This window comes from Eumetopias jubatus, unplaced genomic scaffold (genome assembly GCF_037043125.1).
Source record: "Eumetopias jubatus isolate StellerSeaLion01/CBP00866 unplaced genomic scaffold, mEumJub1_p1.0 scaffold_17, whole genome shotgun sequence".
In the NCBI taxonomy this organism is placed as follows: domain Eukaryota; kingdom Metazoa; phylum Chordata; class Mammalia; order Carnivora; family Otariidae; genus Eumetopias; species Eumetopias jubatus.
In genome coordinates, this window is record NW_028274823.1 from 29,015,531 (window position 1) to 29,157,662 (window position 142,132).

At 51.6% G+C, this 142,132-nt stretch overlaps 1 protein-coding gene and 1 pseudogene across 7 annotated transcripts; one reads left to right on the plus strand and one right to left on the minus strand.

Moving 5' to 3' along the window:
- Positions 1 to 23,823: 23,823 nt before the first annotated feature.
- On the minus strand, positions 23,824 to 106,919 carry PAX2 (paired box 2). 7 transcript variants are annotated; one of them, XM_088020182.1, is made up of 12 exons: positions 106,874 to 106,919; positions 101,151 to 101,261; positions 97,477 to 97,645; positions 96,486 to 96,683; positions 69,740 to 69,825; positions 68,069 to 68,188; positions 62,419 to 62,487; positions 43,614 to 43,789; positions 41,253 to 41,379; positions 26,719 to 26,820; positions 24,452 to 24,538; positions 23,824 to 23,959 (listed from the first exon to the last, which is right to left on the minus strand). In XM_088020182.1, exons 1-12 carry the CDS (start codon positions 106,917 to 106,919, stop codon positions 23,838 to 23,840), a joined length of 1,413 nt encoding a protein of 470 aa, XP_087876308.1. In that variant the 3' UTR covers positions 23,824 to 23,837. The 7 variants fall into 7 exon arrangements, with proteins under 7 accessions (XP_087876308.1, XP_027954583.2, XP_027954581.2 ...); XM_028098782.2 differs by having other exon boundaries at positions 106,853 to 106,919; XM_028098780.2 differs by lacking the exon at positions 106,874 to 106,919 and having other exon boundaries at positions 23,824 to 23,978; positions 101,151 to 101,193.
- Positions 101,490 to 105,047, plus strand: LOC148162150 (uncharacterized; annotated as a pseudogene).
- Positions 106,920 to 142,132: the final 35,213 nt, after the last annotated feature.

Below are 142,132 nucleotides of genomic sequence, written 5' to 3' on the forward strand. Positions count from 1 at the left end.
CAGTAAAATGCCTCTATGTAAATAACAAATTATTTATTATGTTAGGATGGAAAATGCTCAAAACATTGCTTCCTGGTTACCAAATAATGAATGTGGTTGTGACAAATGGCTGCTTTGTTAGCAATAATAAGGCCCCTTAGTATCAGCCATTCTCCAGACTCACATCCCCTTTGTTGACACTTTTCAAAACATCTACATGTGATTCTGACACTCTGCGAATTCTATTTGAAATGGAACTCAGGATTTTCCCTGTACATCATTAAGTTTAGAATGCCATATTGAGTTTTGGGGATGCAAATACTATATATATGTTTCCCATATAAAGAACTGAAATACATTATTGGGAAATACATGTGTTCTATAAAGTCTGGGTGCAGAAAGCCTAGAGGTGTTCTTCCAGGAAAATGTTAATGGGGGGATATGTTCTACAGGATATATCAACATAGTTAAGCAAAAGCCCAAAGCATACGTTTTTTTATGTACATAAATGTGTGTAAACGCATAGAAGAGTATACACCAAACCAGTAACAATAAAGATTGGACTACAGGGGTGCCTGGATGGCTCAGTCGGTTAAGCTACTAACTCTTGATTTTGGCTGCGGTAGTGATCTCAGGGTTGTGAGATCTAGCCCTCCATCATGCTCTGCACTGGCCTTGGAGCCTGCTTAAAATTCTCTCTCTCTCTCTCCCCCTCCTCCCTTTCTAAAAAAACAAAACAAAACAAAAAAGAATGGACTAGAATTAGGAGGCCTGGTCAATGACTGCTCTAGCTTTATCTGTAATATTTGCACTTTAATGAGTATGTATCACTTGTGTGATTAAACATAAATTAATGAACAGTTGGATTTTACTTAATAATTAAGTAAATAGATGAATAAAATGTGTTTAATACCCAGGACAACCTTTGGGGTAGAAGGTCATGGTGTGGTGTTAACTAAAGACTGAGAAGAGCTGCTACCTTCCCCCACTCCCTTCTTTCCAGGGTGTCTAGGAGAATGATTTCAAATCAGAAATAATAAGAAAAAAATCATGGTGAATGGGTCCAGGTCCAGACAGGTGTCAAGATCATATGTCATCAGGAATCTGCATTCAGTGACCTTTGGGGAATCATGGAGGATGGGAGGGGTGCCATGGGATGGAAATGGACAAGTATTGCTATTATATTCATCATAGACAATGGATTTGGAAATTAAAGACTGTCAAGACTGATGCTGATTCCTGACAAAATTCTTGAAATGATTATATATGGGATATGGCAGTGCTCAGCAAGGAAACTGTCTGCTTTTTGGCAGAAGCCAGCATGAGTTCTCTAAAAACACATATCAAAGGGCAGAATATCATTCCTTTGTTGGTAAGGACACTGAATGAGGAGGTTAGGGGAATGCTGAAGTTTTTTGCTTTCAACAGAGTATGAAGTAGTTTGTCATATAATCCTTGTGGATACAATGAAGAAATGTGGGCTGCATGATGGCCCTGCTTGGAGGATTCATAACTGGTGACTCACTATACCCAAAGAAGTGCAATGATGAAAAGATGTCTTGCTAGTGGGTGGTCCTGCCAGTGGAAGGCCCTGGTCATGCAATGTTTCTATCAGTGGCTCAGATGAAGATGTAAGTGTCCAGCTCATCATACTTCCAACTGTCACAAGGAGGAACAGGATTACTAATAGGTTGGATGACAGGATTGAGATTCAAGATGATCTTGACAGGCTGGAGCAATGATCCTACATGAACAAATGACATTTGGAGGAGGGTGAATATGGAACCCTACCGGTGGGTTAAAAAGATCAAAGGTGCAAACATGGGACTGGGAGCCCTCTTTTAAGAATGAGTCACTCATTGGGTGTTGAGTTTAAGAAGTTCTTTATAGATTTTGGATACTAGCCCTTTATCTGATATGTCATTTGCAAATATCTTCTCCCATTCTATCGGTTGTCTTTTGGTTTTGTTGACTGTTTCTTTCGCTGTGCAAAAGCTTTTTATCTTGATGAGGTCCCAATAGTTCACTTTTGCTCTTGCTTCCCTTGCCTTTGGCGATGTTTCTAGGAAGAAGTTGCTGCGGCTGAGGTCGAAGAGGTTGCTGCCTGTGTTCTCCTTTAGGATGTTGATGGGCTCCTGTCTCACATTTAGGTCTTTCAACCACTTTGAGTCTATTTTTGTGTGTGGTGTAAGGAAATGGTCCAGTTTCATTCTTCTGCATGTGGCTGTCCAATTTTCCCAACACCATTTGTTGAAGAGACTATCTTTTTTCCATTGGACATTCTGTCCTGCTTTGTCAAAGATTAGTTGACCATAGAGTTGAGGGTCCATTTCTGGGCTCTCTATTCTGTTCCATTGATCTATGTGTCTGTTTTTGTGCCAGTACCATACTATCTTGATGATGACAGCTTTGTAATAGAGCTTGAAGTTCGGAATTGTGATGCCGCCAGCCAAAGAACAAATGATCCAATCAAGAAATGGGCAGAAGACATGAACAGACATTTTTCCAAACAGCCAACAGACACATGAAAAAGTGCTCAACATCCCTCGGCATCAGGGAAATCCAAATCAAAACCTCAATGAGATATCACCTCACACTAGTCAGAATGGCTAAAATTAACAAGTCAGGAAATGACAGATGTTGGCAGGGATGTGGAGAAAGGGGAACCTTCCTACACTGTTGGTGGGAATGCAAGCTGGTGCAGCCACTCTGGAAAACAGTATGGAGGTTCTTCAAAAAGTTGAAAATAGAGCTACCATACGATCCAGCAATTGCACGACTGGGTATTTACCCCAAAGATACAAATGTAGGGATCTGAAGGGGTACGTGCACCCCAGTGTTTATAGCAGCAATGTCCACAATAGCCAAACTGTGGAAAGAGCCAAGATGTCCATCGACAGATGAATGGATAAAGAAGATGTGGTATATATATACAATGGAAGATTATGCAGCCGTCAAAAAGAATGAAATCTTGCCATTTGCAATGACATGGATGGAACTGGAGGGTATTATGTTGAGCGAAATAAGTCAATCAGAGAAAGACATGTGTCATATGACTTCACTGATATAAGGAATTCTTAATCTCAGGAAACAAACTGAGGGTTGTTGGAGTGGTGGGGGGTGGGAGGGATGGGGTGGCTGGGTGATAGACACTGGGGAGGGTATGTGCTATGGTGAGTGCTGTGAGGTGTGCAAGACTGTTGAATCACAGGTCTGTACCTTTGAAGCAAATAATATATTATATGTTAAAAAAAGAAGAAGAAGAAGAAGAAGAAGATAGCAGGAGGGGAAGAATGAAGCAGGGGGATTGGAGGGGGAGACAAACCATGAGAGACTATGGACTCTGAAAAACAAACTGATTGTTCTAGAGGGGAGAGGGGTGGGAAGATGGGTTAGCCTGGTGATGGGTATTAAAGAGGGCATGTTCTGCATGGAGCACTGGGTGTTATATGCAAACAATGAATCATGGAACACTACATCAAAAACTAATGATGTAATGTATGGTGATTAACATAACATAAAAAAAAAAAAGAATGAGTCACTCAGAGGCACCTGGCTAGTTCAGTCGGAAGAGCATGTGACTCTTAACTTCAGGGTTGTGAGTTTTCAAGCTCCATGTTGGGTGTAGAGATTATTTTAAAATATTTAAAAATAAAATCTTAAAGAATGAGGCACTCAAAAAAGACAGTTTATTTGACAGTTAATTCATTGTGAATGAATTGTGTGGCACTGCCAGGAGTATGGTGACCCAGGCTCCCAAGCTGCCTTAGTAGATGCAGAAAGCTTGGAATAAGGTTGTCCAATTGTCCAATGGTCCTACTAGTTTCCATATTTTGCTAGATTGAGAGCTGAGGACCCTTCTAAAGAGTGATGACCAGCGCAGGGCAAACCCCATGGTAAAGGATCTGAACACCTAGTACTATGACCATAAAATTTATTACCTAAACTAGGACACATTTGAGAGTAAAAGAAAGTGTTACTAGGGGCGACTGGGTGGCTCAGTCAGTTAAGAAAGTGTTACTAATAACTGCAATACATAATAATTCTACCTTTGAGACATCATTGGAAGAACTAGGAGTTTTTATACTAGGGAAGAAAAGAATTCAAACAACCAAATGGTTGTCATATGAGAAAGAGAATAGATTTCTTTGGCTCATTATTTTTAAAAATTATTATTTAAAAAGGAACACCTGTTCATTGAAAAAACTTCAAATGAGAGCCAACTCTCCTATCAGATGAAGATGATCCACCTTGAACTGTTATGAGGATTAAATGAGTGCAAATTGTTTAGAATAATGCATGGCATAAGAATCTGTAAGATAAAACTAAAACTAAAACTAAAACTGTTTAAAAGAAAAAAAAGTTCTCCTTTTTCCCACTAACTCCCATCCCTGACATATCAGTCATTTGCCTCAGACGTAGCCACATTTTTATTTGTTGTGTTTTACCTGGAGTTAAAAACTGCCTTAGTTTTTGGTTGTTTGCTAAGTTTTCTAGTTACTTGTTACTAATTCATATCCAAATTCCCAACAGAGATATGAAACTCTTTTTATTTTTGTCAAGCATACTTTGCAATCTACTGTTACCATGTTTTTATTGGTGGCATCCTTTCTGGACCTACAATTTTTCCAGGCAGGGTTATCACTAACACAAATGGCCCTTTTGAGTCAATTTCCTTCTGGACAGATGGATTATACAAAGGAGCTTCCTGGGGTGACAAGTTACAAAACACTGCTCTCTTTGGAAAGATCAATTAGTAAGGGCATCTTCTTCCTCTAGGTTTGATGCAATCCTTCATCAGGAATGTGGTGTGCCAAGAAGAGTGCAAGATGAATTCTGGCTCCCATTTATGGCCACCAAGCTAGACACCTTTGGTCAGGAACAACTTATGTAACTGTATGTGGTGTTCCTACTCCTGTTCCCATCTATACTGATTATTCCATGGATATGTTCCACAACTGTCATTATAAAATTCTCCTCCTCCAACATTTTAGGAATTCCCCTCACTTCTTTCCTGTGTTAGATCTTTTGCTTACTGGGACCCAAATATTCCTCTTCCTTAGTTCATTTTTGATAGAAGACATCATCCAGTAATTTGTTAAGAAAGGATGCAAAAGAATGTGGGAGGACTTTGGAACTGTAAGAAAGACTTTATTTTGGTCTCATACTACACTGATATTTATGGTGGGAATTCTAGACACAAAAACATTTTTCCTAGGAATTTTGAAGATATTGTTCCATCATCTAATAGTTTCCATTGTTGCCGTTGAGAAGTTTGCTGACGTTCTTATTTCCTAACTGTTGTAGTAAAACACTTCCCCCCCTTATTTCTCTCACTCTGGAAGCATCTCTTTATCTCTTGGTATTTTAAAATTTTATGATTATGTGCTTTGGTGTAGGAATTTGTAAATCCATTCTTCTGGGTATTTGGCAAGTCCTTTTAATCTAGAAATTTATGTTATTTTTGGAAAATTTATGGAACTAATTTTAAATAATTTTCTCACCTCCATCTTCTTTGTCTTCTTTTTCTCACTCCTATTACTCAGATGTTTACTCTTTATGTATCTATCCTCTAGTTTTCTTATTTTTTTTTTTCCTGGTTTCATCTCTATGGCTATTCATTTGACCTTCTGGGTATTTTCTTAACTTTACCTTGAAAACCTTCTATTAAATATTTTTACTTCTGATATTATATATATACATACATATTAATTTCCGGGGGGGGGTTAAACTTATTATTATTCTCCAAATGTACCTTAAAAATATACCTTGTTTTTGCCTCATGGATGTGTTTCTTTTACCTCTTTGAGGCTATTAATTATAGATGGATTTTTGTTTCTTTGGTTTGTTTTTAGTTTTCTTCTTTTCCCTGAATTGTCTTTGATTCTTTCAAGTTCTTTTTCTTGTGGCATTCAATTTTGGTCTTTATCTCTTATGTTAGAAGCTCATTTAAAACCATTAGTATCCTTTCCTGTCCAACAACACACAAAAGTAAGGCAATAAAAGACTGCTTGGAAACTCTGTGCATGTTTGAGATCTGTTGATTAGTAGACATCACTGAAAAGTAGTAAGGTGGGGACCCAAATGTTTTGTGGGGGACCCCAATTGCCAGAATCTAGAAATACTTTCTTTTGGGCTGGTCAGTTTTTTTCGGACTCTCCAGCTTGGACAACTAAACAACTGAAGACAGATGTCCACTTTCTGAAAATAAAGGTGGGGAAAATGGCTATCTCCAAATTTAACTAGTTTGTTTCAATATAACAATGCCTTAACATTTTTTATTACTGAAAAATTCAAACATATATAAAAATAGAGAGGATATTATAACAAACCCAGCTCCAACAATGATCAGTTTATATTTAGTCTTATTCCATATAATCCCCAACTCCTCCACTCCAAAATTATTTTATAGCAAATCCCAGATATTATACCATTTAATCTGTAAATATTTCAGTTTATATTTCTAAAATAAAAGGACTTCTAAAATGACCATAATAATGGTCACATCTAAAAACTTCATAATGTTCTCAACAAGATGCTGGTAAGTCAAATCCAATAGTACATTAAAAAATCATTCACCACGATCAAGTAGGATTTATTCCTGGGCTGCACGGGTGGTTCAATATTCACAAATCAAGCAACGTGATACATCATATTAATAAAAGAAAGGATAAGAACCATATGATCCTCTTGATAGATTCAGAAAAAGCATTTGACAAAGTAGAGCATCCATTCTTGATAAAAATCCTCAACAAAGCAGGAATAGAGGGAACACAGCTCAACATCATAAAGGCCATAAACAAAAGGCCCACAGCTAATATCATCCTCAATGGGGAAAAACTGAGAGCTTTTCCTCTACAGTCAGGAACGCAACAGGGATGTCCATTCTTACCAGTGTTATTTAACATAGTACTGGAAGTCCAAGCCTCAGCAATCAGACAACAAAAAGAAATAAAAGGCATCCAAATCAGCAAAAAGTCAAACTTTCACTATTCACAGACGACATGATACTCTGCAGAGAAAACCTGAAAGACTCCACCAAAAAATTGCTAGAATTGATACATGAATTCAGTAAAGTCACAAGATACAAAATCAATGTAGAGACATCTGTTGCATTTCTATACACAATAATGAAGCAGCAGAAAGAGAAATCAAGGAATTGATCCCACTTACAATTGTACCAAAAACCGTAAGATACCAAGGAATAAGCCTAACCAAAGAAATAAAAGATCTCTACTCTGAAAACTATTAAAAAATGATGAAAGAAATTAAAGATGACCCAAAGAAATGAAAAAAAAAATTCCGTGCTCATGGATTAGAAGAAGAGATATTGTTAAAATGTCTATAGTACCCAAAGCATCTGCACATTTAATGCAATCTCTATCAAAATGCCACCAGCATTTTTCACAGAGCTAGAACAAACAATCCTAAAATTTGTATGGAACCACAAGACCACAAACAGCCAAAGCAATCTTGAAAAAGAAAAGCAAAGCTGAGGGCATCACAATTCCGGACTTCAGGCTATATTACAAAGCTGTAGTCATCAAGACAGTGTGGTACTGGCACAAAAACAGACACATAGGTCAATGGAACAAAATAGAAAACCCAGAAATAAACCTATAACTATATGGTCAACTAATCTTCAACAAAGCAGGTAAGAATATGCAATGTAAAAAAGTCTCTTCAACAAATGGTGTTGAGAAAACTGGATAGCAACTTTCAGAAGAACGAAACTGGACCACTTTTTATATCATACATAAAAATAAATTCAAAATGGATGAGAGACCTAAATGTGAGACAGGAAACTATCGAAACCTTAGAGGAGAACACAGGCAGCAACCTCTCTGACCTTGGCCATAGCAACTTCTTTCTAGACACACCTTCTGAGGCAAGGGAAACAAAAGCAAAAATGAACGATTGGGACTTCATCAAGATAAAAAGCTTCTGCACAGTGTAGGAAACAATCAACAAAACTAAAAGGCAATCTATGGAATGGGAGAAGATATTTGCAAATGACATATCTGATGAAGGGTTAGTATCCAAAATCTATAAAGAACTTAGCAAACACAACACCCAAAAAACAAATAATCCAGTTAAGAAATGGGCAGAAGAGGGGTGCCTGGGTGGCTCAGTTGGTTGAGCGTCTGCCTTTGGTTCAGGTCATGATCCCGGAGTCCTGGGATCGAGACCCACATTGGGCTTGCTGCTCAGCAGAGAGCCTGCTTCTCCCTCTCCCTCTGCCTGCTGCTCTGCCTGCTTGTGCTTTCTCTCTAGCTCTCCATCAAATAAATAAATAAAATCTTAAAAAAAAAAAGAAATGAGCAGAAGACATGAATAGACATTTTTCCAAGGAAGACACAGAGATGGCCAAAGACACATGAAAAGATGATCAACATCACTCATCATTAGGGAAATACAAATCAAACTACAGTGAGATATCACTTCACACCTGTCCAAATGGCTAAAATTAAGGAAAACAACAGATTGGTGAGGATACAAAGAAAGGGGAACCCTCTTACACTATTTGTGGGAATGCAAACTGGTGCAGCCCCTCTGGAAAACAGTATGGAGGTTCCTCAAAAAGCTTAAAAAAAGAACTACCCTCCAACCCAGCAAATGCACTACCAGGCATTTACCCAAAGGATACAAAAATACGATTCAAAGGGGCACATGCACCCCTATGTTTATAGCAGCATTATCAACAATAGCCAAATTATGGAAAGAGCCCAAATGACCATCAACTGATGAATGGATAAAGAAGATGTGGTGTGTATATATATATATATATACACATACACAATGAAATACTACTCAGCCATCAAAAGAATGAAATCTTGCCATTTGCAATGACATGGATGGAGCTAAAGTGTATTATGCTAAGTGAAATAAGTCAGTCAGAGAAAGACAAATGCCATATGATTTCACTCATACGTGGAATTTAAGAAACAAAACAGATGAACATGGGGAAAGAAAAAAGAGAGGGAGGTAAACTATAAGAGACTCTTAACTATAGAGAACAAACTGAGGGTTGCTGGAGGGGAGGTGGGTGGGGGGATGGGCTAAACGGGTGATGGGCATTAAGGAGGGCACTTGTGATGAGCACTGGGTGTTATATGTAATGATGAATCACTAGATTCTACTCCTGAAACTATAAATAAATAAATAATAATAATAATAAAAACTTCATAATGTGCCATTAGTGTAGTGTTTACACTTCCCTGATTACCTCATAGCTTCTCCTCTTCCTGATCTTCCTCTTCTTTTTAACTATTTGCAAGATTCAAATATATTGCAATTAGTTGATATGTCTCTTAAGTCTCTTGTAGTCTATCTGTTCCCCCTCCCTTGCAATTTCCTTACTGAAGAAGCCAGATTATTTGCACTAAAGTTTCTCACAGTCTGGGGAAACTATACAAGCAAGCGCCTAAATCAGATTGCATCTTTGTGGTTCCTCTGTTCATAATATTTTCTGTAAAATGATAGTTACATCTAGTGGTTTGATCAGATTCAGGTGTGATTTTTTTTGGAAATCCTACTTAATAGGGTTTTTTTTTTTTTGTATTTTCATCGAGAGGCACATAATGTTCTGTTGCTTCTTTTTTGTGAAATTAACGGCCATCAATGAGCGTTGTCTAGATCTATTATTCCATTAGGGGTTACAAAATGATTATATTCTAATTCTATCCATTCCTTCTTCATTTATTAGCTGGAAGACTTCTATAAAAGAAATTTCCCCTCACCCACCATTTGATTTTCCTGAGGTACTTTCATATAAGAAAAACAGTAGAAGTATTTGATTTTTTTTCTCTTTATCAGTTTCCCAAATAATTAGTTGATTCTCTAGCACCCTCCAAAGAAGATCAATAAGGCTTTTCTTTTAGGTATAATTATGGACTCATGAATTTAAATATATTTGATGAGTTTCAGTTAATTGCAGTTATTATTCTCATTGATGTTCAGTTATCTAGTCATTGGCCAATGGGAGCCTCTAATGGGCGACTAAATCCTTTTAACATGACCCTAGTAGTCTTTAATAGCTTTTCTGCTTTCTGAGATAAGAAGATTTCCAGAATTATTTTTTTACATTTCCTATTTCAGACTTGGAATCTTCAATTTCCCCAAAGAGTCCTGGTCCCTTTTAGTGCAAATTGGTATTTAAAGACCACAGTCTAGGGACTAGGGGTGCTTATTGGTAGTGAGTTGGTCATTTTCTTGTCCTTTTTCCATGGACAGACCAGAAAAATTTTTTTAAAAAGGTAGAATGCATCAAAAGTTATTAACAATATGTCCAATTAAATCCAGGACTATGGGGATTTTACTTGTCTTCACTGATCTTCCACTTGGTTTTGTTTGTTTGTTCCTCTCACACTGAAAATCTCCATGAATACTGACATCACTATTTATTTGCTCTATTAGTGTATGTCCCACTAGGGAATGTATGTACAGTCAATTATTAGGTTTTAAATTGCTTGAAATAATTTCCGTGTGGTTATGACACCAACTCCATAGATAGTTAGATTCATTTGTTCCATTTTGCTTTTGTTTTTTTGGGGGGGGCGGATTGCTTATTTATTTACTTAATTTTGTTGTATTATTATGTAAAATATTTACATGGTTCTAAAGTCAAACCTACAAAATAAGCTATCATCAGTTACGTCTACCTTCTACCCTCTCCTGCCCTTTTATTTCCTCCCTTCTTCAATGGACGAACATTTTAAAAAGCCTTCTTGGTTTATCTTTCCATTTTGTAAAATATAAGTAAATAAGTTTCTGTATTCATATTCCTCCTTTCTTACTAAATGGTTGCTTATTGTACATATTTTTATCCATTTTAACCATTTAACATTGGTCTTTTAATAAAATTAGTGTCTAGGAATACGTTACGTATTTTTGTTGTGGCTCAACCTGCTCCCTGGTTTGCTTCTTACTTAGGAACATGCACTTGTCAAAGCAGAAACCCAATGGCAAAGACATGGTGTGCTTTAAAGGGAAATGGGCCTGAGTTTGAATTCCAGCTCTACCCCTTACTTGCCATGTGAGTTGGGCAAATATGTTAACCAGTCTCATCATCTTTCTCTATCAAATAGAAACAATAAAACCTTCTTAACGGGGTTATTGTGGATAATGCCGGGAAAGTACTGAGGACAGTGCCCAGCCCTTGCTCAAGATGGGATAAATGTGAACTGTTTTCAATTGTGTTATTATTAGCTCTGAAATATAAAAGAAATAAAATTTCTTTTATATTTTTGTCAACTTGATGATTCCAAGAATCTTGCAAGTATTTGGATGTGATTTGCCATCTTCTTTAGCCCCTGAGGGAGCAGACACCTCTTGGGCCAAATGAGCACTCAGAGCACTGAATGCTGTCAGGGTTGCTCAGATACTGCTCGGCAATCAGGGGCTGCCTCCTTCTGACCCCAGCCCAGGCCCCTCCATTCCAGCCAGCTCCACAGAGCCCTGTCCTGTCCTGCAAAGCCACCCCCATTTTTTTTTTTTTGTTTTTGCCTTGCCAATTTTCCTTCTTGGCTCAGCTCTTTCCTGTCTCAGGTTGTATCATCCCTCCAGAAGCTGCTTCCAGACCTCTGCTGCATCCTGAGCAAGCTTCCATTCAAACTTGGAGCTCTCTCACTCAGTTCTCAGGGCCCCGGGGCTCCGGTTCAGGGTTCTAACCTTTTTCTTCCCATTGTCCTTGAGGCTTTATTATTGTGTGACATCATCACTACTCTGCCATTAAGTCATGGCACCATTGTATCAGTACCTCATTACCAGGTTAACATGATTACACTGTCAGGTTGTCGTTGTATTGCTGGGTCATATGCCTTGTTACAGTCATTTCAGCACTTACACTATCGCTGATTACATGGTTACCTCATTACCACAATACAGCCCATATTGTTAGCCAATACATTGACCCATCATTTCCTGGTTGAGATTAGTAAATTGGCATATAGTTACTTTATTTCTAGATTACATTATTAAAGCCCTACACTATCATTTGTACCTGATGACACATCTTTACAGCATTGTATATATTATTGTAGGATCACTTTGAGAATTATTCTATTACTTTGTCACAAAATTACACTGGCTTATCCAAACTGAAATGCAAATTTGGATGATAGGAGAGCAAATGTAGGAGGGTATATACCTCAATTCTATATCCCAAGGCCAATTCACACCCTTGAGCTACTGCTCTTTTTTTTCCTTTAAAATTTTTTATTGTTATGTTAATCACCATACATTACATCATTAGTTTTTGATGGAGCTACTGCTCTTTAATTCTATCTATTGGACATCATGCCTCAGGCCTGCCAAACTGAGGCATGCATACAAAGTCGAGCTTATTGTTTCTAGTACCAAATCAGCCTCTCTTCTTACCACTGCTAATGGCCTCATCAGTCATCCAGGCTCTTGGAACACAAACTTTGGAGACAGTGATCTTTGCTCTCTCTCTCTCTCTTTCTCACCTTCAGATCCAATTGGCAGCCAAGTCCAGATATGCTCTCTGAGTGAGGCTGCCACCAGGCCTTCTTGGACTTCTTGGAGATGGAGATCACTCAGCTCACCTCATTCCCCTCTGCCTGTCATGGGTCACTTCTCCATCACAAACCTTTCCACAGGTCACCGTCTCTCTCTCTTTCTCTCATAATTGTACTGTCCTCCTAATGATTTCCTTGCCCCAACTTTTCCTTTAACCACCCTGTCTGCCCCTGGAGTTAACTTTGCAAATCAAACTTTGCATCTGGCCATCTTTAGAAGTAGTCAATGACTGCCCCAACCCTCTGCCACCATCAGGGGCAGGAGAAAGGCCATACTCAGCCTGGCATTCATTGCCCTTCACAGACTGGTCTCCCCTCCCTCATCCCTCTCATCCAATCAATATCCAAGTCCTGTCAGTTCAACCTTTGGTAAATATATGAAAATCATATTTGGAAAGTTCTCCTTCCAACTTTTTTACCCTCTCCTTCTCTGATCAGCCCCATGCTTCAGCCAAGCCATGTCTCTGCACAGAGCATGCTTCTTCCAGACCCTGGGCTTTGCTCTTCTAGGAAGTTCTTCCAGCCATTCTCTTGACCATTCTAACCTCCATCTCTCAGCAGCCTCATCTGAACCCAGCTAACATAGCTGGTTTGGGTGAGTCTGATGGGCTCACAAGTTTCCTGAGTGTTCCCTGAGGGTTTCTCATCTCCCCAGCCACCCCAGCATGTCTTGGGTTTCCAGGAATGATCTGATGCTGGGGAGTGTGGCTCCAGAGTCTGGCCAGGGATAGAGTCAAGACAAGGTTAGGCCTTTATTCATTAATTTATTTATTCAACAAGTATTTTCTGGTATCCATTAAGTGCCAGGATAGAAGGATAAAGACATGGACTCTATTCTCATGAAAATAACATTTTTGTGGAAAAACAGACAATGCACAAGGTGACATGTTGATGAATGAGGAAGTCTGGGAGCTGTAAAAGCACATCAAAGGGTCAGGGAAGGCTTCCTGGAGGGAGTGACATTTAATCTGAGATCTCAAAGATGAATAGGAGTTAGTAAATTTAATTTGGGGGGAGGGGTTTGCCGACTGGGATGAAAACAGAGTGTGGAAAGTCCTTTCCTTCCTGGAAAGGAAGGTCAGTGGGCCTGGAGCAAAGAAAGCAGGGGAAGGATGCTGGAGGTGAGGCTGGGGTTTTGTGCCTTGTGAGTCAAGTTAAGAGTTTGAACTTGACACCCTATAGGTCCATGGTCGTCCACCAAAGAGTATTAAACTGGAAGGTAGTGTGTGTGTGTGCGCGCACGCATGCACAAGCACGCATGCATGTGGAGGGGCACAAGAGGATATTATTTGTATTTTTAAAGATAATATTAGCTACTAGCAAGAGCCTTAAATCAGGAGAGCAGGTGGTAGTGAGAAGCTAGAAGCAGCTGACTCAGATTTCATATGTTTACAGGAGGTTGAACTGACAGGACTTGGATTCTGATTGAATGAGAGGGATGAGGGAGAGCAAAGAGTCAAGGATGACTAGTAGGGCTCTGGCTTGAGCAGTTATGTGGAAGATGGTGCCATTCCCTTACACTAGGATCAATGGGTGGGGCAATCATATCTTGGCCTCCACAAAACGAGTCACCCAAAATGGTTGAGGGTAATGATGGGGGAGTTCAGGGAGTTATGGGGCCCAACCCAGTCAAAGGGTCAAAGAAGACTTCCTGGTTGGGCTAGCTGATGGCAAGGCCTGACTAAATGCAGCTGAGGGTCTAAGACATGAGGCTGGACCTAGGATTGGGATCTGAGAGGACATATAAGCTGAGGAAGAAGGAGGACTGAAGACTTGGAAGTGGACTCAGGGTGGCCCAAGTCCTGGGTGACTCTAGCCTTGGTTGGTGACAGATGGCTGGGCTGGGCTGGGCTGCCCTCTCCTCCTCTGATAATTAATCCCGCGCGGGGGCCGCGGGCGATGACAGGGCTGTCTAGCGTGCACTTAAGCATTAAATGACCAATTTCTGTCAGACTAACTTCCCCAGCCTCCCCGTCCCCTCCTCTGCCGCCCACCCCCCCGCCTGCACCCCCTCCCTCCGCTCCCTGCACTCTGAGTTTTTCAGCAACTGATGGCTCCTGGTTCATTTCTGTGGAATTAATTGGTCCCTGAATGAATTCTGTTGACAGGGCAATTTATCATGTGTTTGGGCTGACAGTGCGGGTGTCGGGGGGTAAGGGGGTGGGGAGACGAATGGGAGATGAAGGGGAGGAGGGGGTCTGGGTTGGGGTGAAGATTGACCATAGACAGGGACCTGAGAGGTGCCAGCCCAAGGGCTTGGGGTGCCATAGAGCACCCCCACTCATGGCTTCATCTTTTGCTACACATTCTTGGTCCTACAAGTTTGAGAGAAAACCCCAACTGGAAAGGACCCCCCAAACTTTGCCTGGCTTCTCCCTAACTCTTCAGTCATCTCAAACGGGGGTGTCTTCATAGGGAGAATTCAGTACCACCCTAAATTAACCCTCTGAAGGCTAGAATGGGGCCTGGGACTCTGGGAGAGAATAAAGGTGTGTGTGTATATGTGTGTGCACACGTGCACGCACATGCTCATGCACTCAAGGAGCAAAGGACTGATTAGTCTGGGGGGTAAGGGGGCTGGTCCCCTGGGAGTTGGGCGCTCAGCCGGCCTGGCTAACAGGGGCCTAAGGGACTGGTTAATTAGGGTATTGGGATGCTTTGGGCAGGTGGGGGTGTGGGGGAAGGCAGGGAATGTAGTTGGCCCCAAATGGCTGCTTCCTTTGTCTTCCTCCCTTAGTCCCCTACCTTGCACCCTCAATGGACCCCACCACTCTCCTGTCTCAATGCTTGCAGCCGCTGTCCCTCGAGACCTCTGGGCAGACACTGGGAAGAGAGATAGGAGAAGGCAGTACTAACTCCCTGATGGGAGAGATGGCAACACATAAATAAATCCATGCCGCCTCCTTCTACAGTTAAAAAAAGCACTCCATCCCCTTCACCATCTGAATGTACCCACTCCACTTCCACGGAGCTTTCTCAAATTCCTCTGGTCACAGAGATTGCCCGAACACCTCTAGTATACAACTACAGAAGCCTAGGATGTCCAAGTGGGAAGGAGTCCTAGCGCCATCTGGTTTTTACACATGAGGGAACTAAGGCACAGAGAGAGGAAGGGGCCTCATTGAAGGTCACCTAGCCAACTTTTAGGACCCTTCTGTTCTTGGCTTAGAGATGCCTCCATGCACACGTGCATATTGTCCCCCCTCTAGGTTGCATATGGGGGCTGGGAATGCCTTGAGGGGGGAGGGCTGGGGATGGTTCTTCCACAGACCTCTCCTACGAGGCAGTTGAGGCTGTGCCGGGGCACTTGCAGAGGGACAGTCACCAAGATCAGACCATGAAAATGGGCCCGAGTTGCTGCCAGGCTTCTGTCAGGTAGGGAGGCCACGTGGAGGAGGGGGATGTGGATGAGGTCGGAAAGGGGAGAGCAACATAATCTTGGAAGTCTGGCTCCTGTGTCCTGAGAGATGGAACCAGCCTGGGCAAGGGGAGCCAGAGATCTACCACTCGTGTGTGTTCTCCCTGCTGCTGGCTGGCAACACGTTCCTGCTCCCAGACTTCCTTCTGAATCCCCAGGAGATTCTTCCAAAACTCTACCCTCCTCAAGGCTGGGCCCAGCCCTGCCCCCCATACTCTGGGCAGACAGCTGTTGGGCCTCCTGCAATCCCTCGGAGCAACCCCAGCAGCTCCCTTCCCCTTATGACCTTCCTTTCCCCAGTAGCATTCTCTGGGTCCTCTCCACCCCTCACCCCTACGCCTCAGCCCTATTCTTTCAGACCTCCTTCCATAAGCCTCTCACATGCATCTCCAAACATCTTCACCGCCTACCCCTGTCTTCCACCCTCTGCCTTAGCCAGCAGGCTTGTCCACAGCCCTGCGCCTGAAAGAACCTTCCCTTGAGCTCGCCAACCACACCATCCCAAGTCCCTCCCCCTCCAAACCTTTCCAAAGAATTGTTTACCCTCTGCCTCCTGCTTCCTCAGGTCTTAGCTACCTCTCCCTGCCACCACCGCCCTCCCATCTCTCCCTCCCCCCTTTAGAAAGCACTAGCCTCCTGGTCACCACGTATCCCCTATTCACCAAATCCAATGGCCTTTTACTCAGTTGTACAGCAAAAAAGCAAAATTCGGTTTATTCACTAAACAATTATGCTTATATGTGTCAAGGACCTGATTGTCTCTTTACATTTTTAATTGAAATTTCATTTTTCAATAAAATTAAAATTACATTAAAAGTGTATATACTCACAGATACCTTCCTCTTACTGGGTCTGCATCCACACTGTTCCCCACCCAGAGCCAACATTTTTATAAGACTGCTGTTTATCTTTCCAATGTTTGTGTATATAGACGGAAATTATTTCTATTTTTCCTCTTTCTTATATGATATATCTACTGTTTGGCACTTTTCTTTTTTATTTAAAAATATAACCATATCATTTTCCATGCCAGTGCCCTTCCTGAGTGAATCCTGAGTGTAGACGGACCACCACCATCTCTTGCCTGGGCCACCAAAGTAAGTTCGTACAGGTCTCTCTGTACCCACTGTCTCTTCTCATATCCCACTCCTCACATTATGGACAGAGAGCTCTTCCAAAAATGCAGGCCTATTAAACCACTCTCTCTTGCTCAAAAACTTGCTGTGGCTCTCATGGCCTATAGAGAAAAAAAATCCGAAGTACTTCACAGGGCATTTGCACTCCAGAACTATTTAAGTCAGACCATTTTAGACTACAATGGACAGACATTCAACACTTCTGCTTAGGTGAAATAAGGAGAATATCCTGGCTTATGACTCTGGAAGTCCCAAACCGGTCTTGTTTCTGGCCTAGCTGGCTCCAGAGGCTTGGACAATACCACCAGAGCTTTTTTTCTCTCTACCTCTCTCAGCTCTGTGTGTTCTTGCCTGACTCCGAGTGGGTCTGCCCTCTCCATGTGCTAGGGGGCCGTCCTTAGGGGTCCAAAGCCCTTAATCCTTTCAGCTGACAGTCCAAGAGAAGAGAAACTCTCTCTTCCAGTCCCCAGTAATGAGCCTTCTGAGAGGACTCTGCTCCTAACCTGAGGACTATGTGCTTTGGACAGGAATGTGAGATCCCCTTTGGGCAGATGTGGGTCTCAGGCCCATCTCTGTGGTCAGGAGCTGATGGGGTGCTCTGACGGACAGCCCCACAAGAGCTACACAGGAAGGTAGAGGGACAGTTTCCCAATGGATGAAGGGGTGCACTCTTGATGCCCCCACTCAAGCCCCCACAATGGTGGGTGCTTCCGTGGTAAGGAAAAGTCACCCTAGGTAATGGGGGGAGTTGTTTAAGGAGTTCAGTGATCACATCAAACCACTGGGCTTCTAGAGAAGTAGGAGCAGCATCTGTCCTTTCTCACCTCCTCCGTTAGCCACTCGGCTGCTCTCTGCAGGTCATCGTCCTCCTCCAGGTGATTCAGGGTTCCTACCATCTCTCACTCTCTTCTCTGTTTCTCTCCCCTGCGTCAGCCTCCTGCTTACTCCTGATTTCCTGTTCCCATCGCTCCATTCGTTTATTTGTCCATCATCATTTGTTGAACACCTTTGTGCCAGACACTGTCCAGTCATGGTGATAGAGCAGCAAACAGATCAGACAAAAATCTGTCCTCGTGGAGCTCCCATTCTAATGGGAGAGGACAAGACAGAAACCAATAAAACACAATCTGTCAGGCGTATTACACTATGGAGAAGCTGGGGAAGGGAACAGAGTGAGGGTGTATGTGCACTAGTTCATTCAAGTTGGTCAGGGAAGGCCCTGCTGATAAGGGAATTTGGAGCAGAGCCCTTAAAGAAGTGGGGGGCTGTCTGGGGTGGGGGAGGCACATTGAGGGCAAATGTCTTGGGAAGGCTCATGCTTGGAGTAACCGAAGCGCTTGTGCAGAGGCCAGCGAGCTCCGAGCTCGGTGAGCTGAAGGAGGGCGTGGGAGGTGAGTTACCAGCAGCGTTGGGGGTAGGGGTGTGAGTGGGGGCGAGGGGGAGACAGCCAGAACACGCAGGGCTTTGTAGGTCAGTTTTAGGGTCCCGACTTGGACTCTGCGGGAGAAGGGGAGCCACTGGAGGGCTCCGAGCAGAGGAGGGACCTGATCTGCTCTACATGTTGGAGCATCACTGTGGCTGCTATGGGGAGAATGGGCTGGGGTGGGTGGGGCAAAGATGGAAGCAGAAAGACCAATTAGAACGTTCTTTTGCAAGCCTAGCTAAAGGATCGTGTGGTGGCTTGGCCTAGGACCGTCCAGGGCAGGTAGTCAGAAGTGGTCCAATTCCGTGCCTCTTTTAAAGGAGAGCTGTCTGGTTGTGCTGGGGGCTCACATGTGAGATGGGAAAGACGGGGGCGAGAGGGCAGGGCAGACTTGAGCTTTTGGCCTGAGTGAGCGGTGGACTGGAGCTGTCCTTTACTGAGGTGACAAAGGCTGGGGAATCCCCTCGGGGCCTCTACTGGGCTTCGCTCCCTTGGGAAATGTCCTCATTCTCTCCTGCGGCCGGTGCCCGGTCCTCACTGGCTCGGCCTGGATTTGTGCTGGAGTCCCGTTCTAGTAGCAGGGTACAGATGTGGTGTCTACGCGGGCAGGAGGGGCTGGGAGTGGGGCAGCTTCCCGAAAGGAGCTGTGTTAAGTGATGGATATCATTTTGACATTTCCAGTCCAGTGTCCTGGCTCTCAACTACTTTGACGCTTCATCTCCTGCCATCTCCCTCTACCCACTCTGACTCTCTCCCGGCACCTGATACTCCAGCCACATTTTATCTGGTATATTTCCATGCCTCCATGTCTTGGCTCCTGCTGTTCCTTCAACCCAGGACACCTTCCTTCATCTGTTTCTAATTGTCATACTTGGTGTACCTCAGCTGGGAACTCTGTGGGGGTGGGGCGGGGACAGGACCTGCAGAGTCAGAATTAGGTGAGTTCTGGGGAATACTGAAGCGGGCCCTATCTGTGTTTGGGGTGGGTAAATGGGGCTGCAATTAGAACAGAAAACTGGTCAAAGAGTACAGAACATGCTTGGGGGCCCCTCAGATTTCCAAGCAGAAATCAGTGCCTCCGGAGGGGCACAACACAGCATGAAAGCTTCTGGGAAAAGGTGGTCACTGTAGACCGGGGGATCCTTGCTGTCCAGTCTGGTCTGAAGGTGACCGGAAATAGAACAGAACGTAAGGAGCTCTGGTGGCGCCCATGGAAGGCCCTGGCTTCCAATTTAAAGGGTTGGGCAGGGCAGGGTTCCCAGTCTGGGGCACCCAGGGGCAAAGCCAGGCACTGGGGGCCAGGTAGCCTGCTACATATGATGAGGGCAGCATTGGCTGGGCCAACACAGCATCCCGACAACTTCCAGGAACTCACCCACTGGGTATCGGGCAACAGCCAGGAGTTCGGCCATGTTGGGTTTTGATGGATTCTAAGCAAGATCTCTGAAGTGGGGTGTATATTTTCCAGGGAGTGCAAAATTATCCATTTAGGCCTGAGATGAGAACATTAGAACTTCTATTTCTATGTATTCCAATCGTATCCTTTTTCTATTTTTTTGTCCTATAAAATTCATAATGTTAGTCCAGTAGTATATTTATGGAACTGGTACATAAGTAAATATACCTATATTGGGAGTACACATTCAGAATTCTTTTTACTGATAGTGTGTATGATCAAAGAAGTTTGAAGACCACTCTTCTAGGAGACTCGTGATCAAAAGGAGCAGCACAGAGCAGGGTGGACAATGGGACTGTCATTTGATGAGATGGGGAATAGGGAGGAGACCTAGGTGGAGAGGGAGAAGAGAGGGAATAGACTTGATTAGGGGCTTGCTGATTTGTTGGGGAACCCTTCATATCTTCCTGAAGTCCCATGATGTGGGTGAAGCTGAGCAAATGGGCTTGGGGAAAGAAAGGTCTTTGGGATCCTGGTGGGAAGGAGGTGTCTGGGAGACACCAGCCAAGGGAGAAGGTCACTCCTTAGCCTCCAGGCCTTGTTTGCCATCCTTGGCAGCTCAGAGTGTCAACAGCCTCTCAAGTGGGAAGAGGCAGAGATGGGGGCTAAGGGACAGGTTTCCCCAGGGCAGAGAAAGAAAGTCTCTAAGAGCAGAGACCACCACGTGGACACCGTGGCCTTTGTGGGAGGAGTGGAGTTGGGAGGCTGCTGAAGAGATAGAGGGGCGGACCCCTTCCAAATATCTCGGATGCAGCCTGGACAGTCCTGGACAATCACCCCATCCCTCCCCAACGCAGGAACAGACACAGGTACAGACACACAAGATCGTTCCCTGGACACCGGGGGACAAGAACAGTAAGAGTGTCTGAAAAAACAAAACCGTTTCCCTACTTCCGCACCACCAGACCCTCCCCAGGGACAGACCCACGCAAACAGAAATAGAAGCCACCTACCGACACCCAGGCATAAGCGCCCGCGCGCCCTCTCCGGGACGAACCCAAGGGCGCGCGAGGTCCCGTGGGCGGCAGGTTGTCCCGGGGTCTCCGCAGGGCCGGGCACGGTCCGGCCCTGAAGTAAACGCTCAGCGAGGAAACTCGCGGCGGGCGCGTGCGGTCTCCGCAGTCTCTGTGCGGACTCGGGGGATAAAATTGCGGTTGCGCGGCGAACGGAGGAAGGAGACGGCGCGGCGGACACACCCACCGGTGGGGAGAGCGCCTCCGAGGTCGCGTTCTGAGAGCCTGAACCCTAAATCTGGCGCGGGTGGAGAGGCAGGGCGACCGAACCGGCCTGGTATATAGACGCATAACTCGAAGTTACTCTGAAGTTTTGGGAAAGCGAAACTCCTTGCCCCAAGGGCGGGGAGAGCGGTGCGGGTAGAGAGCGAAGGGCGCAGGCGTCTGGGCGTCCGCCTGCGTTGGGCCGCCACCGAGAGGGTCTCGGCGAGAGGGTGGGAGGTCGGTCGCAGTGGGAGTGCCGTTGGGAGGGTCACTGAGCGGGTTATTTGGGATCGACAGTGTGAGGGGAGGCCTATCCCAGAGACAGGGAGAGACAGACCTGGAGCCATGGGGAGTGACATACAAAATTTTATTATTATTATTATTTATTATTTATTATTATTAATTATTATTTTATTTCTCATGTGCACAAAAAAAAAAAAGGAAAAGAAAAGAAAAGAAAGAAAGAAAAAGAAAAGAAAACGAACCGACGCGCTGGAAGTGGCTAAGGAGACCAGAGCTGTCAGGGGCTCTCTCGAGGGTTCGGCTGGGTCCTGGGGCTGGGGCCCCTGCCCGGCCAGCTCCACAGGGACTGGACGGGCCTGGCCTCGGAGTTTGAACCTCAGCGCCCTCGCCGCCCCGTTCGGGCCACGGAGCCTGGCCGGGCGCCGGCAGTTCCCTTAAACTATTCTCTTTTCTCGTTTTCCTTTTCAAATAAAAAGGCTCGAAGGGGAGAGAGATCTGGGCGAGGACTCCAAGCCTTTTCGGATTTGTTCAAGGATTTTTATTTATTTTATTTATTTATTTTCACTTTTATTGACTTTGTTTCTGTTATTTCGAGTCGTCACGATCCACGGGTGAGGAGACATGCAGGGCGCATCGCCGCTACCGAGAGAGCAACTACGGGGCGGGGCGGCCCGGCCGCCGGCGGCCCAGGGCGCGCGGGGCACGGCCGGGGTGGGGGCGAGCCCGGGGCTGGAGCTGCCGCCTCGCAGAGAGCCTGCGTGGGCCAGGCGGCCGGGGCGGGGCTGGGGGAGAGGCCGAGGGAGGGGCAGAGACGGAGAGACAGAGACGGAGGGGGAGAGAAGCAGGGCGGAGAGAGATGGAGAGAGGGCAGAGATGCGGAGGAGAGAGACGAGGAGAGCGAAAACACGGAATTACAGAGAAATAGCCAACGAAACAGAGGCGAGAGGAGTCCACAGGACCATGTTCGTCGTTTTGCATAGAGATTTCTTTTCTTTCGTAATTTTTTTTGTAACATAAAAAATGCCCCCCTCCCTCAGGACGTGCTGTGCTTTAGTGGGCGTGTAGCTGTGTCCCCCCCCTCCCCCCCAGCGAGCGGCGACTCTCACAGCACAGAGGGGCGTATCTACAGGCAGGGCGGGCGGGCAGCGGGGACTCTACCGGGCGGGGCGGGGCGGCGGGGCGGGCTTATATACACGGGGGTTCGCCTTCACACGACACACACCGTCTTTCTACAAAGCAGCAGCCTGTTGAATTTGTTTTGTTTTTCCTTTTTGCAAAGACCATCATATTAAATAAATGCAGACTTTTCGCGGTTCTGTTCAGTTCCTGCCGGAGGAGGAGGCTGGGGGTGGGGGTGGGGGTGGGGGTGGACTGGGCAACCCCCACTTCCACCCCGCCGCCGCTCAGACGCCAGCTCAGAACCGGCTCCTACCACCGGCAGATCGCGAGTCTGTGTCGGGGGAGGGGACGTCCAGGAGCCGCGCCGCCAGACCAGTGCCCGCGGCCTACGGAAACTGGTCCTGCGGCAGGCACTGGAGAGCCTCCGAAGGGGCGAGGAGTTAGGGAGGAGAGATGGGGAGCGTCGTGGGATGGGAAAAGGACGGGCATGAGGGGAGAATGGAAGGTCGGCAGATGGAAGAGACGCTGAGGTAGGGGCAAGGTGGGGCTGAGAGTCCGGTCCGTAGTAAGAGTGCCTGGACCCTGGGGAACCAGGCGATTCAGGTGGAGTGGGGAAGAGCCAAGAGTAGGGCTCGGTGGGTGCGCGCTGCTGGGGCCTGCGTGCCTTGGGTTCCAACTTCGGGAAGACCTGATGACCCCAACCCCCGTCCCAAGAGCCCGGACCCCACGCCCCCATTCCACTCCACCTCGTGGGGCAGGGCACGCTCGGAAGGTGGGGGCAGTCCGGCTAGCGCGAGGGTAGGGACTCTTCCTGGAGGGTTCGGCAGGGGGCTCTTCCTCCTTCTGCAGAAAATCGTTTTGTTCTTAATTTCCTTCGCCCAGTGCCTCCAGCGAAACCTCCCGGCGCCAGAGCGTCCGAGACCGGCTGCTCCGGGGGCTGGGCCGCGCTGCAGTCCGTGCTGATTGTGTGTCACAGAAACGTGTCCCCCGCGCGCAGCGGCGGGCCGGGCCAGGGTCTGGCGGCGTGGCTGGTCGGCTCCGCGGTCGGCTCGGGCCAAGGCCGGGCGAGCTGGGGTGCGCCCTCCTCTCGCCGCCGCGCGGTCCAGGCAGGCGGGGAGGGGCGGCGGGCGGGGTTGGGGGCGGCGGGCCCGGGCCTGAGGGTCCCGCCCGCGGCTCCACCTGTCCTGTCCGGCCTTCGACGGGGTGTGGTGTGAAGGGCTGCAGGGCTCCTGGGATGGGGGTGGGGCTGGGGCGGCGGCCGGGAGGCATCGCGTCGCGTCGGTCCTCCCTCCCTCCGGGGTGGGCGGTCAGACGGGGACGATGTGGAGGCCGAAGCTGTCGGCCTGAAGCTTGATGTGGTCCCCGCGGTAACTAGTGGCGGTCATAGGCAGCGGCAGCAGCGGCAGGGGCGGAGCCCCGGGGGGCGGCACTATAATAATAAGGGGAACCTGGAAGTTAACACAGGAGAAGAATGGGCTGGGTGAGAGCACAAACAGGAGAACAAAAAAGGAAAGAAAAGCAAAGACCTCCCGGGGCTGGGGTCTGGCGGGATCGGGGCAGGGACACCTTGGTTGGGCTACGGGGCCGGTCGCCCCCGGGAGAGGTTCATTCACCGGTGGGAGAGGGACCCGATCGATCGGTGACCGCCGCCGCCCGAGTGGGGACCTTCCAGAGGGACCGAGGGTGGGGGGGCGGCGCAGAGCCTGCTAGCCCCGGGGGAGGGAGAGAAAAGGAGGGAAGGGGCAGGAGGCGCGGGCGTCCTCAAGGGATCCCGGACCTCAGTGCTGCACTAACGAGCCCGCCCGCCCGGCACCCGAAGGTTGGGTCGCGGGGAGTCGGCCCGGCGTCGGAAGCAGCCCGGCCGAGCTGGCCCGCGCGGGCTGACGTGCTGAGCCGCCGACCAGCCAGGTGGCGTACTCACTTAGTAAGGCGGGGTTGCTGAATCTCCAAGCCTCGTTGTAGGCCGTGTACTGGGGGTGGCTGTACGGGTTGCCGGAGAACTCGCTCCCTGCGGGAGGGTGGTGGAGTGGGGATCAGACACGCGCAACGCCGGGGCGGACCCGACGTGCCCGGCCAGCGGCCTCCCCCGGGTCCGAGGTGCAGGTGCCGCGGGCAGAGCAATGCCCGCCAAGGGCGTGAGGGCAGACGGAGGCAGAGCAATCCACCGGGTCTGCGTGGGGAGAGCCCATGGTGGGGAGGGTGCAGAAGCACGGACACGGGCCTGGGGGCTTGGGGCTCCCCCGAGGAGGCGCTCCGGACCACCCGGGGTTTGTTGGGGGGGGTCCCAGCGCGTCTACCCCGCTGCTTTGGGGGCCAGGGCCTTTTTAGTGGACACTCTGGCTCTAGGAGCCATAGCCCCACGGGGTGGAAGCGGGGGGGAAGGTGGCGAAGGAAGGCCCTCGGGACACTTTGTCCCAGAAAGTCCTAAGAATGGCATCTCAGCACGGTGCCAACGCAAGGGGTGGGGGCTCTGCTGGGAAACACCCCTCTCCCGCCTTTCCCTCGAGAGATTCGGTACTCGGGCCACGCAGCAGGAGAAGGAGGCGGTGCGAAGCAGGTGGACTGCCCGCCGGTCCGCGAGCGGTTAGCCCGGGGCCCCGTGGGCTGGGAGCTGTTGGAAGCTGCTTCCCTCCCTCCGCGGGAGAAAGGCCAGGCCTCCGGGTTTCCCCCTCGCCCTTTCTCCTGTGTGATGACCCCAGACTGTTTACAGTGATCCCTAACCGCGGGTTAAGTAGAGGAGAAGGGGCCCCTCTCTGAGAGGGAACTGGGGTGGGGGTGGGGGATGCAGCCACTGGAAAGCCTGTTTATTGACGAGGAGGGAAAGCATGCGTGCAGCAGGATAATGAGCTTCTGAGCTCAACTGTGACCAAGAGGAACTGAGCTATCTCCTTCCCCATCGCTAATGAAACAAGTGTAATTTCCTCATCAGCACTAGATTCTGTTTAACGACTCCCCCCTTGCCACCATGAGCTCCCCTCATCCCCACCTCCTTGCAGACACCCCCTCCCTCACCCCCACCTCTCTAAGACCTTCTCCAGCCTCCACCTGCTCACTGCTGGGACTTTCCCAGAAGAATCTCCTTGTCCCCAACACTTCTACCCCCACTCCAGATCTGGGCAGAAATCCCCTCACCCACACCTCCCAGCTCTCCTTAGCCAGTCCCTCTAACTCCCTTCAGCCCCTGTGGTACAGCACCCGGCGGCGGCGGCAGTCTCCCCCTTTGCCAACGCCCATATCCCCCTCAAGCTCTGCTTAGCCAGGGCTGTCCCTGGATGGACATCCAGGAATGGGGCTAGTCACCCTCTTCTATCCTCCCCCACCATGGGGGCTGTGCGTCAGGGGAGGGCCACCAGCAGGAGTGGGCTGCAGGCCCAGCGAGTCTCACCCTCTTTAAGACAAGAGGGTTTTGGCGTTTCTGCGAATAGAACCTTCAGCTCTCTGGCTTCAAGCCCAGCTCCCAAACAGGGGTGAGAGGTTGGGAGGAGCACAACGTCCAGCTGCAGTCCTCAGACCCAAAGTCTGGCCTCCTCCTCTCTGATCCACACAGTCCAGACCCAACTCCTCAGGAGCAATGAAGGCCCCGGTACCTCTGAGGAGACGTGGTGCTCTAGCTTGTCTCTCTGGAGCCAATGTCTCTCTGGGTCCAGCTATAGCCTGTCCTCTGTTCCTCTTTCCTCAGGGACTAGCTCCCTCTTCTCCCTGGGGTGGGGTCAGTTCCCCCCACTGGTTTTCCCTGTGGGTTGGTATGGACCAGGGTGGCTTTGTCTGAGTGACTGACAATGCCCCTGGAAATGGTTCTTGGCTCCAAGTTTCCATGGAAACCAGGGCAGGCTCTTCCAAGCAGTGTCAGCTGGCTGGGAGTGGGCTGGGGCACTGGAGAGAGGAGCTGAGGCTGAGTGCTCCCCAGGCACAGGCTCAGGTGGGTGGGCACTGTGGAGGGGGCATGACATACACTGGGGTGCACACAGGAGCCACTTCTGCAAACTCCCTCCCTGGGTTGCTCATGAGGGAGGATGAGGGACCAACTGCAGCCTCTAAGGAGAGAGAGGGATGGAACAGCAATGGTTTGGGCGGGAAGGGACGCTGGGTCTCCCCCCACCCGCAGCCTCAGACTACAGACCACTCAGCAGCTCACCCACAATTTAGTCACCCCCACCTAAATTAGGCAGCTGCAGCATTGTCACCTACCAGGCACCATTCCTGCCAGGGTGGAGGTGGGGTAGCTTCCCTGGCCAGTGGGGGGCACGTGAGGGGGGTAACCAGGCAGGGTGGTGCTCGCCATGTCACGACCTGGAAAAACACAAAGGGGAAGGGGTGAGGCCTGGAAGAGAGAGGCCTGCCTCTCTGCTCACACCAGGGTACTTCGTGGGAAGGAAAGTCTTGGAGAGGAAAGAGCTGTGTGCAGACATGTGGGAGAATATCTGAATGAGCAGGTCCGGCCTTTACACGTGTTTAAGCTTGTTACTTAAGTGCCCTGTGTTCGACTGCGCACCTCTGCTCTGCGTAGCGCTTTGCGTCTCTCCGTGCGCGTTTATGTGCGTATGTGTTTCCCCTTGCTTGTGTCTCTTCATAGCCCAAACGCAGACGGAGAAGGGAGGGAGATGACCTGCTTTTATTCCTCCTCTCAGGCCAGACATTCAGCTGTGGTTTCTCCAGTAGCCAAATGGACCTCTATCATCTTGCTCACCTCTCTAGCACCCCATCTTTCCTTCAGGCTTGGAGGATACCCCCACCTCCACCCATACTGGGGCTGATGGGTCTTCCTTGTCCTTTCTAGGTAGAGCTGCAGGTGCTGAGCCTGGCAGGTGTGGAGAGTGGGGGGAGGGGGGCTGTGCAGTCAGTGGGCTATTTTGCTGTTAGTGTTTATAGCATTTAAATGATAGAAAACTATCCCTTAAGTGAAAACCAGGAGCTTTGAGCCAACAGTTCAAGTGGATCAGATAAAGCTCCAATGAGCAGAACCTGCTCCCCCCACGAGCTGCTGGACTTCTGTCCCTGGAAACTTCTGCTAGCCAGAGTCTGGAGGGTGGGAGGCAGGGCTTTCCTTAGCAGTGTCCTGGAGTGAAGGTAAAGCAAGCCAATATTAGGGAGCCACCCTAGGCCACAGACATCTCTGGGACACAGCTACACCTGAATGGCCTCCTTTCCTTGCCTGTCCCCTCCAGCGCCACGAAGGGATCACCACCTGCCTTGCAATTTATGCCCCCATCTTTAATGACAATAATTTGCCCTCTTCCCTCTCCCACACTTCCATGCCCTAGAGACAATGTGATGCTCTCCTGGGTACCATTTATCCTCTCCAGAGCCCCCTTATCCTCCTCAGCCTGCGCCACTCTCCCACCCTAGTGCCTCTGTCTGGCCCTGAGAAGGCAAAGTGTGGCTGGGGGAAGTCACAGAACTATACATATTTGGCCCGGCTCATTTTCTTTTCATCAGTTGCCCTAGTCTTCATCCTCCCTATGGCTATTCCAAAGCGCCCCCTGCTCTCCTTGCCACTCTCTCCTTGAATTTCACCTCATCTCCTACTTTTCTGAGACCTGAGTTTCCTCACTCCTCCCTTAACACATCTGAGTGATTTATCTTTCCCTAAGTATACAGAGCTTCAGCTCAGCTTTTTGTATCTCCAGCTGCGTGCTGAACATTTTCTTTTTTTAAAAAAGATTTTATCTATTTATTTGACACAGAGAGAGTGAGAGAGTGAGAGAGAGAGAAAGAGAGAGAGAGAGATCACAAGGAGAGGGAATGGCAGGCAGAGGGAGAGGGAGAAGCAGGCTCCCTGCAGAGCAAGGAGCCCAATGCGGGACTCGATCCCAGGACCCTGGAATCATGACCTGAGCTGAAGGCAGACGCTTAATCGACTGAGCCACCCAGGCGCCCCAACATTTTCATCAGCTGTCCCATTGTCACCTCAAACCTAATGGGGATAAAAGCCAACTCATCTTCCCCCCAATCAGGTGTGTTGAAGAACTTCCTGAAGATCACCAAACCAAAAAACTTTGGAATCCTTCTTTTGTTTTGAGAGAGAGCACTTGTGAGCTGGGTGTGTGTGTGTGTGTGTGTGTGTATGTGTGTGTGTGTGTGTGTGCCCGGAGGGGGCAGAGGGAGCATGAGAGAGAGACTCTTAAGCAGGCTCCACTCCCAATCCAACACAGGGCTCGATCTCATGACCCTGAAGAACCCTGAGATCATGACCTGAGCCGAAATCAAGAGTCAGATGCTTAACTGACTGAGCCACCCAGGCGCCCTGAAATCCTTCTTGATATAGCCTGCGTCCTTCCCCTCTGGATGAAGTCAGTCACCAAGTGTTACCAATTACCCTTAGCAACGTCTGTTACATTGGCCCCATCTCCATTTCGTCTACAGCCTCCAGAGCTCAGCTCCTGAGCACAAGCCCTTGGTCTGCCGCAACAGTGCTCTTGCTTGTATTCCCTGCCTGCACATTCTTGCCCCTCCGGTCTAGCCCAGGTGTGGCTGCCTGGCCAGTCCTCATGAAATGTTGCTTTCAACATATCACTTCCCTTGTGAAAACCACCACTGATTCTCTGTAGTCCACAGCTGGAATCTACACTCTGCCAGCCTTCCAAAGCCTCCGGGGTACTCTCCCCATCTTTCTCAGCTCTGACTCTCACTCCGCCTGGTTTGGTTGGACTGTTTTCACAGGCATGTGTGCTGTGGAACCTCTCTGTGCTTTTGCTGTATCATTTTCTTCTTCCTCATAGTTTCCCCTCTCTTTCCAACTCAAGCCTTAAAATGCCTACCATTCTACCCATCAGGGAAGTTTCTTTCTTCTAAACTTCTAGAGTGTCTGTGCTGCATGGTTGACCATGTCATTACATTCCGTAAGGCATTGGACCTGTATCATATTATGGCTTGCCTCCTCAAATAGACCATAATCAAACTGAGGGCAGGGTTCCGTCTTCTGCTCTGTCTTGCGTAGTTGAGAAATCAATAAATGATGCTCAGTAAATACTTTACTGATTGGTTCTCTATCACTTTATTGCACTTATAGCCAATTCCAGGTGGGTTGTACTGTTTTCTCACTGTTTCATGTGTGTTGGTCTCCTTCGAAGAGGTAAAGGCTGGGACAAAACATAAATGCTGAAATCTGCTTTTTCTCTAAAAACAGTTTGAACAGGGATTATGAATTTTTATAAGATGGGAAGAGATGACAGTGACTTATTGTGACTCAGTTTTATCATGAAATAGAATGGTTCTCCTCTATACCTGTCTAATATAGCGAAGATTTTACATTTCCTAAAACTCAAGAACAGACAACAGGGCAGAACCCTCAGACAAGAGATCACTTCAGACTCCCAGGGAGACAGAAGAGAGAATCTGCATCTGCTCTGTTGTGGGCTTTCTTTCACTGACTTCTATTGTTAATAAAAGTTTCACTCCTCCTGCCCATCTCTCAGTGGAGTGGGTCTGAAGTGGACAAGGACAGCAATATCTATCAATTCCTTGAGAGATTAATCATATGGCGTTTGTTGGTCAAAAGGCCCCAAGACAGAGGAGAGTTAGGGAAGAGGCAGAGGTTTTGCAATTAAAAAAGATCTAGAAACGCAGTTCCTCTTGGTCCTGTGACCTTAATGCCTACAAAGCATCCAGAGAAAGAAGTATTCTTCTTTCTTTAAAAAAAAAAACACAGGAATTTAAATGCACCTGAATTCTGATTTTCATCCTCCTGGTTCCTATAGCCTGTCACACATGAATTCCTTGTAATCTAAGGTTTTGTCATACAATTCCCTACCTGGCTTCAGGAGAGAGGAAGAAAGGCCAGATGCCCTAGAAAGGTGTCTCCAGCTAACCTGGAGTTACCCTATCGTGATGTTTATTTCCTCTCAGCTTTTCCTCTCGCAAAACAGTCAGGCTAACCTGCGGCATACAGAAACTTCTGCTTGCTGCAAGTTGCCCCGAGAACTGTTTGCTGAAAGACACATTTCTAAATTCTGGTTAAGAAACTGAATCCGGGAAGTGCTATTCAGACATTTTTAAAATGTGAGAGAAGAGGCCCACGATGAGGAAGAAGCATACATGCTTCCCGGTGTTCGGCACACAGCCGTGCTATTCTATCCTGTGACATCAGCATCACCATAAAGAGGTGCCTGTCAGGACCCCTGAACCAAGAGAGGCGCAAGCCACCGCATACAAAGCACTCTCAATGGCTTCATTAGTACACAGGGGACACCTGAAGAGGAGGAAAAAATTGACCAAACTCTTGCCAGAGCCATATATTCTTCTGGAACACCATTGTCAATAATGGAAAACACATACTGCAGGAAGTTTTCAAATTACTAAGACCATCATACCATTTGCCCAGCAGCATTCTTGGAGCAAGCCTCTTTTAGTGAGAGATATGAATGTGTAATGGAATGTGTGCAAGGAAGAATCAACAGAGCACTGCAGACGGATGGACAGAGGGGAGTGGAGACGGGTTCTAAAACTGTAAGCACAACCACCCCCTAAAAACAAACAAGCAAAAGCACAGAAAGAGGAGAAAACAGGAACATGGCAAAATACATCAGTTACAAAGTATGTGCCGCCCAAAAGAAGACAGGAAGCAGCAAGGTGTTTTGCTCACCCACAATGCCGGTAACGTGACAACAGCACCAAGAATCACAAATGGATAAAAACAAAAACAAAAACCCACATATTACCAGGGGGATGGGCATTTCATGTGGGAGACGTGCTTCCTAAGATCACAAAGTTTTAAAGATGGACAAGTCTTTGAGATGATCTGTCTAACCTCCTTGTCTCCAAGTTGAGAAAATGGAGCCGCAAAGGCATAATGGCGTCCTCATGGCCACAGGGCTAGTAAACGAGAGAGCCCACGTTTGAAGCTATGTCTGTCTCACACTGCCTTTGAATGACAACATGAAGCCAGATAATCCCCAAAAGGGCTGAAGGAAAGGAAAAGAAGTCACCCAACAAGCAAAAATCTCCTATCGTCACTGTCGTCATTAAGACGAGGCAAGAAAAACAGGACATAAAGAATAAAATACTGACACCGAAAGTCTGTAGTAAAACTCCATGGGGTGGAGTATTAATCTCCTTGGAGAGTTTTCTAAAAAACAAAGAGGCTCTTCAAGAAACAGTAGTGGTTGAGAATCTTAAAGTACCCAGAAGTGTTAGAAGCACTGTACTTGATGAGGATGTCTTCTCAGTTCAACTGCGGAAATCCCTGAAGAGTCTACAGCCAATTTCTACAGCAATCACTGCATCTGAATCAGACAGTGCACTTTTGTCAGACATTCCTTACCAAATGGGCCAGATCAAATCAACTGTTTTGGAGAATCTAAGTGCAGTTCCTCTTACAAGTACAGAGAACAGCAAAGGGAATGACTTTATTAAGAAATTGGAAAATTTCAGTCACCAGATAATTTATGCTGTTTTGTCAGCTCTAAGACTCAAGGACAGAGTTGCGTTTCTACTTAAGCTAGACTAGCTAGCCTTCACTGGGCACCTACTACAGCTAGGCACCATCCTAAATATTTTCTATGTCTTATCTCTTTTAATTCTCGTATCAACCAATGACGTTGATCCGTTTTTAATCCCCACTATATAGATGAAAAACCGAAACTCAGAGGGACTAAGTATTATGTTCAAGATTCCACAGATAGTAGATGGCAGAATCTGGATGAATAGAACAAGCAGTATACTTGGGAACTGATTCTAGAATGACATCCTCGAATATTATAAACTCAGAAAATAGGTATTTGGTCCAGGAGAGTAATCTGGGATTATGCTAAGTGAATCCTTCCTAAAACAACATCTTGTTGCTTCTTGTTGCTTGCATGCTTCAGGTTTTTCCATTTTCTACAGCAAGGATTTTAAACTGGGGTTCACTGATTCCGTAGGACTCCATGGATGCGCTTCACAGCGTCCATATAAAGCCATACACCGAACGTTATAGGTACACGTATATAATATCTAGACGGCTTTTGTCATACTCTCAAAAGTATTCATGACTCGAACATGGATAAACAGGATTTATAACAAACCAAAAGAACCTGTTCTTTGGCATAAGAAAGACACCGATTTGTTTAAATGTACTTGAATTGTACCAATAGACAAGTCTGCTCATACAAAGAAAAGCAAAATAACAGGTGAAGGAGCAGAGAGGCTCATCGCAAGTGAGGAAAATGTCAGCATCCATAAGACCCAGGAAATAGTAAAAAGGCAGTCGCCAAAGCGGCAGAGATGCTCTGGCCTGGTGATGACTCAGACCACAAGACTTATTAGACATAGATTTATACAGCAAAAGTTCTATTCAGTGAGTGTAGAGATGCTTTTCCTCAGCATCGTTCTCTGAAAATGAGCACTTCTGCTATCCACTTGACACTATGGAGGACCCTAAGGCCAGAAAACATAACTCTTGTTTTACTATCCTATTCTCAAGTTTTGTCCGCTTCTCATAAGGTAGTGAAGATGAAGACATTAGATTGCTCCAAGGTTGGCAGTCTGGGCCTGCATTTGACACAAGCATTTATAATACTTCCAAGAATATAGCTATTAAATTTGTAATTACTGCCTACTTACACTGTACATTTACATTGACTATACCAATTATGATCACTTTATGACCAATCCAAGTTTACATAATACACTGAAGTAACAAACTTTAAATCTGTAAAAGCTGCTTTTAAAGGAGAGGAAAAGAGTTTTCTACATGTTTCATTTTGTTTCTTATTTCCCATGTTTCTGAATCCTCCCCAAGGTTTCTATGGCGGGGGGGGGGGCGGCGCAGAGGTGCCTGCGTGAGAGCCCCCAGCCCCAGGCACTGGGTTGGCCCCAGAGCTCTTCATCCTGAGCCTTGCCTGCTCTGGGTTCCAGCAGAGGGGGCTGTGCCCGCAGCTCAGGTGGCTGCTCTCCTAGCTGATCTTGCTTCCCACACAGCTGGACCTTTCGTCCCTGCTGTGTCCTAGGCAGGGATGCTGCCCGGATCTGTGTGGGCTCAGGAAGGTCTGCACCCTGTCAGCCAACCAGCTGTGTATAACCAGTTATGCTTTTCCCACCCCTTCTCCTTCCTTCCAGCACACTGCCCTCATCTGGGCCATGGTCGCCTGCTGCCCTGGGACCCCCCAAGAAGTGGCTTCCTTTTAACTCATCTGGACTGTGGATGGAGCCACAGCCTCCGGATCCTGGGAGAAGGCTAGGGAGTGTTGGCGAGTATCACATTTTCAGAAGCCTGAAAGGGAGTCTGGCTATCTTCTAGAGAAGGAAACTGACGCTCAGAGAGAGGGGAGGACATCCCAGCCCTCTCCTCCTTCACTTCTCCAAGCAGCCTTCTCTAGCTCCTTTAGCATATCACAAGTGGAGACTGGAGTCGGCAGGTGCTCCGGCGCTGGGGAGGCTGGGCTCGACTCACCGATGGGCTCCAAGCACCAGAGACCCTCATGCTGGGTGGGCAGAGGTTAAGCCTGTTTGCACAGTCTCCCGATACTCCAGGTCTCCCAGTTCCTCTCCAGCTTTATTTTGTTCTCTGAGAGCACTGAATTGTCAGCTCTAATCCTTCCAAAAGCGCAGCGTTTTTCAGGCGCTCTGTGTAAGTGAAACCCTAATCCCAAGGAAAACGGCCACTTAAGCTGCTGGAGCATTAGGCTGCTCTGGGAGCGGGCCCTCGGACTTCCTCCCTCCCTGCCTGGCAGCCCAGGGAGGAGAGGGGAGGATTCCAGGCTGAAGGGAGCAAAGCCCTCTCAGAAGTAACAATGGTGGCAGGGCTTGCCTCCCAAAGCTCAGGGTTGAAAAAGTGCTGGCTTGTTTGTCCTGAGGCTGATAGCAGGGAAGGAAAGATTCTGATCACCCTAGGGAGGCAGTGTGTGTATGTGTTCAGGGGAGAGAGGGTTTTCCTGTCCCTTGGGGGCTGGCTGGCTCTCTGGGGCAAACAGGCTTTCAGGTCTTACCTAGGTGGCTTTGAGGCCACCGGGAGACATTTCTGAGCCCTTGGTCCCAGTGCATACCTGTAATATTCATTGGGACACCACCATTTAGGATTTCTGGTCATTCAGAAAAGACTGAGTTGATGGATTTTACTTTTACTTAGCCAATCTTTTCTTCTTAGAGAGTGCCAAATAATGGAGTAAACAAGCTCAGTGCCAGGAGATCCCCCTTTTGGAGAATTCTCCTTTGGGACACCCCAAGCATCTCTAAACATCTATATAGCAGCTGAGAGGTTCTCCATAACCTAGCTAATCATGAAAATGGTGCCCAGTGCTTTCTATTAGGCAGCCCTTTGTTACCCTGAGTTGGCTACTATATGCACTTGAAATAGAGATCATTGATTTCTTAAAAATATTTTGATTCATATTAAAACTGGCCCCTCTCCCTGATCTCTACATGGATCAGTGAGCCCTGGCGGTGTGGAGGACTAAGCACACACAGTCCATTTGGGGTGCTCAGCCTTTTGGTATCATGGGTGGAGGAAAGAGATGAAGGGAGAAGTCAAGAGGAAGGCCCAAGGTAATGGGCCACATCTGAGCTCAGCTTAGAAGACCATGGTACTGCATCTTTGCTAAAATACCCAGGAGCCTTTCAGACCTTCTTCATCTTCCCCATGGCTCTCCTCCCCTCTGCAGCTCCTTTAGCAGCCCCATGTGCTTCTGTCCAAGGCCCCCTGCTGGGATGCACAGCCCATCACCACCGGGGATGGCTGGTAGCACAAACATGGATGTGGATTTAGGATGGAGACTGAGGTGGTACAGCTTTTATTCTGCTCCAATTCGATCTGACTCTCCCAGGCCTAGAGTGGATTAGTGTTCCTTTTCAATATCCTTTCCCTCTAAAGGTGAACTGGATAAAGGAGGAAGGGAAAGAGCCCAGATCCAATGACTCCCTAGGCTGCAGGCCCAGGGCACCTATATTATCTGTCAATGTCTCATTGCTATGGAAATGCCCCCGTAATTAAATCAGAGCCGAGGTCTGGGGGCTGGAGGTCCTTGGGGATGTGGCTGGAGGCCTCAGGGATGTTTGGAGGAAGCTAGCTTCATACTATTGGGCCTTCTGGGCCTAAGTATAGGGTCCAGGGCGCATGGGTACCATGGAGAAGCCCTCTGGCTTGGTTTGGCCTCCGCAGCAAGGGGCTCTGACTTGTTGTATGTCAGAAGTTGCCCTAGCTCGCTCCTTTCAAGGTTGGAGAGGAGGTCTGATGTCTGTGCCCTAAATTCCTCTAGCTAATCAGGGGCTTTGAGCCGACAGACAAGGCTAGGAGACTCCCAGCCTCCTTTAGAAACATTTCTCAGCCTTTATTGCCCTCTCCTCCCCCGGAGGGGCTGGCCAAGGGCTAAGCTGTTTGTTTTATGGAGGGAAGTGCAGTTGCATTGGAAGGGGGTTGTTAACTACAGGAAAGAGGCAGTTTCTGGAGGTCCTCAGGACTCCCTGCGTAGGAGGAGGAGGGTTTCCCAGGATCCACACTTCTGTCTGCTAAAAGACCACTTTGCTGACCATCCCAGATCTGGGCAAGGGGTCTGAGCTTCTGAGGGCTCACAACCCTTTCTCAGAAGCTGAGCCTGCGCGGTTGGTTCTCACAGGCCTCCAGGACCTGGGGGGTCAGCCCTGCTTTTCAGCTTTGAACTTTGCCTTACTGACTTCCCCTCAATGTACCAGGTTCCAGGAGAAGCTTCTGCCCCCTCTCCCCACCTTGGGCACTCTCCCCTCTTGGGCAGCATCCACATCTCCTCCTGGATCTTAGCTATAGATTCCTTCAGAGCTGTAGTCTTAAGGCATCAAGAGAAGTTTCTCCCAAACTCTTGAATAAAACCACCTTATCTCCCCACTGCCATCCACCCAGGGTAGAGAAGCTAATAAGGCTCTTTCTTCACTGAGGAGGGCTGTATTTTCCTTGTCCCTAGCTTTCCAAAGTTCAGACATTTTTCCAAAGGGAAGATTCTCTGCTGACACCTGAGTCTGGGAGCTTGAATAAGCAGGGAACAGGCTCTACTCTCAGGGCTGCCTGAGGCTCCTGAACCTCAAAACAGTAAGCTATATATAGGTGTGGTCTTCTTTCGTTGTCCTTTTGAACTTTTATTACCTGAAGATTGGCTAAGCTGTGGTGGGGAAGGGGATGTGGGATCTGGAACCGTGATAAACACAAAACTAATACTTTTATCTTTTTTTTTTTTTTTTGAATATGAAACATACTTATTTTATACTTGTTTTTGGACTGTTCTATTATCTCCAGCTCTTGGGGATATTAGTCATCCTATTTCTTGCTTCTGCTAACTCTCCCTCATGATAGCTTGTATTCACATGAGGTGTGTAATTTTTTGTCGTGAGCTCATCTTTAGTGGTGGAGTCCCATGTGCCCTAGGTTGGGGAATGCCTCTACGGAGAAGGTTTGCCCTGGTTCCTGCTGGGGTTTCTGAGTGGGTTATTACCCTAGACAAATTTTTATGTCAGTTCTTGGCTGGGGGTTCCTGCCACATACTCAGGTATAAATTTGGCCTCTGAACCAGGGTCAGGCTTAGGGGCTCCATTTTTCATGGAGACAATTTTTCACTCACTTGCTTCCCTGGACCACTGGGATAATTTGTGTGTTTCCCTTTCACAGATGGCGTCTTGCTCTGTTCCTGGCTTTTCACAGGGTAATACTCACTTCTAGCTTCCTGCTTCTTTTGGACTCAAGGTCGTGGCTTCCATCTGCTGTGTGACAACTGCAGTCTCCCCCAGTTGGGGTCCACCCCCAGTGCAATGCCCCTGGTCATTCACTTCTTGCTCTGGCTTTGAGTTTCCCTCTCCTTCTGGCACTGGAGAGTGAGGTTTGCTTGTTGTGTTAACAATTCTTGTTGTTATATTTTTATCCAGCTGTGTTTTGGGGAGTGGAGCCCGCCTTGTTTCTGGACATGGATCTCATTGCTCCGTCACCTCTCTGGGACTAAAAGGAGGGTGGCAAGAACTACCCTCGCACGAAGCTCTCCCAGTGCTCAGTGCCAATGCCCACTGGAGGCCAGGGCAGCCCGCTCAGGGCAGTAGCTCCGGGGACTGACAGGTGGATTCCTGGGCTGCTAGGGTTAGCCTGGAGAGCCGCCACACACTCCCTGTCTCCCTCCGTGTGGCCTCCAGGGTAGGGAGCCTGCTCTCACCTTCATGGTGGACTTTCATCAGGCCAAGGGACTCTCTAAATGCTCAGGCGCCTCTCCAAGGGACTTGGGGCATCCTGAGACTAGTACTCATCTTCTCCCAGATCAACATTGATGCCAGTGTCCCCTCATGCTCCCGTATGGCTGAAGACCTGGACAGGCACAGGAAGGGAGAGGTTGAGGTGAAGGTCATGGGGATGAGGGGCTCTTTTCTTCCAGTGAAGGGAGATTTGAAGGCACCAGCACACAGTTGGAGCCAGAGTCCTCACTGAAGTCCTGGCCCAGAGGTCTCTGAGACTACTGAGGGGTTGATGACAGCCCCCTCTGGGGTCCCCTGGAAGGGTAAGAAGTTGATAGAAGAAGAAGGTACCAGCCACCGCCAGCCAACCTGAGGAGGCCTGGGGCCAGAGTACCCCCAACCCTCTCTCTCCTGTAGCTGGTCCCTTTTTCCTTATCACTTCAGAGAGACTCGGCTCCGTTCCAGACCAGCAGCCTAGAGCAGTGGGCTGGAGAGAAGAGATGCCGCTGAGCTAGAGCAGCCCAGCGGCGGAAGGGAAAGTGGGTGATAAATTTAAATAACCAGCTTGACTTGGCAGCTTGCTGAGTTGTGATGCAGTGAAATTAAAATCTCGGCAGAACTTGCAAACACTACCCAGAAAAAATCCGTCTCTCTCCTTGGTTCCAAGATGGAAGGTGGGGAGGGGAGACTATCAGGCCAAGCCGCAGACGCCGCCAGCCACCCTTGCTTGCAATGTGATGAGCTGTCCTGGCTCACTGGGCCCCACGCTCCCCTCCACACAATAGCCCGGGCTCCTCTCTCCTCTCAGTCCTGACCTTGTGGAACAGCTGTATCAAGTGGCTGGTGAAGTTTGAAATCAGCCTCCAGTGCCAGGAGGTGGCAGGAATATCAATAAGGTCAGCTCTCCAGGTTGGGCTAGGGCATTGCTAGGCCGGTTTCCCCAGGGCTCATCCCTGAAGGTTTACAGCCTCAGCTGCCTGTCCCCGGGGAGGAAGATGAGCTGGGTGCCTGAGACACGGGGGGTGAGGAGGGGGCCCTGAACACCTTAGCAAGCCCAAGCCAGCCTGTGGATACAGATGACCTCCCTGCTCCCTCACGTTTAGCACACAGCTGGCCGGAAAGAGCCTCCCCCTTTTTGTTCTTGACCAAGGTCCTTCATATTCTCCAACAAAATAAGCTTTTTAAGAATCTTTGAGCGGAATTTCTACAAATACACCCAAAGCCTCGCCCATGTGCCAGATGTGCTTGAAGTTTTCACAGATGCCAAGATTCTTCTAGAAGAACCTAGCCCAAGTCCACCTCTTATGTGTCTGCTGTCCTTGCATCACTGCTTGCCGCTACCCACAAAGTCCTGGCCCGAAGGCCACCATGCTGGACCCACTCCTGAGGTGGCCCATCGAGTCTCTGGGCACTGCCCCGTTTCTCACCTTGACAATACCTCCAGCAAATTCTGTTTGTCCCCATAATAAACACATCATGAATCATTCATCTTTAATAGATTATGCAAATTAGGAGGACATAAAATCAACAAAGATCAATAACTGCAGCCATTTAATTGCCAACAAAAACATTTTAAGAATGAGCATAATCTGCAGCCCTTTCTCTGGTAATGGCACCATTAATCCAAACATTGGATCTTGGCCTAAGTGTAGAAAATTCATTCCCTGCCCCCACCTCCTCCCACCTCCCCTCCCCCACCTCTCCACACACTTTTCTCTTTTTGGTAATTTCCAGTTTCTGAGCGAGTTTCCCGTCATTACCACTGGTGAACAGCTCCGAATGTTAATGGTTCTGCTTTTGTTACTCCTCGCTTGATTGAAATGTCGCATACAGATTGAGATGTTAGTGCTAACTTGCCACCTGGGAATGTCAAGCTGGGTCTGAAATGAACTTTTCTCACACTTGGATCCAGATGGATCAGCCGGAGATGTTCCCAGGCTGAGCTGGGACTGTTCCAGGGCCATGGGGGGGGGGGGGAGGCGGGTGGGGGATGCTCAAGGTGGAGGCACTTTTCTGCACCAGCCCGAGTTCTCCTGCAGCAGGAACCCTACCCGAAGATCCATCTCTCCACCCCAGGGAGCCCCTGCCTTCTGGACTGTGGCCCCAGGCACAGAGAAGCACAGCTGGGATGAGAGAAAAGTCTCCTGGGCTCTCTTTCATCAGCAGCCTGGGGTGGGCCACCTTCAGGAAGTGGCCACTGAAACTCTCAGCAGATGAGAAGCGTGGCCTGGCCTGCACCATCTCTCTGCCTTGGGTCAGAACACCCAGCAGCTCAGAGAGCTTCCACGTTGGCCAAGGAGGGCTCATGTCAAGGGCCAGTTAATAATAGGCTATGTCCTGACCCAGCTAAGGTTGTCACTCCCAAAAGCCCCATCTGGTTCCCTGACACTTCCAGAACTCAATCTCTGATCGCCTAGCAAAAGAGCTCAACCTTGTCTGGGCCGAAAACTGTTGTACCAGGACACCCCTTGAGGAGAGCCCGGGAAAGCTAAGGACAGGGCTCTCCCAAGCCCGCAGGTGGAAGCTGGATGGCCACTCACAGCCCGGCTCGGGCCTGAGCCCTACTCAGATCAGCTCCACGCCAGAACCAGGGCCTTGCTCCCTGCCTTTGCCACCAGCTATGATGCTGACTGTCTACAGCCCTGCTGCCAGGTCCCCGGGCCGCCTCCGCCCGCCTCGCTCAGCAGGTAACGCCTCAGTGTCTCCCAATCCCCACCGAGACCCTTCTCAATCATTCTGTCTCCCAAGGAACAAACGGCACATTGGCTTTAGTGTCTCCAGAATAATTAGGTGAATTTTAATAACACCTCAATGTGTGTTTCTCCCACTTGGGCACTTTCCTGGCCCGGAAACCCTTCTGCAGTGCCAGACGCCTTCCACAGCCTGCAGCTCTGCGGCCTAGAGCTTCCTTAGCTGGGCCCTTCGCTGCACCACACCTCGGCCTTCTTCCCCTCGAGCTGCCCCTGCTGCTCCGAATCCACGGGAGCAGCTGGATTAGCTGTCCTCTCCCCTGCATTTGACTGTGGGACTGGCTTGAACCTGCCTGGCCTTGAAATCAAGCCTCAGTCTCAGTGGTTTCTCTGGGAAGCAGGAGAAGGACTGTGATAACTGTGCTTATCTGTAACCACAGAGCTGGATGCTGTGCCCTGAAGCCCAAAGCCACAGCTCCCCAGGCTGCCTAGAGGGAGAGGAAGCCAGATCCCCCAGGAGCCTTGGAGGTGTGGGAGCATGGAGGCTGGACACTGCCCCACTCTCCTCAGCCTGGCCTATTTACCCTCTGCATTCCTCTGTGCACGTCCTCACAAGAGGCATATAATTCTGGGCACCTTGGTGGAGGCAAGAGAAGAGGTAAAGAGAGAGGCGAGAGGATGGGCAGAAGGAACCAGCAACAGCTCCTCCTAGCTTTGACCTTTCCAGGCTGAAGCACACAGAGACCCTGACCACAGCTTCTTCTCCTCACATCTGCACACATATGTTCAGGATTCAGAAAGTACCCTGGTTTTCGGAGGCTCACTCTCTCTGTAGATACCATGCCAGGGGGCCCACGGGTCACACTGGGCCCCAGATGGCATGGGCTGAGGTGCCCCTACTGAAAGCAGTGCCCCCCCTCCCCCCAGAAGCCTCCTTACCGGTCACAACGGGGTATGTCTGCGTGCCTGACACGTTGCTGCCCAGCTCGGGGTTGGTGGATGCAGATAGACTCGACTTGACTTCATCAAGCCCAGGGGTCAGGGCTGGGAGGGAGTACTCGTTCCCCTGGGAGAAGAGAGAAAAGCGACCGCTCTCTATTGATAGGCACATGCACATGCAGAGAAAGGGCTCCGTGTGCAGATGGGGAGGAGGAACGGGGAGCCTTCCCAGATGGGGTGGAAGGAGACGGCCAGGCAGAGGGAGGGGAGCGAGGGAGGGGCAGGTTCAGCAGATGATGGAGAGTTTTGTGTGGGTGGGGGGTAGACCTGACTCGGGGTAAGCTGGAGGTGCAGCCTGTAGTTATTGGTGGTGATCCCAGCACTCTTTAAACCACTAAAGCCTCTCCTGCCTAAGAAGCCCCAAGGGCGGAGTGTAGCAGTTGGGTCCCCCCTGCTGAGAGGCAAAGGGTGTTTTCAGATTCCCCTGGAGTCTTGGGGAGGAGGGGCGGACCATGACACGATGATGGCCGAGGCAGGAGCTGGGGGAAGGGCCGAGTGGGGCCTCTGGCCTGGCACTGCTGGGCTAGCTGATCGGGTGCTGGCGCCCCCTTTTTAAAAAACAAACAAAGACAGCCCCACGGGCCCCTTGCTCTCTGCCTGTGCACTGGGGTATGAAATTGGGGAGGGGGAGAGTCCACATGGCTAACAGAAGGGTGGGAGGGGGCCAGTCATTGCCTCTGAAAGGGTGTCCTGCCCGAAACACTCGGGTAATTGCCTTTTTATTGCCGTCACCGCTCAGCCAGACCCCGGAGCTGGGCCGACCAGGAGCCTGCACAAAGCAGGAAAAGTTGTCCTGATTAATATTACGTTAAATTAAAACTGATTTTCTGCTCTTTCGGGTCCGTTTTTTTCCCTTCCGCTTCCTGGCCCCCCCCAGAGGGCCCCCTCCCTTCCCTGGCTGGCCAGGATTGCCTCGTCATTTCCAATTCCTTCTCGTATTGATCTTCCTGTAGAAATCAGTTTTGTAATTAGCTGCAAATTAGGCCTTCTACTGGGGGTGAAGCTGCCCCCTGATTTATCACCAGAGTAATTCGCTGTGATCGGAGAGAAATTAAAATGAACTCAATTAGGCTTCGGATTTGCTTTATGGGCCCTGCTCCGAGTTTCAGGGGGAAAAAATGACTGTGCTGGTGTTTAATAGTCTAATGAAAGTAAATAAAGGTTATTCATTGTAATACAGCCGGGGACTCGTGGAGGGTGCACCGAGCCGCCCGCCTCGGCCGGCTCCTCCTTTGTTGGTTTATGGCTCAGGGCACCTTAAAAAGACTTTTGATTTTTGTTTTATGAAGACAAACAGCTTATGGGATAAAAGGGCGGGCGGAGAGAACGGCGAGTGGCTGGGAGCTGCTGGAGTCCTAGAGAGGAACTGTGCTGCGCGGAGCCTGCGGGGCCGCGCACGCACGCACGCACGTCCGAGTGCGCGTGTGCGCGTGCAAGCCCGGTTGACTGCTGTGCGGCAGTTGTGGGCCTGGCCTGGGCCGTAGGTGTGGGAGGAATGGGAGTGTGTGCACTGGGGGCCCCTCTGGATGTGTGGGTGGAAGCAGGTGCTGGAGGTGTGCCGAGCTGTGGTCTGGGACAAGGCACCCCTTCTGGCAGATGGGGGGGTGTGTGCTCTGAGGACTGTGAGCTGTGAGTGGGGGTAGGGAGCAGGTGCCTGTGGTGGTGTGTAAACACGTGCACATGGGTAAATGGGAGGAGTTAGGAGATGTGTTTCTATGCTGTGTATTCTGTGGGTATGTTGTGGGCTGCCTGGCGCTCTGGGCTGTTCTGCATCTGGACGAAGTATCAGGGTGGGGGGTTAGGCCGGCCACCTATCTCGGGTCACACTGGACAACTGGACTTGGGAGCAGGAGGCAGGCACCGAGGGCTCTCCTTCTGACATCGGGCGAGAAGAGCACCCCGGCCTCGCACCAACTTTCTGTAAGACCTCCGGGCCATTAAGGCAAGGGACATGGCAAGAGGACACGGACGTCTCCTGGGTATTCTATGCCAGACACGTGGAATGACAGGGCTGGAGGGACTATTAGACCTTACCCAAGTCCTCCATTCTACAGATGGGGAAACTGAGGCTCTGAAAGGAGACAAGACTTCCCCAAGACCTATCATCCATCATTTCTAACTGCCATATACCATAATGGTTTTTCTTAACTCTCCCATAACGTCCTTGTGTGAGTGTGTCCACTCGGCCCACACACAGTGCACCCATATGCCGTGCATGTGATGCTGGTATCGCACGTTCTCCAGAGGCGTTGTTCTGCCCCGTTCCTGTCCACTCCTACAAGCAGAGAGCTCCTTCCTCACCTGTTCTGATTTGATGTGCTCTGATGCCTGGAAGACGTCGGGGTAGGAAGGACGCTCAAAGACCCGATCCAAAGCTTCCAGCTGCTGCTGGGTGAAGGTGTCAGCTCGCAAGTGCTTCCGCAAACTGTCCACGCCACTCTGGGAGTCTCCATTGGGGACTGAGCCCTCGGACACATCTGGAGGACACACAGACACTGGGGGCATCAGCGCGGGCCAGCACAGGCACAGTGGGTCAAGGGGGCTTTCTACCTCTGCTGGGACCCCTCATTCCCAGCTTCTAGGCTAGAGCAGCAGACCCAGGGGCTGACCGTGCCTCAGAGATCTGGCTGGGGAAGCCAGAGCCTCTGAGTGCCGGGGCCCGGGGGTGCGGGGAGGACTGGGCAGAGGTACAGCCAGGGGTCTCCTTAGGGGATGTCTCCCCTGAACCCCTTCTGTCCCCAGGCCTGGGTCAGCCTGGGGGAGGAGCTGGGTGTCTCAGACCAGCATTACTGAGCCTGTGGAGAATTGAACTCGGCTCTGAGATGAATTTCAGTTCCACTGACTCCAAGGGTGGAAAATCATCAAATCTCCAAGGCTGAGTGTAACATGGGGGCTGGGTGAAGTAATTAACTTCACCACTGAGGGAGGAGGGACTGTGAAAGTCAAGCTGAAGCATTCTGCTCGCGCTGGGCCAGGACTGAGACCAGAGCAGGAGGACAGCAGGTGGCACATGAGCAGTGAGATACCGCCTTGGGCAGAGACTAAAGACAGCATCTCTGTGGGTGCTCTTGTGCCTGGACCGCCCTCCTCATCCTCTGTCTCCGACCCGGACTCTGACTAGGCCTCTGTCAGGGGCCAGCTCCTCGGGCCCCCGGCTCCCCCTGTGGTTCTCACAGAGAGCTGACACTCACTCCGTGAAGGAAAGGCCAACGGTGGTGCCGCACTCGGGCCCGCTCCCTGGGGCTGCAGGCCAATTCTGTCCAGGTCCCACTCTACCCAGGCTTTCTGCTACCCTTCCCTCCCCATCCCTGCCCCCCTGCATCAGGTCTGTTAGAGTTTCCAGAGCACACAGTGAGCTAAGTGCCTGCTCTCTGTCTCTCTCTGAATGTCTACCCCCGGAAGCTGGGTCCACACCAGCCACAGTGTGGCTACTCCTTGGCTTCCTTCAGCCCAAGACCCACTGAGGAGCCTTGGGCCTGGGGCCAGCCCACGCTGTAGGCCTCAGGGTGTTCCTCTGGGACTGTGATATATATCAGTTTATAGGTGATTATACGATATGATATAATCAATATTGCATTATATACAGTAACACCGTACAGTATCGTTCAGGAGACCATAGAAAATATTACATATTGATTAACCTCAACCTGCAGCCATCCTCTCTTCTGGCCTCGCAGATGGAGCATGGGGTCTGCTTTCCAAATGGGACCTGCTGTCTTTCCCCCCACCCCACTCTATTCTTCAGGAGGTGGGAAAGCAAAGAAAGTGTGTGTGTGTGTGTGTGTGTGTGTGTGTGTGTGTGTGTGTGTGTGTGTGTGAGAGAGAGAGAGAGAGAGAGAGAGAGAGAGAGAGAGAGAGAGAGAGAGAGAGAGAAATGAAGAGCAGGATCTAGTCTGAGCTGGATAGACAGACACAGGGGCAGCCTCCATGGTATTTCTATGTTCCCTGCATTCCTATGGACACAAAACTTGGTGGTTGTGTTTTTTACTGTGTAAGCCTCTGGAATGATTTTCTGTCTTAGAGACTGTGTGTGTCTCTCTTATATGAGTTGGGGTGTGGCATATTTAGTTTTTCCTTTTCTGTGGGTATTCTCTGTGTATATGCATTTGTACATGTCTGAACATCCAGATAAATATGTGTGTGTGTCTGTGTGAGTGACAGAGAGAGAGCTGTTCTCAAAGTGTGTGTATGTGTGTGTGTGTACACGTGTGTGATTGCACGGGGAGCGTGAGCTCAGGTGCCCCATGTTTCTTCTGTGCCTGCTTTTCTTTCAAGGACGTGCTATCCTCCTAATTCCACCCCTTGTAGCTGTTTGCATATCCCATTGTGTCTAATCCTCCCCTGCTGGAGTCCTCCTACTTTTTAGGGAAGCCCTGCTGTCTTTGTGTGTGGTTAGTGCAGTGTCACCAATGGGTCCTGGGGAGGAAGGTGTGCATTTGTCTGGGAGCATGTGCTCAGACGTTATGTGCATGGGTGTGTGCATATGTGTGGGAAGGCTCGTATCATGCCTCTGTGGGGATTTGTGTATAAGCCTGTGTGTGGCTTGGCTCAACCCTGTGTGTGTGTGTGTGTGTGTGTGTGTGTGTGTGTGTGTGTAGGGGCTGAACTGAAGCTTTGTCCTCAGGTCACTGGCTGGAGGAGTCTCTTTTCCTTCATTTATTCAGGGGCCCTTCAGATCTTGACAAATCTGTCACTCTAAATTTGCGAGAGATTATGGTGCTCTCTCCCCAGCCCGCAGAGAGGTGATATATGATATCTGCTGCCCCTATTGATTGCCTGATCTGGTGGCAGAGGCCGGCGAAATGAACTTGAAATGAACATCATGCCTCAACTCATTGTGCGTATAATACACTACTTAATCCCACATTTTTCAGCCGCTATGGAATTCAATTGATCAATCATGTTCCACTGATGGTACTGTTTTAGGGGTTATTGCTGCTCCCTCCGCTCACTGACCTTTTTATTTATTTATTTTTTTTGTATACTCAGGCCCTGGTGATAAGACAGGTTGCAGAGGCGGCAATGAAAGGGGGGGGGAGGAAGGAAAGGCAAAGGGAAGCCTGCTTCGGAAGAGGTGGTGGCGGGAGGCGGGCAAAGGGAAGGAGAGGAGGAGGAAGGGCGTGGGGCTGAGGGAGAGAAAGAAGGTGCCGGAGGATCAGGGAAGCAAGGTGGTGTGATGAAAGCCTGCAGAGAACCCCAAGAGAGGCTACAGGAGGCTTGAGGAAACTCCCCAGAGGAGGAGGAAGGCAATGAGGAGGCAGGAAAGGCATCGGTAATGATGAGTGGCGAAGGAGCATAAAGAAAGTTGTGGGGGGTGGGGGCGCAGGGACAGGGAGCGGACAATGGCCCCACTGATGGGGACAGCAAGCTCTCGCAGGCTCTCTCTGGAGGAGGGGTGGCACCCTTCCTTCAGCTGGAGAAGGACAGAAGGGATGAAGGCAAGGGGAGAAGTGGTTGGGAGAAGTCTGGGGTCAGAGGTCCAAGAAGGAGAAGCCCAGGAAAGGAGGAAAGGAAGAGACAGAATGGGCAGAGGAAGAAGGCAAGGTGCTCCTCATGCCGGAAGCCCGGGGAGGTGCTGGCTGGGGAGAAGGCACCTGGACAGGAAACCGGGGTGTCCAGCTAAACAAGGGCCTGGATGGGGGTGGGTTTGGAGGGTAGGGTGAGGAAGGGGAAAAAGAGAAGAGGAGCAGACACAAAAAGAGAACATGGAAGAAGAGACTAGAAGAAGAAAAGATGAAGCGGTGCTCAGCGCTGACCACTGGCAGGCACCTCCTGAGGATGATGGAGAGAGAGCGCTCCGGGTGGGACTTCCCAAGGGGAGACTCCCAGAGGTGACAGCAAGGAGAGGGATGGAACCGCACTAGGAGTCCACTGCTCCCCCCAGGGATCCAAGGCTCGCTGGCAGAGCTGGGCCAAAACAGAGGAGGAGGCAGAAACACGTCTTGATCGAGGTTTCGGAGTGAGTGGGGAAGGAAATGTGTGAGTAATTAGATAGCATCCTTCTCCAAGAAGATTACTGACCCAACAGAGACAGCTCCCTTGTGCCAAGGAGCCAGGCCATGAGTTCCCTGTGGGCAGAGACCATGACTGAATGCATCTCTGTGGTTCCAGTGCTGAGCATGGACATGGGCATAGAGTAGGTGTTTGATGAGTGACTGAATGAATGACTGACCCAGACCCCTGGCCGAAGATCTCTGGACTGGCCACCTGACTGGCTTGGCACCCCAGAACACCCAATCACCTATAAGGCAAGACTCATGCATCCCTAGCAATCAAAGGATGTGGGAAGATCCACAGCAGCTCCCTAGGCAGACTTATGCCCCTTCTCCACTCACCCCTACTGCTGGTGAGCTCCTAACAGCATCACTCTCAGCAACACCACCCTGCCCACCTATAGTGCCTTTGCTCATGGGACAGAGAATACCGTCTTCCCAGTTAAGAGCAACACTTGATCGGGGAGCTACAGAACCACCATCCAAAGAAGGCAGCGGAGGTCGCTTGAGAACAGGGACCAGAGACAGCCTCTAAACTGGACTCCCCACACCAAGGCCTTGTCACAGACAGCAGGGGTGGGATAAAATGGGTCTATTGGCCCGTGGTGGGAGCTGGTTCCCGAGAAGTCCTTTCCTAAGTGACGGGAGGGAGGAGGCCCTCGGCCTTTATCTTGATGAGATAAGCCAACCCCTTGTCAGGGTTCCCAGAAGAGGGCTGGAGTGTGGTGGCCACGTGTCCTGGGTTTTGTGGAACAATTCTGATTTTTTAATTCTCTTTCCCACTGCCAGGCCATATTTTTAGATTAAGGCTGGAAAATGTGTTTGCTGTTAAGTTTAGTAAGACCTCACCCTGCACCCTGCCAGAGTGAGGAAGGGACCGTGTGCTAGTCAGTCTCCATGTGTGGAGGATTCAGCCCTGTTCTACTACTGTCCCCAGCCATCAGCCCTTAGCAGCTTACAGTACTCAGCTTATTACATGCCATTGAATCCTCCCCACAACACTGTGAGGTCAGGACTGTGATACCTATGTGAAAGAGAGGGAAACTGAGGCAAAGAGACGTTAAGTTGCTTAGCTAAGGCTAGGCGGCTGGTTAGTGACAGTCAGGATTTGCAGGTCTGCTTGACCTAGAGCCTACCCACTACATCATTTCACTCTGCTGCCTGGGTCCCAAACCCAGGGGCTCAGCTGGGGACCACATGACTCCATCTGGGGCATGGTCTTCCTCCTAGCACCCCCCTTCTCTGCCTTGCACCCTCCCTACACTGAAGGCACAGCCTACGGCCCTGAGCTGGCTGAGCACAGACTGTTTGAAAATGACTAAGAGACACTTGGCCCAAATTTCCCATTTTACAGTAAGAAAAACTAGAAGGGGTGAGCAGTGAAGGGGGCGGGGTGGTGACCAGTCCTAGGTCACACAACTAGGTGGTAGGGCTCTCAGGACTGGAGCCCATTCCAGGTGTTTTGTCCACTACAGCAAAAGCACTCTCAAGGAAAGTGAGCTACTACAAGTTCTTTTTGGAATAAGGCAGGATGTAAATAAATTTATTAAATTAAACAAACTGCTGAGCTAAAACTTTGATGAATATTTTTCTTTCAGGGGAACAAAGGCTCATATTGTCTTCTCCTCTGACTGCTTCCTATTTGCTGAGCAGTTAACAGAAAGCTTTCACAAACCTTAGGTTATCTGGGCTTCCTAACCACTCTCCAAAGGAGGTAGGGATGATGATCCCCTTTTTACAGGTGAGGAAACGGCTCAGAGTAAACAAAGTGTAGATTAAATAAGGATAGGTGGCTAGCTCAAGGGCATGTCCAGCAGGGAGCCTGGCACCGGGAAGGTGCTCCGTGGACAGCTGAGGACAGAAGAACAATGGGCTGCAGGAGCTGCCTGCCCAGCCAACGTTCAGAGCGTGGGCTCCAGCAGCTATGCCTGGTCTCCATGGGGACAAAGACAACTGCAAGACCAAAGATCATCTTGACTGGAAGGAGCGCCACTGACATGGTTAATAAAGGTTACCTTCAGGGGCGCCTGGGTGGCTCAGTTGGTTAAGCGACTGCCTTCAGCTCAGGTCATGATCCTGGAGTCCTGGGATCCAGTCCCACATCGGGCTCCCTGCTCAGCGGGGAGTCTGCTTCTCCCTCTGACCCTCTTCCCTCTCGTGCACTCTCTCTCTCTCTCTCTTTCTCTCTCTCAAATAAATAAATAAAATCTTAAAAAAAAATAAAGGTTACCTTCAGATCATGAGAAAATTATTTTCTTCTCATCTAAGTTTTTCCATATTGTCCAGGCTTTGTACAATGAGCATGTACCACTTCTAGAATTGTTAATAAAAATGTCTTTTACTCCTCAGTGAAAGGATCTGATCTCCTCACTCACTTAGCCTTGTCACTCCCCATCTATTCTGGGCGTCCTGGGGGCAGAGCCCTACCTTCCACCCTTCTGATTCCAGGCCAGACCAATCATGAATAGTGTTGTCCAGTGAGAGCTCAGCAGCTTGGGCAGGAGGGAAGCCACTGAATACCAGGTCTTAGGGATGAGGGCTAGTCACAGAAGTGTTCTGTCCTCCTGTGGGATGACTTTCTACCTGAATTCTCAAAGTAGTCACTGTGAGGGTCAAGAGAAATTCTTGTGCACTGACCAAAAGGTAGGTGGGGTGATGATTAGAGACAGAATGAAATAATGCCATTTCCTTGGTCAGAAAGCACCCAAGGCTCATCAAAGTCCATAAAATCAAGGTGGGATGAACAAGGGCTATCCCCCAAGTCCCAAGAAGTAGGAATTAGGCATTTGAGAGGAATCCTTTTAAAGTACAGGAAAGAACTATGCTAACTTCAATTTTCTAAGCCCCAGTACACATATCTACCTATGGGGAAACCAACAACATTAGAGCTTTTACATATACTCATTGAATCCACTCAACTTTACGAGGTACTTCTCACTTTTCAGATGAGAGGCAAAATTATTTGTTCAACATTATCCAACTACTAAGCAGCAAAGCCTGGATTTGAACTCAGGATGTCTGACCCCAAAGCCTTCTCCAGGCTACCAAATTTGCCTTTCGTGTCAAAGATCATCATCATCATCATCATTTATGGACACTATGTACTAGGCAGGCTTGAGGTGTATTAGTTCAATTTTACAAATGAGGGAACAAGCCGAGGGAGAGTAAAAATAAGTGTGCAGGATCACACAGCAGAGGGGAAGCAGTCTGGGGGAAAGTTGGTCTTACTTCATCCGAAGACAGAAAATGACCCAAAAGAGCGATAGAGGGAGAAGAGAGAAAAGCAGGGAGGAAGTAGGAACAGTGCTCCCAGACTTCAGCCCCAGGGGGCCGACGGCTGAAGGGGCAGGGGCTGGCTGTGGTTGGGGTGGGGGGCTCAGGCTAACGTGGGCTCCATGGTGTCTGCCCCCCCTGCCCCGGCCTCCTCTGACACTACCTTCCCTCTCTGCGGGGTTCACCCCCAGCTGCCAGTTGTTGCAGTTTCAAACTCAATTGTTCTCCTCGGTACTGAGGCAAATGGAGTCATTAATTACCTTCTATCGGCTGGGCTGAGTTCAGAATGCGATCAATATCCCCGCTTGTCATTCAGGGCAGCCCGCCGGTGCAGCCCGGCCCCACCCCCACGCGCCGCCCGCCCCTCCCCCCTCCCCTCGGAGCGAGCCGGCCTCCCGGGTTGCCCCTCGGGAAGGAGTAGGGATTGGAGCCATGGGGAGGGGACAGCGTGGAGGGGAGTGAGGAGAGAATGGGAGCAAAGGGGACAGAAGGGAGGAAGGGAGGAAGGAAGGAAGAGGGGAAGCTTGGGGGAAAGGAGAGAGAGAGACAGGAAAAGGAAGAGAGGAGAGAGGCCTGTTGCCCTGTGCTGGGAAGGGCTGCAAGGGCCAGGCTGGAGACTGTGCTGGTGGGAACACGGTTTGTCCAAAGAGATGGCATGACATTCCCCGTCGCCTCCCATCCTTAAACTGGACAACCTTCGAGTCTGCCGTGGCCAAGCCAAGCTCAAGAGGAGGGCATAAAGCAGCCCTTGGAAACATGGCCCAAAGTTTAGGCTCTGAGCAAGACTAGGTTCTGCCTGGCCTTCTAGCCTTCACAGACCACCTGCTCTCCTTGACCAAGCTCAGCTTCTAAACACTCAGTGAGTTCATGGTAGGGGGAAAAGTGGGGGTGGTGCCTGGCCTGCCTGACCTCAGTCTTTCTGTGCCCATTTACACACCCATGTGCCTCTAGGGACACTAAACCGCATTAGTGATCTAGTAACGTAACACTGGACTAGGAGTGACATCTGAGTTGAAATCCTGGTTTTGTCGCTCACGTGCTACATGGCCTTGGCCAAGTCCCGTGAGCTTTTCTGGATTGAGTTTCCTCAAAGTTACACCAGGGGGTGGCTAGTTCCTCCCTCAGCAGTATTAATTTCTTCTTTCTCTGTGTTCCAGCAGCCATCTAGCCAAACCTCTATTGTAGAAATAATAATAATAACTGAAATCGATCCAGTTCCTATTACAATAGCAGACACTATGTGTAACATATAGACACTGACTTAATCCTTACAATAACAGCAACTAACATTAAGTGCTTACTATATATTAGGTACTCATCTAAGAATTGTACATATATTCACTCATTTAATTATTACCAGAACTTAAGCAGGAAGTTTCTATTATTATCCCCATTTTGTAGGTGAGGAAATGGATGTGCAGAGGTTCCAGAACTTTCCTAAGGTTACGCAGCTAACAAGTGATACAAGAGGCAGAAGCAAACACAGGCAATTTGCCTGTGGCAGCTTGAGTTTGTAACCTGGAGAAACCAAGGAATGGAAAGGTTAGGTAACTTATCCCAAATTACCTACTATAGCCAGTAAGTGGCAGAGCCAAATTTAGAATCTGTATGTATCATAGTTTTTGTTTGTTTTCTCCACTAAACTGTGACTATTTTGAAGGCAGGGACCCATCTTTTTCATCTTTGTAAATCTAGCATAGGGCCCAAAGTGATAAAAAAAAAAAAAATGTTGGCTGATTCGTTTAACAGAATTCTAGAAGCAAAGGTTGAGAAATTCTTAACTTGCTTTGCTCAACAGTTTACCTTTTAGAAGAAAAAAGAAGCAACAAAGTAAATTGCTACTCTGGATTCAGTGTCATTGCATTTTACAGCTGCAAATTGTCACAGAGATCATTTAATCGGATTCCCTCTTAGAGACAGAAAGAAAAAAAAGGCTCAGAAAGGTTGAGTAATTTTCCCATGTCACACAGCTGGTCATCTTTAAGATGGGAAATGAGGTTCTCAATGCCCAATGCCCTTTTCACTATTCCAAGCTGCTTAATTCTGACCGAGAAACAAAAACCGATAAAAGGGAAGTGATGGGGATCTGGGGAGAAAGCAAGCATGTCTAGAGTTGACAGTAGCCAAGGAAGGAGGCATTGGACAGAATCCAACTTAAGGAAAGCAAACTGCTACATGGGGAGGGAAAGAACAGTCGTGTGATGGCAAGAGATTCTACAAGGGAGTATAATTCCGTAAGGACAGGGTGCTCTAAAAATGAAATTCCACCTCTACAAGCTCAAATAACCAACCAGACAAAGTAAAAGGCCTGGAGTGGGGGAGGGGTTGAAAGAGAAGGACATTTAAGGAAAGGCATTGTTGTTGCACACGGATAAGCTTTAAAATATGATGAGCCTAGATTTTAAAAGGACATGTACACCGAACAGTGGAAGATTATGCAGCCATTAAAAAATCATGTTTTCAAAGAATATTTAATGATATGTGAAAATGGTCCTATATAATGTTAAGTGAAAATAGCAAGACACAAGCTGTATATGCAGTATCATTCCAATTTTGATAAAAAATTATATATGCACAGAAGGAAAAAAAAGACTGTAAAGAACATACCAAATTCTAACAGCGGTTATCTCTTGGTGATGAGATTATGCGTGATTTTTTTAAAAATTTACTGTATATTCCAAATATCTTCCAATGAGCATGTATGACACTTATTATCAGCCAAAAGTTATTTTTCCCTCTCTTAAAAAGGACACACAACAGATGGAAGGAGAGGACCATAACCAAGGATGGATATGAGAGTAGCATGAACCTGTCAGGAAGACAAAAGCTCAGAACAAGCTGAGACAACAGAAAAGGGCCTTTGTAGCTATGTTTGAAGAAAGAACAAAAAGGAAGGCAGGTTTAGGTTCAATACTTGGGAAGGTGAGTAAGACTGAGGAGAAAAAGGGAAAGAAGGCAGAACCTCTCAACCCTCTCTCCCTCGGCTTGCCTTTGTCTTCTCCATCAAAGAAAAGAATCTTCAAAATGGGACCATCAGGAGTCGCCCAGGTCAGGAGGGGGCCAGGCAGGTAACTCATATCTATTCCGATTTACTTAACTTTCCCCAGCCCAGATAATTCATCTACCAGGACCCTGGAGGAGAGAGTAGATAGGATCCTAAATTTTTTGTTGATAATCCTTGAGAAGTCACATTAAAGGGTGAGGCAGTGACAAAGCCCAATGCCATCTTCCCCGCAAAAGGGGGATTTTGCAAATAATGCTCTAATAAATTTAATGCTAGGGTCAGGAAATCTTTTAGAAGAAATTGTTACACAGTTAATTTGTGGGCCCCAGGAAAGAACATGTTGCTACAAGTTGTGGCACATGAATTAGCTATCAATGCTTAGATCAAACGCTGACCCCACCAAAACCTCCTTAATTGCCCTGGTTGGAAGCAACTGTGCGCGCTCTCTCTCTCTTTTTAAAACATTTATCAGAGCACTTTTTACCTTGATCATAGCATCAATCACATTCTGCTAGTATAATGATGTGTACATTTATCTCCCTACTAGATTAGAAGCTTCTTGCAGTCAAGAACTGCATTTTATTTACTTTTGTGAATCAGTCCCGCCATGTTTTATATATAGCAGGCACTCAATCTGCTCATCAACTTAAGTTGCATTTTTTTATTAAGGAAATGCTGTGGATGTGGTGAATGTTAACATTTCACGAAGAATCCCCTTCCTAATTTTATGGACAAGATGAAGAAAAGTGAAATGGCTGATGGCTGCTGGGCTCAATAGTACCCAAAGCATTTGTTTACTGCAACCAGGAGGGAGGTTTCCACTGGCGGGCACTGTCTCTCCTTTATTGTAAAGGCAAATAATTCCTTTTTTCAAGATTGTGTTTATTTATTTGAGAGAGAGAGCACAGAGGGAAACGGGGAGGGAGAAGCAGACTCCCCGCTAAAGAGAGAGACTGATGTGGAGCTCAATCCCAGGACCCTGAGATCATGACCTGAGCCGAAGGCAGACGCCTAACTGACTGAGCCACCCAGGCATTTTTTACTCTTGTAAAAAAAACCCTGCTGGGATGATGCTACAGAAGACATCCTTATGAGCTTAATCAGGTGGAATTAAGAGCCCAAACCAACAAGATGAAATTCAACATGGATAAATGGAATGCCCTATGTTTAGGTTAAAAAAAATCAATTATACAAGTGCACAGTGGGGTAGACCTGGCTTGATAGCAATTGATGTGAAAAAGATCTCGAGGTTTTCGTTGACCACGAACTCAATATGATCTTGAGTTTCACAGAGCTAATAAAAAAAAATCGAATGTAATCTTAGGCTACATTATGGATGCAGAATCTCCAGATGGAGACTGGCAATGGGTCTACTGTTCTTGGCATTGGCTAGACTGTCTCTAGAGTTCAGTGTGCACGTAGGAGAGACTTTAACTGTCAAGAATGAATTCAGAGATGGGTAACCAGGACAGTGGGAAACCTTCCTCCAGTGCAGGGACCACATCGTGTGAGAAACTAAAATCCACCTGGGGCCACGTGGGATGAATGGAAAGAAGGGAGGAAGGTAGGGAGAGAAGAGGGGGCGTCAAAGGGAGATCCTCACCATCACTTTAAGTGGTGAATATTGTTGTCTCTATTTCAAAGATGAGGAACCTGAGATTCAGAGAGATCATGTAAATAGCCAAAGGTCCCACAGCCAGTAAGGAGTGCAGATGGACCCCACATCCGGACATTTGGATTCCAAGGTTTTTCCCTCAACACTAGCCTGACTCAGTATAAAGGCAGTGCTGCTAACAATGACAACTGTCCATGTATGGCCTATGTCCCATGGCCTGTCAGGCAGCACTGCAGGAAGGGAGAGTTCTATGTGAGTGGCACATAAGACCAGACGACCCTTAAGAATCGGAGCCTTTGCCTTGTCACCACCCTTAGCCCAGCCACTGGTCTCCTTCCACATGGGAGGGGGCTCTGGAGACAGTCTCTCTGCATCTTAGCTACTCCAGGGCTCAAGTCCCATCTCCTGCTTGCTCTTCTAGCCACGTCCCTGGATTCCTATTGAATGCTCAGCCACGTGGTTCAGTGTTTAATTAATAGCTTATTGTCTGATGTGTGATAGTCTTGTCTCCCCCAGTAGATTATAAATTCCTGGAGACCCACGTCCTGGTTATTTGTTCCTCTCATACATCCCAACACATTGGGCACTTGGGCCCACAATGATAGAAAGCTCTCCAAAGACATAAGTTTTCTCAATATTCCACTATTTACACACCAAAGCAAAATCATAGACTCTCAGCTCTCTGAATGGTTTATAGGAAATCTGCCCGAGGACAGAGGCATGACCTGAACGATCATTTAGGGCCCTCATACTTCCTCACCAAACAGTAGAGGAGAGACCTAGAACTCCAGAGAATTATACCAGGACAGTTACTTTCCGCATTCTGAAAAAGTTCGTCCCCCCCTCCTCCCCAAACCCCCCAGTTACCTGTAGCAAAGAAGGGCATGAGCACCCACGGCCAACACACAGCCCGAGTGAGCGCATGTGACCCATCTATGAAGTAGGAGCAGTTGAGCAGGTAGAGATGAAGCTGGAGGGAAGGGAAGACCAGAGGCAATGACGGGAGGGGAGCAAACAGGTAGTGGAGAGAGAATCGAACTGCACAGAGGAAGGGGAGGAGTGAGCCCTGGGTGGGTGTGGGTGAATTCCCCAGAGTGATCAACTTTCCTGCTTGAGAGTAGGCACCGTGCCTTCCTGCTGGCCACCTGGCAGAGGCTAGGGCTCCGGGCTCCCCAGTGGGGCCACCGACCACCCACCACCGGTGGGGAAGGAGCATCTGTCTGTGTGGGGACGGAGTCTTCCTTCCGACCTACGTGGGCTCTCAGGGAGGGGCTGGGGCCTGCTGCCTGGTGCTGGGTTCCAGCTGGGGCCAGGACCAGTTAGAAACCTCTCTGGAGCCAAGAGGGAAGGGGGCTTTGTTAGCTCAAAGGACACAAGCAAGGCGAAAAATTACATACCAGGCCGCCCTAAGTATGCTTGTTTAGAGAAACTGCTTGCATTTATGAAGTCTTTGGTGCGGAAAGCAGGGTTGCAAATGACTGCATCAGAGCGACAGTAAAGGCCATTAATTTCCTGTTATGTTTTCCTGTGTTGGGGGCTTTATTAATTTAATTTTACACTGTCGAACAACAGCGAGAGCTGACACTGCCACACCGCCACGGCTGGGGTTTTCTTTTTGTGTGTGTAGCAAGGCTTTGCCTGACATGCAAATCAACGCTATTACCGGAACCAATAAAGATGTGTGGTGGGAAGAGGGGAGGGATGAGGAGAGGGAGGGAGGGGAGGAGGGAGGGGAAAGGAGAGAGAAAGGAGAGAGAAAGGGCGAAAGCCATCCTTGACCAGTTTCTGTCTCCCTCCATGCCTGGCATCTCCTGGCTTCCAGAGCATCCTCTACAATCAGCAATTTCTGCCCATCCTTCACTTTCCCTTCGACTCTTCTTCCCTTGACTGTCTGTCTTCAGATGACTCCACCTCTGCTGTCCTCCTCTGTCCCAGCTCCTGGCGGGACAGGGACACAAAATTCCCGGGGAGAGGAGGGAGACAGACTTCCCCTCCCCACATCCCATCCCCAGCTGAGGCATGTCACCGGAGCACGGGGGCAAGGGGCACGCCAACCCACACTCCCCTTTCCTCCAAAGTCAAGGATTCTGGCCCATTTACATGTGATTAGTGTATGCACACGTGAACCCCTAGAAGGGCAGATATCCCACCTTGCTTATAAGTCCCTCTGAGAGCGCCCAGATCCTTAACCTTGTCAACCATTCATTTCCTTTGAATTCCCAGAAAAAAAAAAATACTGTCTCTTTTCTCCGTAAGAGATTCCAGCAGCTGTCTTCAGTAGTTACAGGGTATCCAGTTGGCCTAGACCATGATACCAGAGAAAGGAATCCCAGAGTCAGAAAAAAGGCAGCTTCCTGGGAGGCCACATTCTGATCCCTTTGACTACTTATGCCTCACAACAACCACCCCAAGACCGTCCGCACTGCCCCTCACACAGAGCAGCTTCCACAGGCTGGCTGCCCCAGGGGTCCATGCTGCCTTCTGTCCAGCTTGCCACGCCACCAATCTGCCTGGGGCGGGGGGAGGCACACTGCCCATGTGTCTGGGTTGGCCACACCACCAAAGGAGAAGATGGGGGGCTGAGCAGGCAAGAGGGAAGGAAAGTGAAGCTCCTGGAGTCACTCCTACCAAACACACCGTCTGCACCCTTCCATCCAGACTTTGCAGTTGGCCGGGGGCCTAGGGAGATCTGTGTGAGCCCGTGGGGGAGAGAGAGAGAGAGAGAGAGAGTGAGTCTATACATCCCTCCCTCTGTCACTGGCTTGCTTGAGCTCCTGCCCGTACTTTCTGCTTCAGGAGCTGTTTGCCAGGCTCTGAGAGGCTGTTGGATGGAATCCAGCTCTCCCTAGGAGGAAAGCATAAACTTCATAAACTGCATTTACTTTAATGCAGGTTCCTGGGGCTGCTTTCCTCGGGCTTTTCTTCCCTCCTCTGTCTGCTCTGTCTTGATCACATTTTATCCCTGGCCCTGTGTGCACCCAGACCTCATGTGTGCGCACCTGCGTGCATGTGTGTGTGTGTGTGTGTGTGTGTGTGTGTGTGCGCGTGCGCGTGGACACACACGCACACTACAGCCAGTGCTTCTGAAAAAGATGAAGGCTCAGGCAGGAGGAGAATGGGCAAGGTGTACAAGCCTTGTTTAAAGGAGAATTCCTTGGCCTGGCCCTGGAGGGGCCCCATGAGATGCCTGTGTACTGTCTCCAGTGGGACAGAGCACAGAGGGTGCTTTGAGACAGGGGGGCAGGCGGGTACTTCAGGGAGGGAGGGATACTGACATTTGGTGGGGACAGCCAAATTAGGAGCCACCTGGAGGCTGGGCCCGGACCTCCAAGGAAGGGAGGGAGAGAAGGCGAGGCCTTCGTGCAGGTTGAGGTTTGTGAGGCCTCACTTGTCTGGTGTTGTCAAGGTCAGCAGGTTCAGGTTCACCGAAGGGTCAGGATGGTTTGAATTACTGGCTCTGCTGCAACTCGGCTTGGAGGCTCGTGATCCGTCTCCCAGCCCCAGAGTCAGGCCCAGCCCTCCCCCCACCCTCCTTGCCTTTGCACCCCCACCCAGGGCAGAATGGGGAGGGTCCCGGAGAGCCCCGCCGGCCACCGAGGCCCCAAGGAAGGCAGGCAGGGAAGCTCTGAGCTCAGGGCTCCTTTGTGGGCAGCCGGCAAGATCAGAGAGGCTGCTCAGACCCATTCCTCTGGCAGGCAGCAATCTGGCCTACCTGTCATCCAAATCCTTTTTCTGAAGTGTCCCCCATGCCCCTGCCCTTCCCAGCTGCCCCTTGGCCAGAGGAGGAGGCAGCGCCCGGAGAGGGGAGCCCAGAAGCAGCAGGGCCTGGCTCCTCCCTCCTGCATCCATAGCCTGCACTTGGGGGAGAAGGGCAGAGCTGAGGCAGCGGATTTCTCGCTTGGTGCCCTTGCGGGTGGAGGAAGGAGAACGATGCCTACCTGCAGGGCTAGAAGGGGGTCGCCATGTGGAAGACTAGGAGGTGAAGACAAATTCTGACAAGATGGGTGTGCATGCCCGTGCACAGGAGTGCACGGACGCAGGGGGCGGGGGGAGAACTTGGGGCCTTTGCTGGGAAAGTTGGGATACTGTGCTGCACCCACCCTAGTTTCCAGTGGTGGAGGGACATAGGCAGCCCCTCCGCGGCAGACCTGTACATTCTCTCCTGGGGGCAGGGGGGCAACCTGTCTATTCTGGCACCTTATGAAGAAGGGGCGCCTGGGTGGCTCAGTTGGTTGAGCGACTGCCTTCGGCTCAGGTCATGATCCTGGAGTCCCGGGATCGAGTCCCGCATCGGGCTCCCTGCTGTCAGTTGGGGAGTCTGCTTCTCCCTCTGACCCTCCCCCCTCTCATGCTCCCTCTCTCTATCTCATTCTCTCTCTCAGATAAATAAATAAAATCTTTAAAAAAAAAAGTCTCTTTTGTGCTAAATCTCAACATAATTCCTCAAACAACCAAATACAACTCTTTCTCCACAACAGCATGAACTGGCTGGGAAACCACTGGTTAGTGATCTGGCTGCCAGTCTCTGGTGTAAACACAGGGATTTATGTCAAATTCATGCACCTATGTCAACTACACAGGCTAAACCCTGGTACTTCCCCACAGAAAAAAGTAAGCCCACGTGTGCACAGATGCCAAATAAAATATCGACATAACCTACCCCCACCTTTGTATAATGATATGGTCAGTGTTCAACAGGCTCATGGCCAACAGTACCCAGAAAATGTGGCTAAAATACGTGATCCATCTAAGATAGAGAATCTCCCCCCTCTGGTTCGAACGGTCTAATTTCCCAGGTTACTGGGAAGATATAATCATAACAATGAATGTGTGTTCATAAGTGGATTTTTTTTTTTTTTTTGGTATCTTAGTGAGTGCTGACCTTTAAACCTTAACTCTTTCTTGGATTGGAGTAGACATTAGCCAGGTTTTGATGATTTGTTGGAAAATGAACATAAGTTGAGCTTTGTTGATACAGTTAAACTCAGGCACTTGTCCAGACAGATGACTACCTTCATGTAGATTTGGTTTCTGGACTTTCATAAAACCTGCCTCATGTGACCTGGGCTGGGTGGTATCGGGCATGTGAAATCATATCATTCCAGCCATAATCCACAGGGTACCTCTCCTTAAAGAACCTCGAACTCTGTTCAGCTTCCCTCTGCCAATATAATGTTTTCTTACAGTGCCTGGCCAGGGCCTGGAGGACAGCGAAAGCCAAAAGAGGTTCTGTGATTTCCTGCCCACGATGGAAGCTCACGCCAGGGTTCTGAGAGCACACCACCCTGGGCTCCACACTTCTGGGGTGGTAGGGGGTGGTATTCTTTGAGAAGGAAAGCACCGGCTGGGGACGTAGGTGGGGAAGGAGGAGGTGGTACACAGACATAACTGTGCCCATGCTCCGGGTTTCGGTTAAGGAATCTGCAACATGGTGCAGCCTCGAGGTGTCTTCTGGACACTCCTCGGCACCCCTCCCAGCTCCTTTGGGCTGAATAATCCTGTCCCACTAACATGGTGTATACTCCGCCAAACTTCCCGAAGCTCTTCCCATGCAAGCCGCCCTCTGCATCTGGACCAAAAGGCCACAGACAACGGCGCTGTGGGCCCGAGGGAGTCAGGCTCTGGCTCCTGCCTCTGCCTCTCAAGCCCTCCACCCGTGCCAGCCTCCCAAGGAGCGCTCACCTGCGGCCTTCCCCCTTCCCCCATCAGCCTCCTCCAGGACCACTGGCACGCCCGAAGTCCCAGGGCCTGGCTGCAGCGGAGGGATTGGGGGCAGCCTCTCTTCTTGGGGGGGGTGTCCTCCTTGTCTGCCTTTTCTGACACCAGCACTCCTCCCGCTGCCCCTCCAGGAAGAGAGTGGGGAAGAGAGGCCAGTGACCAGGGCACGCCTGGTTTACATTAATGAGATACACCGGGTGTAATCCGGCCACGGAGGCAGCCTACAAAAGGAGGCAATCGCGGGCGGCCAGGAGCAGGGCTGCTCAGGTAATTGGTTTATCTATCTGGAAGCAGGGGGAGCAATCTCAGCACAGACAGACTAGCAGTAAAGTCTCTTCCTTAAGGCTATTTCCTTTGTCTTTTCAATTGCTTGCACATCCATGTGAGAGAGGGAGAGAGTGTTAAAGAGAGAGGGAGAGGGAGAAATGTTAATTTGTGAATTAATGGCTTTTCTCAGCGGAATTGTAAATTCAAATGTCACCTCACACGGTGACACCACGGCTGGTCTGCTGAAGAAGCAATGATAAGATCCCCCACCTCCCTCGGTGCCCCTCCCTCCCCAAAGATAGCTGTGGAGTGGAACATGCTACTTTTAATTTGCAATAACAACACAACAGAGGTATGCAGTAATGACTGCCTTCCTCCACCCTCCTCCTGGCTTCCTTCCCCCCAGTCCAGTTGGCTCCCCATTTCCTCCCTCCCCACCCCTTTGCTCTTCTGAAACAACACCTCACCTCACCCCGGCTGCCCCCCAGCCCAGCCAGGGCCCTATCACATGGGGGGGGGGGCGTGTGCCTTCGAAATTGACGATGCTGCAACCCTCTCTTCTCCTTCAATAATCAGGGAATTAATGACCCTGAAGTTAAAGTGAGGCTGATACCGAGGCCCTGCCCAGCGTTGGGAAAAAGCCTTCATTGTTTTCAAGCAGGAGGCGGGCAGCAGTGAGGGAGATTCATGGATGGAGATTGAATATGCAATTTTCTTTCACCTTGCCAAGAGCTGCCCCTGGGCTGTGCCTGGCCTAAATTTTTCCTTTTACCATCTCTGCCTTATCCGGCCCTCCCACCTCCCTTCCATTCTTTCCAGAAAATTACCTTCAAAATTGATTTCCACTTTTACAAACAAATATAATGGGAACACAGGAAAAAACTTGGGCCGTGATGAATTAGGGCTGTCAGGTGCTTCCAGGTCTCCTTTGCTTTTGTTTTACTACCCGATCTGTTCTTTGTTTTTCCAAGGGCTGGAAAAAGTGCCCCCCATCCACTGAGTGCCTGACCCTCCAGGCCACTGGGGCCTCAGCCCCCAAACCCAGCAGTGGCCCGTGGCGGAAGTGATCCAGGACCTGAGACTCTGTTAGCCTCTTGGTTTCCCAGTGGGAGCCTGACCCAACTCCTCATTTCCGCTCCCTGGCTCTTAGGAGCCCACTCTCCGAATTGTCTATAACCGCCACCGCCCCAGCTCTTTCCCCTGACCCCCACACCATATTCCCTCTGGCCCCCATACCTCTTAAAGTCCAGACCAGATGCAAACCTCCACCTCCTCTAATGTGGGCAGGATCAGTGTATACCTCGACTAGAGCAAATAAGAGACAGACAGGCACTGAGAGATCCCGAAAGACAGGCAGGTAGAAGACTGGGGACAAGACCCTGAGATTGGGAGACCAGGCTCCTCCTCAAAGGGCTTCGAGGTTTCTGAGCCACAACTCCCACACAGCCTTAGGGTGTAAGGGCTCCCAGCCTCAGTCTCCCCAGCCTTGGGCCCCAGGCAAACCTGGAGGCAGGCTCAGGACAGCCCATGTATTTGCCTACAGAATGCAAGGTGATGCCTACAGGGCCCTTTGGGCAAAACTCTATATGCACACCCGTGTCTCAGGACCATGGACCCTTAACATCCTCAGGCCTGGCCTAGAGCTCTCCCCGCTCACTAGTACTGGTGGACATGCATTTGCTCACATCTGGTCGTCTATTCAAGTATATACACTACCCAGAAGACTGCCTGCCTGCCCAGTACATGGCATTCCATGCCCCTTTTCACCCAGAGATTTCAGAATGGTAGAAAACACACATACCTACATTTGCTTAAACCACATAAAAAATTACATGGTGTCCATAAAACAACAAACACACATTTCCCTAGATAAATAAATAAACTTACATGTGAGAGCAGAAATGCACAGCAATGGATAGAGGGAGGGATGCCTCCAGGTTAGCAAAGAAGGGGGTCCTAGATTTAAGTACATACATCTAAAATGCCTTTGGATGCTGAGAGATGACACGTGGCCCACCCAGATAACCACAGAGCCAATGACCACACAGAGATGGACAAAGGTCCTCCCAATCACACATGGGTGGCTGACATCTCTCCCCCACTCCCTGGTCCCATCCCGGTGAGCTTGTCCCAGCATCAGCTTCCCGCACCAAGATTAGGGAGCCTGGGCCCAAATAAGTTTCCTTCTGACACGACTTCACTTCCCCTCAAAACATAAACCTGCCGATTAGGTCCTCCCCCGCAGACCCATGACGACGACCTGTCTTCCAAGATGGAGTTGGCTCAAGGCTATATGCTTTTGTGTAGCCCTCTCCACAGTCCCCCTGAAGTGAGTGCTGATGCCATCTCCATTTTACAGAGAAGACTGAGCTGATGAAGGGTAAGCGATTTGCCGGAGTCACCAGGATTCAAACCTGGGTGTGCCTCACTCCAGGGCCCACACCCTTCCCCACTGAGCCACACTGCCCGTCCACGCCGCTCCAGGGACTGTCTGCTGGCCTCCACCCGGCCTCCTCCTCCTTCTTCTTGCTGGGTGGGGGTCCTGCAGCCTCCCTTTGCCCAAAGCCAGGGCTCCTGGACCGGGTGGGCGCTGCTCATTGCCACAGCCGGATCCCCTCATTTGCTCCATGTCCAACCTGAGCAACACACTCGGGGACTTCGAGGAGGTAAACTAACTCAGGAAATAAGCCTCTTTTTCCGGTTACGGCTTCATCCGAAGCAGAAGGGAGCTATTAAAGGCAGCGACAGGACTGAGCCGTTTCCCTGCAACCTGCCCTGTCTGCAAATGCACCACCGCACGGGTTTGGCACCTCTCAACTGCACAATTCATTGTGCACCTAATTAATGGAATGCAAAATCACGGCCCCCTGCAATCCCACACATCAAAGGATGATACCAACACACCTCCCCTCACACAGATCAACAGACTCATACCATATGACTTCATTTGGATTTTTGGACAAGTTATGTAATTGCTCTGTGCTTCAACAACACGCATGGACAGCAATGCTTTGGGCTACGGCCAAAAACAACTGGGTGAAGGCAAAGGACTCTGGTTTTCCAGCCTGAAAAAATACAACAGTCTCTATCTTCCAGCCACATAAACCAGGGTATGCAGTGTTCAGGGAAGCAGTGGCCCTTCAAGGGACCCTAACATACTCAACCAAAATTGTACCCAAAAAGAGGTAAGGATCTTAGCAGGGTACTAACTGGGGAGGTTAGTCCCATCTCAGACTGATGGACAGCCTGTCTTCTGGATGCTTCATGACATAGCTTCCTCATCTATCCCTGGTCCCTGTCTCATTCTGGGAGCTTCTGGACTCGGGTAGGTGGGGAGTGTCGAAGCGTCTTGACTAGCACATTTCTCAAAGGAAAGTCTGGGGATTTTTCCATACTTCCGATGGCCAGGGCGTGAGAAGGCGTCTCAGGCAGGCTCACAGTCACTGTCAGGTCCCTTTTTCCCCAGAGTCACAGCTGATCGGCCCTTTACTAATATCCCCACAGATATGATTGCTGCAGATACTAATAACGCTGTCCATATTCCGAGTGCCAATGCCAATAATGCTCTGGGTATTATCACTGTGAACGCCAATAGCTACTGCTGAGATCGTCTCCAATAATGGCAGCACACGCTGCAGTGATTGTCCTCGCTAATGCCCACCACCGTGACATTGTTAGAGCTGAAGAATAGGCCGAACTGTACCCAGAGGCAGGAGCGGGAGCGGCTTCCTTGAGGACTGAGAGGCTCACGGCTTGCCCTCGGGGCATGGCACTTCTAGAGAGATGCCACTGTGCATGGGGCCAAAGGGGGGCCAGCCTGGCAGGGGCAGCGGGGGTCCTCCTGGAGGAGATGTGCCCCTCCGCCCCTGGAGGTCTAGTCCCTTGACATGTATCCCCGTTCCCATCCCAACACCCCTCAGCGCCCCAAGTCACTCGTAGCCTGCGGTGCTGGCCCAGTATCTGAAGGACACACCTGGGTGTGTGGAGCCCATGCCTGAGGCTTTCTCCTGCAACGGCCTGCCAGGTGCTGTGCTAGCTTGGCCTGACTGCAGACTTGGGCTACATCATCTTGACACATAATTATCTCTCCTATTCTTAATCATCTGAGCTGCTCCCTAATGCAAACTGGGCCTGGCTGCTTGGAGGCACCCAGGATGGGGGAGGGGAGCAGGGCTGTGAAAGGTCTGCCTTTGCTCTCTCTTTTCCTCTCCCTTCCACCTGGATCGGACAGGTCAAGTGTGGGTGGCGGCCCCGGGGTGGGATGGGGCAGGTCAGGGAGAACTGGCTTCCCTCACAGGTGCTGGCCTCCACCAGGGAGAGGGCAGCTCCACCTGGTCTGCGGTTTGTCAGGGAAAGCGGAAGTCAAGGCAAGAGAACCATCCCCCCCCAAAAGAAGTAGGGCCTCGGATCCTCCTTGTCCCCTGGCTAGGCCCAGGAGGTAAGTGCTAAGCAGTAAGAGGAAGCTGAGAGCCCCCATGACCCCTCACCTAGAAGATGCCAATTGCTTCCTGAGATGTCTCCCCGCTGCCATCACGGTCAGCCTGCTGGAGGATGGTCTTCCCAAACCCAGCCCTGCTCTTCTCCCTTCCCGCTCAGACACTTTCAGTGGCTACTCATGCCTGCAGAAAAAAGTCCAGACTCCTTATGTGCTCCGGTCTTGGCCTGATCTCCTGCGGCCCTAACCCATGTACTTCGCCTTCCCTCCCGGCCCTTCCCTCTTGCCCCTTCAGCCCTGCCGGACCACGCCTGCATCTTCCCCACCGCAGCACCCTCTGGCCACAAGGCTCAGTCTACCAGACAGAATTTCACACTGCCATTGTCCTTGAACATGCCCCTGGTTCATCCTCCAGTCCCCTCCTTGAAATGCAGCCCTTCCTGCCAGGTTACTCCCTCCTGACTCTGAGTTCCCGTGGCCTGCAGCCCAGACCTCCATCACAACGCAGCTATCTGATGGGCCTTTCTGCTCTCTGGGCTCACATGATTTACACGCCCCACTAGACTGTAAGCTCCTTAAGGACAAGAATCATATCTTGTTCTGCTTTGGGGTCTTCAAGCCTTTCTTGCAGCTGATGCACAGGAAAGGTTCACTGAATTCAATTGACTTGAAACAATGAATGTGATCAATTGCAGGGAGGAGAGCACTCTGTTCCGGGCCGGCTGGGCCCGACCCTGGGTGGCCACAGCCTCCTGCCAGTGCCTCCCTACCCCTGGCCTCTTATGGCCCACAGTAGTCCAGGAAACAGGGCATGCTTGGCCCCAACCGTAGACCAATAGGAGAGAGTACATGGCAGGGGCGGGGGGGTGTGTCCTGTGGCCTCCCCCTGCCCTGCCTGCCGGACATCTCACACTCTAAAAAAGGCAGGGGCTGGTGGTGAAGGGGAAACTCTTGGGGCCCGAGGAAGAATCTTCCAAACCACTCAGGGTGCCAGGGTGCCTGGCTAAGGGGAGTGTGGGAAGGCCCCAGGGAGAACTGGGACCCAGCGCCTTTCCTGAAGCCTCCCCCTGCCCATCAGGGGCTGCCGCCAAAACCACCACAATGAAATTTAGTGAGTGGCAAAGGCCGTGGCAGCCAAATGGGTTTGGATATTTTGGAAGAAGGAGAAATAGAGCCAGACAAGCTGTTTCCCTGTGAAACGAGGCTATTAGGGCTTCTGGAAGGAGGCCAGCACCAGGTCATCACTGTCTTGCCAGACCTAGGCCTCTCCCATGCTCGGTCCCTTCCGCTGGAGGCCAGGGCTTTCATACTCTCTTTGCCCTCAGCCTGGGCCCAGGGAATCTCACTTCTGTCCCTTTTCTCTGTTCCTTACCCTCTAATGCTGCCCCAATCAAGGGCTTGTCTATGCTTGGGATGGCCATGTGATTTATTGTCCAAACAGGACATTTTTGAGAGAAAAAAGAGATGCTGACTGGCCAAGATGCAGAGACAAAAGGCATAAATTGGGACTGTCCAGGCTAATGGGATTATGCGGTCCCCCTTTAGGCTCATCTCTAGAGGAGTCTCTCTATTTTGTGGGAGATACCTTTAAAATCCTACACCCCCCCCTAGACCAGAAGGTTACTGCTTCCCTGGCAGGGACCATGAAACTGGGACAGGAAGCAGGCTCCAGACACTGGTGTCTCCGTTGGTCTGGGCCTGCCGGCCCTGCGCCCTGAGCCCTTCCCTCATCAGAAGAGAACCAGATGGTCACCAAGAGACCCCCCATGTCTCAACATTTATAAAACGCCTTCTCCCAAGCTCATGGCCACCACTCCCTCTTCGTGTCCTTTCTCTTCTCTTCCTCCTCTTCATTTCTCCCTCCCCTGAACTCCCTAACAGCCTGGCTGCACCTTAGGCATGATAGGGAATGCCGGGGAAGGGCCAGGGAGGAGCCTGAGTGGTGTCTCCTCCCAGAGGGAAGAGTACAGAGGGCCCACGTCCAGCTCCCTGAGTGGTTTCAATGGGGGGCAGAATCCATGTGTCACAGAGAAAGGACCCCCGGGTCAGCTGCACGTGACATCACACCTCCATCTTCTGATGGGTTGGGATCAGGTAAGAACAAGGGCAGATCGGCCTTTTGTCCTTGGGTCAGAGGTCGGCTGTCCCCCAGCTTCCCGAACCCTCCCAAGGTACACGGTTCAGCTCCTCCCCTGGTGCCCCACTGGGATATTAGGGGCAGTCCCAGGGGAAGACGAGGCCGTTGAGGCTGCTGAGCAGATGGTGAAGCTGAGGGCCCTACCAGCAGCCCGCCTCCCTTTCCAGGAGCCAGCAGGGCAGTGGGGAGGACCCCGGCTTTGCTGCTAAAACTGATCTCACAGCAGAGCAGCTGCGAAGCTGGGCCGAAACCGGAGCTCTGAGTCCAAGGACAAAGCATGCACAGGGAAGCCAAGCCTCTTCCCTCCTCCCTACCTTCGTCACGTTTCCTCTTCTCACCATTGGAGCGAGGGATTCCCAGGATCCCGTTGATGGAGTAGGATCCCACTGGATCATTGGAGGCGCTGGAAACAGGAGGGGAGGCCGTACTGGGAACTGGACGGGAGTAAGGAGGAAATGCCATCAGGATAACAGCTGTGATCGCAGGCCAAAGCCCCAAGGCTGGGGGCCGAGAGAAGCAGAGGCAGGAAGAGGGTTGGGGAGCCCATATTCCCCTGCGTCCTCTGAGGTTTAGAGGGAAACGCACGGCTATACACAGTGCAGGCTCTTCACTTCTGTCAAGCCCCAGGCTAAGTGGTGACCAGTCAACCCCAGGCCTTCTCCACAGCCCTAGAGACTTCGCTGGGCCCTCAAACTCACTTCCTGAGGATGCATGGAAACACCAACACTGACTCATCTAGAGAGTGACTCAGTGGTTCTGCAGGGAGCACAGCTCTTAGCAGGCCTCCTTGCATAGCTCACCAATCCCTGGGGCAGGGCCAACCCCTCTAAACAAAGCCCAGCTCACTGTCTCTAGTCTCCTGGGCTGGCCTTTACTGATCCTGTTTCCGAGGCTGTGGCTTTCTAGGATCTGTCTCTGACCCTCTAGGAGAAAACAAGAATGGTCGTGATATTCCCCAGGAGGCCACAGCTCGTCTCTCCCAGTTGCTTCTGGTCTTGAAATCACTTGAGAAGTTCCTAATTCCTCCCTCAGGGCACAGACTAGTGAAAACATTCACTCCGAGGTGATCAACTCAGGTACAGCCTGGCCCAACCCTCCCTCCCGGCACACACTGTAACATGGCCTCAGAAACAAGAGCTCCTGCCAACTTCAGGAGGGCTGGGACCAGCCGTTTCTACTTCCTGCTGGTCAAGAGAGAAGGGGACAGCTGCCAAGAGGGGCAGCGGGAGAAGTATAACCACATTTCAGCCCCTTACGCCCCAGGCCTCATCTATGGCTACTAGCAGCACCAAGCGCCCTTGCCTCAAACGGAAGACCCTACGGGAGGGGACGTTAGCTGGCATTCTGGTGGGCCTCAGACATGTCTCCGAGAGGTCATGAGCAAGGGTCAGTAAATAAGGAGGCTGGAGCAGCAGAGAGTTACAGAGGGGAGGGGAGAGAGACAGACAGATCAAGAAGAGATGGGTTCAGAGGAAAGAGGCCTTGAGGAGCAGAGCAGAGAGGTGGGAACAGATCCAGAGCCACACGGGCAGACAGGAGAAAAGAGAAAGGGAAAGGCAGACAGAGGAGGGAAGAGAGAGAAGGGAGAGGAGGGGAGAAGAGAGAAAGAGTTTTAAAAATTACAAAATGCAGTAAGAAGGTAGATCTGAAAGAAAGGGGCAAGTGGAGACAGAATCAGATAAAAACAAAAGATGAGGAAGGAGGAGAAAGGGGGAGAAGAAATGCTAAAGGAAAGTCTTGATTTAGAGAGAGGCAGTGACAGAGACAGAGACAGACAAGGAGCTGCAAGGAGATGTGGGCAGGAGGCAGAGAGCAGTCCTGGTGAGCGAGTCTCTGGGGGAGACCCCAGCCTCTAGGAGCAGGGAGAGTGTGGGCTGGGAAAGGGGGCCTGGGACCTCAGGTGGGTGGGCAGGTGGGCCGTTTGGGGGGGGTGCCTGGCTCTCCTAGGTGGGGCCCCGCTTCCTCCCTTCCCTGAGCCCTCTTACCAATGGTGTGGCCAGGGGCAGTCACTCCCGTCCCGGCCCCATCCGGCGTTGGGTGGAAAGGCTGCTGAACTTTGGTCCTGATGATCCTGCAACAGCATCACGAGAGCATCACACGTCACACACCTGCTCCTGCCTGCACCAGCTCCAGCCCAGCCCTGCAGAGGGGCTCTCCCAAGCTCCCCAGCTCCTTCCTCATCCATCTGCCCCCTGTGCCCCTGCCCTCACTGACCGCCGCCAGGCATGAGCTTTCCCTCCCGGTGGCTCTGCGGATCCAGCCCAGTGCGGCTGGGCAGAGGCGGTGTCTATTCTCTCCTGCGGTGCGCACCATCCGAGCGGCGGCTTGGTTTTTGGCGGCAAGGACTGGGGCAGCAGGGTGAGTGCAGCACAGCATTCTTCCCCTTTCTGCGGGTGGGGCTGCCCTGGCGGCTTGTTGCCCACCCTTCCCTCCTCAGCCACACCATATCTCCTCCTGGCAACAGGACTCCCTGGGTCTGGAGATCATTTTGGAGCTGGCTCTCCTACTGGGACTGTATCACAGTCCTCTAGAGCTGGGGGACAGGGTGAGATTTCCCTGTGTCTTGAGCTAAAAAGAAATAGCCAGGAAAGGGCTGGGTCACAGGTGGTGCTTTTTGTCCCCGGGATTTCAGCACATCACACGGTCCCTTTGCCAGATGCCAGGTCCTGAACAACTTCTTCCTGAGCCCACTCACTGCCCTGTCCCTGCCCAGCTCGCTGGCCCAATGATCTGCTTTTCTGGGGTCTTACTCAGATCATAGCTTCTTTACCAGCCTAGTTGAAAAGCCTGGCACCCACCCTGCGCACTCCGGGGCGAGGGGCGGGATCAAACATCCCAGGGCTGGGGTTGAGCCTGCTTGTCAGTGATCTGAGGAGCCCACGGCTCGGTGAAGCAAAAGACCAACGCTGGGGCCAAGACCAAGGAATGCTCCCCTCCACCCATTAGTCAGAATAGGTACCCTTGGAAGCAACTTCTCCCGTGGCATTGCCCCTCCCTACACAGCGGCGTGTGGGCCAAGTTCACCCAAACCAGCCAGGTGAGTCAGAAGCCATGAGCAGACTCCACTCCGGTTTAAGCGAGCACTCACAGGCAATAGAGATAAGGCGCCTGCCTCACCGTGCCGGACACGAAGCTGGATAGAGGGAAGACACACACCCAAAGAAAGCTAAGGAGTCCCGAGGGGCCTGGCAGTAAACGCGAGAAGGAGGCAGAGGAGGAATCCAGCCCCTTGCAGGTGGCGGACTGGGAAAGAAGTCCCTGAGGAGGTGGATCTTCACACAGACCTTCAAAGGAGGGCAGGGCTGAACAGATGAAGGGACCCCAGGCATGGAGGAGAGTGGAAAGGGCAGCAGGCAGTTAGGCAGGGGCCCTGAGTCCTGCTTCTGACTCTGCCTCTCATCGGCCACAATAGCTTTGGGCTCATCATTCTACCTCTCGGGGCCTCTGTTTCTTCAGCTGTAAAGTAAAACGGTGGGACTACAGGATCTCGAAGGTCTCCTTCCCAGTGAAAAATACTACGGTTCTCAGATGAACAAAGCAGCCGTGGCGGGGTGGGGGTGGGGGCATTATAAGCAGGTGCTGGAGGGAAATAGAAGAAAAGCATGGAGGCCGAGTGAGTCTTAGCGGTTAAAGCCCAAACCGGTCAGCCAGGAACAGTGGAGGTACATAAAGGAGAAAGGGGAAATAAGGCTGAAACTTGGAAGTGACGATCATAAAGAGTGATTTTCCCTTTGTCGATCATCTAGTAGGTGCCAGTATCACGTGCAATTTATATTACTTATACATACTACTGTTCCTTCTCCCAACGACCTCCAGAGTAGATACTATTATCCTCATTTTGCAGGCTGAAAACCAAAGTTGACAGAAGTTAAGCGGCTTAGTCAAGACCACACACTGTTGGTGAGGGCAGAGGCAGAACTCAGTCTCTAAAATGGGTACTTTTCATGACTTTGTCATACTTCTCTCAACGTGCAGCAACCAGGGTTAGAGAGTCTCACGCCATGAGGGATTTCGAAACTAGAGATCTCGGTAAAGCAACAACATGCAGGCAACGAGGTCTCAGGAAAGAAAGGAAAGAGTCTGCAAGAGATCGTGAAGGCGGAATGACCAGGATTTAGCAACTAACCAGAGTCAACCACGGCTCTGAGACCCTCAATTCTGGGTACCTGCAAGGCTGGTGGTTTGTACCGCTGTCAGGAGGAGAGAGGGAGGGAGGTGGCTGGTTCTGTCTTGGACATGCAGTGTCTGGGGTGGTAGGGGAGCGTCCAGATGGCACGGCAGACACAGATCTGACTGTCAGGGAAAAAGAGTGTTGATAGAGACGGGGCCGAAGGAGCGGGTGTCGGCGGGCACCTACTTTCATAGGCGGGGGAAAAGAACCTGCCCTTGCAGAGGGCTCAGAATTGGTCACACTGGAGATGGCAGGACCAGGATTGGGCCGTTTCACCTAAGTCAATGGAGAGGAACATTTCCAGAAGGAGAATATAATCCACAGCATCAGTGACGATGCAAAGACTGGAGGGAGGTGCGAATGAGAGGAGGCACAGATTTGGGAATTTGGGGGACGGCGGTCTCAACAAAGCGACTGGAACAACTGAAGCCAGACAGAAAGAGGTTAGGGAGTGAATAGGAGGTGAGGGGGGCCGTGAAAGTAGACTAGTGCCTTCAGAAGTTTGTAGAAAAGGAGAGGAGAAGAAGGTGTGGGAGCCAGTGGATGGAACGGGCAGCTGAGTGGAGGGAAGGCCGTTTAGGGTAGGAAAGCCCTGGATGTGTTTGCGGGCTGAGGAGGAAGAACGGGGTGGGGGGAAGGGCAGAGCCTGAAGTTGCCGGGCAGATGCAGGAACAACGGAGAGAACAAGGCGGAACAGGGAGACGCACCGGGAGGAGCTAGCAAGAGACGGTACAGGTTGAGGGGGTCAAAAGCTTTGAAAAGGCGCTTTTACAGCTCTTCTCTCTCAGCACAGCAGAAGGGAAGCTCATCTCCCTAGAGCTGGGGGAAGGTGTGGAGCGTGATCACCATGGGAAAGATCAGACGGTAGCCGAGGCCCATTTAGACTGGTCCGTAGGAAAAGTCTAGAAGGAGGCTATGTGGCTCAAAGCAGCTGCTCCGAACTCGCTGCAGCAAAAGCTTCTGGGATCTCACTGGGCCTGCTGTGGGTGGCTCTAGCCTGCGGGCTGATGAGCCCTGGACTAAGGGAGCCGCAGGGCTGGGGCTGGTTGACTCATAACTGGCTGGCCTTGCAGAGTTTCTATCTTTGTTACCCATAGCCTCTGACCCCGGGGGCACTGGTGTAGATTTAGCTGAGGCAACAAGTGATGGAAAATCACTACTCCCTGACAGCGGCTTGGGGGTCCACAGGAGAGGAGCTGGGCAGGGTGCCTGCATGAGTCACTAATGCTCTTGGTATCCATCCGTGCCCCCCAGGCAGTGGGCACTTATTAGTCCCCAGAGCTGACCTCCAGAAATTTAAGAACTGGGATCATGGATACCTGGTGGTTATCAATTGCCGACCTGCATCCCCTACACAGCCCGACAACTCATGGGATTATCACCAGAGGTTAAAAGGATAAAGTGAAGCATTGCTTTGGCTGATTGTCTGATATTATTTCCCCATTTCTCCTCCCTCTCTTTCCATCTTTTTCATTCTTGGTACTGCAAGTTCAGCCAGACACATGTATGGCCTCCACGGCCCCAGGCAGGTCTGGCCTTCAAGTCAAGTCTACAGGTAAGGATCTTTGGTGGGGGGGGGGGAAGCAGTGGGGAGTCCTGGAGGCCATCTCTCCTCCTGTTGCCATGGGAAAATGGCCCTGTCAGGACCCCTGTTCCCCACTTCTCTTTCCAGCTTGTTCTCCTTCACAGGGATGCGCCCTTCCTTCCCCCGCTTTTCCTGGCTTTGCCTAGGCCCAGCATGGGGGACTTTAGGAACTTAGCAAGGGTGTGACTAGGGCAAAGGGAAGAAGGGGATATGCTCTGGGCCCAATCTGCCTGAGTCTGAGTTCCAGCTCTGTTACTATTGTGAAACACCAGACAGTTTCTTACTCCCTCATCTGCAAAATAAGATAATAATACTGCCCACTTCCTAGGACTGTTGTGAGGATTAAATAGGATGATTCACGTCAAATGGTTAGTATGACACTTGGCTCAATAAATGCAAATGCTAATAATAATAATTAATAATAATAACAATGACCAGTAGTAGTAGTATGCCTATGGCACCATCAGAATCGGCTGCCTTCTCTTCAGGGACCGAGCCAGGTGCAAGCAGGAGGCCTCCCCGCCCAACACGGTCCAGCCTGGTCAGTGCAGCTGCTATGGAGGCCCTGGACAGAGCACTGAGAAGACCCGAAGCAGCAACAGCAGGTGTCACAGCCTGACCCCAAAGCAGGTGCATCAGAGAGACTCTCAGCAAGACAGACTAGGGTCCCCTTCTGGGACCTCAAAGAAGCAGCAGCTTCTTTGGGGCCCAGTAGATGCCAGGGGCTGTGACCGCACTTCCAAGTATAGATGACAAGGCAGGTGAAGTCACTCTTTCTTTGGTTAAATTCCCAGGAGGCCTCCACCTCCCACCAAGCTGGAGATCAAAACAGTTTCACCAGCTCTGTGAGTTAGCATGAGAGCAGGTAATGAGTCTCCTATTAACAGTTTGCTAAACTCCTGAAGAAACGGAGGAGCTCTCCACGTTCTAAGAAAGCGCCAGGGAGATCCTTACTCCTCTTCCGGTTCTCCTCCCTCTCCCACTTCCTCTTCCTCCTCTCCTTCCTTCCCCCGTGTTTCATTCTGTCTCTCTGCCCCTCTGTCGGTCTCCCTTCTCTTTGTCCGTCTGTCTCTGCACCCTGAAGTCCCACTGTGGCTGTGTGAGGTTATTGATTCCTGGGAGCTTGGGGAAAGCGGGAGGCAGGGCTGGGGTGCAGGCTCAGGGATGGAAATAGAAGGCTATAAATTATTTGTGACAGGAAAGCAATAGTGGCAGAGTGCTGAGCACAAGTCCTGTGTCACTATTAGATTCCTTTTAGCCTGATGACACTGTAAAAAAGGTTAAGTGTCTGCTGGAATCGTACACCTGGGGGGCCGGGGCAGCCTGCGAGCAGAACAAGCCACTGAGAGCAGGTATATCAATTCTCCAGGCCAATAATATTCCACTCATTGATCGCCACGCAAAGTTCAAAAATCTCATTACAGCCAGGCAGACCGGGAACTTTTTACAAATCAATAGAATGATATAATGTATGCATACTTCGTACAAATGTATCTATTCATCTATCCATCCATCCACGGTCCGCCTCAGGGTTTCCAAGTTAACCTACCCATCATATTATGTTATGTTATGTATGATATTATATTGCATTGTATTATATGATAATAAATGGTGTGCAAAAACTCCCCCTGAGGTGGAGACAAGAAGAGGTCCTATTAGCATCGAGGTGACCTCAGACAGCTCACCTTGGAGAGAGTTAGGTGGCAGCATATCCAGGACTAGGCTGGTCAGGATTTCTAGGAGCAATGCTTCCTTAGCAGGAGCTAAGGAAGAAGCAGGAATAAAATCCACTCTCTACTGAGTATTTACTATGTGTTAGGCAATGTTCTACATGCCCCAAACAGTTTACTTAATCCTCACAACAACCCATTTTGGAGATATGGCATGTTGCAATTTGCCCCACGTCACCCATTTCATAAATGGCAAGTCTGGCATTTGAATTCAAGGAGACTAAATGCAGGGCCCATACCCATAACCACCAAGCTATCCTACCTCCAGAAAAGAAATACCCTAAAGCCCAGAATCCCAACTCTTGGATTCTATTTCCAGCCTCTTCTGTTGTGTTCTGAGAAACAAAGGGTAAGGGGCTCCCTGAGAGTTAGTATTCCCTTCTCTAAAATGGGAGTAATACCACCTGTTGGAACCAGCTGCTAACAATGTGATGTATACATGGGACCGCCAAACATGTCCCCATAAAATCCTATCCAGCTGCCTAGAGCAGACGGCTTTCCTCACGATGGAATTACTTCTTAGTTAGAACGGCAGGCTGGCCCCAGGCTTGGTCATATTACTAGTTTGCTGAAAGGGTCTTTAAGGCAAGAAGTCAGGTGTCTATATACACGCGTCATACACATGTATAAATCAGTTTAAATTGTCCTAGGGTAGACTGCCGACTTCAGAGTTTTTGCAGAAAATATTTAATTCCTCATAGGGGGAAAGTCTGTCCTGATTTGGTAAATCAAGGGAACTCCGGGGTCGAGAAGGTCTCAGACTAGCTGGCTCCACAACCCACTGAGCCAGGTGAGTGGTGGGAGGGGCCTCTGCCAGAGCCTTCAGGCTTCCTGGGTATTATATAGGCTGGATCATTCCAGAGGGCAAAACCATATTTGCTTCAGCAAAGGATATTTCGCCCAGTGATTGCACATGATTGTTTCAACACAGGCCTTTGAGAACTGTCTCTACCGGGTACATGTCCCTGGCTCAGCCCTGAGTCCGGCTGGAGCAGTGCAAACAGCTGGAGACTTTTCATGGCAGAACCTCAAGTGAAATATCATAGATTATCCCGGAAAATTTCACCTCTCCTAAAAATGTTTCCTACCTCTCCCTACTCCTGAGAACTTTAAGGAACTAGGATTTCCCCTTGGTACATCCCAGGAACTAAAACCCTGAAATTTACAACCTCCTCCTCACAGAGGAAACAGCATCATCCAACCTGCTCTCCCCACTGGCAGCCCGGAAGTGCTTTGTGCAAACTCTTGTCTTCCTAGGCTCTGGCTTTGCAATCTGTGCAGGTCAGAGTGGCTTGCCTACGCCCACTCACATGCCCTACAGCTTTCAGTTTGGACAACCACCCAAAGGCCAGGCAGGGTCTGTAGCATGGCCGCTGATGAGGAGAAGGTACGGGCAGGAACTTCCCTTCTGACTATAGCATGGTAGAGCTGGAATGCACAGCTTCCAAGCTTAACAGTGTTCCCCCCAAATGTGTCCAGAGCTTCTGCTTCCTTTGTTGCTTCTCAGAAGGCAGGACTGAGCTCTGAGAGATGAAAAGTTTGCAGAAGAGTTTCCTCAAACCACTGTCCTTGAACCACCTGCATTAGAATCCCCCGGGGTGCGTGTTAAAATTCAAATCCCCTGGGGCCCACCTTAGCCCTCCTGATTCAAATTGCTGATGGTGTCAAGGCCCAGGAATCTGTATTTAAGCAAATTCTCCAGATTATTCTTAAACTCTATAATATTTGAGAAGACTGGTTTAACCCAGGGGGTGAAGAAGCCACACTTGTGGTTATATAGGGGAGACTTGAGAGGGTTGAGAGAAAGCCTTAGTAGCCTCAGAAGGTTCCTTCCTCATAACTGTCGATTGACATTGCTCTCCATCTGCTGATCCTGACTCCCACTGACCCAGTAACCAAAATTCAAGAAGCTATCAGTCCCTCCGTGGAAACTAAACCATAGGTTAAAAATAAAAATAATTTCAAAATAGGTTTTTGTACATTCCAGGATGACAGATTCCCACTGGGTTCCTTAGATATTATTTCTTCAGAGATTCTGCATCAATTTAGCCTTCTAAGGCTGGCTCTAAGGGCGATAATCCTTCCACCACGTGTCCCCCGGAGCCCAGGCCAGATACAATTTACCAGGCTAGATGGGCCATGGGGCTGGCCCAAGGGGGCAATAGTGATGGTTTATATGATGAATGGTAAGCATATGGATTGATTTAACTTCAAGATATGCATAGGTTTAAAAATTAAGGGGCAATGTGTTTAACTAACCATTTGGAAACCAGTCTGCAGTGCATGCCAAGCCCAGAGCGTGACCGGACTAGCTCCTTTCACCACCAGCCCTGCCCTCATCTGTCAGGGCTTCCGGGCTAGAACTGGGGTCCACCAGCTGTCCACCCCATGGTCCTGCTTGGGAAGGTCCAGAGGCTAGAAGACTGCCTGATATGATGGTGAAAGAGGTGCTGTGTAGCCTCACTGCTGGGACCAAGTCCTCCCTGCCCGTGCTCCGTGTCCTCCCTGGCATGCCCACCTCCCTAGGCAAGCAGAAGGAAGCCTGGAGCAAGTGCCCTGAGCAGCAGCAGAGGTGGGGCCTGAACTCCTGGCCTCTCGCCCCTCCCACCTCTTGCCCAGTGACTCCAGTATTCGAAAACAATCCATCAGTCTCTGTCTCCTGAAAGAATATGATGTGGCTAAACCCTACAATTGCTTCCTATTACCAACAGAATCAATTCAAAATTCCTCAGCCTGGCCTTCAAAATCTTTCCCAATCTGGCTCTACCCTGGCTTTCCAATCTATTTCTCTCCATACCCCTCTTCCCCTCAGGGTCTAGCACAGAGCTGAAAGCTTGTCTTCTTGCTTACTCAATTCACATTGAGTCCTCCCCTAGACTCTGAACTTTATAAGGGCAGGTATCACACCCATTTCTCTCACTATTGTATTTCCAGCACCTAGTAACAGTGCCTGGCAGAATGTTAGCACTTAAAGACTATTTGCTGAATAACAAATGAATGTTATTATTAATAATAATAAGGATAACATATTTGGGAATGTAATGAGCTAATATATGTTCACTATGTACCAGGCACTGTGCTAAGCACTTTATGTGGATTAATTTAACTATTCTACAGATGTGGAACCCGAGGCTCAGAGAAGTTAAGTAACTAACCCAAGGGCATACAGCTGTTAGGCAACAGAACCAGGATTTAAAGTGGGGAACCTGGCTCCAGAACCCACGCTGGGTAGAATAACTCATACCAAGAACAGATAGTAGAATCTATGAGAGGTGGGGCCCGGATAGAAGAGCTGCATATAATCATAGTAAAGGAAATAATTAGAACTTATTTCATATTCATTAACTGACAGCCATTGTGACAAATGCGTTTGCTCATTTAAATCCTAGCTACGAGGGGCACCTGGGTGGCTCGGTTAGTTAATCGGCTGCCTTCAGCTCAGGTCATGATCCCAGCCTGGGATTGAGCCCCAGGTCGGGCTCCCTGCTCAGCGGAGAGCCTGCTTCTCCCTCTCTCTCTGCCTCTCTTCCCAGTTTGTGCTCTCTCTCTCAAATAAATAAGTAAAATCTTTAAAAAAAATTAAAATAAAAAAAATAAATCCTAGCTACGACTCTGTTAAATAGGCATGTTCTCTATAACACCAAGGAGACAACAGAGTGGTCTGAGCAATTTGCCCAAGGTCATGCGCTTAATAACACTGGAGCCAGACTTTGGGTACAGGTCTGGGACTCTAATGTCTACAGGTTGAAACATATTACCTCTTCTGGAAATTTCTATATTAATAGTTATCTGTGTTTATTAACTATTTGGGCATAGTCTTTTCTCATTTGTGATCTGGACAACTGAGCAAATGTATGTGTAGACAATGGGCAGAAATTGCATATAGCAGCCATTCTAAACGTGCTTAGCCTCTCCCCTGTATCTGATGAGCAGCACGTCCATGTTACAAACGAACCACAATTTTAGGTTAAGTGGCTATGGTTTCAGTATTTTATATGCACTGGTAGGTTTTGGGTGTAGAGTTTCCAAATTCTGTTTATCTATTTAGTTTCCAAATCAGGTACATGAGTGTGTAACAGTACTGCACACAAAAGTGTTTCTATGTTTCTAGAAACTACTACTATGATTAGTGTATCTTTATAGTCATGTCGGCTCTGATGCATTGATCCACCATTTATAATACTGGATATATTTATCAGAACCTACTTCATGAATTTTTGCCCCAGTTATGCCTATTTCTGTCAAATATGTAAGCCATAGTCACACTGCACTGGTCCCTTCCCAGAGTGTCTGAGATTCTCACATCACAACTGTGTTTTTATATTGGTCCATGCACCAGTATTGATGTGCATAAATGTGCACTTGTACACCTGTGTATCTTTCTGTCTATGGCTAGGACAGGGTGGGGGGGATGTGGAAATGAGAAAATTATTAAATGCCAAGTAGATGTGCAATAAATTCCATTGATTTTATAAACTCCAACTTGTCTTCAGTCTCCTTCCATTCTTTATCCTGGGGGCATTGCAACAAAAACCTATTTTAAATACCTTTACTTCCCCCCTCCCCCTCCCCAAAAAAGTGTCAATATTTTATTTGGATTTTTAACTTCGCTCCATAACAGTTGTTTGACCTCCTGACTCGTGCGAGTCACATAAATTCTGGGACTTTATTCAGGAGCCATGTTCCTGCTATTGAATAAGCAATTTGGGAGGGTGAATTAATGACTTGTGCTGTTGCTGGAAAGTCCCTGAAGAAATATTAAAATTGCTTGCAGACTGAATCGATACTCAGTGAACACCCAGCAAGAGGGCTTCGGCTCTGGAATGGCCACAGAAGGCAGGGCTTGGTGGAGGAAGGGGGAATTCCTGCACCCAGCTCGGTGAGCCCCCCTCCCGGGCCCACCCCCACCTTTCCCTCCATCCCTGGAGCTCTGTCATTTTCAGCAACAGCAAAGTCTTATTAAACCCCAGCCAGGATAGAGCTGATTTGTCCTGTCTCAGGAAGCAGGCTCAGGGGACAGTTTATTCTCTTACTAGCAACCAGAGCCCAGAGGCCTTATTGAAGGTGATGGTCTGGACACATCCACCTGCTGGAGAAACGGGATGGTGCTGCTGCTGGCTGGCAGGCTGCGCTGGGCCTGGGGATCAGGAGTGCACTGAGCTTGGGGAGGCTGTGGATGTGACCGTTTTCTGCTGGGCGTGCAGAGGGGCTGGGAGCTGTACTGCGTGCCCCATCTCTGTGCACGCCCGACCAGTGTGTGCTATTGCTCTGGCGGCCACATGATTTCAGCCTTTGTGTATGGGTGTGCCTGTGGGATGGAGAGTTTGAATTGTGTTGGGTGTACATTGTATTGCATTGTGCCCCGATGCATTCCTGCAGCTGGTTTGAGGTTTGTTACTTGGTGTTTTGTGATATTGTATTGAGGTGACTGCACTTTGTGTAACACTGAGCTGGAGGAATTTGAGTATTGTTTAGCAGCAATGTCTGTGTTTCTGCTTTGAATTATTGTGTTCGTTGATCATATCAGCATCTTTTTTTTTTTTTGTAACGTATGTCTCAGAGATTAGGTTAATGGGTGTCTCCTTGGTGATGTGGGTTGAGTAATGATGTTGGATCTGGGTGGTGGTATAGGATTCAGTAATTGCTTTCTCGGTATGGTTGTGGGAGGTGGGTGAGAGGGCCCATCCTTTAGCTTTTTTAGCTCCCTCCAGCTTGGTCATTTGCATTACTGCTTTCCAGAAGGAAGATTCTAGAGATATGGGACAAATCTCTTCTCAATGACCAAATGCACAGTTCTGTTCTGTTAGAAGCCAGCTGCCCCTGATCCATGGAACACTTCTGACACAGATCCTGGTGCCACCCTCCCTACGTCTGCCTAATGTGTCAAAGCCCTAAACCAGACTCAATGCCTATCGAGAGTCTGGATCCCTGATGTGGCAAGAGGAGAATGGGTGGGAGTAAACTCCCTGATTCCAATGAACATGAACCCGAGTCCAGCATGAACTCTAGTTCCCCAATCCACTACCTCTCTGGCTCTGGCCATCAGCACCTTCTTCCTTCCCAGCATCCCCAGATGATGTGGCTCAGCAGTGGCCTGCGCTCAGGGCCCCACACACACACCATAGAAGAGTACAGGAACATCTATTAGGCGTGACTTTCTACCAGGGCGCAGGGCCTTTGTTCTGAGCTTGTCAGGAAATGTATCACTACATCACAGGGCATGAGACTGCAAGATATACAGAGCGCCACAAGAGACCGTAGATGGATGCCCTTTCTCTGATGGAAAGGTAATATGTAGTATAGAGCGCCAGATGAGCACATAGGTTTTAGAACCAGTATTGCCTGGGTTCAAATCCTAGTTCTGCTGCTTAGCCTGTGATCTGAGTAAGTTATTTAACATCACTGTACCCCAGTTACCTCATCTATAAACAGTCCTATAAAGCCCTATGGGGTTGTTTACGAGGCTTAAATCAATTAATACATGCAATATGCTTATAATGATTTCTACTATAGTAAGCACTTGTTAGCTACTATCATAATGAATATAAGGGCTTACCAAGTAAAGCAACCATAAGATTGGCCTATGCATGTGTACAAGCATGTCCACATGTGTGCTAATATACATTAAACCCTAAGCTGAGTAGAGGTGTGTGTGTGGTCAGTCAGGCAGCATGGAGGCAGGGGCTAGTTCCCTCCTTGGCCTTCTGGTCCATTTGGACAGGGGCAGGGGCTCGGGGATGATAGATTTCACCACTGCCCATTTCCGTACCGAGGTTGCGTCCAGCCCTAGTGAGGATGAATAGGCAGAAAGGAAAATGGTGGCCCTTAAACATTTTACAGTTATGAAAAAAATCCAAGGATAATTGAGTTCTCAGGATTCAAATTTAGCTCATTTAAAAGATTTACTTTCTAATTTAAAAACTCAGAACATTGGTCAGGCAATAGGTATAAACAAGAAATAGTGAAATCTAGGGGTCAAGTTGGGAAATAAGGAAGGGCTAAGAAAGAAATCAGATCAGTAAATATTAAGGCATTTGGGTGTGGATCTTAAGAAAGTCCATTGAGCTGAACTTGGCTACCCTACCTACCCAGGCCAAAGGGGCAGGGAGAGCTATAGGCAAGAATGGGATTGGGCCTTGGCCTCAGTCCACGGGCCTTCCCATAAAGATGGGGAGCCAGAACACATCATCGTGAGTTTGGAAAACCTTAGTTTTCATCTTTGCTCCTTTGAGCACAGAGTGAGTAGAATTTGTAGTTTTCCAGTTCCTTTGAACCATTGCACTTAATACGTCAAGCCCAAAGTAAAATTTTTCTACTAAATTTTCTCCTTAAAATCTTTTAACCCTTAACAGTGACAATAACTGCAATGATAATCAACCTCCTGTGCTTCCCTGGAACATACAGAAATGTGGGACAATAGCAGACAGATTGGTTTGAGCTTGTCAAATACTTGCGTACTTCCCCCTCTCCTCTCTCTCTATCTTTTCTCTTTACTTTCTCTCCTCTCTTCTCTTCCTCTTCCTGTTTACCTTCCTTCTCTTCCCCCTATGACATTTAAGAATCAGAGGAACCCTTCAAACCCATCAAATAAGGATTTTTTCCCCCGTGACTGTTTCATTTTATCTTTAAAAAAAAATGACAAAATGCAAAGCACCACAACCCATGAAAATGCCATGGAGCCCAGAAAATGCCAACCTTCAACTCCTCAAACACTAGTAGGCTCATTCCAGAGAAGGAGTGTACAGGCATAGGAAGTTTATATACACACACACACACACACACACACGCACACACACACACATACACACAGAGGCTGGGCTCTCAAACAAAGTGCACAAAGGGAGCAATTATCTGACTAATTCTGTTCAATCGTCAGGTAACTGACTCATCATGGGCTTTTTTTCCTGCACACACATGGAACAGGCCCCTTCCTAAATCCGGCTGGGCTCATAGCGGACCGTAATTCTCACTGGCATTCATGATACACATTTCTGTTCACAGAATATCCTTTCAGCTCAAGCTTTTTTATTTAAAAGAGGTCACTGTTTATGCACACACAAGCCAGAAGTCACACACACTGACATAGACATATAGCAAGAAATAGACACATTATGACTATGACTGCCATGAAAATAACTAACATTTATTGAGCACTTGATACGTGCCAGGTGCAATGCTAAGCAGGTTTACGTGGATTAACTCGTGTAACCCTCACGAGAACCTTGTATGGTTATCCTCGTATTAGACGGGTGAAGAAACCGAGGTCCAAAGAGGAGATGAGATTTATCTATAACCACGTAGCCAGTAGATCGGGAAGTTGACTCAAACTCCAGCAATCTCTCCCAGAGCCCACTTTCTTACATTTTCTGGGTTACATAGGTTTGTGTGACTTGCCTGGCATATAGCAGGTGCTCAGCAAAGGTTTTCTGAATGGACAAATGAAAGTATACGTGAATGAAAGACCATGCCTTCTAAGAACCCGATACTCTCCTTTAAGATGGCAAAGTGGATTCCCTTATGGAAGCCAGGCCTACTGGACAGCTTACCCTCATTTAGACCAAGTGACTTGCCCTCCCAACCAACTTTCCAGGGAAAGCATCCACCTGCTGTGCTTGTTCAGATACTAAACTCTCTAAGCACCAGCTTTCCACCTGACTTTCAAGTCAAGACTAGCCTCCTTTTAAGCCAGAAACCAGACCCAAATGCATCAAAGATGCTTCCTAACCACAACACCTTGTCACCTAGAATATTTCCCTCTGAAAACAGGTGTTTCCCAATGAAATGCGACACCAGTGAAGTGAAAATGAGTGTCGATGCCTGGATAAAAACTAGAAATCTGATCAATTATGTAGATGTCTCTAAATCACCAGATCTTTGGCATCCTATTGACAACCCTCATAGATGATTGCCGAAAGATTTGGTTTTCATCCAGATGTTTGGGAACTGTCACATTTACCTGTTTGTCAGCAAGTGCTCATGCATTTCTAAGAGACATAAGTGAACGCTGAAAAGGACAAAAATAACCCAGAATAAAACAGACTAAAGAGGACAGGGGTAGCAAGCTATTTAACAAAACTAGTCAAGCAGACTCCATCTGGGAATGGGTTGCGGCCTTGGAGATCCATTAGAACGTGGATCCAGCTCACAGGAGACTCATGTACTCAAAGACCTTTAAAAACCTCCTAAGGCTGTTTCCTTGGCTATCTGCAGAACCGGACCCAATCAGATCCCTGCACGGTAGAGCTGTTGGGTCAGTCCCACTGTCCGACAGAGAGGGCCCAGGTTACGACCAAGTCCACCCTCCTCATGCTGATACAGCCTCTATCCGCTCTCCGGATGCCCGCATGCCCATGCGCAGAGTATCTCCACGTGTGGTCAGACCAAGCTATAGATCTTGCAACGCTTGACGTAAATCTGGTTTGTGACTTTGTACATGTACCCCTATTTGTGATTTAGTGCTCTGCTTTTTATCATGTCTCCACTTCCATTTTCTTTCCCTCTCTACTTTTTAATGCTGTTTACAACTTCCTTATCCATAGAGCAGCACGGCGATCCTTCAGTGTCCCCACTGATCTACCCACGTGGTTTTTCTGACCCATGTTTGCTCTCCACTCGACTTAATTTATGTTTTGGTAAATAGGAACTTTAGATCGTTCTATTCAACAGTATTTAGGGTTACTGCTTTTTATCAAAGGCATCACGGCACCGAAGGACTCCCTGCAAGGGACATTTGTTTATTCTCATGAGTGCCTGGCTCTCCCCACACACGGGAAGGCTACGTGGGGGCGGGCGTGCCTGCACAGCGCCCTCGGTGTGCGCCTCTCCGCTCCACCGCCCTGTGTCAATGCCGCTTGGTGCCGGCAGGAAGAGATCAGTGAGAGCATGGTGTGGACTGCAGCTGCCCCTCAAACTGCTGGAGATAAATCCAGGGCCCTCTCTGTGGATGACCACTCGGTTCTTTTAGGTGGAGGTCCACATATGCCTGGCAGGGCTGATTCCTCCAAATTCTCCCTCCCACGCTCACCCTTCATCCCCGAGCTGCGGCGGAAGCTTGTGGTGACATTACTCACAAGCGAGATTTGGGGGATCTCTTCTCTTAGAGGTATGAGTTGGAAGTAGAGGGGGCGAGGGGGGGCAGAGCAATGCTTTCTTAGATTTCTGGGTCATCTACTGTCTTTTTTCTCCCTCTCCTCAATTTTTTCCATACCTTCTCTTCATCTCTAACTCTAGTTGACCTTGAACTCTGTCCTCTCCCTTCACACCAGAATGTGTCCCAAGGGGGGATGGCACTTCCAAAGGAGTTACCTGGCCCAAGAGGCCTGGAGACCAGTAGCCAGAGGGGCCAGCCCATCACTCCACTCCTGGAAATAAATCCCATTGTATTTGCATTTTAATTTTCCACATAAACAAAGGCCCAGAGTACTCGCTTGGGCAGCATCACTGGACGAATTTAATTAGAAATGAAAAGTTTATAGGGCCCTCTTTAATGCGATTAATGCTCAGTTAACATTTATCACATTCGTATGCTGGAATCGCCTTTTCTAAGCAGTGACTGGCCATGAAATGAATTTCTCTCAACTTTTTTTGTACCCACCCTGGGAGGTCATCTCCTAAGGAGCCTTCAGGCTGCCTCCCTGGGGTCAGGAACTACCTGATCCTCGGGGCCAAGTTAAGGGGAGGTAAGGGAGGGGGAAGAGGGGAATACATATGTGCTGGGGCGGGAGAGGGCAGGGGGTATAAGAGTGAGGGGTGGCCACTATTTCTATGGGGAGCTGGACCGAACCAGGGCTGTACCCTCTGCAAAAAGCTGAGGGCTTAGCCCAGGAGACTGGCCAAAAAGGCTTCAGAGCCTCTTCCCTAATTAAAAAAAAAAAAAAAAAAAAGACCTCCCTTCCCAACACACATACTCAGTCCACTTCTGTGGCCAAAAAAACAGGCTTTAGCTGGAGCTGGCCTGTGTCTGTCACTTCTGGGCTCTCACTTCTCTCCTCCTGTCTTGGGCCGTCTCTCTTCTACCCCCTTTACCTGTCTCGTCAGGGGCTCCATCAGACTGTCCCTCCATCCAGATCCATGGTGACTGGGAAGGGAACCCGAGTCTTGACCCCAAGGAATACCTCATTTCCTCTGGCTCTCCCAGAGGCCAGACAGTCACAGTCTGTGGGGAGGCTGCCTGCGCTGGTGTCAGCTCCCTAGAGAAGCTGAGCGGAGTAGGGGAATGTGAAACCTCTATTGGTCCCCAGAGGAAGGATGGCCTTCCTTATCTCATCAAATTCTCTTCTCTCTTCAATTAGAGTCTACTGAGATTGGCCTCCTAACCCAAACCAGCTACCCTGAGGAGGAGGAGAGAGAGGAAGGAAAAAAGTAAGTGACGGGGGGCGGGGGGGGGGAGGAAGGGGAGGTATCCTCTCTGTAGATGACAAAAGGAGATAAACAGCTTGACCTGTGTCCCTACCTAAATGCATACTCCCTTTGAGGACCTCGACAGACACAAATCAAGTGCTGCTACCAGTCCTCCTGGTATAGGCGTGTTACACACCCTCGACCTGGCCATCATGTGCCACTCTACACCCTCACCTCTAGCAGAGAAGATGCACACACGTGTGCACACAGACTAAGTGTGCCGGGACCCTTCGTACCTGACCGGACCCCCACTCGTCAACCCATTGGTAGATCTATCGTCCATTCAACCCACGCTTGCCAGACAACATTTGCTAACATCCCAAATAGACAGGTTGTCCAGGGTGCCTGGGCGGCTCAGTCGGTTGGGCGTCTGCCTTCAGCTCAGGTCATGATCCCAGACTCCTGGGATCGAATCCCACATCGGGCTCCCTGCTCTGGAGGGAGCCTGCTTCTCCCTCTGCCTCTCTCTCTCATTCTGTCTCTCATGAATAAATAAATAAAGCCTTTAAAAAATGCTTTGCAACCTTTTAAAAAAAAAAAATAGACAGGTTGTCCAAACGATGGCAGAAACTTTCATTCTGAGACCAAACAGTCCCTTCAGCCCGAAACTCTCTGAATAGGAAACCACCAGCCCCCTGTTTGACAAGACTGACTCCTTTTAAGAGCTCCCTGGAATACCAGGACCATTTAGACAGCTTCCCAGGACACAAATGTTAGGCTCAGCTAGATACCACATGTTCTTTCCAAAGTTCTCAGGCTCTTTCCAAAACAGAGACACACAGAGGCCCTCAACGCAGAATCACCTTCTCTCGGTATGACACAGGACACGTAAGCAAGGACCATCTTGCCCTCTAGAATTAAATGGAAAGTCACAAGATAAGGGGCAGAATGAGGGTCTCCTCCTTGACCATCTCTGTGGCCTGTTAAGCCAGATACTGCCTACAAGGCCCCTGGTTGCCTGCAGCTTCCTCCACCAGTCCAGCAAAGACCCTGGGGCCAAGGGGGTGGGGGGGATGCTGCCTCAGGGCTTGCTCCCAGGTGCTCCAGCTCTGCGGCCATTGCTGTCCTCCCTTCCTGCCCTCCTCCCTTCTCTCCCCGACCTCTGAGCCCTTCCTCTCTGATTTCTTGACCTTACTGTGTCTACAAGGTGGGTACAGGTCCCCTTGCAGCCTGCTGCCCTGTCTTGTAGCCTTTCTGCTTCTCCCGCCGGGCGCTGCCTGTGGCGTCCCTCTGGCTTCCTCTGCCCCCGAATGGCTGCAGAGTGAGCTCACTGCAGAGAAGTTCAGGCAGGGCTGCAGGCAGGCAAGAGAGGAAGTCCAGAGCAGAGTGGCCAGAGGCTCCCGGGTGGAGGGCCTCGAGTCTGAAACACCTAGGAAACGAAGACCTCCCTCCCTTCCTCTTGGCCTCTCTCCCACTCTCCCTTCTGCTAGGGACCAGGCTGCAGCAACTACAGTGCAACAGCCCCACAGCCAGGGCCAGGCTGCCTTGTGGTACAGGTGGCCACGACTTGACCTCCCACAACACTTCCTTTGCCCGCCACCTTCGTCCTTCCTGGCTGGCCTCCCCTTTTCTCCTTTACCACCTTCTGAGCTCCCTGAAGTCACCCTCAGCCTGGTCTACCAGCTGCCCAGAGCTCAGGCTCCATCCGACCACCTCCAAGCACCACCAGAGGCCCTTGGCGGAGATGCACAGGATCCAACCCCCTTTTCAAGCTTCCAGAGCTCCCTGCTTTGTACTCTGGCCATGCGCTCCATTCTCATCCAGCCAAGCCAGTTCCGAGGCCTCTCCCTTTCACCCCTCAGGCTCCCCACCTCCTTTCTCACTCTTCAGCCCTCCTTCTGACTTCCATCCTCCCCTCCCACTCACGCCTCACCCTCCCCTGCCCTCACGGTAGAGAGTGGACTCTCCCCTTGACCTACCCTCCTCAGGGGCTCCTGGACTAAGGGGCTCGGGAAACATCACCTGCACCCCTGTACCTGCACTGTTAGTGCTCTGGTCTGAAGCAGAGAAGAGAAGCCAAGTCTGGTTATACAGCCCTGGGACAGCAGACCAGGGCCCATGGACTGAATCAGACCTGAAGCTCTGTTTTCTTTGGCCAGCACAGAGTTTTCAAAACCCAAATCTTCCTGCCTCTAGGCTGGGCCCGCATACCCCAGCCCTTTGGTCCAGCTCTCACCAGCTCCATCCCAGCTCCTGCAGCTCTACTTTCCTCCCTCCACATCCCTACAATAAACCTGACCTTTCTAGAATGCCGATGACTCTCAGTTTCTCACTCTCATGTGAAAAACACAAAATATCTTCTTATCATATTATCTCTCAAAAACCAAAAGAAAGAGTCCAGTTATTTTTGTGGTTGCTGAGGATGAGCTACAAGAGGAACCTGGCTCCAAGGCCTCTCCCATCTCCCTCCCTCCCTTCTATATACCTTCTTCTCCTACCCACGGAGAACTGCATGAGGCCTTGCTCCTTCTCCTCCAGTGCCAGCTCACTCCCTCTTACTTCCCATCCCCAAGAGCTCCCCTAGGCCCGGCCCTCCCTGGAGGCCCCAGGCATCTGCCTGTGCCTTCATGCCCTGCCTGGTCTCCAAGGCCTCTCCAGTCCCCAGTTACGTGTTTCTCACAAAAAGCCTCTTCCTTATTTCCCTGGCACCTGGGTTACTGGGGAAGGACGTGGAGACATCCTCTTGGCCTGGCCCTTGGGAGAGCCCTGTCAATGACTGTCCCCAAGCTGCCACCACACCTCCTGCTAGAGGGACCTGCACCCCTTGGTGGGCCTCTGCACCAAAACTCTACAGGAAAGAGGCCCACTGGGAAGAGCATCTTTTTAGCTGCTTATACAGTTGGTCCCTAACTAGTCTTGCTGACTGGGCTGGAACTGAGTGAGAGTCTAAGTGAAGATGGACAGCTGAACTCACAGCTCTCCAATACAAAGGTGACATCACTGTAGCCAGGCCCTGCTTTTTGGGGACTAACAGGACCATGGAGTGTTACAGTGCAAGTAAAGATTGAAGGAAATTTTGACCTCAGTTTGCCCAAATTAGAAACAAAGAATCTTCAGCTGAGCCCTATTATCACCCAATGGCCCAATGACTACCTCACTGATTGACCTATTGGGCCAAGGACAAGGTGTTCAGCCTTTGTCTGTGACTGCGGGACACATCCTTTGGAACTTCTTCCCTTTCCTCTTGGCCTTGGAGCCCTTTTACCAAAGAGCAGACACAGGATGGCACACGCATACACATACAAACCCATACACACTGAACATGTCAATCTCTATGCCTAGAAACCATTGTGAACCATGTTCAAGCTGCACCTTGCTAGCACCAAAACAACAGGTTCAATGGGAGGAAAACATTCAACCCCATGGTTTACTGGTAGACTGATAAACCCAATGCGATTTTATTTCCTATCTGTTTACTTCACTTGTGATTTGGGCATTGGTTGTGAGATACTGTTTCCCATGCCTCAGATCTGTCAGGGGCCCCTATCTCCTTTCTAGGCTCACGCACGTGGCTAGGTGAGCTGGCCATAGCTGTACCTGTAAATGCCTCCCTTGCAAGAATCTGAACTCTGGACACCCGGCTTGGGGATGTGGGGAAACAGCAGGGATTCAGACAAGTGGCAGGCCAGGTTAGAACCCTTAACTGCACTCTTTTACAGAACAGGAAGTGAAGGGGCACCTGGAGGGCTCAGTCGGTTAAGCGTTGGACTCTTTTTTTTTTTTTTAAAGATTTTTTATTTATTTATTTGAGAGAGATAGAATGAGAGTTAGAGAGCACAAGAGGGAAGAGGGTCAGAGGGAGAAGCAGACTCCCTGCCGAGCAGGGAGCCCGATGTGGGACTCGATCCCGGGACTCCAGGATCATGACCTGAGCCGAAGGCAGTTGCTTAACCAACTGAGCCACCCAGGCGCTCCCTAAGCGTTGGACTCTTGATTTAGGCTCAGATCATGATCTCAGAGTCATGAGATGGAGCCCCACCCACTTCACTTCGGGCTCAGTAGGGAGTCTGCTTGGGATTCTTTCCTTCTCCCTCTGCCCCTTCCACTGTACGCTCACTCTGGCACGTGCGTGCACGCCCTCTCTCTAAAATAAATAAATAAATCTTTAAAAAAGAAAGACCAAGAAGTGGAAAAAAAAATACATATACATCGTTTCCTCTTACTTGGAGACCTCCAACTCCAGGTAGCAACAAGGAGGGACTAAGGACAAGCCTGAGAACTAAGAGGGGAAATTACAGAGTAGCCAGAGCTGGAGACCTAGGAAGCCGAGAGCAGAAAATGGGGCCCTTGGCTCAGGGCGTTCCTTCATCAGTCCTGCTGACAAGATGGGGAAGCAGGACCCCTCTCTCAGGTGGGCTCATGACAAGCCCCTCTTCAGATGCAGGCTCTTGGTGGTGTTGGGGGGAGGGGGAGATTCATCTTCTGCACCAGTTTCTACCATGGCTACTCTTTCTCTGGAAGCTGTAATGTTCTAGTCTATAAGCACATACCATCACATAATACAACCACACTCTCTTGCATGCACCAGAATAAGTCCGTTTCCCAACTGTTCCCTCTCACACCGGTTTCAACGGTAGATCCATTCCCTGGATCTACTCTGCACAATCATTCGCCCCATCTACCAATATACACACAGCACCACTCCCTCCCCAACGTTCCTTTCTCCAGGTACCCTGTTTCTCTTCTCCAGGGGCTGTTCCTGCCTGGCCCCATCTCCGCTGGCTAATTCCCCCTGTGGCCCCTGTATTGAACTGTTGTGTTGTCCATTTCCCTGTGACAAGGGCTCTGGTTACAGAGTTATTGATTGGTTTTCATGCAGACAGATGGGCCCTTCCCGAGCTCCCATCGAAATCCCTGCCTCTATGGGCTGATTGTTGCCTCTCAGGGTGTAGGATTGCACTGGAGACCACCCTCCACGCAACCTCCTTTGCCCAGGCTGTGGACTGTAATAAATGGAGGCAGCCTGAACGATAATAAAAGCAATTGAGTAGGTTACCTGTGCAGACACAAGATTTATGCCTCTTCATATTTGATGTGATTGTTTTATTGAGTTCTCAAAATAGTTGGGACACTATTTATTTAGTTAGTTAGGAGGAGTTTCCCTCTCTTTCTGCTTTGCATTGCCCTCCAAAACCTACCTAGAGTTTTCATTAGGGACAACCCCTCCTGTCTTTCTCTTCCCCAGAGTTGGCAGCTGAGGTAAGAACTCAGGGCAACCAGCCATTGCTCTCACCTGAAGGCCATTTCATGGCCTGAACGCCCGCTCTGAGCCAGCCGATGAGGGAAACAGTCAGACCCATATGACGGCAGGCCAAGAAGTCTAAAGTAACTAAGGGAACAAAAATGGCTTTTCAGGAGGACAGCTCCAGCTCATTTTAAGAAATAAGATCAACAGCCGTACCTATTTCACATGTTAGTCTAATGATGGGTGATCTCCGCAGGAGGAGAGCCCTCTCTGGGGAAGGATAAGTGAGCAAGGCTTCTCGGACAGACATCGGCATATTTGTTTTCTCTTTGTGACCGCAGTGTGGTAGGCCCTGGGCCACAGAAGGCAAGTTCTCTGTCCTTATTTCTCCTACTCCTCTGAGGACAGAAGTCCTCTTTTTCTTTTTCTTTTTTTAAGATTTTATTTATTTATTTGACACAGAGAGAGCGAGAGAGAGAGAGCAAGCACAAGCAGGGGGAATGGCAGGCAAGGGAGAAGCAGGCTCCCCACTGAGCAAGGAGCCCGATGCAGGGCTCGATCCCAGGACCCTGGGATCAAGACCTTAGCCGAAGGCAGACGCTTAACCGACTGAGCCACCCAGGCGCCCCAGAAGTCTTCTTCTTAGCCCACCAATTTGCCTTGGCTCTTTGCCATGAGACCAACAGCACTGACCACCAAATAGCTACAAGGGCATGGAGATGTGGCAGGTAAAGCTGCACTGCTGGCCCAGATTCATGCCAAGCAAGGTCTAAGAGTCTACGAGACAAATGTGCAATGTTCTAGAACCTGAGTTTCAGAGAAAGAGACACACACTCCAGCCCTGAACATATCTTCAGCATTCCCACCTTTTTTGGATAGGTCTTCAAATGAACAGCTGGCCCACTACGGTCACCCCACTGCCAGAACTCCGATGAGGCCTGCGAATGACACAGGATGGAAACCTTGCACAGCACTGGGGCTGTGGCCTTGAAGCCAGTGAATGTGCTCACTTGGAGCCAAACAGGCTGAGAGAGTGTGGGTAGCAGGTGATCAGTGAAAAATGGACTCTGGAAGAGCCCACTCCAAAGATCTAGGGGCAGGGAAGGCCCTGATCCCAAGAGTGTAGTGCAGGTTGGAAAAGTTAAGCGAGCAACAGCCTTTTTGTCAGCTTATTCCAAGAAAGCACCCTCAGGGGATCCTTGGTAACCCTAGACTCTACCTGGAGTTTGTGCCCATTCTTTCAAAGGAGCTGTATTCTCCGCCCAGAGCAATAGCCAAATCAGAAGACTTTGGCATATAATCAGGAAGATCCTTCCTGCCCAGTCAATTGCTCGGCGATATAACTTAGGCGACTTTTTCCCCCTTCGGTAGCATGGATCCCCCTCCATCTCTTCCCACGCCCTAGGCCATTTCCCACACCAGGTGTTAGTCTCAAGTCACCTGTTTATAAACATCCGCCCTCTACAGTGGCAGTGTATAAACTGAGGAGCTGGCAACTCCATGCTTAGTGATCAGTAACCCAATATCGAGATGGAGTCACAGAAATTCCACATGCTAAGCAATCCTGTCAACCCTCTGGATTTTTGACAGTGGTCTCTGGGGGGCAGGAGTGGGTTTGGGAGGCCTCCCTGACCTACTCCACTGACTCAGAGAGGTATTTCTCTGAGGATTTGTCAGTGGAGTATGTGGATGGAATGTCCAAGCCTTTATCGCGACCGGATCAGAGAAAACCAAAACCAATTTTAAAGCATGAAAAGCAATTTCGTTTATAACCATAACAGCATATTTCAAGTGTGGCGACAACATCTGTTTTGGGAAGGAGAAGATGAAAAAAAGCCTCACAATTTGGCTCAGTGGGTGAGCATGTGTGGACTTCCTTTCTTGCCAACCACCGGCACATGCACACACTCAAAACGGTTATAAAGTACCGAAGACAAGTGGGCACCTCACCAACAGGAAGGCCCTAAACTCGAGAACCACCCATTCCCTGATGCACCACACTTTCTGCACAGAGGAAAATCCCCAGGGTCTTCCTATAGTGAGTGGAGATGTGGCAGGTAAAGCTGCACTTCTGGCCCAGATTCAGTGAAATTTTACAAAGTGAAAAATTTACAAAGTTCCTGATATCACCAACGCAGGCAGAAACATCCTGCCTTTATCAGGTTTCAGGGTGAAACAACAAATCTCAGATAAACCTTTCCCCATTTAGAGCAAAACACCTACAGGGATGAAGTGGAGGACATGGGGGCCTAGACGCATCCCTCCAGCCCCAACTCAGCAGCACATTGGGAAGCCCTCAGAATTCTTTCCCAATTTGGAACCGTGGTAGGATTCTGTCCCAAAGTGAAATCCACACTACCCTGACTGCTCCTTGTCGACAAAGCAAGCCGGGAAGCCCAACCGCAGACCGAGGGCTTGGCTGCCCATGCTGCCGGTGGCTTCCCCGTTCCTCTCCTCCCACTCCCTCTCCATCTCCAGCAACACCTGCCCACAGATAGCTATTTCTACAGACCCAAAGGAAGCCTCGGTGCCCCTCAGGTGGTGGGGCTCCACGCAATGCAGATCCTGCAGCTGTCAGCACTATCAAGCCGAGGCCGTTCTTTTCCTACTCTCAACCCACCCCTCTACTTTCCCCCAATGCTGGGGACTGCAACCCTAGGCTTCTGAGCTTGATCCTGGGGTCACCTGTTCCCTGCTTTCTGGGGCTTTTCAGAATGAGAGGATCCCCAAACTCTGGCATGAGACAGCTTCTCAAAACATCTCAGCCAGTGAAGGTATATGTTGGGGAGAGGAGGGACGGGGTTCTAGACGGGGTGGTAGGCGAGGGATGCTGCCATCAGAAGTGCCTTGATTGCTCCAATCCTCCACCCATCAAGAAAACCAAACTGCCTTAACTGTGCATATCTCGGGTTCCTCCAAAGGCTGGCAAATCCTATCACTGACAACAAGCATTTTTCTTGAATGTCCCCCAATACACCAGCGCCCAGCCCCAGCAACATCGCTCCTCAGCAGGCTGCTCTCCTCCCAAGATCTCCGTTCCAACTCACTCTCGGGACCAGCAGACAGCCAAGAGGCTGAGTCTCCAGATGGCTCCGAAAACAAATGCTTTGTCCCCTGCCCGTTCCAAACCGCCAATCCTGCCCCAGCCCCAAAGCTTCCCCAGCCTCCTCTGGCTTTTAAATGCAAAAAGACACATTCCTCTCCCAAACCACCCAGAGTCTTTCTCCAGCTCCTTCGAAGGTGTCTGAATGTCAAACTGCTATGCTTTCAGTACCTAGCGAGCCAGGCCCGGGGAGCTGGAGGGTTTTCGGAGGGTGTATAATTAGCTGATCAGTATTATGTTACCCTGTTCATAACTGAATAACCATTTTAATACATATGGCACACACTGGGATAATTTCTGGGGTCGCCTCACAGTACGTTACAGCACGAGTGTGGCAGAGGGAATCTTCTTTAGCCAAGGTACATTCTACCAGCTAATTTTACCTGCTGTTTTCAGGATGATTTGGGATAATTCCATATCATTTGCAAAATATTAAAAAAAAAGAAACCTTGATACGTCATGCCAGTTTCAGAAAAAGGCACCATCTGAATTATTAGTTGTCCTGATAATGAATCTATGAAGAGTACAAAGAATAACAAGGGTAAGAAACCCTCAGCCTTCTTCTCATTTGGGAATCTGTCTTAAAATGGGGTTGAAAGGCTGGCCAAGCTGTCTGGAACTTATACAGGGTCTCTGCTGGTGTCAGACTGTACAGTTCTGTGATGTTTGAAGCCCTCCGGGTGCTTGGATCCCACTGCTCCTTGTGCGTGTTGTACCCGACACAGGCCCATTTGCACACTGGCACGGTATACACACGTGGAACATACATGTGTACTCTCCCAGAGAGCATGCTGGAGTGGCTTGGGGATTGCGAGACTATTCTGTGCAACTACAGATCTCGATGACTCCAGCCTATGTTGGCCCCATGTGCCTGCGCCTGTCATCGGTTCAGACTTATCCCTGGCCCTAAGCATCCTGAAGTTGAGCCTTGGGGTCCAGAGCTCTCTCCCTGCCTGCCTGGTGTCCCACTCCTTGTCCAGCTTTCTCTACTCCCTGCCAATTGCTGGCTGGTGGCTGGCGTTTGCTCTGCAGGCCTGGATACTCGTGCTTGTAGGCCGGAAATTTGTGCAAGCTGGCTAGCAAGGCCTGGGCTCCTGGGAGGCAAGCTTTGTGGGAGTTGGCAGGGAGGGTGGGGCAGCCAGGACAGGCAGCTGCCCCTGGGGAAGGGAGCATGCCTTTAGAAAGGGAAGTCTGTTTGGAAGCGATGAATAGACACTGGTCATTTTAAAGGCTTCGGCTGTGGGCTGTGATTGTCTCTAGATACCGAGGCACGTAATCTTGGAGTCTTAATTACCACAAACACTTGGATTCATTTCCAGGACGCCGGCGGGAGAAGCCTGGCAGGGAATACCCAGCCCTGAGCTGGAGACAGCTCTGTCTGTCTGTCTGTCTCTGCCTTCCAGGTCTCCTCTCCCTGCCCAAAGGACTTCGGGGACTGAGAGCCTGGAGCAAGGGCAGAGGCTGGGGAAAGAACAGAGACCGCAAGCTGGGAGACACCCTAATGGGCAGGAGCTGGGAGCTGGAGTCCCACCCTGCAGTCCCGGGTGGTTTGCTCACCTGTTGATGGAAGAGACGCTGGGCACCGTGTCATTGTCGCAGATGCCCTCAGCCAGGAGCCGGTCTCGGATCTCCCAGGCGAACATAGTTGGGTTCTGCCGCTTGTATTCAGCAATCTTGTCCACCACTTTGGGCGTCGCCACTTTGGGCTTGGAGCCTCCAATCACTCCGGGCTTGATGCTGCCGGTCTCGTAGTACCTGCGCCGGGAAGGCCGGCGGGGTCAGCGAGAACAGGCGGTGGCAGGGGCAGGGAGGCTGCAGGCTCCAGGGCGGCTGCGACTGCGGCAGCAGCGCCACTCTCCCACCCGAGGCAGCAGCGTGGAGGGAAAAGACTCAGCGTGGCTGAGCCAGCTTCCGGAGGGCGCTTGGCTAGGGCAAGGGCTGGGCGGCAGGATGCAGGGGAGGACGACAGGGACACTCCCTCCAGGAAGACAGTCATGCCAGGGGCTGCGAGCACACCAGCAGGGATAGGTGCCCCTGGGAGTCTGAAAGCCCAGCCTTGCATTTGGAACGAAGAGGAGGCAGCAGCTTCCAGGCCTCCAGACCCACCAGGGCTGAGCCACCACCTCCAGCCCTTTCCTACTGAACACAGAGCCCGGGTGAGAACTGTCCCCTCCCCAATGCTGATTTTTTCTTTCCTCTTGGGGACCCATTTACACTCCCCACCCTGTTCCTCTGACACCCCCCCCCCAAGTCTGCATTAACTCTGCTTGAAGAGGAGTCCCTCCCTTTCTGAAGTCTGGTATCTGGCAGGCTTCTCACGAGAACCCTGAAGCTGGGCAGGAGCTGAATGACCCTGCTCCATCCTCGCTCCTGGGGCCATGGCCACCACCTAAGCGCCCTCTCCAAAAGGAGCAGCTCTCTAGATAGCCCGGAGTATCTAGATACCCCCACTGGCATCCTGGACTTTTAGCCAAGTCTTGGTCTGGAGACCCAGGGCTGCGGGATAAGGAGGCAAGGCTTCTCCCAGGGGCAGCTCTGAGGCCCTCACCTGCCCAGGATTTTGCTGACACAGCCGTGGCTGACCCGCAGCTGCCGGGATATGTCGCAGGGCCGCACACCCTGGTGGGCCAGCTCCACGATGCGCTGCCTCACCACGTCGGGCAGGGGCCGGCCGTTCACAAACACCCCCCCGAGCTGGTTCACACCCCCGTGCCCTGCTGGGGAGAGACAAGAAAAAAACACAACACCCCACACACAGCAGGGACCGGCCATTAGTCAGGGTCCAAGGCCCAGGATGTGCGAAGGGAGCAGGCAGGGTGGAGGGGCATGATCTGGGACTTGTGGCAGAACAGTGGTCTGCTGCCAAGCACAACGCGGGGGATTGGGGATTGAAACCCATTGGCCGTAGAGACGGGGAAACACAGATGCAGGGCAGAGAGCTGGGAAGAACGTGGCTGTAAGACCAGTACCTCTCGAGGGAGAAAGTGAGGGAAGGAACGGAGAAGCCTGGTGAGAAGAAAGAGGGTAGGGAGGAAATTGATGCCGGCAGGAAAGAATGTAGGAGAGGAAAAGAAGAGCCGAGCAGAGAGCAGAAGCAGGGCCAAGCGGGATCCCGCCTAAGCCGCAAGCAAGCGGGAGTCGTTGGTGTGTGCTAGGGCTTGGAGGCGGATGATTTGGGGGCTGGGACCGGTTGACCCAGTACAAAAGGGCTCTGAGCACAGAGAGGGACTAAGTGTCTGACTCCCTCCTTTTGCTCCTTACCTCTTCTATCTATTTTAAATCAGAGTTGGAGTGTTCCTGCCTCTTTCCCTGTGTTTTTGTTTTTGTTTTATTCTGGGTTTTGATCGGGATTTTTTCCTTTTCTTTTATGTTTTCTATCTTTAGATATTTGGGGGCCATATTTCCCACTCGTCTCCCTAGTGTCTACAGTTCAAAGAAAGCCAGGTGGAGGACGGAAGGCTGAAGGCGCAGGGGTCCAGAGTCTGCTGCGCTCAGAGCCAGGGAGGCAGAGGGAGAGCTGCGCCGCGCTCGGTTCGGTAGCAGCCAGAGAACGCAGGCTGCCGGGGCTTGTCTGCCTGCCGCCTTGAGCCAGGCTTGGGACCCACTGCTTCCCCTAGGTAGCATGGTGCAAGTTGCCCAGACGGGCTGAGGGCTCACGGGGCACCCTGTGCTGCCTGCCGGAGCCAGCTCCCGTCCCTCTGACCTCTTAGACCTCGGCAGCCTCCCAGGACACCGCGAAGCGAGGGCGTTTGCTCTCCCGGCCAGGAGGAGGGCGCTGGGTCTCCATTCCAACTCCAGCTTGGGGCCCCCAACCTCGGAGCCCAAGTGGTCACCGGATGCCAGGCCTGAGGACGCTGCGCGGCGCCCCATTCTCCCTGGCCTACAGCAGTCTAGAAATCCTGCACCCAGAGCGATCAACCCGCAGCCGCAGTTACTGAGTAATCCAAGCGCAGAGAGTTCTAGCGGCCGGCCTGACCTGGCCAGCAACCTACAGCCCCTGCCCTGCTAGCCTCAGGCGGCTTTCGGAGAAAGCGGGAACATCTGCGCTCTGCTCATTTCTTTCCCGTCCCCTTCTGGGGGTACCGAGAGCAAGGGCCGGTAAAACCCCTGGGGAGAGGCTTCAGATCTGGAGGCTGGGGGAGGCTAGAACCTCTTATTTTTGCCTCTCATTCCCGCTACTCTCCCTACCTCTAGCCCCACTCCTCACCCCTCCCCTCCCTCCAAACCCTGACCATCAATAATTTAGGCCCCGGGAGAACTCGCGTTACCGGTATGAAAAGGCGGCAGCTGCGGGCAGATTAAAGATGAATAATTCAGCCTCCCCGGGCTCCGGGCCCGGCCCCTCGTCCCCAGTCTAAGGAAGGGGGACGGGAAGGGGGCACGACAGGGGTCCAGGGCCGGGGGCCGGGAGCTGCCGCTGAGTCGGGCCTGGAATGCGCCACTGCCGCTGGCGCGGACTCAGGCTGCCCCGGCTTGCTGGCCACGCTGCCTGCCCGCGCCGCCGTCTCTCCTCCCTTCCTCCAACCACCTTCAGCTCGCCTTGCCCCACTTTGGGTTTCAAAGTGACACCCTGTGGGCGGCTGGGACTCGGCAAATCCCCCGCGGATTCGGCCCGAGAGAAGAGCTAGAGCAGAGGTGGCGGGGCAGGGAGGCCGGCGGGCTGGGCGAAGCCGGCGTGTCGACCCGGTTCCACTCGCTCCGAAAAGGAGACAGGATTTCCGTCTCAACTCGCGGAGACCCGCGGCGGCCCGAGGCCCCTGACTTGGATTACCTGTACTTGGAAATTATTTAGGAAAATATATTTTACCCCAGGAGTATTTTTTTAAAAGCTCCCCCTGTAACGCTAATTATATGCTTAAGAGAAAAACAGAGCTCTCCCTCCTCGGCACTCTTGTCTGGAGCACCGATCCAAGCCAGGTCTAAAAAAGTTTCCCTGTGAAAAGTTACAAATCATTCTTAATTATTAATCTACAGAGGAGGAGAAGTTTTCTATTTAGAATCTATTTGTCTAAAAAAAAAAAAACCTCTGAATTGTTCTCCAAGCTAAAGACATATGACATGAATTAGATAAATTCAAATTCATTAAAATAATTCTCTTTCCTATTTTTTAAATTTTTTCTCCCCTTCTCTTTCCCCTATAACATCCTTTCTGTTTTCTTTCTTTTATTTTCTTCCCCTTTTAAAAAATTTCTCTTTCCCTTCTCCCCAGCTTTGGCGTTTGCCTTCCTTTTGTTCTTTCTCCCTCGTTTTCCCCCTCTTTGACTACCCACCGGCCAGGGCACTGGCTGGACCATTTTCACCGGGGAGTGGGAGGCCGGCAAGGAGCCTCCAGAACTGCAAGCAGAGCTCTGCTCTGCCCAGGGGCTGCCTGGCAGGCTCCTCTACTCCATCTCTTCCTGACTTCGATTTCTCCTTGGAACCCCTCTTTGTTTTTAGAGCATCTCCCAGGGAGAGGTGGAGAAAGATGACCACCACATCCTGCCAATCTTGGACTCCCAACTGAAGGAGAAGAGAAAGAGGGGAAAGGAGGTAGGAAAGAAAAGAAGAGGGAGTATTACAAACCAGCTCACACCAAGCCCTGGCTGGGCTGCCAGGGCCTGGAGATGCTGGGAGCTGAGGGTCAGATGGGGGCACCCCACCCCCACACTCTTCTGCCTGATTGTCCTGACACGGAAGCTGCCCATGCCAGGAGTCTCCTCCTGGGCAAGCACACTCCAAGTTTGAGAAAGGTAGAGATGAATGGAGGGTGGGGGAGGCAGAGAGAGAGGGAGGGAGAGAGAGGGTAGAGGGAGAGAGGGAGAGAACAGAGAAAACAACACAACTCAAACCCCTCAAAACTGCCTGCCAATTTAGTCTCCCAGCCCAGGGCAAGAGGGTGACCAGGGCATAGGATGGCTGGAGCCAGGGCCAGGGGCTGTGGATCGATGATCTAAGAAGGAGCAGGTGGAAGGAAAGGAAGACAGGTGATGGGCAGGAGGGAAGATAGGAAGGCAGGTAGAGGGAGAAGTATTGGTGACCTAAGGCAGAAGAGAGAAACTGGAGGCTTTAGCAACACTGGAAAATGAGGGGAAGAGGAAGAACAAAAGGGGGGGCCTGGAGAAGCCAGCGCAGTCTCCAAGATGGGACCTGAGTGAAGGGGGCCAGGGCCGCACCGGGACTGGACGGGAGAGGGTTAGGACGGGGAGCCCCGAGCTGGGACAGGAGCCGGGCGCCGGTACTCACGGTGCATCGCGGAGAAGGGGTCTGCTTTGCAGTGCATATCCATGGGGAGGCAGAGGAGCGGGAGCAGCGCGGCCGCCGCCGCCGTGTCGCCTCTCAAACTCAACTTCAGGACTTGAGGAGAAAAGGGAGGGACGTTGGGGGGGTGGGGAGGTGAGCGAGCGCCCGGCTGCGGCGGGGCGGGCGGGGGACGCCGCGCTGTGCTCCCCGCGGGGACGCTTCCCGGGCGGATCGGAGCTCGCACCCGCAGCGACCGCAACTTCCCACCGTCGGGGCGCGGGGCTGGGCGGTCAGCAGAGCGGCCCCGGGGCGGCGGGCCGGGCCGGGGGGATCTGGGGGCGCATGGCGCGCGCGGCAGCTGAGGCCAGGGCTGAGGCTGGGCGGGGGAGGCGGCTCAGCTCCCCTGGAACCCGGTCATCCGAGAGGCTGCGGTCGGAGAGGGCGAGGAGCGGGGGCGGCCCGAGGGCGCCGGACGGGGAGCCGGGCCGCTCCAAGTGCCGGTGAGTTGGCGAAGTTGGCAGAGAAGTAGCAATCCTCGGGATGTCCGAGCGGGCGCCTCCAGGAGGGGAGAGCGCGAGCCGGGCCCCCGCCCCCGGAAAAGGCAGGCGCTCACCGCCGCGGCCGAAGGGCCGGGAGGGAGGGAGGGAGGGAGCCGAGCAGCGCCGGCAGCACTGGGCTGGCCCCAGGTGGGTTGCGGCTGCGAGAAGACTCGGCCGGAGACTGGAGCCTTGGCTCCGGGTGTGTGTCTCTCTAAAAGCTGCAAAGCCCCCTCCAGACCCCCTCCTCCTCCCCGCGCTGGGAGATGGATGACTTGTCAGACAAAGGCAATAGATTCCACCACTCTGTGATTCGCCAGCGCCGGAGCCCCGAGCTTTGGCGAGGAGGGCCCCGCGCCTGTCACTCCGGTGCCGGCGAGGGGAGGGGTGGGGAGGGGGAAACGGGAGGGAGGAAGGGAGGGAGCGGCGGGCGAAGGAAGAGGGAGGGAGGGGAGCGGGCCAGGGGGAGGGGAAAGGGGAGCCCGGGATTAAAACTACACTGAGAAACGAAACTCGCCGATAAGATAAACGTTAGATAAAGATAAAGAGCGGCCAGTCTAATGAATATTCAGGCAACGACAGAGTGCCCCTGAGCGCGCCGCTCTCGAAAGCCAGGCTCGCAGTCCCAACTCACCCAGCCCTGCCATCCACCGGCCAGTGCCCGCGTGGGCCACGCGGCCCGGAGCCCGGTCCGCATCCCTAGCCTTAACCCCCCTCCTCTCAGGTCTGAGTTCCCTTCCGTTCCTTCCTGATTCTTCCTTCCTCTCTCTGGTCCTTCCCTTTCGCCTTTCCCTCCTGAGGTACCTCCCCACCCACGCACCCCCAATTCTCATTCCGGGGCAAAGTGCCCTGTAGTTTGTCCTCTCTCATCCCACGCGCGGCTGCGCGGAGGGCTTCCCTCTTCCCTTGGCCATCAGAGTCTGGGCAGCCCAGAACGCTCGGTTTAGGATGGAGCTGGAGACCTCCAGCGAGGACCCACCTGCCTCAGTGGGACCCAACGGACGGTGGGAGAGCCCGGGGGGCTTGGCTTCTGGACCCTCGGATGGCCTGGGAGAAGGGCTTGGGGAGGGGAGACAGTGCGGAGCGACTGGTCGCGGCGGCAGAGGACGCGGGCGACGAGCTTTGGTCTCCCCGGCTGGGGAGAAGAGGCTGCGAACGAGGCTGAGCGCCGCCCGCTGCCAGCTTGACGGATCCCGAGCTAGCGCAGGAGGCGCAGCGCGCTCGGCCGGGCCCCGCTCCTGCCAGAGCCGCTGGCCCAGCCTCCGCAGCCCTCGCCGGCACTCGCTCGGGTCCGCTCATACGCACCAGGCAGGAGAAGCCCTTTGTCTCCTAACTGGTTAAGTACAGAATATCCGGGAGATCTTTATGAAATATTTTCCCTCGTCTCATAAATCATCTTGGCACTTCAGCTGATGTTTTAACTCTCTCTCCCTCCTTCGCTCCCTCCCCCCGCTTCCCTGGGTCTGCGAAAGGGCGGCTCAGGGAAGCCCGCGCTCCGCTCTTGCTGCTCGGTCTCGAGGCGCCTCTGGCCCCTGACTGCAGACCCTGGCGCCCGCGAAAGAGCCGCAGACTCGCGCCGCTGTCCCGCTGGCAAGTGCCCAGGCAGCAGCTAGGATGGGGGACGCACCCGCCCCATTCAGCCAGGAGACTCCTACTGGGCCTCCCGCACCCGGGTGTTCAGAGTGCCCTCAATCCTCCGACGGGGATCCAGCCAGGCTCAGTCCCCACAGGACTCTGAACCACCCACTCCTCAGGGGGCTGAGTTGGCTAGACATTTGACCCCCTTCCTGGATCCTCCTGAGCCAGATTCGCTTAATCCACCTACGGAGTAACTTCTGGGAGGGAAAAAAAAAAAAAAACAACCACCTCCCTCAAGCCCCCTCCCTCCCAGCCCTCACTCCCTCTTCCTTGGGCAGCCAGGCTGGTTCCCTTGGGCTGGAGGTTGAAGGCGCCGGGTCCAGCCCCGAAGGTCAGTCTCTTCCTCTAGAGACCTGCAGATGGCGCTCCTGGGTTTGCTTTGGCCTCACAACCCCACGTAACCGCACTAACTTCGTGTGGGGAACGAAAAAAAAGGAAAATACAGTTCGGGCAGCCTAAAGGGAGAGGCTCCCAGGCCTGGGAGAAAGGGGCTCTCAGGTGGTATTACCTGGTACAGCTCTGGGCTTCCTTCAGGAAGGTAATTAACCAAGATTGGGGTGGAGGGAGAGGTACAGAGGAAGGATCCTTACTGAGAGGAGCTCAGAACTCTAAAGGAGCCCTTTGCCCCAGGTCTCCCTGTGTTGGTCCAGAAAGTTAATAAGTCTTGGGGAGTCTGAACTATTGGAGGAATAAGACTGTGGACAGAACCCCCCTCCACACATAGACTCACTGGTTTTTCTAGAACCAGCAGACATATCCCTGTGTTGCACATACCATGAAGAAGTGTGGGTGCAGACAACAGGCATTTTCATGTGTTGGGCAAGAGGGATTTCACATTTTGTGAAAGGGGACTTAGGGGGACTTAATGCGCAAAGTGTGCTGCAAGTTATACTCACACACATATCTTTCCCAGGTACCCCCTGAGGAGTAAAGACCCTTCCATGCTAGTCCAGTTCCCAGGTAGCCTCTGAGATTCCAGAATCACTCCCACTCCGGCCACCCCCAGTTCCTGGGACCCTTTCCCCAGCACTGCACTAGCTGGACACTCACCCTCCCACCAATCCAGCCCCTGGCAGCTTCCTCCTCAGCTCCAGCCCCTTCCTGGGTCTAGAAAGTTAAACAGCAACGATCCCTGATGATTAGAAACACTTTTAGCCAAGGCTCTGCCTTCTCCTATGGCTCCAGGGCTGGCCTACAGATTTTTCTCCAGGCACTGGCCTCTCCAGCTCTGATGCTCCCTTTCCTGTTCTTCCCTTTCTTCTTCTATAGAGTCTAGTAGAGGAGAAAAAAGCAAGAAAGGGGAAAAGGGAAGGAGAAAGTAGAGGAAAGAGGAAAAGAAAGAGAAAGAAAGAAAACAACCCAACCCCAAACACAACCCGGGCTCCGACCTGTCAGGGTTGGTTGCTTTTCCCGTCTGCCTCTAAATGAACCTTTTCTCTCTGGTGTTTTCAAAGCGGCCCTTCCACCCCCCAACCTAGGGGCATTTACACTTCAAACAAGGCGCCCGCCTCCCTGCGGAAATTTAAAGGCAAATAAACTTTTGGGGAGTTGCTCTGATACCCATCTCGGGATTTGCTTCATTAGCCGCCTCTGTGCATCTGATCTGCCCAATAAATCTTCCTTGTGGATCTCCCTTCCTTCGCCTTCTCCGCTCCCTTCCCTGCCAGGCTCTCCGGCTGCCCCAGCCCTTGCCTCCTTTCTGGCTGCTGAGCTGCAGCTGGCCTAACTCTCAAGCTGTCCAGGGCCTGCTCTGCAGGGTGTAGGTGTGGGAGAAGCAGGGCCCACATTGACTTCCTCCTCCGCACCCCAAGTGTACACATGCACAGGCTTCCCAAGCCAAGCCAAGCACGACTAGCGCTCAGAGCTACCAAATGGGTTCTGGGTAGATTGTGCATGAAGTGAAGTGCTCATCTAGACCCTGTCCGCTGCCCCCGCTTGCACCAGCTCTCTTCTCCACCCTTCTGCTCCTTTTCCGGTTTCCCATTCCCTGGCCCAGCGCTTTCTGTCCGGGTGAGGAAAGACACAGGGTGTAGCTGCCTCTCCGCTGAAGGCAGGGCCCTGACCCAGAGCCCAGACCCCCCGTCCTCGAGCAGCTCGGGAAGGCAGCTGGGCCACGTGGGGGGAGGGTTGGGGGCCGAGAGAGAGCTTCCCCGCCCTGCCCCTCTCCCTTGGCCCGGGCTTGTCTTCCTCCTTCCACTCCTTCCACCTCCTGGGGAGCGGCGAAGGGAGCCAGGGCCCGGCCTCTGAGGGAGGGGATTAGAAATTCCGAAATTAAATGTATCTCCCTAGGAAATGCTCCCCACAGAGCGGACCAAATTAAACGCATTGAAGTTCGGGGGGGGGGGGGGGAAGCTGTTTAGAACCAAGGGGGGAGAAACTAGTCCGAAGGGAAGAGAAGCAGAAACGGAGGAGGGAAGAGAGGAAGGTAGAGCAGAGTAGCAGCTTCACAGCCGAGCTCCTTTTCTGAATCAGTCCCAGTTTTGGAAGTCACCACCACTACCACCAGAAAAAAAAAGCGGAGAGAAAAAAAGTTCGCTGACAATCCAAGTGCGGGACGGCCGCGGCCCACTCGCCCTCTGGGTCCCGGCGCACCTCGGGGCGCCAACTCTCCGCGACCAGATCCCGGACACTCGGCGCACGCACCCGGCCCCCTCTCCAGCTCGGCCTGACCAGCTCCCGCCCAGCCCTCTCCCCTCCCCCTCCCCATTCTCTCCCCGCCCCTCCCCCTTCCTAGCCCTCTGGTCACGTTGGAGGATGGCTTTTTTTTTTTTTTTGGAAGAGCTTCTGGTACAATATGGAGCACCATGGGCTGCAATTTCACACTCCACGGCACATTCCCCCTAAAGCTACTTTCTTTTTTTTTTTCATCTAAGACCCCCTAATTTCTGCTTCCTCGCTCCCTCCCTTGCTCCCCCCCTCCCTCCTGCTCTCTCTCTTCTTTTCCCGCTTTTGTTCCCAATATTTGGGCTCCCTGCGTGAAGCCCGGGTGGGGGGGGCGCGCCTCCCGGCTGGCCCCGCCCGCTCGGTCTGTTGGTCCTGTGGAGGCCGGGCGCACGTGCTGCGCCTTTATCCTCGCCGGCCCCTCCCCCTTTAACCCGGCTGCTCCTCGCAAGAGGTCCCAGCGACCTGCCCGGCCCTTCGCAGCCCCTTTGAGGGAAAACGACAATGCAAGCCACTTGGCCACCAAAGCGGCCTCTTAGCGGCACGGGCCTGCCAGGTGGCGGCCGCCGGTGGGCCACCCGACTGGGCAGCTGAAAAAATTGTCAAACCAGGAGAAACTGGGCCAGTGGGTCTACAGGGTAGGAGTGGAGGGCCCTGTGTAACAGAAAACAAGGTGGAGGGGGGGAGGCAAGAGGCCCACAGAGGCCGTGGTACTCCCAGCTCAGACCTGCACACAGCCTGTCCCACAACCCCCAGACACTCATGGACCTCTGCACAGCTAAAGGGGCCACTCACCCCACAACCCATGAGAAGGAGCAACAGCCACCACATGCACTGTCCCTTTCCCTCTTTGAGCCTCAGTTTCCTCACCTGTAAAATAAGGATGATTACCTGTCTTGCCTACTCCGTGGACCAAAGCACTTTGAAAACCAAACATTTCTGTGGTAGATTAAGGAATAAGTGCCCAGCTTTCTGAACCCTTACCCTTCCACAAAGAGGGAACGAGGGATCTGGGCTGGTTAGGCAGGGCAAGGGGTGGTGCTTTCCATCCAACTTCTATCCTATAAAGGAAACAAGAGGATTCCTTGCTGCGTCCCCTCCTGTGTTCCTTCCTTTGACTCTACCACACCTTGTCCATGTTTGCCACTCTGCTCTCGTCTATCTTTCCTGCCACTCCATTCTCACTTCTTCCAGTACCCTTGCCCCGCTGCGTCAGGCAGATGCTAGAGGATCCATTAAAGTCCTACCGCCCCCCCCAAACAGCCAGGTTAATTGTAGCCTCAGGCGGGGTCCCCTTGGGGCCAGCCGGCCAAAACCGTTGGGAGGAAGCTGGCCCATTCACGGAGACCTGGGAAACGAAATCCCGTCCAGTCCAGTTCCAAACAAAGAAAGTTGGTCCTCCCAGGACCTTCGGTCAACCTGCCAAAGCCAGAGCGGAGATGAGACGGTGGGGAAAGGCCTGCTAAAGGGGAGGCGTGGAAGGCGGGGAGAGAGGAGGGGAAGAAAAGGGACATGAAAGGGATGCTGAGGGAACGGAGAAGACACCTGTCTCTGGAAGGCCCGAAGAGGCTGGTTTGGGCGGAAGCCGAGGTCCCCAGCCGGCCAACTACCTCTTCCCTTCCTCCCCAAGCCCGGGTGAGAGAGTGCGAGTGAGGCTGTGCCGGTGGCCAAGTAATGATTAACCCCCTTCTCAGCCAGGCGTCGAGCCCGCAGCCTGACCTGGCTGGGGTGGAAGGAGACAGTGCCGACGGGCCCCGGACCGCGCCGGCGCCCCCTGCCACCGCCACCACGACGCAGGGAGCTGCGGAGAAAGGGAGCAGGCGGCAGCTAGCAGTGGGCAGCCGAAAGGGCGCGGAGTGCAGGGCAGAGAGGGAGCGCAACTGCAGATGCTGGGCCGGCCAGCGGGGAGCGAAAGAGCCACAGCCGACGTACAAGGAAAGGAAGGGGCCAAACGCGGGCGGGGGCGCGCGGCTCGGCAGCGCTGAGGAATAGTTGGAGAGGGGCGGGAGCACCCGGGCGGGCTGAGTTTTGCCGGAGTTGCGAGCAGGCACCAAGTCTACTCTGTCGGATCCATCCGCGGCGCGCCCGCCCTCCCTTCCTCCTCTCGGGGCAGCTGTGTGGATGTGAGGAGCAGGCGGAGAACGCGCCAGAGCCGGGAGCGGGTAAGGCAGGGGGGAGACCCGCCAGCGGAACAGGGAAGCGAAGGGCAGGGCTGCCAAGGCGGGGGACAGGCTGCTTGGCGCCGCGAAGTGGCTGGAGACAAAGGACCGGAGCGGAGGGGAGAAGGGAAAACCGAAGCAAGTGGGGCTGGTCGAGACAGGGAGAGAACCAAAGCACAGGGGGCTCTCTGGGGACCGGCTGAGATTTGTCTTACTCCTGCCACCTCCTCCCACCCCAGCCCAAAGCCGGGACGTCTGAGGGCTCACTCCTGCTTGGGTGCCTGGCCCGTGGGCCTGTGGCCTGGGGTCGGGGCGAGTGGTGTTGCTGTGGCTGTGGGGGCCGGGATAGAGAGAAAAAGAGAGAGAGAGAGAGAGAGTGTGTGTGTGTGTGTGTGTGCGCGCGCGCGCACGCACGCGCTAAGGTTTAAGCAGGCGGGGGTGGGGGTGGGGAGGAGGGAGGGTCTCGGCTGTAGGGTTAGACCCCAGCCCCAGAAGGCTGCAAGCCTCCGCCCTCCACCCTCCTGGTCCAGAGCCGTCCACTCCCCGAACTTGAAACAAAAGGGCTGCACCGAATCCCTCAGGAGCCAGGACAAGGGCTCTTTCTGGAAAAAGTGCTTTGGTTTGAAACTCTAAAGGTCACTGCATCCAGGATTATTTCTTAACTTTCTGTCACTGTTCCTAGGGAAAAAAAAGAGGCAAAGTGAATCTTGGACAGAAAAAAGCCCTGGTCCCAGTAGTTTGCTCCGCCATGTCTGGACCGGCGGTGAGGTCTAGACCCGCGGCTAACGAACATATTGAAGAAACTGACTAATGGAGGGAGGAAGCCTTTTTCCGTTTCTAAATCAATTAAGAATTTCTGATGGGTCTCCTTGGGGGCTGAACATCTCTTGGTGAGGGGATCGCCTGAGTGTGTTGTGAGGGTGCGTGGAAGGTGTGTGTGTGAGAGAGAGAGGGGGTGGAGAAGGGTGTCTGGGCAAACAGCTGTGTCCCAGGCGGGGCTGAGACAGGCGCTCAGGACCCATATCCAGCACCTCCCCCTCCTCCCTCTGCCCTCCGCCGAGGCTGCTCGGAGGCCAAGGCCTTCTCAGCCTCTTCCTGCAGGGCCGCCAATCAATCCCGCAGGTCAGCACAGCAATTAATAACGGGGTGAGGAGGCCTGGCAAAAGAGGGCGGGGAGGCGTCGCGCTGTGTCTCCCCCAGGCTCTGAGGGCCCGGCGGCAGGACCAGGGAGTGGGAGGGATCTCCAAGGGCAGAAAGAAACCTGGGAACTCAATGTGGGCCAGGGAGTGGGCCCAGAGCCCCAGGAGGGAGAGGCAGGGGACCAGCGACAGGGAGCCAGAGAACCAACTAGGACAGTCGACATCAAATAAACGTCTTATTTTTATGATTCTGGGGGTATAGGCTACGATGGCCAAAGACCACAATTGATCTAGTTGTAGATTCTCTCTCCTTCCCCCATACCTGACCTCTTCCTGGTGGTTTTCGGTGCTCCCGATCTGGCTCAGCGAAACTAAATAAAACCCGCATCCTTCGCAAACCCGGCTGCGGCGCTTGCGCCAGGGCGTCAGCCAGGCTCGCTGGCTCGCGCGCGTGTCATCGTCATTTTGAACTAGCCGGATGAAGCCAAAGGGGCGCGGGGACCGTCTGGGGGCCGCAGAGCCCCCGGGGAGCTGTACCCCAGCCAGACGTGCCTAAAGTAGAAATTAGGGCAGAGGAGCAGGAGGGAGGCAGTGAAAAGAGAAAGAAAGAGAGAAAGCGGCTCGGAGGGCGGAAGACTCCGGGGCTCCGTGGGGCCGCCTCGAAGGGAACGGTGGCTTCCTTCTCTCCAATACAGCCCTGCCTCCTGCCCAGCTCCTCAGCTCCTCCCCACTCTTCCCCAAGCCGCGGCTGGCGGGAGTGTGGTCCCCGCACCGGCCAAAGCGGGACAAGGAGGGAAGGGAAAGGGAGCGCGGCGCACAGCTGGTCCGCCCGGCCCCTCTGCCACCGGCGCTGGGAGAGCGGCTACCAGGCCTGGTGCAGGTAGGCGCAGGCGACCCTGGGTAAGCGCCCTGGTCTGTCCTGGAGTATCCCGCGCACTCAGAAACGTCGGGTGAGGGCCCTAACAGAGCTCAGGGATGCCTCCGCATCCCGCTCTGCCTTCTCTTTTCCGAGGCGCTGGGGAGGGTGCCTGGCTGCCTCTGCTGGGAGACTTGGCAGGACTGGGAACCAGGTCCCCGCACCTCAGGCCTGCAAGGCAGAAAAGAGCCGCCTTCGGAGAGGGAAAATGGAAAAGTGGGAGTGTCAAGAGCCTGAGCAGAGGGACAGGGAAAGAAGGAGGGGTGGGGGCAGGAGGTGGTAGGAAGCAAAATAGACGCTATGAGTGAGGGAAAAGCCCTGTACAGGGGAGGAAGAAAGGGGGAGAGAGGTTTCCAGGAAGGCCCGGCCATTAGGTCTGTCCTTGGGCTGCATATTTATACGGTCGAGGGGGTGCACAGATGGGCTCTCAATTGAATTCCATCTTCAACACCATCAGAGATTGATTTTGTACTCGCTTTTAATTTTGCCATAATTAATTAGATCATTACAACTGTTTGCTATTGATCTCCCTACTTAAACCTCTGGTGCAGAGGGGTGGCCCAGAGCCCTAAAAGCCCAGGAGGCCACAGTTGACACTCCTGGGGGCCCAGGTTCCCTAGTGGGTCCAGGCCCCCAAGGGGGAATGGAGGCAGCCTAGGGACTGGGCCAAGAAGCTTAGAGGAAGACCAATGCTGAGACTGGATTATCAGCTGAAAGAACTAGAACCTGAGCTGCTGGGGTCTGGTGCAAGGGGGGTGGGGGGAGTTGAGAAAGTTGAGGAATGAGGCAAAAAAGGGCCCGGAGTAAGTCCTTGACCTCTGTAGAATTATTTGGAAAACTTGGAAACTGATCAAACCCTCTCCCTCCTCATCAATCCAAAACTAAACTTGAGTCCCTGGCTTCCCACCCCTGCATTACTCTAGGGCACCTAGTGGGCAGACAGAGCTGAACTGGCAGGCCTGGAGGAGAGGGGTAGGGAGGGGGAAAAAAAAAGGAAAAGCCCTCCACTCCCTTAGCCCTTTTGGTCAGCAGGTTCAGATTCTTCTCTCCATCTGGGTCCCCTGGGGCCTGCCATCCCTCCCCTTTCCTCAGGCCTCCCTTGAGTTGTTTATTTTGGGGGCAGAGCCTTTTCTCCAAACGTCAGACACATCTACACCAGTGCTTACACTTTGGTTCATACTCAAAGACACAAGACCCTCACACATGTGCATGCAGACCTGTGCACACAGACATGTGCACACAGCATGTCCCCATCCACTAACACATATGCACACACACCCACACTCCATTCCCACTAGAAACCAAGACCTTCCTTGTGCACCCAACTTGGAGGAAGTTGTGCAAAGCATTTATACACTGGAAAGTGGAAAGATAAAGTCCTAAAGGCACAACAGAATGGAAAAGCCCGGTTCTGTAAAGAGACCAAGAGAAGTTGTAAAACTCACGTTTTCTGGGTGGAAAGTTTTTAGCAGATTTAGAGGACACCGGGAGGGAGGGCCCAGGAGGTCCCACTGGTGGGGAGAGGCCGCAGAGCCCCAGTCCCCAGCGATTACAGTGGCCCCCCGCCACAGGGCAAGCACAGAAGGAAAGAGGAGTGGGGTCTGTCCTCGGCTGGCCGGGTCGCCCCATCTTTCTCACACGCCGCTCCCCCCCGCCCCCCGCCTGTGGCGCTGACGGGTCGCTCCTCGCTCTTACCTGCCCGGCCCGTGCGCTGTTCCATGCTCTGCGCCCCGCCGCTGCCGTCCGGGCCCGGGTCTCGCTTCTCGGCTCCGCGGCGGCCCGACAACGCGTCTCGCCTGTGCCGCCGCCTCCCGGAGATCTGGGCGCAGCCACCCAAGACCGAGCGGCTCAGATAACCCAGGCTGCCCGCCGCCTGGGCTGTGCGTCCGCTCGCGCCCGCGCCCGCACAGCCCGCCGTGCCGAGGCACAGCCACGCGCGGAGGAGCCCCCGGCTCTCCGTCCCGCGCACACGCGCGCACACGCAGCCCGGCCCCCAGCCAGCCGCGGGCACGCCGCCACTCGCGCTGCCAGCTGCACCCGGAGACCGAATCCCCAGCCTAGATGCCGGCACACCCTCTCACCCCACCCCCTCTTCTTCACTGTCACACGCTCCCCGTCAGCCGCACAGCCTCACACGCAGGGGCGTCTTCACTCTCGTGCACTCCCCAACTTTGTGCGGCCCCCTTCCCGCCCCCACTCTCAGCTTCGCCCCGTTCTGCTTTCCCGATATTGGGCTCCACAGCCTGCCAGCCCCCCAACCCCCGTCTCAGCCTCAGTTTCCAAGCCCAACAAACGCACCCCAACTTTGTTGGAACCCATAGTCGCTCCCTGAAGGTGCTTGTCATTAATACATTCACAAGCTCTCCTGTTGCGGATTCTTTTTCTTTTTCTTCCTCTTCCTCCTCTCCTCTCTCTCCCCCTCCCTCCTTCTTCGTCTTCGCCTTCCCCTTCCTCCTTCCCCTTCCTCCTTCCCCTTTCCTCTTCTCCTCCACCTCCTTCCTTTAACTTAGAATAAAAGGAAGAAGTCTTGGCTTCCTTGCCCGTAAGGAGATGATCAGGGCCTCAGGAAAGGGAGGAAAGGGAAAATGACCAGATCCCTCCCTAGCTCTGGCCTCACTCTAACCACCCGCCTGAGCCACACCCCTGCAAAATATTCTGGTCCTCTTACTCCGGGCTCTGGACCCTCAGATTCACACCATCTCCAAGCACACTCACGCTTTCAGCCCTCATCAAGGTGTCACTTTAGCTTTGTCCACATCATGCCCTCCCAATCTAGAATTTGCACCTCACATCCTTATCACAAATTCTCCCTCAAACCTCTCATAAACCACTTTTCGCATGTGCATTCTCTTGTACTCCTACTTACATAATCACACACCTCTCAAGCACTATCTTCCCCCTTCTAACCCCCGTGTACCCCTTTCGCATTTATCCTGCTTTATACCGCCCACCAACTTGCCCACCCTGGGCCTCCCACACTCACAAAGCCTTGCTCACATGTGTTGAGTAACACTGAGAGCCTGCCAAGGAAAGTGCTGGGTAAGCCTATGGCTGGCTTCGTCTCCTGTACATACACCTCCAGGCCCCAGGCAGAAAGGCATCAAGCAAAGGGCAGGGACTAGGCTCACGGGGCCTACTGAGTCCACTTAGGTAAGGAACTAGAAGTTCTTCTCTGGGAGTCCCATCCATTTCAGCAAAAGTTCCTCAAGATTGTGTGACCAGGGACAGGAAGGGGGGGCGTGGTACAGAGGGAAAACCTATATCATGGTTCCTCAACTTTACAAAAATCTTCCTACAAGAACAAGAATTTCTGCCCTTTTTAGGAAAGTCATGGCAAAATTATCATCTTACCAACATTTGTGATTTTAAACATCAGACTTTGCTGGTGTTTCTTTCCTGTCTTTGTTTTAAAAAATTAAACAGTGATTTTCCATTCCAAGAGCACAAAAACTTAAGGCAAAAAAATTTATTTATTTTACTTTTTTGCTTTTTGTTATACACAGAGCAACATTCCTAAGAACAAGGATGGGAAAGCAGTATGCATAAATGAAACCCTAGTCACACACACACACAAATCACACTCATGCGGTCACTATTTTACACACCCATGAGATGTTCACACACACACACACACACACAGCCCCTTACCCTGTCACCTACTCAGAACCACACCCAGTCATCAGCCAGGGCCTGCTGAGTCACACCTTCTCTACAGAGTTCTTTGTGCCTTTGTTACCACTATAAAATAGCGTTAATAATCCTTGTACTTCTCACAGGTTTCTCAAGAGAGAACTTGTGTGGAAGGGATTTCTAAAATGTGAAGTGTGACTACACACATTCATTTCTCTTGTTTCTGTATTATCAGAGACAGGAACTGAGACCCCAGTGTTCCAGATACACACATAGCAGGGAGGAACCCATTGGGGAACCAGGTGTTTTGAACTGGGGACACACACACTTGGATCAGTGTCCCTGCCTGCTCCTGAGCCAGCTCGTCACAGTTACCTGAACACAGGACCCAGGGTGGGGGCAGTGCCAGGGCTGGGGCCCAAGCCCAGGGGAAGGCAGCTGAGGCCATTGTGCTAAGTAGCCTGTCGCATACCAGAGGGACCAAGAGGAGGAAGGAACTTTCTTAGCGCTTGGCTCTGATACACTTGGAGCCTTGGGGACTCCCGAAGCCTGCAAAGTGGTGCCAGTCAAAGGGTCCAGCTTTGTAGCTCAGCCTCCTTCCAGCCTCCTCCCTCAGGCTCTGCTTCTCTTTGTCTTCCAGCCCTCACCCCTGTCCCACACTGTCTCTTGGGCCCTTTTGCTCATTGCCCGCCCCATTGATTGAAAGTCTCTCTCAGGTTCTCCAAGGAGTCCCAGGAAAAATGAACCACCAGTCTATTGATTCTTCATTAGAATTACATTTTCACGTGTGCTAAATTGGTTTTAAAAGCCTTTTCTGTTGTTATTGTCTTGTCAGACCCTGTGGTCCAGGGCAAACCAAGTTTAAACGTTGTGGCTTCTTAGGAAAAAAAAAAATCACTGAGGCCAGGTCTGTGATTACTTGCTCTCCTGACTTATTGTTGTCATGATGACAATTGTGATTTGGTTTAAGTATCTTTAGGGAAAGGGCCCTGCAGGAGGCTGCTCAGATCAGACTGGGACTGGCTGGTGAGATGGGTGTGTGTGGAGAGGGCTCTGAAGCCCCTGGAGGAAGAACACCAGAGCAGTTTTTCTTTCCTTGAAAATTAAATTTAGCACTTGAACCTGTATTAATTGCTTCTGGGACAAGAGGAAAGGTGAGAGTTTTAAAAATCACATTTATTTTCTCTCTCCTGTTCCAGATTGAATAGAAGAGAAATAAAAAACCAAACTCCACCCTCTTCTTTCCGCTAAAGAGCTGAGAAGGTGTTGAAGGAGAGGTGGCAGCCTCCTGCTTTATAGCAGGGTGGAAGCCCGGTCACAAGGACACTTTTAATCATTACACTCTGAGCTGGGGGAGAAATGAATCCAAATGAGGGGGCAGAAGTGGGAAGGGAGAGGTAGACTCCCACAGAGAAAGGGGGGTTGGGGGCCCAGACTAACAGGAAGAGAGACAGAGACAGACAGGCAGACAGACACAACCAGGGACAGTCTGAGGGACTGGTCTTTGCAGAAAAGCAGAGGCCAGAGAAGAATGAAAGGGAGGGAAGACAGAAGAAAGAAAGAAGGAAAGAAAAGGAAAAGAGGAGAGGCTGAGAAAAGGAAATGGCCAGAGGAATGTACAGAGAAAGAGCGGGAAAGAGACCAAGGCAGTCAGAGGAGCAAGCCGGGGGCAGCTCCCCGCCCCTCCGGCCCCCGCCCTCCTCCGGGCCTGGCAGCCCGCAGGCTGCGCCGGGGAGCCGGCACCGGAAGGCGGCGGAGCCCAGGCAGGAGAGCCGAATGTCTTCGTGATGTGTTTATCCCCTAATCAGTTCATTAGTTATAAACAACATGACATTAGAAGTTAGGAGGCAGTTGATATTAATTTTTATTTAACTAGTTGATGTTTAATCCGTCACGCCAGGCTGGGTAGCAGCGAGAAAGATCTTCCTGACACAAAACCAGTTAGAACTTCATAAGGCGCAATCAGTGTCCGCGCGTTGAAACAAACAAGAGAGACAGAGACAGAGAGACAGGGAGAGACAGAGAGACAGAGGCAGCCCGCCAGAGACGGAGCTGGCGAGTCGGGCGGGAGAGAGAGCTAACCCCCGGCGTGGGCTTGCGGGGGTGGGGTGGGGAGGAGGAGAAGCTGGGAAGACAGGGGACGCAGAGAGGACGGCCGGCGAGGGCCTGGGAGCCCGGAAGCGGGCCTCCACGCCCAAACCGGCCCGACGCAACAGTGAGGGGCCGGCCGGGGCGACGGCGGGGGCTGTGGGCCAGGGCCCTGCTAAGCCTCTCACCGCAACCCCCAGCGCCTTCTGCGGTGGAACGCGTTGGGTGTCCGGCGGCCTGGATGGAGGCAGGGGCTAGCATCCCAGCGAGGCCAGGCCAGCCCTTTCACAAACTGTCCTCTTCCATGTCTGGAAGCCGAGAACCCCTCCCGTCCTGCACCAGGAAGAGCGGCCCGGGCAAAGGAGGAAAGGAGGAAAAGGCGAGGAGTTTGTGCCCAACGGCTCAAGTTTGACAAAGTTTGCAGCGGGCACAAGCCAGAGCAGGGTGTGTGTGCATGTGTGTCGGGGTGCTCGGCAGTGGCGAAGGGGGAGGAAGTGAGGCGCAGTCTTGGGGTTCTGGAGACGGGAAAGTTTGCCAACGCCCCCACGAGCGTCCCCGCATTCGGGGCTCCGAGTAAGGACCAGGCTGTGTTGGTCGCAGGCTCCTCGGGTGGCCGTGCCCAGCCCCGAGTCTGAGGTGCCCCAGGCTTGCCCAGGTTACGCTTCCCCCTCAACCCCGCCCCCAAGCACGAGCGTTCGGCTTTTTCCACCTTCACTCCGGGCACCTGCGGGGCACTGGCTCGGTCACGGCTTCCTGCGTCGGCACGGGGGGGTGGGGCGCGAAGGCCGGGGCTGTAGTTTTCCGCGGTCGCGAAGGACACTGTTCGGAGGCACGGAGGCATCCTCGCCCGCGCGCAGACTCAGGCCGAGCATCTCCCATTTGCATGTTAATCTGCCTCCACCGCGGAAAGGAAATCGCTGAATTCCGAAGAAAATTGCCTCTCGCCAGCGGTTAATAGTTAACTCAGACAGGAAAGTTCCCAGGGAAAGGCGAAAGCCGGGGCGAGAGCCGCAGGGGAGGAGGCCGGGGAGGCGGCCTGGGAGGGCCGTGCCCCGGCCCCGGCCCCGGCCTCTCCCCTCGCCCGGCGCGCTCGGCCTGGCGCGCCTCCCCTCCTCGGGCGGCGCGTCCCCCACCCCGTAATTAGCATCGTTTAGTTCACAAACCCTTCCTGGGAGAAATCTGCTCCCTCGTTCCGGGCCTCGGTTCAGCACCTGATTCCGCCGGGTGAGGCGAATAAATCACTGCGGTGGCGGCGGCGGCGGGGGAGCCGGACCTGAGCCCGCCAGACTGGGGCCGCCGGGAGAACGAAAAAGTGAAAAGGGGAACGGCGTCAGGGGGAAAGGGAGGCAGCGAGATGGTGCAACCCTAGTCTAGGGACAGGGAAGGGTCCGGGAAGGGAGACCCAAAGAAAGTCAGGGACCCAGCGGCAGAGAAGGGGCCAAAACAAGCAAGGGAGATAAAGAAAAAGACGGACACAGAGAGTGAGGAATAAAAGCGAACGAAAAGAAAGGGAAAGTGAGGGGAAGGGGAAGTTAAAGAAGAAAGGAGGGCGCGGAGGGGAGATTAAGAAGGTGGGGACAACAGAGTAAAGAAAATAAAAGAAGGCCGAAAGAGCAAATGCTTGTATCTACAGAAACTCCCCGGTCAGAGGCTCGGCCCTGAGAACGCGCCCCGCGGCGGCCAAGGACCCCTCGCCAGGGCCGCAGACCCGGGAGGCCCGGGTGAGCCGCGCAGCCTCGGCACTCGGGGCTCTAGGTCGGGTCGGGCACAGAACCCGACTCCAAGCTGAAGTTCCAGGGCGCTGAGCGCACAGGAGTATCTGACCCCGGAAGGCATGGTGTTTGTGTGGGGGGTGTCACCCTGGATCCACGGCGGAGGAGGGGATGGATGGGTAGATACAAGGCGCGAGGCTCTCTTGGACGCGCCTTGGGAGCCTAGGACGTCCTGCCCTGGCGCGAAGGGAGGCGGGGACCCGGGGCAGGCGGGCTTCGGCCGCTTAGCTCAGACCCGTCAGCGTCCGCGCAGCTAGGACCCCCGGCCCCCGTTCTTCAGCAGGGCCTCGGAGAACTCGCAGATCTTGCAGATCCCCAGAGCCCAGGCCCGCGCGCCAGGCTCAGCGTCGAGGAAAAAGTAACGCAGGGAGAACCGCGCCCCGGCGCCAGTGGAGGGCGCATTTCCTGAACGGCCTCCCCGCGGCGACCGAGAGGCGCGGCGCAGATTCCGCTCGCTCTAGGGGCCGGGCCCCGCAGTGAGCTCCCGGGGCACAGAGGGCGGAGGAGGAAAGGAAAGCAGAGGGGGTAGAAGCGAGGGAGGGGCGGGGGGGGGCAGAGCAGAAGAGAAAAGCAGGGAGGAATGAAAAGTGGAAACGTGGACCGGATGGAAAAGAAGGAGCAAGGAGGTTAGGGAGCGTCAGCCCTCCGGACTGACGAGGTCACTGCGCGGACAAAGGTGGGACGTCCCCTCCCGGGTCTCAGTCATTGCAAGCCCCTGTGCTGTGGCGCCCCCACAGGGTCGGGCGGGACGTCGGGCTCGAGACTGAGACCCCAACAGGACCGCTGGGGGCCTCTGTGCACAAGGGACCGAGAGAGGAGAGGAAGGCTTCCTGGCCTGCCAGGCAGCCCCTGGAGACTAGCGCCCGGAAAATTTCCAACCTCTGGGATTTCTGGGTGGGTATGGTCCAGTCCAGTCCACTCCTCCTCCCCCTCTTGCCCGGACCTCCTGTCTTGTCTGGCAGGCCGGGGCAGCCACGGAGCTGGACTACAGGAGTTGGGAAAAGACCTTCAGGAAGAAGAAGATTGACAGTTCAGTCCATTCCTACTTTTGTAGGAAGACAGGACAAAACTGATGCCTAGACCAGAACCCTTTGGGCTGGGGAAAGTAGGGAGGCAAGTGACCAAGCTAAACCAGCTCAGAGGGCATCGGTCAGTTGGTCAGTCCACCTTGGTCCGCTCAGTGATGGACACCAGGGTTACAGAGGTAAATCAGACACTGTCCCTGCTTTCAAGGAGGACGTTATCTGGCCGCAAATGGAGAGCTTTGCCAAGAAACTCCAGAAAGTGTCAAGATGTAGGACACAGAGGATGTCAGAGAATGCCTCATAAAGGGGATGGGGTCTTGCAAGATGATTAGATGTCCACTAGATGCAGGGTGCAGCTGGGGGGAATATTCCAGGCAGAAGGAGATCAGGGGCAGAGAGCAACAACCCACCTAGCTGGGGAACTGCTAAGGGTTCTGGGAGGGCAATAGGGGGTCAGAGGTGATGCAAGAGAAATAAGACTGGGAGGTAGATGGGGCCTAGATCAAGGAGCACTTTTGCTAAGGAGTTCTGATTTCTCCTTTAGGCCATGGGATGCCATTGAAGGATTTTAAGCAGGGAAGGAAAAAGATCTGATTTGGAGGGGAAACACCACTCTGCAGGTGTGGGCAGTGGGCTGGAGGTAGAGAGAGAGCAGCAGAGACTGAGAAAACGGTGTTCTCAACAAGAGAAGATGGAAGGTTGAAAAAAAGTCTGAGGGAGATAAAGAAGATATGTGAGAGATGGAGGCAAGATGGTGAGTACTTGGGCACAGACTGGATGTGTGTGTGTGTGTGTGTGTGTGTGTGTGTGTGTGTGTTGTGGAATAAGATGATAAATTAAGGTCTCTGAATAACTTCACTCTCAACTGTGACCCCTCCCCACACTCACCAGCCCCCCTTCCTAAGTCGTCCCCCCATAATGGTTACAGAAGTGGAAATCCATGTATCACGTCTGGAGGTAGCCCATTTCTCCTCACCTCATGCACCCTTACCAGGCAGCCTCATAAAACAACGTGCACTACAGAAGGGGGTAACTTCTCACTGACCCCAAGACAGAGAAGGCAGCATCCAAGAGTGAAAAATGGAGCCAGGCAGTCCTGAGGTAGACTCCACCTTCCTCAGTTCTAAAACATACTAGTTATGTGACTTTGGGCACATCCCTCGAACTCATTGTGCCTATGTGTCCACATCTGTAAAATGAGGACAAGAATATTTGCTTATGGAATTGTTGGATGGTATTAAATAAAGGGTATATTAACCCCTAGCCATAGATGTCTGACCACATTAATTCGTTCTCCATGCCCAGCCCAGGCCCAGGCCTCTGCATGCACTCATTGAGCATTCTCTCTTGCACAGGGAACAAAATGTCAGGGGGTACAAAGAGCAGTAATATAGAGACACTCCGGAGAAATTGTCAATCCAGAGGGAAGGCCAGGTGCCCCACCCACTGGAGCACCTTAATAATAACAACAAAAGCAACTAACATGCCTGAGGGCTTACTGCATGTCAGGCATTGTTTTAAGTGCTTTGCACATATTAATTCTGTTAATCCACATCTATTACTATTAACCCCATTTTAAAGATGAGGAAACTGAAGCACAGAGAGTTTTAGTAACTTGTCCACAATCACAGAGCAAGTAGGTAGCAAAAGTAGGATCTGTACCCCAGATATTGCTTCCATAACCTATGTTCGTAAGCATAGGCTATACTAGATATTCTTAGTGCCCACAAGGAAGTCAGGGGGAGAAGGGACACTGGCTGTGATTCAGAGGTTGAATGGGTCTGAGAGGATTTCTTCAGGGCCTCCATTTGGTGGAACCCAGGAGTCTTCCCCTCTCTCTTGCAGATCCTCACACCAGGCCCCTTTCACCACCTCCATGCTCTTTTCTCTTCTCTGCCCAGGGCCTCTGAATCTGGAAACTGAGACTGGCTCCTGTGACCAGGCCAAACAGTCTGTGTGGCTTCAGGGCCACCAGCCCTCACTCAGCCCTTCAGGAAGCTGGGAGCCCCACCCTAAGCCCCTTGCATTGGAAGACTGCGATTTTTCCCAGCCAGGCCTTGTGCCTCTGTAGGGGCTCTCAGGCTTTTCCAGCTTCCAGGCCTGCAGCTTCACTCCAGCTGGACTCAGCCTTTGATCAGACCTGGGTGGATCATGATTCCCCCCCCCCTTTTTTTAATAAAAATTTTATTTATTTGACAGAGAAAGACACAGCAAGAGACGGAACACAAGCAGGGGGAATGGGAGAGAGAGAAGCAGGCTTCCCGCTGAGCAGGGAGCCCGATGCAGGGCTTGATCCCAGGACCCCAGGATCACGACCTGAGCCAAAGGCAGATGCTTAACTGTTGAGCCACCCAGGCTCCCTGATCCTGATCCTTAATAGCAGCCACAGCCAAGAGTTGCCTAGATTGATCTTGATGTCCCCCCACCCCCATGCTCCAGGCCTGATCTGGGTTGTCCCATACGATCCCTGTGAGCTGGACCAAGGTGCCCCTGGGAACTGCAGGGAAGCACAGAGGACCCTGCTCATGAGCCCATCCTCTCTACGGGCTCCCTTGGGTTCCCATAAAAGGCCCTGTGGCTGTCCTCAGCATTGACTTCCCTGGGACCAGAGAGCTGCCCTTCCCGCTATGTGCTGGAACTACCTACAGCCCCTCCTTTCTCTAGGCCCACAGAGGTCTTTCTTTTCCCCCTTTGAGCAGGAGTTCTCTTTGCCAAAAGAGAGAAGTTGAAGAAGTTCTGGGAGTTCCCAGGCCTGTGGAAACTATTTACACTCTTTGAGCCCATCCGGGTAGAGTGACAGGGATGAATGTGTGCCTATGAGAGAAGTCTCAGCTTACACTGGGGAGGTCCTATATATATATATATATATATTTTTTTTTTTTTTTACTGGAATTTAACCAATTCCCTACCTGTGAGTTCTTTAAAACTAGTCACTATAGCCAGGAAGATATTCCCAAAGTGCCAGCCCCACAGAGCAAAGTCCCTAAGTATGGACTTTCAGGTATCTGCTTCCCCGTTTGCTGCCTAGTCTTTGGAAAACCTCCCTCCAAGATGGACAGGGTGTTAGGCAACTGCCAAGTCCCTCAGAGCTGAGACTAACATCCTAGCGCTGGTGACTGGATGGATTAGAGAGGAGCTTTCTCTTGCCGCCCCCTTCCTGTCCCCCACCCCAGGTCTTCATCAGGTAAAGTTGTTGTGTACTTGGCGGGGGTGGGGGGGTGGACGGGGGCATGTGTGTGGGAGGTGCTGCCTGCAGCATCCCTGACGTAAATAGATCCTTTCCTAAAGACAAGTTACTCTCCAAGTTTGAGCTTCCTCGTCTGAGAAGTGGGAGGTGCATCCCTTCTGCACCGGAAATTAAAGCATTAGAGTGCCCGCACAGCTGCTGGCACACACGGCGACCCCCGTAAATGTCATTGTCACCATCGTAGGCCTTCGAAGGAGCCCGCACTGCCTCAGTCACAAGCTCGGGCTTCACGGGGACTCCTCAGCACCTGTGGGAGCTGAGAGCTGGGAGGTGCGCCTGCTCCGGCAGAGCCGCGCCTCTCGGGCCTGGGGCTGCGGACCCACTGGTCTCGGGGACGCAGAGCCGGACGCTTGGCTGCGCCGGCGAGCGGGCCAGGCTGAGAGGCTGGACCGCCGGGTCGGATTAGGGGTAGGCGTGAGAAGGGCGGAATGCGAACGGGGAGGACTCGGCCCCTGGCAGCTCGCGATCGAAGCCAGCCTGGCCGCCGCCGCTGAGGAGCCTGTCGGGCTTGGAGCTGCCCCGGGGCCTGGCGCGTCCTCCCCGCTCCGAGCGCGCTCGCCCGCGGCCAGCCCCGCCCGCCGCGCGCCGGCGCTCGATTAGTAATCATAAACCCCCAGCTCACCCTCCTCTTAAAATTAATAACTCTGTAATTAGAGTCATTTCAGAAGCCTCCTGAGCCGCCGGGGCCGGCCGGGCCGCTGGCCGCCCCGCGCCGTGGGCAGGAGGGAGGAGGAGGCCGGGCGCGGCGGCCGCGGCATCTGCAGGTACAGAATGAGAATTAAAATCGCTCTCAACAATCCAATACACTTTTTATCAGCCATCTATCTGAGAGCCGGGCCCATTCATCATCCGAGGCATTCTCCCTGAAAACAAGACCCATTCAGATTTTATACAAATTATCATATTTATCATCGTCTCCAACTCCGGAGTAACATCTCCGCAAAGTGTCTGCCGTCTCCCCGGGGAGCCGCGCGACTCGGAGCGCCCGAGCGCCTGCCCGGCAATTCCCCCGCCGAGCCCCCTCCCCGAGCCCCCCCTTTCTCTCTCCTCCCCCCCAGGACGCGGGCCCCGACTCTGGCCTTTGATCCGCTGCCTCGGCTGGCCCCCGCTACTCCCTCTCTTCTCCCCACTCCCCATCAATCTCTCTTTCTCTCCTCTCGCTCCCGCTCTCTTCCCTCTCCTAGCTCCCCCTCTGGCCTCTGATCCACTGCGGCTCCGCTTTTCCCCTCCCCGCTAGCTTGCTCCCGCTCTCTCTCATTCTCCCTCCCCACTCCCAGCCCCTCACCTGGTCTCCAGGGCCTGCTCAGGTCTTCCCTCTGTTCCTATCTTTTTCTCCGTCTTCCTGTCTCTTTGGGTCTTTGCTTTTTCCCCAGGCAGCATCCCCATCTCCCTGCCAGAACCAAGAAGCAAGAAGGGCAATTCATAACAGAACAGCTTGAACCGCCCTCCGGGATTGAGGAGGTCTTCCCCAGGTCCATTCAGGGGCTGACTTTGGCCCATATGGAGTCTGAGCAAATGAAGCAGGGCCACATGAGAGACATGTTCCTGCCCATCACACACTAGAATCTACTACACACTACAAACATCCCCCCGCAAGGCATACACACAGCCACACACCCCACACAGCCTCCACCACACACACCACACACACACCCCAGCACACACACAGCTCCACACCACATCCACTGCACACAGCCCCCAACACGCACAACCCTCAATACGCTCCCCCACATTGGACCCTAACCATACTCATGTAGCCAATCTCTCTACACACATAGCTTCCCCTCATACCACACAGCCCACCAATACATACACATAGCCCCCAGTACATACAGATGCACAGAAGTACAGGAAGACACACATTCCCAACACACAGCCGTGTGTCCTCTCACCCAGGTTCTTAGCCTCCCTCATCGCCTCTCTTTCTCTCTTAGCCTGTACACACACTTGAGGCAGGAGTAACTTCTGGCTTGGTGGGGGAGCTCCCCTGTAACCAGCAAAATCTCAGCTGCCCCATCTAGCTACTGGAAGAGCCCCACTTGCTCTGCACTGACCCCCAGGGGTTAGCAAGGTCTCCTTGGTTCAGACTCACAGACAATGGAATGTTTCGATTCTAAGGAAGGAAACCTCACAAAACGTGACAGCAGGAATGTCCAGAGCACAGGTTTCCGACTCAAAGAACCAGTGGTGGGTGACAGCTCCCTTTTGAGGCTTCAGTCCTGAGGGGACCCCGCTGGCCTCTCTGGAGGCAGCCAGGCTCCAGCAGCATATTGAGGTTCCCTCTGACCTAGCCCATCCTCAGTTTCCCGTCAAAAGCCTGCCTCAGTAGGTTGCTGTGGAGGAGCCTGTGGCTCTGTGCTGTGGGCAGTTGGCTGATTCATTCATTCCTCAGTCATTAATTCAACAACCACTGCTGAGGGCCTCCTCTGTCAGCTCTGGGCCTGGCATGGGAAGTACAGTGGTGGACAAGAGAGACCCAGTCCTGCCTCCATGGAGATTACACTCTAGAGCAATGCTGTCCGATAGAATGATCTGTGAGTGCAAATGTTTTATATCTGCACTCTTCAATAGAGACCACTAGCCAAATGTGGCAACTGAGGATTCACAGAGTACCAAAGGAGACTGATTTTTTATTTTATATATAAAATATATATTGTTTTGATTGATTTATTTAATTTAATTGTGGCTGATGGCTACTGTATTGACCAGGACAGGTCTCTTGGCAGGTTAGTAGTCATTTCACTAAATGGGGCAGGGTATATGGGAAGGAATGCCCTCTCTCCTTCCAGAGCTTCGGAAGGCCTGTGAGTATGAGCCTGGGGCCTCTGAGCATGGCTCCTCTTCCCGTTTGGACCACCAGGACCACTGCATACTATAAAAACCTGTGCCCCTAAAACAGGCCCATTCTAAAAACTGTAGATGAGTAATTCCCCATGAAAGAGTAACAAGGGCATTCCTTGGCTACTAGACACTATTTGCATATGATGTATTCTAAGTCTTACTTGGGGTTCATCAACACAAATGCCTATGGGGGCAGAAATGGTTGGGAAGACAACAGGGTGGGGGTTCTGGGGCAACTGGAGAGGGCATGGCCTCTTATGGATGTGACTGTCATGTGGAAGTGGGGGCCAGGGATACCAGGTTGTCTGATTTTTTTTTTAAGATTTTATTTATTTATTTGACAGAGAGAGACACAGCGAGAGAGGGAACACAAGCAGCGGGAGTGGGAGAGGGAGAAGCAGGCTTCCCGCTGAGCAGGGAGCCCGATGTGGGGCTCGATCCCAGGACCCTGGGATCATGACCTGGGCCGAAGGCAGACGCTTAACACCTGAGCCACCCAGGCACCCAGGTTGTCTGATTTTTTTAAGAGCACCCAGGAATCTTGGTTTTTATTTGAAATTTATTGGAAACTATCACAAATTAAAAAAACAAAACAAAACAAAACAAAACCCACAAAACCTAAGCAAGCAGAAGGTGTGTAAGGCCAATGACAAATGTGTAAAGATAGTCATTACAGGTTTGTCTGCAGATTAGAAGTAATGTAAATGTCCATTATTAGGAGCCTCGTTAAATGACTTATGACACATCTATTCAGTGGAATATTAGGCAGCCTTCACAAGAATGAAGTGAATCTTTACATATAAAGATATGGAAAGGGCGCCTGGGTGGCTCAGTTGGTTAGGCGACTGCCTTTGGCTCAGGTCATGATCCCGGGGCCCTGGGATCGAGCCCCGCATCGGGCTTGCTGCTTAGCAGAGGGCCTGCTTCTCCCTCTGTCTCTCTCCCCCCCTGCTTGTGCTCTCCTGCTCTCTCTCTGTCAAATAAATAAATAAAATCTTAAAAAAAAAAAGATATATGGGGCGCCTGGCTGGCTCAGTCATTGAGCGTCTGCCTTCGGCTCAGGTCCTGATCCCAGGGTCCTGGGATCGAGCCCCGCGTCAGGCTCCCTGCTCGGCGGGAAGCCTGCTTCTCCCTCTCCCACTCGCCCTGCTTGTGTTCCCTCTCTCGCTGTGTCTCTCTCTGTCAAATAAATAAATAAAATCTTTAAAAAAAAGATATGGAAAGATCTCGAAGACGAATTAAATGAAAAAGTTAGGCATGGAACAACGTGTAAGGTACCACTTATTGAGAGAAAAAGAGACACACATACATGCATGTGCAAATTTGTACCTGAACAGACAAGCCCTGAAAAGGTATACAAGAAACTGGAAATAGTAGTTGCCTCAAAGAAAGAGGCAGGGGTGGCAGGAAGGCTTTTTCCCTGGGTACCGTTCAGTATATTTTGACTTTGGCAGTAACAGCATGATTTACCTATTTACAGTAGAGGTGCAGCAAACCTAGCTAGAGGGCAGCTATGGCTTTTGGGCCACATGTTTAATAACTCTGATCTTCATGGCATGTCCCTTGAAGGTAGTTATCACTGACTCCATTATACAGATGAGGAGCCTGAGGCTCGTTTGGATTACAGTTGCACAGCGGTTCAAGTTCATACAACTGGTTAGTGGTGGGCTTCAATTCTAGCCAGGTCCCTCTGGTTCATAGGCCACAGCACCATCCTGCCTCTTCCAGAAGAGGAGGGGAGAATGATGCTTAACATCATCTTTGTCAACAACAATATTTATTGGGAATTTGTTACATGCTAGGCACTGATAAATATTTCATGTCACATTTAATCCTCACAACAACTTTATGAGTTAGACACCATTATTATCCCATTTTACAGATGTGGAAGCTGAGATAGAGAGGTTAATTAAGCTGCCCAGAGTTACATTGGCTAGGACATGGTAGAGCCAAGACCCTTACCTGGGTATTCTAATTCCAAAGTTCAGTGCTTAACCATCTCAACACACAGAACTCTGCATCCTGTTTTTGTACCCATGGTGGGCTCATCCCAAGAATGCTCTATCACACTTTCCTCGGGTCTGCCACAAGTGCACAGTGGCCCCTATATCCAGACACATCTGCACAGACTTCCTATGTCCTCTTGCAGGGTGAGAAGAAATGGATATCTAACCTCTAGCGATGGTCCTTCAGATCCCTTGTGACTCACCCTTCCTACTTATATCCTTGCACTGCCCCATGCCCAAGAGCAACTAGAGTTGCCCCTTTTCTCCCAGTAAATGCGAATCTGGCTCCAGGGCCTCAGGCATTAACCAAATGACTGGAGAGCATGCTCTCTCTTGAGTCTCTTAACCCGCAGTGAGGAAGGCAAGAAAGGATTACTATTATTAATCCCTCTTTGTGGATGAGGAAACTGAGGCTCATACATCACACCTACTTGTATGAGTTAAAAATATATTGTGGTGCAAATTAATCCAATTATTCCATTATCTTGTGGCAGTGTCTCCAAAATCCCTGTGCCCATCTGGAAACCTGGAGGGAGCATTACCCAGGGGCCCCAAGCTGGAGATAGAAGAAGACAGCAAAAGAAACAGAGAGGTAAGGGGAGAGCCATGGCCTATGAGCAAGAACCTCCCTCACTGATGGCTTGAGTCCTTTGGCTAAAATTGTGGCTGAGTGTGACCAGTGGCCTGGTGTAGCTCTCTGTGCCCAAAGACATATGTATACTCCATTGAAACTCAAGGCCCAACTTCCCACACAAGTTTCTCTTCCCCCATGACAACTTCGTCCTCCTGCCAAGCCTGAGCCAAAGAGCAAGTACACTGAGAAGTCCAGAGATTCTCAAGATGCACCCCTTACCCCCTCAGCCACATGCCTGGATTCCCAGTATTAGCCTGAACTCCAGTGCATGATTAAGGGAGAATAAACAGGCAGATATTGAGGGAACACCCCCCCCCAACACACACACCCATTAATGTGTCCATGCCTGTGTTGGCAAAACATAGGCTCTGGCGGGATCCTGAATCTTGGAGGGCCCACGGTAGCCAAAGGCAGCCTTAGATGGGGATAGCAAACCTGGCAACTGACTAACAAACTCGGCTTCCCCTAGAGCCTCAAGCATCGTGTCCACGAAATGTATTTAACAAATACTTACAAGGTCCTTGCTGTGTACTTGGCACCATTGTAAGCACCTTACATGTGTTCTACTTTCCTGTTGCTGCTGTAATAAAGTGCCCTACGTTTAGTGACTTAGAACAACACACTTACGGTCTTACAGTTCTTGAGTTAGAAGTCTAAAATGGGTTGGCAGGGCTGTGTTCCTTCTGGAGAATGAGTTTCCTTGCCTTTTTCAGTTTCTGGAAGCCACCACATTCCTTGGCTCACAGCCACATCACTGATCTCTGCTTCTGTCCTCACATCTTCTTTGATACTCCTGCTTCCCTCTCACAGAGACCCTTGTGATGACATTGGGCCTGCTCAGATAATCCAGGACAATCTTCTCATCTCAAAATCCTTAACAAATCACATCTTCAAAATCCCTTTTGACATGTAAGGAAACATAATCATAAATTCTGGGGATTAGGAATTGAATATTTTTGGGCAGCCAGCCATTAGTCTGCCTACTACAGCAAGTATTAACTCATCTAATTCCAATTACAACTCACTGAAGTGGGTGCTATTACTATCCCCATTTTTGTAGTTAGGGAAGCTAAGGCCACCAAAGATTAAGTTTGCCTAAGATCATACACTCAGTGCATGACAAAGCTCTGATTCAGTCCCAGTCTGCCTGTCTCCAAGCAAACGTAGATCCTTTTCATAAATACTTCTTGCAAAGATATAGAATATGCCTGCAATGACACCATGACCTATACATGAATACACCGTGTACATACATATACTTAGCAAATACCTATGCTATCTAGACACATATACCCTACATTACTCACTTGACATACATACATTTTATGAACACCCACACCCTGCACCCCAAAGCTCTGTGCCCTGCGTACCCTACCTACATACACATTTCCATGCCATGCATATGTTCTCCAGAACTATGCACAGGCATACAGAGACCCTGAGGACACACATCCTGCACACGTACACATATCTCACGTTGAATACATATATTCATACACACATACAATCCTTTCTTGATATATTTTATATGAACATTCTGTAGTTACAGAAACTTATATCCTATTCATCAGGACTAAATCCGTGGTGAATTGTCTGCTTTAATTAGCACTTCACACAAAAAATAAGCCACAAGGGTACAGCCCTACCCGAGGTTGTGAAGTGTTTCATTTCCCACACTGGACCGACGGGTCATCCCCATTTCCTTGGGGAGGAGGCTGAGGCCAGGGAGGGGCGGGGCTAGCACAGGGCCGCCCCGCTCCTCCCACCGCCGCCGAGGTGTGATCAGCCCCCGGCTCGTATCCCTCAGCCCCAACAGAAAAGTAGTTCCAAAACCATGTTTGTTAACTAGGTTATCTAGGCTGTGGAAGATTTTAATGTTGAATTTTATAGCTTTACCACGCTCTGCCGTCCTTGTGAATATTGTAATATTGCATTTTTTACAAGTTACTCTTCTGTTAATGTTCCAGCTAGTAACTTTTATAATCCTCCTCAATGAAATTTTTTTGTATTCTTCCGCACCGTTAACCCCAATGGCGGCGCCTCGGCCCCTGGCAGGAGGCAGATACGAGATGAATTCCTCTTTAATCAGAAATAATAATAATAAAAACACACACGCGGCTCCGCTGCCTCTCACTCCGGCTTTCCTCACCGCCGCTGCCGCCTCTCAGGGCCGCCTGTGGGCCCTGCGGCCTAGGTTCCGGGCGGCCCAGACTCCAGGCCGATTCGACCCATCCCAGACCCTGGTCCTTCGGCACCCCCCGCCCCGACGCCCTGCTTCCAGAAGCCGAGTCCTTCCTCTTGCCCCGACCCTTCAGCCTCCCCCACCCACCCCCCCAGCCGCCTCCCTCCTTCCCATCCCTCCTTCCACCAGTGTCTGCCTGGGCCTCTCCCAAGGCGTCTGCCTGGGCCTCTCCCAAGGCGTCTGCCTGGGCCTCTCCCAAGGCCTCTGCCAATCACTGTTTCTGCCGCTCCGCTTTACATCCGCCTCGGTCCTCCCTTTCAGGCGGGCTTCTGTCGTCTCAGGGTGTGCCCCCTTCCGCCCCTACCTATTGTCTGGATCTCTTCTTCCACCTGTCTTGGCTTCCTCTCAGGCTTTTCGTTGCCACCTCTTTGTCCACTGCATTTCCAGTCTCCACCTCCTTCCGTTCCTTTTCCTTCTCAGAAGACCAGAAGCTGTTTGGCGGGAGAGTGGGGTCCCAGTGGTGGGATGGACCCTGCCTGGTGAAATAGGGTTTTGGACTAGGTTGGGACTGGGCTCGGACTGGGGGTACACTTGGGGCTGCTGGGGAAGGAAGTGTCAGAGAGGTTATGGTGTCTGTCCATGCAAACAGAGGGAGTCAGGTGGGGGAAAGGGGAAAGATGTCCAAGAGTTGTGGGTGAAGGCTGAGTCACAGGGACCCCTGGCTCTTGGGGCCTGGGGAGAGAAGGCAGCTTGCCAAAGGAGCCCTGGCTTAGTGTCCGACACACTCTGGCATCTCTTTCTATTTAATTTTAAAGACCCATCATGGACATGGGGAAAATGGGCTATTAACTAAAGAGATGAGAGCTACAGATTGGGATGTCTTTGGAGGGGGATATGTGAGCATGCTTTAGGTGCATCGGGGTGAAGGGCCTGTCTTCACTGATAATGGCACAAGAAAATATGATCCAAGGCTACTGCAGACCATATGAATTCTCCATTCTGTCAGCACTTATTTATTGAGCATCTAGTATGTGGCAGGCCCGGTATTAAGACCCAGGGAACACAGTGATGAGTGAAAACACAATCTTTGACCTCATGGAACTTATGGACTAGTGGAAGTGACAGATTGTAATCAAATCATCACACAGTATCTTAGAAAACTGGGATCACTGCTAAGCATTTCTGAGCTGGGGGAATAATATATCTCTGTGGCTTTCAGGGGGTTGTGAGGAGCAAATTGGACTCGGAGCCTGATAAGGTCTTCATCTTCTGCCTCTTGCTCAAGCTCCCAAGAGGTAGGAGGGATTTCTGCTCCAATTTTAGAGAGGGCACAACTCCGCAACTGAAGTGAGATTTTATCAGCTGGTTTTCGAGACCCCATCCTGTCAGATTTCCCTAGGGTCTTCCAGATCTGACCATGAAAGTAATCTCCTCCCTTATCATGCTGAGGGGATCGTGGTCCCATGCGTGAGAACAGAGGTGCCCAACATCTGGAAGTTGGAGCCCCAGCGCAGCGGAACATCTGGAGCGCTAATCGCAGGAGCCGCGAGCGGCCCCGTTGATGGCGTCGGGGAAAGGGGTGGGTGTGGGACAGCTCAGCTAGCGGGGCACTCGACGCCCCTGTTCTCCCGTTCCCGGATCTGGACCGGCCGGGAATCCGCCTCGACACAACACGGAGTGCCGCCCCTGCCCCGCCACTGCTCCGGCCTGTACCCGCGCCAGCCGAGTCCCAGGGCCTCTAGGAAGGGTTAATGGTCCTGTGCCCCACGTCCACCTCCGCAGCAGGCCGCGAGCGTGCAGGTGAGGGGGATATTGTTAAACGACGACCAGGGAAGGGGAGAGGAAGAGGGACCACAGGGGGAGGGTGGGGGCGGGCGGGGCGAGGCGGGGCGGGGGCGCCGGGCGCGCCTGTGCGGAGCGCGGAAGCTGCGAGCGCCCGCGACAGTAAAACATCTGTAATGTGCCATTCGCCGCTGCTCGCTGATTGCTCATGGATTAAAGATTAAAATCTCGGCTTTGGCAGATGGGGAGAGAGAGGAAACTCTTACGAGCACGTTTTGCATCTGCATTTCATTCTGCTCGGTTCCCTGCGCCGCGCCTGGTGGCGTCCGCCCCACCCCGCCCATCCCGCTCCCGGCTCCCCCTGCGCGGCCGGGCTGGGCTGGACCTCTCGGGCCACCCGTCCTGTCGCTCCGAGCCATAGGCACCTGGCCCCTCTCGTCTCGTTCTCATCTGGGGGTTCTCGCCTCTGAGCCAGTGTCGGTCACCCCGGCTCCCACCCAGACTGCAGGCAGGACACGATGAACCTCTCCAGAAAAGGGGTCCACTCCATTCCCCCAGCTGGGGGCGCCGCCCACATGTCCGGCCTGCTAGGCTGCCTATCCCCGGCGAGTATCGAGGACCAGGAGGGCTGGGGCGGGCTGCGCCGCGGAAGGAGAATCCAATGGTGGTACCCCTGGCCTTTGGAGGTGGTTAAAAGTAACTGTGTTGTGGCCAGGGGCAGATGTGCCTCCTCTGTGTTTTTCACACTGACCTGCTGTGGAGGCAGGGAGTGGGAAAGGGGAAGGCGAGGGAGGCCAAGAGGACTCCTAGGAGCTCTTAGGGCCGGGAGAGGTAGCCCTGGAACAAGGTCTGTTTTGGCTTTTGGATAATCCCTGTGAATTAACCTGGTCCTGGAACACTGAGGAGTCCCAAAGTGTGCTCATGTGCCCCGGCACCCGAGGCAAATCCGCTGGCTTCCTCATTTTTCTCTCTCTCCCAGAATGTGTCCCTGGCAGCAAACTTTGTTGGGGCGGGAAATCCAGGCAGAGAGAACTAGAGACAAAGGACTGTCAGAAAGACAGACAGGTATTAGAGAAACAGAAAAAGGAACAAAAAGCTGCGGAGCAGCCTGGCAGATGTGAGCACCTGCATCCGGTGGTGGGGGGAGAAGGCTGGGGAGTTGGTGGGGGAAGGGACCCTCTGCCTGGGTTCTCAGGCCCCAACTGGGAGGAGGAGGTTGGTTCAGGGTGAGCAGAAGAAAAGCTGAAGAAGGATGAACAAGAGGAGGGTCGGTGTGGCAGATGTAATTAATTACTGCATATTAAAATGTTTGTTTACAGAGATGAACAGCGGCCGGAAGTCTGATGGTAATTAATTCGCAGCATTTCGCAGCCCTCTTTGAGCCCAAACCCCTCTGGGAGGCCTGGGGGCGGCCTGGGCTGGGTGAGGTGCTGGCTTGTTTGTGCCCTGCTCTCACCAGAGATTGGAACACAGATTGTTGACCCTGAAGGGAACATCGGACAGCACCTACTCAAGCCCCATCCCACTGCACGCACTTGGGGAAACCCAGGCCAGAGAAGATTTGTGATTAGTGATTTGCTCAAGGCCACCAGCTAATCAGTGTTGGAGCAAAGACTGTAGTCCCTATTTTCTTGCTCCTGGAAATGTGTTCAAGGCCAAAGGAACACTGAGAATATGGTGGTCTTGAACAGAGATGATGTAATAGAGAGGGTGGAAAGTGGGGAAGAAAAGGTTTGGGAAGAAGGAGAGAGACTTAGGACCCAAGATGGAGAGGAGACAGAGGCCCCCTCCCTGGAGAGGTTGGGTGGGGCAGGATGGTTATCAGAAAGCAGCTCCTCCCCACCACCACACTGTGGGCCTTGAGGAGGGAGGCAGAAGCAGTTAGTTTCCTCGGCCTTTGAGTCTGACTGTCTTGCTAGCTCTGCCATGCCCAGCCTTTGGGAAGTAATGTAACCCCTCTGAGTCTGTTTCCTCATCAGATGGACACCTCCCACTTAGAGTAGTTGGGAGGAGTACGCTGTTGTTAGTACTTTCGCAGAGGGGACAGGTGGCGGCACTTACCCCCTGCAGCTGCCTCTGTTCCTACTTCCTCTTCATTCACACACAGTCACACTCAACAGCTCAGACAAGCCGTGCTCACAGCCTTCAGCTCATTCATTGATTCATCCCGGAGTCAGCTGAGAGATCGCTAGGCAGACATGTGGGGTTGGGGGGGGGATGCATGATGAAGCCCCTGTTTTGTAGGAGCTCACAGGACTTGTAACCATGAAGAGAGGATCAAAGGTGAAGGCACAAAAGGAATGTCACCTGAGTGAGGGGAAAATCAGGGGATAGGAGTCCCAGGTGGCCGCCAGGCCTTGGGCCAACAGCTCCAGGAGGGGTGGCTTTCTAGAGAGCCTGGGCTCCAGGCCAGGCCACAAAGGATGGGTCGGAGGAAGGGAGGAAGAGTAAGGCTCTGTAGTGGAGCTGGGCAGGTTAGTGGTTCACAGGTGGAAGGCAGGAGGGCCTCGGATGGGAGGGTGGGGGTGGAGGAGGGAGAATCCTTCCTTTTCTCCCTCAGGCACTGCTCCTTCCCTACCGAATCCGAATCCGGGGCTGAGGCCAGGTGGTAGAGCAGACAAATTTTCCCTCCTATCTCAAGACCAAATGGAGTAGGAGCTTAAGGGAGAGGGAGAGGAGAGCTGACCGTGCGGAGAGGGGCTGGGGTGAAGTAAGCAGAAAAACCGCTGGAGAAGGATGTGTGGTATTTGGGCTTGTGAAGGCCGGGCTGAGTGTGTGCGTACAGGAGCATGGGGCTATGAATGTGTTCTTGGGTGTGTGGCCTTGACTGCAGGGTGTGTTATAGGTGCGTGAGCATGTGTGGATGTGTGCCAGTATGTCGGTGTGCTCCTGAGTGTCCCTGGGAGGAAATGGCGAGGGGCGACTTGTGTACATCCGGGCCTTTCTCCTATAGCTAGTGCCCTTCTTCACATACCTTCAGCCTCTGCAGGTGCAGTGAGAGGGGGGCCAGGGTCCCCCAGTGAGAGGTCATTCCCCAGCCTGGTCTGATCCCCAGGGCCCTTCCAGAATGCATTAGCCTCCCTCCCTGTGGCTGAATTAGTGCGGGGGCCTCAACAGGGCCTGGGGTCCGAGCAGGGCTTCCCTCCAACAGCACCTCTGCCCTGGCATGGCTTTTGTATGTGTTTATTGCGAACACACACACACACACACACACACACACACACACACACACACACACAACCCAGGAGATACAGATAAGCAAAAAGATGAAAGGAAAACCCACCTGTCAATTCACACCCCCTCTAAAGTTGAGCTATTTCTTTCCAGTCTTTTTTCTACGCGAACACTGTAAGAACAGAAGCAGGGTCGGACAATACAAGGGGTCCTGCCTTCTGCTTTCCCCCTGCCATCGTGGGGGGCTGCCGGTGCCTCACAGGGTGCCCCTCTAGCCCCCACCTCCCTTCACTCCAGCCCCGAGGGCTCCAGCGCTCGTGGCTGAGGGAGGCCCCTTCTCCTACCCGTCCCCACCCTAGCACCCCCGCGGAGGGCTCGGTGGTGGCGGTGGCGACTTGTTGGGCTGGAGCACGGGGCCTGGGGTGGGGAGTGGAGGCTGGGCACCTGCTGGGGTGCCCCAGGCGGCCCGGGCCCGCGGCGGGCGGCGAGCGAGGCTCAGGGGAGGAGCCGCGGGAGGGAAGGGAGCAGAGGGAGGCGGAGCGGAGCTGTCGCTTCCCATCAGGCGGAGGATTGTTCCCGACACGCGCAGGCCCCGCGGCGTTTCTGTGTCAGGGAGTTTTGCCGGCGCCGTGACCCATGCGAGGGGGGTCGGGCTGCGCGCGGGGAGCGGCCAAGAGTGACCAGCGCGGCCGGCCGCATCATCACCACCTGGCCGGGTCACTGCTTCTCTCCTGCCGGGGGGCGCCGCCGGGCGGGGGAGGGGCGGGTCTCCCGGGCTCGCCTCCCCCCTCTCCCTTGGGGAAGGTCAGATGGGAGCAGCATCTCCCACGGAGAGCGAGAGCGAGAGCGAGAGCGAGAGCGAGCACCACCCTGGGCCTCGGTTTCTTCCCTTTGGAATGGAGGTGTGTGGGGTGGGAGCTCCCTCCTGGTCCCGAACCAAGGATGTCCTGTTCCCTGAGAAGCGGATAAGGCCGCCAGCTAGAGAGTGCAATGCCCGAGGGTGGACAAGTCCCCCTAAGAGGCGCGGGGCTGGCCCCAGAGCCAGAGCTGCCGAAATAGGACTGGAACCTGGACTCTCAATGGAGTGAGGCCAGGGACTTGGAGGTTGGGGGTGGGTGTCTATGCAAAGAAGATGGTAATGAAGGTGTGGGTGGCCGAGTTTCCGAGGCCCGGATGGGGGGTGGAGGAGGGGCTTCAGGGAGGGAGGGGCCGACTCCTGACCTCTTCCCCCCAACCCCTGGCCCCATCTGAAATCCGCGGCTCCCATCTACCGCACTTAATGATTTTGACGGGCTCCATCCGAGCACCATCGGAGCCTTTGTGTCTGCCAGACCAATGGCCCCTCTCCTGGGCCCACCCATCAGTCACCCGGAGCTCCAGCTGTTCCCGGCCTTTGGAGCAACCTCGGCCGGCCGTCACCACTACAAATTGGCTCTCAACAGCCGCTTCGAGACCCCTTCCCTGCCATTGTCTCGGGACAAATGGCCCTTCCCCTGCACACAGCCCCACAGGCCCAGCCCAGGCTGCCTGCTGCTTCTGGGAAGGGGAGGGAGAGCCCACGGAACTCTTCCGGGAAGCCCTGCTTCCTCTCCAACCCCAATAATCTGGCCAGGCTGGGCCAGCAGGCAGTCCCCACTGCCCAGTTCTGGCCTAGACACCCAGTGTCCCTTCTCCTTTCCTTAGATCTGGGCTTCACAAAGCGGGGGGGGAGGAGGGGACTAAAACTCCTCCTTCTATTTCTCTCACAGCCCCCAGAGCCGAAGAAGCCTCAGTGTGTCCTTGTTGGCTGAAGACTGAAAAGAGGGGTAAAAGAGGAGGGAGGGAAGGATTGGTGGAGGAGGGCACGGGAACTGGGAGCTGGGGTTCCCAGGAGCCACCATGGCCAAGCACAGAGCCAAGACAATTACATGCTTAGTTTTGCTGATTGCATTACAATCATTAGAATGAGGGATCTGAAAATTGTACGTGAAGGGGTAGAATTAGAAAGGGCTTTAGAGACGGGCACAGGCATCCCCAAAGTGAATCTGGTACAATTAGCTCAAATTGTGTTACACAAACAGACACTTCCACAAACCGTCTCCATGACCTTCTCACCACAGCATGCCTACCCTCCCTTCCCTTCTTCATTTTTCTCCCATTTGCATGACCTCTGCTCAGACTCCTTCTCCTCTCTCCTCTTCTTTTGCTTTTTCCATCTGCCCTGCTTCACCTTGCTCTCCAGTTGCTCAGGTTGTATTCATGAGTGGGCCTGAACGGATACGGTGAGTGGGGCCTTTGGCTTTGGGAAAGGGAGACAGATAGACCAAGACATCCCCCATGGAGCTTCCCCTTAGTCAAAATGCCCCTCCTAGCATCTGTCCCAGTGTCTGTGCCAGGCCAGGGCAGCCGGAGAGTTAAAATGGTCTGGTTTGGGGTGGGCCTGTCTGCTAGTGTCTGTGAGAGGTGGCCTGAATGTCAGAGTCTGGATGAGATTGACTCTATGGCTGCTTTGTGAGGATCTCAGTGTGTGTGTGTGTGTGTGTGTGTGTGTGTGTGTGTGTGTGTGTGTCCCTGCTGTACCTTAGTCCTCTTGATAGCCAGTCTTCCTCCAGTGGGCATTGGTCAGCGATCTGGGGAAGGGAGCAGCAAGCTAGGGTTCAGGCTGCCACGGAATGGGCCCAGGCCTGGCTAGACTGGGCTGCCATAGGGAGAGTGTTTTCACCCTGGTGAATGGGCCTCTCTGGCGAGGGGAATGGTGGAGAAAGGATGGGGCGTGGGTGGGGGTGGAAAATGGAATTGCCAGCCTGGAATGAATGGATGGTGGAGTTTCTCTTTTGTAACCGGGAATAATTAAGATAGATGTGCGGATGGATTAGCTGTCCTGCAAGGTCAGGAGCGCATTGCCGGATCACTCTATTATTTCGCTGCGCCACAGCTACCCAGCTAACGCCTTTTTCATGATATTTTGAACATCCGCACAGAAAAAAACCAAGTGAGTGCGCGAGAGATACAAATGGATCGTTTGGTGGAGAAATCCGTCTTCGTCACCGCCGCCAGGCTGGGATTAATGCGATTGAAGGCTCCTCCAGGCTCCGCCAGGGAGACGGGCTCGGGAAAGCAAGAGAAATTGGTTTGTACCCCTGGGAGCACGATTGATGGGCCAGGCCCGCCAGGCTGGGCTGGGTCACTGTGTTCCCAGGCTGGGTTGGAGGTGGGGAATGGGTTCTGAGGCCTGGCCTTGGCCTGGGTGGGCCTTTCCATGAAGGAGAGACTTACACTGGGCTGAAACATCCAGAAGCTTGCTTTGGAGACTGTGGATATGATGGTGGGGAAGATCTCAGGTTCTGAAGCCCCTGGGGTCTGAGAGAATTTGGAGAAAGAATAGGAATGGAGGGGTCGCATCCCCAATGACACTCCTTTTTCATGAGTGGCCAAGGGGAGGCTTCTAACGTCTGCCAGGATGTAGTATCTGAGGAGAGGGTCTGGACAAAGGCAATGTGGTCATTTACTCTCAGAGCAAATATTTACCGAGCCCAAACAGGTGCCAGGCACTGTGCTAGGGGTGAGAAACACAGGATAGTTCCTGTCCTCATGGGGCTTGTAGTCTAACTGGGAAGTCAACCCTGGACAGGTCGTGCTGACTGAGTGTGATGGGACTTGTGACAGGGACATCCACAGCAAGAGAACAGGACCTCGACAAAGAGATAGAGATGGCTTCCTTCAGGAGTGACATGAAGGCTGAGTCTTGAAGGATGGGTAGGAGCTACTAAGGCGGGGAAGGGAGAAGAGAGCTATTTTCTAGGCAGAGGGGACAGACTGTTGGAAGATCTGGAAGTTAGGGGGCTGGTGAAGAACCATTCACCTGCCTGATGGAGAAGACAGAATGAGTTTACCCTCGGAGTGGTCAAATGACTTGTCCAGGGTTACACGTCTTGCAAATGACAGAGCCAGGGCTGGAAGAAAAGTCCCTGCAGATTCCTACTAGTCTGGTGGAAGAGACCAGGTCTTCAGTCTCAGAAAATTGTCCATATGTGAGCCTGATTTGGGCGGTCCCCATCAAAAGGGGGGACCAGGGCACAAATTATTTTAGAGATTATTCCAGAGTAATACATGAAGATCTCCCTTGTTCTTTAGAACAAATGTATAGTACTCCATTGTGAGGAGGTACTGTAACCAATTATAACCAATGTGGATGTACATTTCAGTTGTTACTGATTTTCTACTATTGCAGAAAATGCCAAAGTGACTATCCTTGAAGTAGAATTACTGGATTAAAGGGGATGTGTCAGAGAGAGTTTGGCTTTGGGTCTGAAGGGAGAAAGCAGAGGTGCAAGAGGAGGAGGAAGAGATGCAAAGGGAGAAGGGCCAGGAGAGATGGTAGGAGCAAGGGGCTCGGGGTCAGTGAGGCTCGAGGCCTGTCTTGAAATCTTGGCCCTGTTCTTCACTAGTTCTGCGTGATCTTGAGAAAGTTAGTAAACTTATCTGAACCTTCTACCTTCCTTCCTTTTCTTTCTTTCTTCTTCTTCTTTTTTTTTTTTTTTGTAAAATGAGATCAACATGAACCTCACTGATTTGTTGTGAGTTACAAATTTACAAATTTTTCCATGACTATGAAAGGGAAAATGGGTGGACAGACTCTACAACAAAAGCAGCAGTTATCACTGGGTCATGGTATTTGAAATGTTTTTCTTTTTTCTTTTCTTTTTTTTTTTGTACTAGTTGTGTTATCTAAAATTCCTACAATGTACGTGTATTGCTTTCACAATCAGAAAGAAATAATACAAACTGTAGATGCTTTTGGTGGGGCGGAGGGAGGGAGGGAGGTAGAAGCCACTGTAGGCTCAAATATTGAGCAAGATTACTTGGCAGAGACTGTGAGGGGTGGGTTGGATTTACAGAAGAACACAGTTGGCAAGAAAGCATATCAGGTGGAGGAACATGAGTGTGCAGGGCGTGGAGACAAGAAAGGCATCTATGGGAAAAGCAATCCAGTTTAGCTGAAGCAGAGTCCTGGTACTCGTTTCACTCATTCATTCCTTTAACCTGCATTTGCTGAGCAGGGGTTCTGGGCCAGGCGTTGTGCTCTGCCCTAGGGACACGATGGTGATCTGAAACAGAAACGGCCCCAGGCCTTGTGGACCTTATGGCAATTGAATAAGTACATGAAGAGGTATAAGTTACTCCTTTGAGAAGGTCTACAAAAGAGCAGTGGAACAGAGAGCCTCTAATAGAGAGGTTTGTCCTAGTCAGGGAGTCAGGGAAGGTTTACCAGAGGAAGTCCCCACGAAATTGAGGATTACAAGGATAAATAGGCATTAACTAGACAAAGAGGGAAGAGAAGAATGTTTGGGGAAGGGTGCCTGGGTGGCTCCGTCAGTCACCTGTTATGGGAAGAATTTTGAACTTTATATTGACAGCACTGGGGAGCCATGGAAGGAATTAAACCCACAAGTGACATGATCAGGCTTGTGTTCTCAGCAGTCCCTGATGGGCGCAGAGAATGGAGTTATGTGAATCAGTGAGACCCCTAGGAATAGAAGGGGGATAATGTGAAGGAGGGGGGTGGTGGGGAAAGGTTGGGACTTAACCGGAGTGGGAGAAAAAGCTGGAGAAGTGTGTGTGTGTGTGTGTGTGTGTGTGTGTGTGTGTGTGTGTGTGTGTGTGTCTGCCCGCATGCACGTGCCGCCTGTGGGGTGGGAATGTAAGTCCAGGCTGAAGAGTTTGATCAGTTGACAACCTGGAGTCACTGATAGTGATATGCCAACAGCCACCGTTCATAGCCTGCTGTGCCAACCTACGCTGTGTCACGCATACCTATTTTCTGCATGCATATCTCATCTAACCCTTGCAACCACCCTGTAAGGATGGTTCTCTCACTTCCAATTTATGGATGAGGTTAAGCAACTTGATCTTGCTCACTCACTACTTAGGAGGCAGGGCTGGGCTTTAGACCCCGCTTTTTGGTTTCAGAGTATAACCATCAAGCTACACTGTCGTGGAAGCTTTTTGAGCAGAAGAAAGATATGATCAGTGTGTGTGACTTTGGAAAATTAATCTGGTGGTAGTGAGCCATCGGATGGGTGGGTTTGGGGAGAAGGGCCCAGAGACTAATATTTCAGCTGGGCAGAAGTGGGGTCAGAGGTTCTGAGCCGTGGTAGGCTCAAAGTCACAGGAAGAAAGGGACGGAGACAATGGCCCCTGTGGACAGACAGGATTTGAGATAGGGATTAGTTCTCTATTTGCTGCTGTAACGATTTACTGAAAATGTAGTGGCTCAAAACAACGCCCATTTTTTTTTTAATTTTTAAAATTTTTATTTTTTAAAAAGATTTTATTTATTTATTTGAGAGAGAAAGCATGGACATACAAGCAGGGGTGGGGGCGGTACAGAGGAGGGGCAGAGGGAGAGGGACAAGCAGACTCCCACTGAGTGGGGAGCCTAGCGCACAGGGGCCAGATCCCAGGGCCCCGAGATCATGACCTGAGGCAAAGGCAGATGTTTAACCGACTGAGCCACCGAGGCGCCCCCAACACCCTTTTTTTTTTTTTTAATTTCATAGTTCTATAGGTCAGAAGTCGAAGCGGGCTGGATGGGTTTCTTTCTTACAGTCTCACAAGGCTGAAATCAAGGTGTCACCGGGTCTGGGGGTCTCATCCGGAGGCTCCGGGGAAGGGTCTGTTTCCATGTGCATTCTTGTCGGCAGAATTCAGTTCCTTGCAGCTGTAGGCCCTCCGGAAGTTCCTGTCCTGCTAGCAGCCGGAAAAAACGGTTTTTAACAAGCTCTGTGATTAGACTACCCCTGCCCTGATAATCTCCCTTTTGCCACAAGTAAGCACAGGAGTAACACCGGGGTGGGAGTGGGGTAGAAGTCATGAGTCCCTCTTCAATTTCTGCATAACCACAGGACCACCTGGGTTCACGAGTGTCGGGGGCGAGGTGAGGCAGGATAGAAGGGGGTGGTGTGGGGACAAGCGGACTCAGGTCTGGGAACTAAATTACTGGGAGCAGAATGGTGACAACCTAGGAATGGGAATTTAGCAGACAGCTGACTTGAGAGGTTGGGAAAGATCGTGAGGTGCACATCTAGGTGGACACAAAGAGCAGTTAGAAATTAGGAATTCCCCTTAATCTCAGGAAACAAACTGAGGGTTGCTGGAGTGGTGGGGGGTGGGAGGGACGGGGTGGCTGGGTGATAGACATTGGGGAGGGTATGTGCTACGGTGAGCGCTGTGAATTGTGCAAGACTGTTGAATCACAGACCTGTACCTCTGAAACAAATAATGCAACATATGTTAAGAAAAAAGAAGAAGAAGATAGCAGGAGGGGAAGAATGAAGGGGAGTAACTCGGAGGGGGAGACGAACCATGAGAGATGATGGACTCTGAAAAACAAACTGAGGTTTCTAGAGGGGAGGGGGGTGGGGGGACAGGTTAGCCTGGTGATGGGTATTAAAGAGGGCACGTTCTGCATGGAGCACTGGGTGTTATGCACAAACAATGAATCATGGAACACTACATCAAGAACTAATGATGTCATGTATGGTGATTAACATAACAATAAAAAAATTAAAAAAAA

What these genes read in the sequence shown, in the direction of transcription:
- PAX2 (XM_028098782.2), bottom strand. Translation starts at nt 106,919, where the DNA reads ATGTTTGGTTTTCAAAGTGCTTTGGTCCACGGAGTAGGCAAGACAGGT. An exon ending in TAATCATCCTTATTTTACAG is followed by an intron (nt 101,262 to 106,852) that starts GTGAGGAAACTG and finishes TTTCTCCTCAAG; the next exon opens with TCCTGAAGTTGAGTTTGAGA. An exon ending in CAGCAACCCCGCCTTACTAA is followed by an intron (nt 23,960 to 24,451) that starts GTGAGTACGCCA and finishes TTATTATTATAG; the next exon opens with TGCCGCCCCCCGGGGCTCCG.